At 32.4% G+C, this 106,267-nt stretch overlaps 5 protein-coding genes and 1 pseudogene across 7 annotated transcripts; 1 reads left to right on the top strand and 5 right to left on the bottom strand.

Annotated features, from left to right (window-relative positions):
- The first annotated feature begins 5,747 nt into the window (after positions 1-5,747).
- On the top strand, positions 5,748-15,293 carry LOC100258447 (protein argonaute 5). The gene is made up of 22 exons (XM_010653532.3): positions 5,748-6,463; positions 8,076-8,281; positions 8,372-8,521; positions 8,678-8,811; positions 8,921-9,030; positions 9,483-9,586; positions 11,224-11,362; positions 11,451-11,567; positions 11,704-11,814; positions 11,917-11,988; positions 12,363-12,485; positions 12,577-12,748; positions 12,827-12,948; positions 13,038-13,175; positions 13,260-13,402; positions 13,511-13,573; positions 13,668-13,731; positions 14,112-14,247; positions 14,323-14,396; positions 14,487-14,581; positions 14,684-14,715; positions 14,839-15,293. Exons 1-22 carry the CDS (start codon positions 5,846-5,848, stop codon positions 15,012-15,014), a joined length of 3,099 nt encoding a protein of 1,032 aa, XP_010651834.1. The 5' UTR covers positions 5,748-5,845; the 3' UTR covers positions 15,015-15,293.
- Positions 15,294-22,076: 6,783 nt separating this feature from the next.
- On the bottom strand, positions 22,077-28,139 carry LOC100255070 (aspartic proteinase 36). Its single transcript, XM_002272085.4, has 10 exons — positions 27,528-28,139; positions 26,903-27,032; positions 26,539-26,786; positions 26,196-26,423; positions 24,891-25,053; positions 24,633-24,706; positions 24,414-24,510; positions 23,616-23,682; positions 22,734-22,805; positions 22,077-22,640 (listed from the first exon to the last, which is right to left on the bottom strand). Exons 1-10 carry the CDS (start codon positions 27,767-27,769, stop codon positions 22,462-22,464), a joined length of 1,500 nt encoding a protein of 499 aa, XP_002272121.1. The 5' UTR covers positions 27,770-28,139; the 3' UTR covers positions 22,077-22,461.
- Positions 28,140-43,431: 15,292 nt separating this feature from the next.
- LOC100249926 (uncharacterized) lies at positions 43,432-47,498 on the bottom strand. 2 transcript variants are annotated; one of them, XM_002272394.5, is made up of 7 exons: positions 47,313-47,498; positions 47,126-47,166; positions 46,969-47,032; positions 46,203-46,391; positions 44,968-45,039; positions 43,970-44,145; positions 43,432-43,885 (listed from the first exon to the last, which is right to left on the bottom strand). In XM_002272394.5, exons 1-7 carry the CDS (start codon positions 47,469-47,471, stop codon positions 43,768-43,770), a joined length of 819 nt encoding a protein of 272 aa, XP_002272430.2. In that variant the 5' UTR covers positions 47,472-47,498; the 3' UTR covers positions 43,432-43,767. The 2 variants fall into 2 exon arrangements, with proteins under 2 accessions (XP_002272430.2, XP_010651744.1); XM_010653442.2 differs by having other exon boundaries at positions 46,969-47,027; positions 47,313-47,497.
- A 1,421-nt stretch (positions 47,499-48,919) lies between these two features.
- On the bottom strand, positions 48,920-52,136 carry LOC100253310 (uncharacterized). 2 transcript variants are annotated; one of them, XM_019220386.2, is made up of 9 exons: positions 51,553-52,136; positions 51,217-51,403; positions 50,966-51,099; positions 50,763-50,875; positions 50,413-50,659; positions 50,106-50,261; positions 49,941-50,023; positions 49,782-49,831; positions 48,920-49,689 (listed from the first exon to the last, which is right to left on the bottom strand). In XM_019220386.2, exons 1-9 carry the CDS (start codon positions 51,967-51,969, stop codon positions 49,556-49,558), a joined length of 1,521 nt encoding a protein of 506 aa, XP_019075931.1. In that variant the 5' UTR covers positions 51,970-52,136; the 3' UTR covers positions 48,920-49,555. The 2 variants fall into 2 exon arrangements, with proteins under 2 accessions (XP_019075931.1, XP_002271733.2); XM_002271697.4 differs by having other exon boundaries at positions 49,941-50,020.
- A 3,805-nt stretch (positions 52,137-55,941) lies between these two features.
- LOC100243061 (uncharacterized) lies at positions 55,942-59,015 on the bottom strand. The gene is made up of 9 exons (XM_002271761.4): positions 58,349-59,015; positions 57,979-58,165; positions 57,755-57,888; positions 57,543-57,655; positions 57,201-57,441; positions 56,818-56,973; positions 56,651-56,730; positions 56,454-56,503; positions 55,942-56,171 (listed from the first exon to the last, which is right to left on the bottom strand). Exons 1-9 carry the CDS (start codon positions 58,763-58,765, stop codon positions 56,017-56,019), a joined length of 1,533 nt encoding a protein of 510 aa, XP_002271797.1. The 5' UTR covers positions 58,766-59,015; the 3' UTR covers positions 55,942-56,016.
- Positions 59,016-73,563: 14,548 nt separating this feature from the next.
- On the bottom strand, positions 73,564-76,341 carry LOC100265353 (uncharacterized; annotated as a pseudogene).
- Between the last annotated feature and the right edge of the window lie 29,926 nt (positions 76,342-106,267).

Below are 106,267 nucleotides of genomic sequence, written 5' to 3'. Positions count from 1 at the left end.
TATAAGATTTATTTCCCATTAATGTAAATTTAATTAATTACCAAAATTTAGAAAATATTTTTAAAATATTAAAAAAATATTTATAGTGATTCTTGAATAAACTAATGATAAATAATTTTTAAAAAATATTTCAATTAAAAATGCTTCAAATATAAATAATATACAATACCTCTATAGTAACCATACCTTTAAAATTGCAAAAAAAAAATTAAATATTTAAAATTTATCTCTATAATTAAAAATTAATATTGGACATAAAAGCTTTTTTAGTTAAGTATTATCTCTAGAAGTAAGCACTATGAGTTATTTTTCAAAATTTTAAAAATATTTTATACTTCTCAAAACAAAATATTATAAGTGATTTTTTAAAGTTTTAAAATTGTTTTAAATATTTCAAAAACGTGTTGTATTAAAAAACAGCCAAACAACTCTAAAAGCGTGGACTGACAGTAGACCGTGAAAAGGAGACTTGGGTGGCTAAAAAGAAACCTTCCGACGGAAGTAAATGAAAGCAGTTGGGCCAAGGGGCCTCTTCTTCTTCCGGTCTACTCATTCCCACCTTCCTTCTTCCCTGTGTTGGTCAATACTCTTATCCTTTACTTCCTCCCCTTCCTCCTCCTTTCCTATTTGTCTCATTCATCATCCCACAATCACCCCATCCCTCTCTCTCTCCCTCCTTCCCTCCCTCCTTCCCTTCCCTCTTTGAAATTAGTGATGTCGCTTTTTCATGGGATATCATACTTTACAACACTTTATGATGTGTGTTTTGTCATACGGAAACAAGCATGGATTAATTAAAATTCTCTCTCCCTCTCCCTCTCCCTCCCTCCCTCTTTGATATCATACTTTACACTTTATGATGTGTGTTTTGTCGTAAGGAAACAAGCATGGATTAATTAAAACTCTCTCTCTCTCTCTCTCTCTCTCTCCCTATTTGGGAAACAATCATGGATTAATTAAAATTAAAAAAACAGCCTTTTGCTCAGCATATTTCTTTTGCATAGTTGTCCATGATTTTAAAAATATTCTCTAAGAAAAAAATAATAATAACTTGCCTGCTAAGTAAAAGTGAGAATGAGGACATAAATTTTCTTGTGAATTATCATTGAATCTAAATTATTGGCATAATTTAATTTAGATTGGTTCTTAATCAATTTGAGAACTCAAAATTTACTTTTGAGAAAATAAAATTAGAAAAAAAAATTAAGAAAAAGGAGAAGAAGGGAAATTGAGGTGTGAATTCACAAGTAAATGGGAAACATATGGATTTCTATGAACCTAATTTTTATTTAGATGTGATGAATTCAAATCTTAATACATATCTATTTTCTTAATTTATTGAGTTCACATATTAATTTGTAGACCATCATAATTTATCAGTTTACATATTCCGATAAAAGCATGAATCCAAATATCAGAAGGTATTATAAAACATAATATACATTATAAATCAAAATATTAAAATTTAGGTCTTCTTTGATTCCTGTAAAGTATTCAGAAAAAATACTATAAGAAACCATTTTCTTATGTTTAACTTCTCCATGAAAAATATTAAATAAAATTAAAATTAGTTAAAAAATTATATATTTTAAAATTATATAATTCTTGAAAAAATAATTAAATAATTCATAGATTTTATTTTATTTTATTTATTTTTATTTTTTACTTTTCCTTGTATTTATTGGAATTTGAACATAATCTTAAGTAATGTTTAACTTTAGAAAATTTAAAAGAAAATGTGAATGAAATAAAATATATATATATATATATATATATAGATTTAAAGTTAATAAATTATTTTTATATATTATTTTAAAAAAAAATCCACTTATCCAATTGTTCTATGAAAAAGTTTAAATACTTTTATAATAATTTTAATCATATTTGATTTTTTTTTACATTTCTAGTAATAAAACAACATATTTAATAATTATTTGTATAATATTTTTTAAAAAAATTTTGGCAATCAAACATAAAATTAAAACTTTTTAAAAAAAAATTAATGAACTAGTTTTAAATAATTTTATTTTCACTTTTTCTTCGGCGCCTTCCCGAATATTGAATACGTGGCTTGACGTAAAAGTATTTGACGTGATTGGTGCTTTTGTAAGGGAAAAAAATTGGGTTGATATATGATAAGATTAGTTTGGTAATAAAAAAAAGGCCTCAATTCCCAATCACTAAGTAGTTTTGAATGCTATTCCTTTCTTTCCTCCTCGACCCAATGAAAAGCTCATTTTCACCCCTAGACAAAACGTTTTTAATGATGTTTTTTTCTTTTTCTTTTTCTCTTTCTCTTTCTCTTTCTCTTTCCACCCCATTAAAGTATATATATAAAAGGACAATGGGACCACAAAGGCATAGAATTGGGTTTAATTGGGTGTCATATGCAAAGAAAACCTCACAACGAAGGAAAGGAAGAGCAATTTGGTTTTATTCCTCATATGATCTTATCTACTAATCCCTTTCTTTTTTTCTTTTGTATATTAATTAAAATAAAATTTGCCACCTTTATTGAGCATCTTTCTTTAGAAAAGTTGTTCCATATTCTTACTAATATAAACTCACAAACCTAATTTAATTTGAAATATTTGTAATAACCTTTACATTTGTGGTAAGTAAAAATTAGTAAAATAATAATATTTATAAATAAAGTAAAAAATGCAAATTTTTATTTTTTATTATTTTTGTGGCTTAAGACGCAAGCAAGCAGGGAATGGATACATCTCAAGGCTGAAGTCTCCTAAGTGGGTCCCCTGTTTTAGCTTTTTGAAAAACAGATTGAATGATGGCCCCATTTTGAATGCTTGGAAGGCTTGCGCCTTTCACATTCCATAAACTACTAATTTTGACTTGTCAACAATACTTGCGAGAGAGAAATGTAAAACATTAAAGAACAAGACCTGAAACTCAATCCTAATGAAGGTTAAGATTCAAGAGAGAGAGGCTGATGCCCACTTTATCTCAGACTCTGTCATATTTAAGGTATCGTTATCACTCACTCTTTAATGATTCTTGTGAAAGCTACGTTTACGCGTTTATAATTATGAACTTTAATATTCGCACCCAAAGGTGAAAATAATTCTCTTTTATAAAATTGGACAATATTACTCCCCAAATTTATAATTGATTTTATTTTTTCTTTATATAATGTGCATAAAAAAAAACTAAGAAATTTATACACTTTAAATGCTCTATGCCTTCAAGAAAAGTATCGCATTTGACACAAGAATATAATAATTTCATGCCCCGCTGGCGAATATTAAAAAATTTAAAAGGAACAAAGAGTTGTTAGACTTCGGACTTTTATTTTTAAGTGCAAATGACCATAGAGGACAATCGTACGGAACATGACGTTCAATTTGATGATCGGGTATGGTGGGGTCCACAGAAACTACCAATTGCCCATGTACTAGGAAGCATCGCCTGCCTTTTATTAAGTCTCGATTTTCTGGGAACGCGCCGCCTGTAACTGATGTTGGCGATCCACCATTTTTCTGTCGTTACCAGACAGAGAGTATCACTCTCTCGAGTACAAGACTCAGTTTACTCCACGTAAAGGAATCGAAACGAGTCACGAGCTCCTGTTCTTTGTGAGTTGCCCGAGTAGGCTGGTTTGCGCGAGTGGGAGAAATTGATAAATGAATGAGAGCAGGTGGGGGATGGTTGGCGACCTTTTTTCTTTGACTGTTTTGCCCCTCGGTTAATTATGGGCGGGGAAAGGAATGTCCGCAAAAAAGTAATAGTGTTGTAGGCTTGTAGCGTATGATTTATTTCTCAAGCATTTCTTTATTTTATTTATTTATTTTTAATTTAAAAAAAAAGACGAATTCCTTGTAGGTAATTTTTCGTAAAATACGATTTTTTTTATGGTTTAGCAAGGGTTGAGGTTGTCCATGGGGATTTAGGTCATTAAGAAATTTTAAATTGTTTTCTTATTTGTACTTAGAATTGGTTTGACAAAGAATTTATAAAGCGTTTTCAATTTAAAAAATATTTTTTAAAAAAAGTAGATATTTTACAAAATTTAAAGAATTCTTTTAAAAATATGAAAAATTAATTTTAATGTTAAAAAACACTTTTTTTTTTAATGAAACACTTAATAAGTAATTCTCTTAAAGACATTTAAAGAGTAAAAAACAACTTTATATTAATCTAATAAGTCTCACCTACATTCATACTTCTAAACTTTCTTTATATATTTGAGGTAAAAAAACTTAAATGAATAGACTTGATTTTCTCGAGGACTTCTACAAGTTCTTTGTACTATCCTCGTATTTTTACAAATTTTAACAAAAACTTTCATGATATTTTCCTTACATTTCACAAACTTGAAATTGAAAAATAAAATAAAATCAAATGTAATTCTCATTTAGAGTAAATATACAAGTAAAAAGGATTTTAGAACTTGATTGCAATAAAAAGGTATATAAGTAAAGATTTTATAATCAAAGAGTATATGAGTTGGATTTTATGCATAGTAAATACTCAAAACATGCTAATACTTAAAGTAATAACGGTTTTCAAGTTATAAAATTATCATAAATTAGTTACAATGGTCACATTTATATTATTTTGTAGAAAATCAGTGACTTAATCGATCGATCAACTTATTGATTACTTACTAGTTATTAACATTCGTAGCTGATTATCGAGACTTAATTAATCAACCATTGCACAATTAATTAACAGGTTAATCAACTAATTGACTAAAAAATCTACTAATTTCTCAAGCTACTATGCATGGTTTGTACCTTTAAAAAAAATCGATCACTTTTTAAGCTTTTATAAAAATCAACAATAATGCATAAAATGAGTTGTTTTAATTTTTTTTTTAAAGGAGTTGTTTGCTTTTAGAGAAGCTTAAATTTTAAATGTCACATATTAATCTTTATTTGATTGCATAAGTACTATTTTAATAAGCCTTAATTATCAACATTTAATCTATGTCATAAAAAATTCTTCATTTGCTTTTACTAGGACGGTTTAAACCATTAATTTTTTACATAATCCTCTTAGATTCGAATCTTCATTAGTCCTAATTTATTCTAAAAGTAAAATTTTTTTTCTAAAAATGTCCCACAAAAGCTATATTTGAATTACCCCATTTATTGCACGCCAAGTTGACATTTACTGGACCTCCAAAAATGATACTTTGGATGTACTAAAATGCACCCAAATTAAGGCTCTCAACCTACAAATATCAATCAAATGTAGCCTAATATATTTGAATTTATAAGTTTACTTAACATTCTCATTTTTTTTTATCATCTATTATTCTTAATTAAACAGATGATTAGATAATACAATTTTCCTAAAATACCCTTTTACCATAATAAAAAAGGGGAAAAAAAATCTATCGCCCAATCTTCTAAAATGATTTAAAATTTTGTTTTCTCCAAGTAAAGGAGAAATGCATTGAATTGTGTTCGGCAGCGGAAACAACAAAATTATAAAGGCAATAAATGAGTTGCCATAATTATTTGTTACAGATTTGAGATAATGTGCCCTCTAGCCTCTAGATTAGCGAGTGGAGGACAAGTCCGACTCATTAACGACTCGGTTGATGGTGGGGAGCGGTAGAGTCGCGTTTGTTTTTTGTGGTGTGTCACGACTCTCACTCTTTGGGAGTAAATATGGGAGAGTGGGGTGAAGGCAGGAGGGTAAAATCGTCAATTTTGGTGCTACCACTTTTACTGTAACGTATAAGCTCTTCTTCGCCCCTATATAAATCAGTTGCTCTGCTCAGTGCCCCTTCTCGCTGTGAGAGTTTGTTTTTGATTCTCTGAATTTTTTCACTCTCCAGAAAGATTTGCGTTTTTTCTACCTCAGCTGATCGACAGAAATGTCTCGCCGTGGTGGTGCTGGTGGGCGGAGATCGGATTCTCGCCGCGATCAGACGTCTCAGGCTCCTGGTCCATCGTTTAACAGAGGCGGGGAAGGAGGGAGGGGCGGGGGAGGAGGGAGGGGCGGGGGAGGAGGGAGAGGTGGGGGAGGAGGGAGAGGCAGGGGTTCTGGCGCCGCTGCTGCCGGTGGTTCAAGACCTGCTTCGGAGCCTCACTCGCCGGCGGCTTTTCCGCCATTGGCTTCTCCATCGCCGTCTGCTTCAACCTCTACAGCGTCTCTGAGCCAAAAGTTCGATCAGAGTCTCACATTGCAGTCTCCGGCTCCGGTTCGCCGTCAGCCTTCTGATCCTGTTCGACCTCAGCCTCAGCCTCATCCTCAGCCTCCCCCTCCGGTTCAGGCTCAGCCTACGCCTCCTGTTCCGACTCAGCCTCAGCCTTCGTCTTCGTATCAGGCTTCGTCTTCATCTCAGGCAACAGGGGTTGAGGTGCCGCCTTCGACGTCGAAGGCGATTACGTTCCCAAGGAGGCCGGGATATGGAACAGTAGGAAGAAAATGTAAGGTTCGAGCAAATCATTTTCAAGTACAAGTGGATGATAGAGAATTCTGTCATTATGATGTGAGTTTTCGCTTCACATTATTCTATTTCATTGTTTTGTTTTGATTTAGTCTGTATATTTTTCTTAATGCTGTTGTGGTTAGGGCAATTAATTGGTAAATTGATTTTTGTTTGTGTCTTTTCTTTGGTTTGCTTGGTTATTGCACTTTCCTTTTCGTTTGTTGTGTACATTTTTTCTTTACGAGTTATTGAGAAAATTGTTGCAAATGGGTTTCTCTTTTTTTCTTTTTCTTTGTCTTTTTTATGATTACGATGATGCTCTTTTTGGTAGGTTTCTACTGGTTTACATTGTATCACGATGGAGTTATCTCTCTTGATCAATCTGTAAAGTAAAACAGATCATCTATAGGGGTATTTTTTGTTCTAACTCTTTCATTGTTCTAAATTTAAAAAAGATAGCCTAAACGCTATGTTTGTTTCCTGAAATTACTCGGGAAAGGAAAAAAATGACAAGGGTAATTATTTTCTCACCTTCGGTTTTATCATGGAAAAAATTCAAATATAATTAAAATTAGTTTCTCTTGTCTCTCTTGATCAATCTGTAAAGTAAAACAGATCATCTATAGGGGTTTTCTTTGTTCTAACTCTTTCATTGCTCTAGATTTGAAAAAGATTTCCATGAAATTACTATGGAAAGAAAAAAATAGCAAAGAAAATTATTTCTCTTGGTTGTATCATGGAAAAAAATTCAAATATGATTAAAATTAGTTAGAAACTATACATCTTCAAATTATTTGCTATACATTTTTAAATTATTTAATGAAGAGTTATGATAAGTGAAATGAATTTGATGGATCATATAAAAATAAATTTATTGATTTTAAATCTATGTTTTATTTTTCTTTCATTTTATTTTTCATCTCTGTTTTTATTTCCCTTGCATTTTCCTTCAAATTTTTCTCGAACTGGACATAGCCTAAATTTTCTAGTAGGGAGATGTTTGTTGTTTAGCGTCTATTGATTAGTGTTGCATGGTGTGTGAATTGGACATTACCTGTGTGTGCAGAAACTGAAGGTGAAATTTACTTATTGTGCTCTATTGTTGAGAATGTAGCATGAGCTTTGAATCTAGTATCAAAGAATGTATGCATTCTCAGCATGTACTTTGTTTTTATGATTATATTATTATTATTATGTTGCTTCTGAAGTTTGGATGAATGCAACCATCTCTAGCTGTTTTCCTGTGTCAGAAAGTTATAACCCCTTTATTTTTGGTTAAGAGAGGCAAAATTTGCAGCCAATGTTTACCATTGGTTTGATTCTGTGAAAGAAAGAAAGAGTCAGCATAAGTTTTTGATAATCATATGATGTTCTGACTTCAGTTCTAAACAACATAGAAAACATATCTATTTTTATATAGCTTTTGTGGCAAAAAATGTTTTTGAATTCCACACCCTAAGGGACCATGTGAATAATCTTTATGCAGTGGCTGATTGATGTGCGCTCAACTCTTACCCTATTTAGCCTGCTAATATTTAGATTTTATATCTTGCTTGAATTCCTTTTGAGCAGTAATTTTTTTCTTGTCACCTTATTATGGTGTTATTAGTCACATTGGAATTTTGCTGTTGTTGGCTTCTCAGGGCTTAAAGTTGTTCAATTTTTTATGTAGGTTACAATAACTCCTGAGGTAATGTCAAAGACTCTAAACCGGGAAATAATAAAGCAACTTGTTGACTTATACAAGGTGTCACATTTGGGTAAACGTAGTCCGGCATATGATGGCAGTAAGAGCCTGTATACAGCAGGTCCATTGCCCTTTACTTCAAAAGAGTTTGTGGTTAAGCTAGTTAAAACAGATGATGGGGCTGGTCCAAGGTTTTTTCTCCTCTTTTCCTAATTTACTTTGCTCCCACATTACTATTATCTCATCTTCGCTGATGTTGAAAGTTGATGCCTGACATGCAGAAGGGAACGTGAATTTAAGGTGGCTATTAAATTGGCTTCCAAGGGTGATTTATATCAGCTACAACAGTTTTTGTGTGGCAGACAACTCAGTGCTCCCCAAGAGACCATACAAATTCTTGATGTGGTTCTTAGAGCATCACCATCTGAAAAGTAATTTTATTTCATTTTGTAAAACTAGTTTTTTTCTTATTTTTTTTGTTGATGGCTCAAGCTTATGTGAGTTCATAGACAAGAACTCATACGAGTTCATACATAAGAAACCATACATGTTGATATATCTAATAACCTAGTTAAATGTTACTGTAGATATACTGTTGTGGGGCGGTCATTTTTCTCTACTCAATTGGGGAGAAAAGGTGAGCTTGGTGATGGCTTAGAGTATTGGAGAGGCTACTATCAAAGTCTTCGCCCAACCCAAATGGGACTCTCCTTTAATATTGGTACTTCTTCCATTTTTTGTTCTTTATTGGTGATATATGAAGTAATCTATTATCTTGTTCCAATTTTATCAATTTGACTTGTGCTAAACAAGTAATTTTAATGTTACAGATGTGTCAGCGAGATCTTTCTATGAGTCTATTCTTGTGACTGACTTTGTTGCAAAACATTTGAAGCTTAGAGATGTATCAAGAGCTCTGTCTGATCAGGACCGTATTAAGGTATTATCTACCACTATGGTCATGATGCTGATTTCTATCTTTCAATCCCATACATGAATTACTATTAGCAGAGGTTCAAGCTAGGGTAAAGTTTAATGGGCTTGGAAGAAAGGACAGGAGAATTGTTTGCTAGCTGGATTTTGTATAAAAACAGGAAAGTTGTATCACTAGTTTCTGAACATTAGAACAATAAAAGAGGAGTTTCAAAAGCTTTCATTTGTCATCTATTGCCATCTAGTTGGACAATTTTCTATGCTTCATTGATTTTCATTAGTTTCCTCTGAGAAACAGCTGAATAGTTACACCAATTACTAATAGTATTTAAGCTATTAAAGTTTGAGCTTTTAGGACTCTGATTTTTTTGGTCAAAACAAGGTCAATACATGGTGAACTTGAACATTTTTTTCTTTTGCGAGTTGACTTTGTCTTGTTTCTCCGTTTGTGATTTCTAGGTAAAGAAAGCCTTGAAGGGAGTTAAGGTACAACTCACTCATAGGGAGTTTGCTAAACGTTACAAAATTGCTGGTGTCTCAAGTCAACCAACGAACCAATTGATGTGAGTTGTGTTACTCTTTCATCTATGTTTGTGTTTAGGGGTTTGTTTAATTTGTTGTAATATATATCTGTAAGAGCAAGAAGATAAGCAGTGATAGAGTTCTTGTCCTCCTATGATGGTATAAGTTTAAATCCTATGAATGTAGTTAGCATAAAACCATAAAAATAATGGAACACACAAGGACATATAGAGAATATTTCAAAGGGCACTTTATGTTCAAGTTTGACATCTAATACTGAAATTTATGTTTAATTTAATTTTATTTTTCAAATTGTTAATTTGTTTTTAAACAAAAACTATTAATTGATTGGGGCATGTTCTTCAGTCATCCATATATTTTATAGACTTGTGTTACATGCATGTGAATCTTGATTCCATCTATTGATCTTGACCATGGTTATAAAAGGTACTTTATGTTCAAAGTTGAAGTTTAATACTGAAATTTATGTTTAATTTTATTTCGTGGTTTTACAAATTTTGTTTTTGGATGAAAATTATTAATTGATTGGGGCAAGTTCTGTGATCCATTTATATTGTAGACTTTACATGCATGAGTCTTTGTTCAATGTATTGGTCTTGGCCATGGTTTTTGTGAGCCTATCCCTTGGTATTTTTGGTACCTTCTGATATGCAAGAATAATGTATGGCAAATACAATAGAATCTTGAAAAATGTTGAATAACTTAAATCCACTTGATAATTTAGTTAAATAATCCATTTAGCTTTTTAAAAGGCTTTCAAGACTCATGCCTTGAGGCCCTTAGTATAAGGCAATCGAGGCTTGTAGCCTTGAGGCTATTGAGGCTTAAGCGGCAAATGCTGTAAGGATTTTAATGGTTTTAGGCCATTTTTGGGCCTTTTATATGTATTTTAGAAGATGTTTAAGCCTCAATGTTCAATGGTTTTAATGAATTGTGTTTTTGTGAGGTTTTCTGTATAGATTTATGAGTCTTGTCTCGATTTAAGACTAGGGTTAAACCCTTTACAAAGGGCTTGGTTGGCTACCAATTAATCTCGTTAAATGGATAGCAAAAAAAAAAAAAAAAAAAAAGATTAAGAAGTGAAGGAGTTGTTTAATGGTGGAACTCTTATATAATTAATTTCATTTTATTCATAGATAAAGAAAAAAATACCACAATACTAGATGGATGAAGAATATGTAGACATTAACATAGATTTGGAGGATAATAGAGTAATTGGATATGATTATGACTCTTTGGAGGATCCTACTGGTAATAGTGATGGCAGTGCTGAAGATGATTTGATGAAGCTGTGAGAGTTGAATTTAAAGAGACAGGAAGAGGAACTAAATTAGATACTATTGATAATGATAAACAATTTGGTTGTTATGAATTATATAATTTTCTCATTATTCAAGTTTCATGTGATTTTGTTAGTACTTTTTTAAAAAAAAAATTCTTAGAGGTTTTTTTTTAATTTTTAATTTTTTTAAAATTATTTATTTTTGTTTAAGTTGAGGCTTATGCCTTGTTCCACCTCGAGGTTTATGATACCTCATTTGGGCAAACACCTCAAAACCAGCTTTAGCCTTTTGAACCACTACAACAATTTTTACATTTATTTTTTTAAAGTTTGTTATTATATAATTTTTTTTTTCCTAATGTTGGTTTCTCTCAGGTTTACCCTTGATGACGAGGCAACAAGAGTGTCAGTTGTTCAATACTTCCGCCAAAAGTACAATATTGTACTCAAATACCCCTCTTGGCCTTCTCTCCAAGCTGGGAGTGACTCGAAACCTATTTATTTACCCATGGAGGTCTTATACCTTGTCTTTGTTATTCTTTGTTGTAATAAAGGCTTCTACTCCTGGCTTTGCTAATGAAGGATTTCTTTTTCAATTGCAGGTCTGCAAGATTGTTGAGGGCCAAAGATACACAAGGAAATTGAATGATAGGCAGGTAACTGCTCTGTTAAGAGCAACATGTCAGCGTCCTAGTGAGAGGGAAGGAAACATTCAAGAGGTATGAAAACATAGAAATCATATTTAGTTGCATTTTTATGATTTTATCCTCAGAGATCTGTGTTTGGAATTAGCTGAGTTGTTTTCACTTATATTTCTGTCTATATCATTCTTATGGGCCTCATTTGTTCTTGCAGATGGTCAGAAAAAATAATTTCAGCACAGACAGAGTTGTAAGGGATGAATTTGGCATTCGTATAAATGAGGAACTTACATTGGTTGATGCCCGTGTTTTGCCGCCTCCAATGGTCATTCCTATCTTATATTTTGTTTATTTTCTTTAATTTTTCTATGCCATGTTTACCTTCAATTTCTATTTAACAAACTTCCAATTGACTTTGGTTGTCCAGCTTAAGTATCATGACAGTGGGCGAGAAGCAAAGGTTGATCCACGGGTGGGGCAGTGGAACATGATAGACAAGGTAAAATATCCGATATTTGTTTGCATGTTCAAATACAAGGTGGCTAGGAAGAGTGCAGATTTCCATGTGTGTTTTAATTATTTCATTCCTTATGGATCATTGGATATCAAAAAGCATAAGGATTACTTGGGAAGTGATCTTGTGCTGCTTCTCCCAAAATCATATCCCATCATTAGGGTCGATTGTGTTTCTAACATGCATAGCAGCCAAGGATTGAAAATTGTTCATATTTTTGTGCCTGCTGCAAATTCACATTTAGTTGGTATAACTTTATTCTTTGTCATTTTGTTTTTCTGATGTGTACATTATGGATAATGCCACTGGTTGTGTAGATCTTTACAATTGGATGACCCTGTATAATTTTAAATGCGTAGAAAATGGTAAACGGTGGAACAGTGCAATTCTGGACATGTTTGAACTTCTCTTTTAGAGTACATCAAGATTTGCCATCTGGATTCTGTCGTGAATTGGTCAATATGTGTGTCAGCAAAGGAATGGTATGACTTCTTGATTCCTTTGTGTTGTCCATATCCTTGCATTGAAAAAGTTATCTTTAATCTCTTCTTTTGGATTTTGCATTTTTTCCAGGTATTCAACCCCAATCCTTTACTTCCAATACAATCTGCTCACCCTAATCAAATTGAGAAGGTTCTAGTAGACGTTCACAAGCAGTCTATGGCCAAACTTGCAAGCATGGGACAAAATGGGAAACAACTCCAGCTGCTGATAATTATTCTACCTGATGTAACTGGGTCATATGGTGAGTGGTTAACTCATTTGACTTGTCATAAAAAATAAATCAGTTGCATTTTCCTAAATGAAATTGCCTTTGTTGCAGGTAAAATCAAACGAATATGTGAAACGGAGTTGGGAATTGTTTCGCAATGCTGTCAGCCTTCCCAAGCTTCAAAACTTAATAAGCAGTATTTTGAAAATGTTGCACTGAAGATAAATGTGAAGGTTTGTTATATCTGCCATTTGAGTTTAAATGCTTTTTTCATTATTTTTAATCTTAAAAATTTAAATAAATTGAAATAATATTTTGTTAGGTTGGGGGCCGGAACACTGTACTTTTTGATGCAATTCAAAGGAAAATTCCTCTGGTGAGTGATCTTCCAACAATAATCTTTGGTGCTGATGTTACCCACCCTCAACCAGGGGAAGATTCTAGCCCATCAATAGCTGCGGTATGTTCCCAGTTAAATGATATTTTCACTTCTTTGACTCCTTTTATGTGGTGTTGTGCTAAATGGTTGAATAAACTGACGCAGGTGGTGGCTTCAATGGATTGGCCTGAAGTTACCAAATACAGGGGGCTGGTGTCTGCTCAGCACCACCGTGAAGAAATTATTCAGGATCTCTATAAAACAACTGCAGATCCTCATAAAGGTGTAACTCATGGAGGCATGATTAGGTAGGGTTGTCAACATGTTTCCTTTTCATGGTGTATGATGTTTGTTGAGCTTTTTTTTTTCATAATCGTTTCTCTCTCTTATATCATTGTATGTTTTCTTTTCTGCAGGGAATTGCTAATTGCCTTTCGCAGATCCACTGGCTATAAGCCCAGTAGAATCATATTCTACAGGTAAAATTTGGTTTTTTTGAAGAATGCAAATCATCATGAGACTAATGTATCTTTGTTTTCAGGCATTTATGATATTGTTTGTCTATAAATGCAGAGATGGTGTCAGTGAAGGTCAATTCAGTCAGGTTTTGCTGCATGAAATGGATTCTATAAGAAAGGTAATTTTTAATGAGGTTCTTTGTCTAGGATTAGGAGGTCATGTTACTTGGACGTGGTTGGCAACTTGGCACAATTACCTTCAAAATTCAGAATGAATATGCTGGAGTACTCTGAAGTTAAATTTTCTGTTGTAAAATTGAATCCTATTCTCACTTCAAACTCAAAATAAATCTTCTAATAGAAAAATAAACAAAATAAAAGATAAAAGAGATGTAGGCAGTCATGTAAACTCTGATACTTTAAATATCGGAATTTTCATCTTGAGCACACACAAACTGTGAAAATAAAATTGATTGTCATGTTTAAATTTATTGGTAACCTGGTTTGTTTATATGATTTTGGTTTATTCATGCTCCCTGTTTTCTCTTGCCCTCACCAGGCCTGTGCATCACTGGAGGAGGGGTATCTACCACCAGTTACATTTGTTGTGGTGCAGAAAAGGCACCATACACGCTTTTTCCCTTCAGATCATAGAAGTCGTGATTTGACAGATAGGAGTGGCAACATTTTACCAGGTTCTCAACTTTGCTTGCCCACTTAATTGTTGATGTTTTGGTTCCTTTTCTTGTCCTCAAATCCCCTTTGATCAGGTACGGTTGTTGATACCAAGATCTGCCACCCTACCGAGTTTGATTTTTACCTCAATAGCCATGCTGGAATTCAGGTGAATCCTGGGTAACCCTTGTGATGTAAAAAAATAATTTCTTTGAAGGTAAGATGGACAATTTGAATTTATTTTGTACTATGCATGCAGGGCACCAGCAGGCCAACACATTATCATGTGTTATATGATGAGAACAAGTTCACGGCAGATATCTTGCAAATTCTTACAAATAATTTGTGTTACACGTAAGATTTTCCTGCCCTTTCCTTTGTTTTACAGATCATGAAACGGAAATTTTTATTGTCTTTTTTGATTAAGGTTGCAATTCCATCTGTGACCTTTTTCAGGTATGCAAGGTGCACCCGCTCTGTCTCCATAGGTCAGTTCCCACCATTCATCTGGATTTTATGTTTTACTTGTATTATTTTAATTTTACAATTACTCATGCTTGCTGATTAGACCACTATTTGATATTAATGTCGATTGCTGCATTATTTTGCAGTTCCCCCTGCTTATTATGCCCATTTAGCAGCCTTCCGGGCTCGATATTATATTGAGGGTGATACATCTGATTCTGGATCTGGAAGTGGGGACAGGAGTACAAGGGAGAGGAACCTGGAGGTTCGGCTCCTGCCTGCAGTCAAAGAAAATGTTAAAGACGTGATGTTTTACTGCTGAGTTTAATCAGGTCTTGCATTTTGTGGATTGATTACTTTTGGGATGATTTTGCACAAATTATTCCCCTTTTGAATCAACTTTTTATGAAATGTATGCCCACCACCTTCCAAGTGGTGTTTGCTCGGTTGAACAGCAACACAGAATTGCTGCCCTTCTTTTTTTTGAATAGCAACACACGGCTGTAGCCTTCTTTTTGGAACAGCAACGCTGATAAATATAGTTTGTGCATATTATTTTTCTCAGAACCCCTTCAATGATATTACTGTTTGTTTCCCTCGATGCAAATGGTTTGAGTGATTGTGCCACGGGTATCTCGCCAATGTGAATTGTTGTGAGAAAAATGCGGGAGGTGATGGTCAAAACTCAAAAATACATTTTGGGTGGAGCTAAGGCAAAACCAACTACTCATTCTTCCTAGCAAGCAATTGATGCTTCTTTACAACCTTTTTTATAATTTCTGAAGTGTATTCGATATCCCTGATTCATCAAAACTTAGCTTATACTAACTCTATTAAATTCATTCTGAAAGGCAATAATATGTCCTTCATTTTGAAGAAAAAAGATGCTTATGAAGGTTTAGGGTAGCTTTCTTGAAAGTTTGGCATGGATCGTACTTCATATTATTTGATTTTTATTAACCCATATATTTCATATGATAATAATATTTTCAATAGTTTGGCGACATGAGTGACAATTATTAGCATAGATGTAGTAGAGAGGGCTTCTATACTGACCAACCATAAGACATCTTTTTATTGTCTTTGGTTCTAGTCGAGTACTAAAAAGGAAATAAAGGGTTTTATCATTCCAATTGATATAATATAAATGGTCTTAGTTCATAAATAAAATAAGCGCCGACATATAAACCTAGAAATGTGTCTAGAAGTTGAGCTTGCTACCATCAGCCTATGCCATGTAGGGTTTCATCTTCATGAACAAATCTTGGTGGATGCCTAGATTTTAAAATTTGTTAAAATTTTTGAGCCATTTTTATTCTTTTTTTTTTGGGGAAAAATAGCTTAATATTAGGATGAAATATGTTTTTCATTCTAATCTTTGTTCTTTTAACAAACTAAATGTTAGTACGAAATAACTTATCTCAACGAAGATATCAATATTATGGAACCAATCAACCGTAACCTATAGATTTTCTTCCTCTCATAGATTGCCCCTCCCCCACTACATCATTTCCGCCACATATTATCTCCTCTACTCTACCAATAAAAACTAATTTTTTTTTTCTCAAACTTCCTTCATCCATGGTTATTTTCATTGGCAGGAGCCGTCAAAATTCAATTTGATATATTTGGCAATTTAATTTGATTAGTTTTCTGCATTCCAACATGAAGAATCAAAACCTTCAATAATCAACTCAGGTTTTTTTATCAATTTTTTTATAATTTATGTTAGTGTTTAGCTTAATTAGCAATTTCGAACAAAATTCCTAAGTATCTCCTAACTCGGTTTTTTCAATCCTTCTTCGTATTATTTGCCTAATGAAGATCAAGTTGTTGAATTTGTCAAGAGACCAAGGTTTGTAGTTGAGGTTGGAGTTGGATGAAATTGAATCAACCATATTTTTTAAGGAGTTAGGAAGGTTTGGGAAGCATTTTATTAAGTGTTCAAAATGCCTTGTTTTAGGATCGATCTAGCTTTAGGTCAAATTGATTTAGGTTGCACTTTCTTGATGGTATCTCATTATTTGGATCAAAGACTTTTTTCATTAAAAATACCCTAAAATTGCTTCTTGTTCTATAGAGAGATACTACAGTAGTCATCCCCTTTGGTTTTTTTCTCCTTTCATAATTTGGGGTGTTTGGTTGTTAAGAAAATCCAACTTTTCTATTGTTTTCCAAACTCTTTTTTAATGGATTTTCTTGAGAAAAAAATGGATTGATTCCTTCATTCATTCATCTCTCAATTTTGAAACTATTGAATTTGGGTAAAAACTCATTTTCTTTTTATGCGGATTCAAGAAGAGGGTGAGATTGAGTTTGGTGTGAACTCCAAGTGTGTTTCGGAAAAAGAAGGTAAGAAGCTGAAAGGAAAAGATGCTAATCAAGTAGTTTGAGAAGGATTGATAGGCTTAAATTAGGTAAAACCTTGTATTCGGTATTTATTCTTCATAGTAGACATTTTTAATCGGTCGTAAACCTGTGGTTTTTTATCTTTTCGGAGGTTTTCCACATAAATTTTGGTGTCACTGTTGCTCTCTTTCTGTTCTCTTTGATTTATTTTCAGTCTTGTTTTGTTATTTAATGCTTATGGTTTTACAAATCATACTTTTACAAAATGAATCATATTTTCCTATAATAAGAGGTATAAAAAACGTTAATAATGACTAATATCAATGCAGGGGTTGAGCCGGACTAACAGTTCTGGTTCTCCCTTTCAAACTTTGGATTTGGGCAAAAGGCTACACAAATCATGCTTTTTGGGCCCCAACGGACTCCAAAGGCCCATTGGTATGGCATTTTATGCCAAAAATATCACAAATCTATTTAGATTTTTTTTATAATTATATATATAAAAATTAAGAGATATTATAAAGATGGAGTCCTTTCCTTCTATAAATAGAATTATATCATATATCTTAATAATACCCTTAACTCTTAATTTAAATGAAATTTAAGTATTTAAGAATTCTAATTCACTCGACAAATAATTTCTATTTTTTTTTTAAAGAATATATATTATATTAGATCTTTTCCTCCTATTGATAGAATTATATAATAAAAAAAGTAGTTTACGAAATGTTAATAACTTTAATATGAGATACCCCTAATTCATAATTTAAACAAATTAAATATTTAAAATTCTAACTTTTGTTTTATTTTTTAAATAAAAGGGCATATGAAAACTCTATAGGGTTAATGTTATTCTTCTTTGATGTAAATATTATGATTTTCATTTTTGAAAGTAAGGTTAAAAAAATTCTACCAAGATATATCTTGGACGGTGGAATATTTGAAGTTTATTTTTTAAAATTAATGGAATTTTGGTCTTGGTAACTTCACTAGTCCAACAGTCCGGCCATGCCCTCCATAATTTTTTTTTTCTTTTTTTGCATTTTCTCTTAAAAGTTTTTGGAAGAAAATGTGAAGGAAGGAAGAAAAGGAAAGAAAGAGATGGAAGGAGAGAAAATGGAGAAGAAATAATATTATGATTTTGGATAAATGAGTGTGAAGAAGAGATATTTTGGATACTTCACATATATAGATATAAAAATAGTTTAGATGTATGTATTTAACAATTTTGACTAAAATTTTATCTTGCATTGAACCGACCATTGGGATTATTTAAACCTATTCACATTTTTGTCTTAAACCCCTAGGATGGGTCAAGGCGGGTAGAGGATTTTTCTATATGGGTCTAGTTCACCCTTTTATTCATTTATTTTTAAAAATTAATTAAATAAAGTATGTTAATATCAATGAAAACTAATTGGTAATGAGGTCAAACTTTAAATGGTTGGATGTCACGTTCATCCACGCCCATTATGTAAATATTATGATTTTTATTTTGGAAAGTAAGGTTAAATTTTTTTTATTTATCAATATATATTAGTTGAGTTGTTTAAATCAAAGCATTTAAATTCACTTAAGAAAATCAAGAAGTGAAAGAAAAAGTTTATTGTTTCAAAACGAAACTTAAAAGAATAATTGTAAAATTATCAAATAAAAATATTAAAATGATATTTCATTTTTTTGAATTGATTTTTTCTATTTAAGTAAAAGCAATTTGTTGATATCAATAAATATAACTCAATTAAAACTATTAATAATAAGTTTATTTTAATTATATTGATTAATAATGTTAACATTTTAAGGAGCCACCTAGGCTGTCAGCTCAACAAGTTGGAATTCTAATGCACCAGCTTTTATCTCTGACCAATAGTCTTGTCCCATTTCTAGCTGCTCGGTAGAAACAAGGGCTTTTTTAACTTTTGCGGCAATTTTAAAAAATTATAATTAAAAAATGGTAGTTTTGAAAATATTGATAGATTTACGGCAGTTTTGGCCACGTGGAAAGTGTCTTTTGAAGAGACACCTTCCACAATTTTCAAAATCATGAAAGAATTGAATTTAAGTTAAAGATGTCTCTTGAAGAGACACCTTCTACAATTTCAGAAAATTTGGTTTATATTAAAGGTGTCTCTTGAAAAAACACTTTCCACGTGGCAAAAAATCCAATATGTAGTAAAGGTGTCTCTTGCAGAGACACTTTTCACGTGGCAAAAAATCCAATATTCATTAAAAGTGTCTCTTGAAAAGACACTTTTCTCAAAAATTTGAATGTCTTATAAATTTGATTTTAAAGCTAAAGATGTCTCTTGAAGAGACACCTTCTACAATTCCTAAAAATTTTAATTTATACCAAAGGTGTCTCTTTAAGAGACACTTTCTAGAATTCCAAAAAATTAGATTTATACTAAATGTGTCTCTTGGAAAGACACTTTATACAATTCCACAAAATCCAATATGTATTTTATTTGTGGAAATGATTTTAAAGCTAAAGATGTCTCTCTTTAATGTATGAAAATTGTGGAAAGTGTCTCTTCAAGAGACACTTTCAGTATAAACCAATTTTTTTAAAATAATAGAAGGTGTCTCTTGAAGAGACACCTTCAATATAATTCCATTTTTTGGGAATTATGAAATGTGTCTCTTGATACCTTCCACAATTTTAAAAATATTGGGTTTATACTGAAAGTGCTTGTTCAAAAGACACTTTCCACAATTTCCATTCAAACAGTGGAAAATTTTGAATTTATGCTGAAGGTGTCTCTTGAAGAGACACCTTCCATAATTACAAAAAAATGGAATTATATTCGGACACCTTTCATAATTTTTAAAAAATTGGTTTATACTGAAAGTGTCTCCTTGAATTTAAATTTCAATTTCAATTTCAATTATTGTAAGTACTAATCTAATCAGGTTATTATTTTTTTATTTTGTTGCAACCCCCGTTTGATTCCCAAGTTTGTGCAATCCCTGTTTGATTCTCAAGAAAATCCATCCCCCATTTGTTTTCCGAGAAAATCCATGGAAAACCCCCTAAAAAAACAAATTTTCAATTTCAATTATTGTAGGTACTAATCTAATCAGGTTATTATTTTTTTATTTTGTTGCAACCCCCGTTTGATTCCCAAGTCTGTGCAATCCCCGTTTGATTCCCAAGAAAATCCATCCCCCATTTGCTTTCCGGGAAAGTCCATGCAAAACCCCCTAAAAAAACAAACAAAAAAATGTTTTTTTTTTTGCTCCGTGCTTTCTGGATCTGTCCAGGGGTCTCTTTGCTTTTGTGCCATTGGATTTAAATTTCACAAACCCTAAATCCACGATTTTTGAGCCACGCTGAAAAACACAACCTTTCCCCTCAAATCATGATCACCTTTCTCCTCAAATCATGATCAGATTACCAAATAGCTTATATTTTTTAATAAAAAAAAAATTGGACAGATACCCTGTGCGCGGGCTGGACTGGTAGGAAATATTGGGAAAATTTTTTTTTTCAACTTTCCCACACTTTCTTGGCAACCAAACAGAATCACAACAAGCCAAACCACAAAAAAAATTAAAACTTTCTCCATTGTTTTTAGTCTACTCAGTTTCATTGTAAAAAAAAAACAAAAACTTTATTTTTTTTACAACTTTCCCACACTTTCTCGGTGACCAAACACAACCACACCACCAAATATAACCACAAAACTTACAGAAAACACCGGGGGCAATGGTTTCTCAGATCTGCACTTCACTTCCTTCCTATTGGTGTTGAAGCAAGGATCTCCACCTCATGATCAGCGTGCGAGATAGTGGGTTTTCGGACAGAGAAGTTTTGATGCAGAGAAGAAAAACGAGAAGGGAAGAGAAGAAAAACGGGAAGGGAAATGGAAAGGGGGGAATGGGTTTTCATATCTATCCTACGTGTTATCCTACGTGTTCAAAAGTGCCGTAGAATTGGAATTATTTTCCAAACTATGGTATTTTAAATATTATTTTTTTTAATTGCAGTACATTTATCAAGAATCCGTAGAAACAATAAGGAGAACTGCACCCCTGATACTTCATTGTCGTAAGTTGGCGTCTCGTTTAGTTGCGTCAAGATCCCCATGCGACGGTCGAAATGATCTGTCTGTTCCAGACTATAACATCGATTACTCCCATTCTAACATAGGACTCAAAAAAACGTGTCCTTTCTCTTTTATCGGCTTTCGTATTTATACCCTCTTAGATGCTTGTACGGCTAACAATATCAATAATTTACACAGATTTTGACTTACGGCCGGCCCCCATAACATGCAGACTTTCATTTTCATTTTTCTTGTTTCTTTGAAAATTAAGATGGTCCATCATTTTCAAAGTTGGCGGATTGGGTGACATATTCAAGAGTCAATAGTTATTTACAATGAATTACTACATGGCGTATTTAACAATTTTCTTGGGATCTCAAACCTTCGTAGACTCAAATCTTGGGTATTGACCGTCCCGTAACAAACAACATTAGGTGGCATCTCAAACCTCGTCGACTCTTGCCGACTCAAATCTTGGGTATTGACCGTCCTGTAACAATCAAAATTTTATATATATATATGTATTTTTTATCAAAATTTTCTTAGGAACTCAAATCTTACTTTTTTTTTTTTCAAAGTTTAAAACTAAAAAATAAAGTGTAATAGCATCAAACATATTTATTATTTATAAATATTTTAAATATAATTAAAAAGCTGTTTATTTTTCCTATTTTTAAAAATGGGTCAAACCACAAATTTCACTCCACCCACCGTCTTCCCCACGATATCATATGTTATGCTTGGGGGACACATGGAAAAAAAATCATCAGAAAGAGGCTTCCAGATGATAGAAAAGGCAACCATGAATGTTTTCAATAGTATCTGGTTTACCTTTTGCAAGTGAACAAGAATGCTCTCATGGAGAAAGGGCAGAGCTGGAGGAGGAACTCCAAAACACATCACAGAAGTGTTATTCCCTCTTTATATATTTGTGCAAGAAATTCAAGCTTTAGGGAAGGAAAAAGTGTATATAACAGCAATAAAGAGAGTGAAAGAAAAAGAAATATATATTATAGCAACTAAGTGATTGAATTTGTTACAAATATACCAAGAAAGGCCTTCCAACCAAGTTAACTCTGCTGATGAACCAAATAACAGTTACCAGTGTATTATACAAATGATGCCTATACAGCATACAGCATCTCTCTATTGTATCAAACTATACCTGGATCTGCGTGATATCAATTCTTTTCCTCCTTTTTGTTGGGGGGTTGGAGTAATTTTACAAAGCCATGAACCCTATTGCACACTGGGCAGCTCCTACCAGCTGCAGTCCAAATAATAACACACAGGTCTGCCGGTTGTGATAAATAAAAACCGGCAAGGATGTACAGTGTAAGAAAGAATGCGAGTCCAAGCCTTTCCTGCTAGGTGTTATAAAAACAGGGAAGTGTACAACACTGATAGATGCACCAGCAAAGCCACAATGCTGCCTGGTATTAGCTTGTTGTAAAACACAGTCCTCGGTGAACTACTCTCACTCAGCTGTCCTGCGTTGACAAATTCGCTTTTTCCAGTACTACTCCTAGTGGACACATTCACAGACATTGAACCTAGTAATGTAAATTCAATTACTAACTGTTAGTTTTCATCATGATTGTTAACTCATTGTTAAGCTCCTCTGAAGCAGGATTGTTGAAACTTACAGTCATAGTTAGCCCATCCAATCCGTTGACCAGCTAAATCATAAACAAAGATTTTGTCTTTTAGAACAAGATCTGCAAAAAAGAAAACGATGTTTTCACTTTGAGTTGAACACATGATGACACCATGAGCATGCTATAGTATAGGACAAGATTCGAGTTTTTAGTCAGGTTTTAGCTAATTCTCTGGAAGGGGCTAAACTTGGCTCGAGGGATTAAGACAAGCTCTAAAAGATTGATTAAATGCATTATTTAACATCAATAAGTTAGAGCTATATTTGCAGTCAAGTTCCCTAGGTGTGTGAAAAAACCAATGAAGAGGTGAACCAAAAGACAAAGACAAGGACAAAGCAAGCCATACTTTACAATAATAGGTGCCTTTTTTGTTTAGCACTAGAGAGAAATATTGTTTAACCATTAAAGAATACCTAAAATGAGGATGATGCGGTGTAAGACTAGAAAGACAAGGAATGATAATAATAAATAATAATAATATTTGCAGAACTAATTATATCCCCAGAAAGCGACAAAATAAGGAAAGCTAGAAGAGATTGTTAGGTAGCACACATAGATGATCTATGACAAAAAACATTGAAACTGAGCACATTGTAAGGGTGGAAGGTTCTGAAAACAAGGGTTGTAAACTTCATTTTTGATTTGCAGTTTGGTCGGAGTTACTGGAGTTGAACTCATCAGTAATCAGAATAGAACCAAAATGCTATGCATGTAACTTTTTGTTCAAAACTTCGGCTTCAAGCTATATTAATCCTTTCTATTATCGATCCTAACATATTCAACTTTATTGATATATGAGATGCCATAAAAAATCCTAAAAAATCACAAAATACCAAAATAAAATAGAAGACTTCAGTTCAGTCTCCATACCTCCTAAAATTGTTATTCCTTGACCTTGAATTTTTTGAAAGCCAATGCACCACACTGCAGCATCACCCTGTAATGATAAATTTATCTTGACTAGTTAAAATTAATAGGAAACACGGTACTTCACAATTTGACCAGATAAAAAGGAAGTACATGTTATACCACCTAAAAGATTAACAACATGTTTTGACAAGTTTCCACTTTGAAAAAGAAACCATAGCTCAGGAATTGAGAGAATGGACAAAGAGCAGCAATGGGATGCATAACATCTAAAGCAGAGAGTAGTATTGGACAATTTACCACCACTGATGGCCTGGCCTGAACTTTTTCTTATAGAATAACATTAATTTTATATTGAAGGAAATTAAAGTTACAAATGTCTGGGATTTCAGGGGGAACATTGCTGCTGATGGTACAGCTAATCTGAATTATGATTAAGTAAGAGAAAAAATCTGGACAGGCCTTTAAAAGATCACTATTAGAGAATATCAGTACAATAGCATTGCTGAGATGTGGATGCATTAGGAAATACTAGCAGTATTTACAACTGAGGTTTTTTCCCATTCCACTTAAGAAAGGAGTGCATGAAAAATGATAAAATTCACTTTTACAAATAGAAATGCAAAATGGAAAGAAGATCATAAGTAGTGAAATGCATGGAATTGATGTCAAAAGGCTAAACAAACTGGATGTAAACCCATCTCCTCCCAAGCTCAGCTCTTAATTTCAATACAAACAAAAGATATCCAAATGAACTCTTAACGGTTAAAGAGAAGAAAAAATTGAAGTTAAACATCTCACAATGGAATTCTGCTGTAGAAGGTAGTCCTCAGGTTTTAGATTCATAGATACACCACCAGCAAAGTTCAAACTGACTGTAGGAAATATACCCTTGACACTGAATACAGAATAGACATACATTTTGGATGTTAAGAAAATTAGTCTGCAAAAGATAATAACTATGCAGGGCTGAGCGGTCAACCAGATAAGAACTGAAAATCATAAATCTAGAAAGAGGACCTTGATGTGATTAGATAACACTGGGTTCCTTTGGAGAGAAGAGGGCGTACAGATTGCGATACAGCTTCTGTGATCTGCACAAAGGAGAAAATAATAAATTCCACATTGCATTAACAGTGATTGACCATGTTTTATGACCATAATTGACATATGAAAAATATCCTCTTTTCCAAGCGATGCTTGTGAAGCACCCTAACATTGTTGTAAACAAATTAAATATAAATGAACAAACTGAGAAATTGCTAGACTGGAACTTACTGCACTGACAAAAGGATCATAAGCTTCTTCTGCAAGGTATGCCAAAGTTGTCCCAGAATCAACAATGGTTCCTCGGTTGGTTGATGTTGCAAACACCTCTGGGTCAATGGCTAACGATTTCCCATTGACAGAGATGCTCTGCAAATTCAAATTATAATGGGGCCTGCAAGTTTGGTTGCACAAGCCATCACAGTCAATTTAATGCTGTCAGGGTTTACATATTTCAAATCTTCAAACTTTTATTTCAAATATTGAACATATCTAATCAGAAAAGTAATGCATTCTACTTTAACTGCCAACCCGGATTTGGTGATGTTCGAGCTTGGCCTATAAGTGATCAAGCTTGAAGGCTAAATTGGAAGTTATTTTGTTTAGGCTTGGTGCAGGGGCCAAACAAGCTAGACAACAAGATGAGTTTAAGCTAATTAGAATAGCCTGTTTGATTGTCCTCCCTGAGCCCAGTTTACAAGCCTCATTAAACTACACTTGGGGAATTTCAACCTTTGCTCATTAAGCAGACAAGCTTAGGATCTATGAAAAAGTTCAAATCATTGGTGTGCGCACTTGATCCAGCCTCTGAGAAAATGATGCCCAAGCTGCACATGAGCAGCTTGGCTTTTTACAAGTCATCGGTAGATGGATATCCAATTTGATTTTAAAAAAAAAAACTTGAACCTACCATAGGAGCTTAACTAGCGAGAATTGCCCCACATTTTTCAGCCTTCTTTCAAAGCATCAAGAACATCTTTGGCTGATATTAATAGCCATAGCAAACATCAAATCAGCACTAAAGAGCCATCAAATGACTGCAATCCTATACAAGTTCTAATATAATGCTTGTGTATAAAATGGCACCAACAAAGCTTTTCAGACTTTCTATTTTTAAAAAAGTTAGATTATTGCTTAAAAAAATTATCTTTTAAGATTAGAAGACAGTCAAGAGGTTACAATATATGGGGGTATGAAATCAATGACAAACTACTACTTTTAAACTAAGTGGTTGAGTTGTTCAAAACCAGAATTTTGGAGATGGGTTGAATGTAACTATTCTTTGGTGCCATGATCCTGCTAGAGGCAGGATTCTAAGAACAGAGGCGCCTCACAACCAGATTATTTTGTAGGGTAGTTTTTTATCCTCTCTTTAAGGGCAGACAATTCCATATCTATGATCAAGAGCTGTTGACTCTGGATTTCGGTACACAAATTCCAAATGTACTATTAACAATCAAAAAGGTCAAATTTTACTGAGGACATGAAACCTAAAATAAGAGTTGCATTTTCATTCTAAAGAGAAAAAAAACTTACTGTGAAGGCACAAGTGGACTATAAACTATATCTTCCTCCACAATCTCGCCAAGAACCAATATACCACCGCCACCACCATCTCCTTTCAAGCAATGTGAAAACACTTTTGGTGTTATTCCCTGTGAAGACATTTGTGAGATAACAGACATATCCTGTTGACCAAACCCAAAAATCCCATCAACTGCCCGGTCTGACTTTGTCAAGTCCCCAGTCTGTGAGATGCTACACCTGTCTCATAACCCATCACCCAAATCAATGAGTTCCAAACAAGAAGAGCAAAAGGCCAAAATAACATAACTGCCATCTAAACTCTCAGAGGTTTGACAGATTCATGGTAGCTCACCCAAAGACAATTGAAGCTGAAGAATTAGTCACAGATGATCCAACAATCGCATCAAAATTCAACAAATCTGATACATAATAGCCTGATGTCCCACTGCCATCCCCGTACTGAAACGTGTAAATGCACTGATTGCCCTGACTTGAACAGCCAGCATCTGAAGACTGTACTCCTAGACTGCATCTTTGGTCTGAACATGATATCAGCGAAGCTGTTGATGAACTCCCAGGATCAAAGAAATTAAGCGGAATCTGCATTAATGAAACTCTAAGTATTCCTTTTTTGGAGTAAATTGAATCCATTTTTCTGCAGATTCAAAAAATTGAAACCAAAGAGAAGGAAGTCTAGACGAAGAAAATTGATTTACATGGAGTCCACTGGATTGTGGGCAGCCGTTGCAAGAACCGCAACTGACCCACAATACATCGCTTCCCGTGTCAATCTGAACATAGAATTCTTTTGGAGGAGAACCCAAAAGCACTCTTGTAAAATAAAGCCTATACCAAAACCAAAAATTAAACATTACAATCAAAACATTAACTGTAATTAATCAAACACAGAGGAGATATATACCCATCAATCCCATAAAGAAACTACAGAGCTGCAGGAAAAACCCATCAATTCATTGACCAAAACTAAAGAAGACATCATAACCAAAGAGAAATGAGAACAAACCCATATAGAAAACCATTCCCACAAATTGAGAGACAAAAAGAACCAAAACCAACAACACAAAAGAAGCAGAGAGATAAAGAAACGAGCATGGAACCCAAAAAACCAACCCAATTCAGAAATAAATACCCACAAAAGAAAACAAGCTTAAAAATAAATCAGTCAATCCAAAAACGAAAACCCATAATCCAAAACACAAATCCCAACCCGAAACATCCAAAATCACACAATTCTTTATACATCAAAAGAAAACAACAAAAGAAAACAAAAAATAAGAAATTCAAACCCATAAAAAAAGAGATTGACAACAATAGAATTACCCAACACGATACGGATCGTAGGTGCCCTCAACCGGAAAATCCACGACACCCACTGAAGACTGCAAAAACCTGCCATGCCGGACCCTGTCCCGAGCTTTGAGCTCATCCAATTCAACCCGCTGGTTCAACGGAAAAGCCCTCTCAAGGGTCAGCGTCGCCGGAAACCCAGAAGCCACCGCAGGCGGAGGCCAGAACATGGTGACCAACGCCACCGCCAGAATTCCGGCCGCCAACGCCGGCATTCTTGGCTTCTGCTGTTTGTTTCTCTCTTCCAAACTCTCTCCCCCTCCCCCCTCCCCTCTCTCTCCAAGTGATATAATATCAGAAGATGGAGAGAAAGAGGCTACAACACAGAGAATTTAGAAGCAAGATGGAGGCGAATTCTCTGGTTTTGTGGGGAAAGAAAGAGAGAGAAGGTTGGTAAATGGGTTACGTGAAAATTTATATTACTTATTATTATGAATCTATGATCCATTTGAACTTTGCCCTTTATGACCTTCCTTGCGCCTTCCTATTTGGTAAAACCTCCTCTCTATCCCCTCCGATGTCTCCATGTGCGTTTTTCCCACGCTCCTTCCCTCTCTCTTTTCTTTTTTTCTCATATTTCCAAACACATTTCCTATTGTTGAACATAAATCAAAAATAATTTTCATCCCCCATATAATCTTTCCAAAAAAACTGAGAAAACCCAAAAAAAGAAAAATAACAAAGAAAAAAAAAAGGGGAAGTTTCTTTTTTATATTATTAGTGTGCGTTTGGAATATAGAGTAAAAAATGAGAATACAAAATCAATTTCTTTCTAGTTATTATTGCCTTTAAATTATCTTTTTAGAATTGGAATTGTGATCCATTTTTATTTTCTTTTGATTTTTATTATCACATATCAAATACGTGTTGTGTTTTTTCTCTATGATCACCTAAAACAAAAAAAAACTTCATATAAATAAAACATAGAAAAACATGTCTTTCTCTAATAGATTGGGAATAAATCTGAGTCAATTTTTTGTTTTAAATAAGGTATGGATCTTTTAAGACTGTAGATGAGAAATCATCGTTTCTGTAATATCTCTGACGATGGGAAATAGGAGAGAACGTTTCTTGTCTATTCAAAATTATTCAATAGACACCAATCTTATATCCTCTATTCTTTAGGGACCATTTCCTTTAAATATTATATCATATGTGTTTTAAACCCATTATTTGAGACATATATGGAATTAGACTCCACATATGAGGTAACTCATACTTTAGAATAAATAGAAAATAAATACTAGTTTAATCATAAACTATGGTCCATATGCGAGTTCATAGTTATTTTAACAATATGTTCTTCTATTTGATACATTATAGTTGAGAATGAAAATAGAATCCACGTGAAAGGGTAAGCATGATATTGGTTGAAAATATTGCCGACCTTGTTGTTATTATTTACTACTTGTAATTTCAGATTTTTATAGTGACTCTATTAGAAGCCAAAAATATCAATCTGGATGATCAAAATCTCTAACTTTTGTTTAGATAGAGTTTGGAAATGCATTTAATTTTGTGCCAAAGTAAAAGGCAAGACATGGAAAATTTTCTCATCTTTTGATGCAACACAAGATGCTCTGACCTTGCTTTTATGGTTTGTAGTTGTGGGCAACAGTTAATCTTGTGATTCTTCTCCTAAGTACAGCCGTAAAAGTATGAATTATGAATTGTCTTAGATTCTCAATTGATTGCATCCATTGTTATGATTCTTTTTTTTTTTATTATTATTTATTTTTAATAACCATTAGTTTTACTCTTAGATAATGCTAAAAATTTATTTTAGAAAAGCACTTTCAATAATAACAAGCTTAAAATGCTTAGCAAATTTGGATGCTTACTCCTCTTTTCTTATCCTTATCTTCTCCTAAGCTAAGGGAAATGCTTTTGGGGTTGGTACAAATTATCTTTCATGTCATTAGATTTATCGAAAAAGCATCTTAAATCGTTTTTTAAAACTTTGTTTCGAATAATATATTTGAATTTATTTTTAAAAATCATTATTGAAGCAGATAAAAGCTATTTTAAAAATATATAAAAAATAAATTCAAAATATTATAAGTTTTGAAATAAATAAATTTTTATTTAAAATATTATTTTTGAAAATTATTCTAATTTTTTTTTAGAATTGTTTTAAAAAATATTCCAAAATATTCCTATTATTTAAAAAAAAAATGAAAAATTGGATATGCATAAAATTATATTAAATGTAACTACATCTATATGAAAAGAAATTATATATCTTAATTTCAAAATTAACTTATTAACTTAAAGTGGAACGTTACAAATAAACTTTTTGTTTAGAAAATCTTGGTGGGCCCATGCCCATCTACTAAAAATAAAAGCTTTTGAGATGGGGTGGGCAACGTTGGTTTGGGACTGAAACAGTAAAGCTTTCAAAATCATGCTAGGGTTCAGAGTACCAAAACTTTAAGGAGACTCCACCTCAATTATTATTTTTTTTTAATTTTTAACTTTATATTTGGTCGGTTTTTAAAAGATATAAAACAAATGGCCACGCCACCTCGCTGTCTTTTGCTTTTTCGAGCCACTGTGAAGGCGAGGAGGTGGTTTTCCTTTTTCAAAATGACAAATATGCCCCCGTTCTTTCCGCAATGGCTCGTACTTGGAAGCAAATTTGATGGGGATATAGTTGGCATGGGGGCTGTTCATCTTGATGATGAAGGGGTTGGAAGAAGAAAAGGATGACTGGAAGTTGTGTTCTCATTTTCCTAGGCGGCGACTTTTCACTTTAAATTTTTTTTATGAGCTAGGAGACGACCCTCACCGATGGCCACAAGAGGAATAGATGTGTACGGCAAGAGGAGTACAATTATAGTGCAAAATCGGTACATGCCGAACTAATCGCTACATACCGAACAAATCGGTACATATGAAAGGGTTCAACCTCTACATGTATTTTTTTTTTCTTATTATTCTTATCGATATTACCGGAAGATATTTGTCGTATATATACTTTTAGGTTTTATAATTTGTTATCTAGTTTCATTTATTTATATTTTTATATATTTATTTTGTTCATTTTTTACTCTCGCTTTAACATCTCATACCTCATTTTAGATATTCAGTGGATATTTTATATTAGGGATGACAATGGGGCGGGTCGCCCCATCCCAATCGTGTTCTGTTTATTTGAAATAATTCTAATCCCCGTCCCATTTAAAAAAGTAAACGGGACGGGCGGACGGGTATGATAAATTCTTATATCCGTCCCGTTTAACTTTTTTTTTTAATTTATTTTTTTAAAAAAAATTACTTTTAAAAAAAATTACTTTTAAATTTTTTTTAATTATATTAAAATAAATATATTTGATAAATAATTAAATTATTATATTTTTTATAACTTGTTTTATTAAAAATATTTTATTATTATCTATACATTAAAAATAATAAAATAAAAATTATATTAATTTAATTTTAAATTTTAAATTAAATTTAATTAAAAATTTAATTTTATATATAATCGGGGCGAGGCGGGACAATACCTGAACCCATCCCAGGTTTTTAAAAAAATCCTCAAACTCGTCTTAAACCCGTTTATTAAAATTAAATTCCGTTCTATTAGGGACGGGATAGGGCAAATACCCAAAAAGACCTGCCCCATTGCCATCCCTATTTTATATCCATTCAATTTTTGATCAAATTATTTTATGTTATGTTTAGGGTGACTTTTTTTTTTAAAACTCAAAATTGAAATTAAAATTAAATTCATAATTTTAAAGGATAATATTATAACATGTTTCACGGTGTGATTTAAAAACAATTTTTTATTTTTAAAAATAAAAACTATTTTTAAAAATTCTTAACATTAATTTTGATCGTTGTTTTCTGAAAACAAAATTTAAAAATAAAATAAAATAAAGAATTGTTTTTTTAAAAATAAATAGAAGTTGTTTTCACTAATTTTTAAATTTAATTTATATTATATAAATTGAATTTGTAATGTTTTTATAAAATAAAAAAAAATAAAAAACTTATTTTTAAAAACAACTTATCAAAACAAGTTTTTTTTTTTTTTTAAAAAAAAAATTGTTTTTAAAATCAATTTGCCGAATACCTTTTTTTTAATAATTTAAAAATAGAATTATAAAAGGAAAAAAAGTTTTTATTTCTTATTTTTCAAGGAAAGTTTATTTTTCCTGACCTTATGCAAATATGTAACACAAAATATTATTACCGCTTTTGCAGCTCACCATTACTATTTATTATTATTTTAATAATAATAAGTATTATATAATGTATTGTTCTTAAATTTATTTTTATTATAATAAATATAATACTTTGAATATATTATTTAGTTATTTTTTGTCCAATTATTGTTTGTAAATATCCTATATTAATTATATAAATAAAAAATAATTAAATAAATGTTATAGTATGATTTAAACTATTTAAATATATGATAAAATTTGAACCGTTAATTTCATTTAATTTTTTAAAAGTTTTATCTTAATTCATATTTTGATGGAATTTCAAACCAAGGAAGTCATATGTATTTAGTGTGAAGATGCGTGAAATTGATAAAAAAAAATTGAATGATATAAGGATGATATAAATGTATGAGATTAAAATAGAAAAAAAATATATATGAAGGTATAAGAAAATAAAACTTAGGTAAAAAGTAATAAGATATATTTTTTTATATATATAGACATGATGTTTTCTCATAAAAGGCCATTTTGGGTAATTTCAAGTGGGACAGAGTGAATGGGTTGAAATGGTGCCACGTGGCATTGGAATATGTCACACATAGTCATCACCACATGCATCATCCCATATCTTATCGTTTACCAACCATCATGTACAAATAAATATAAGAATAAGATGCATATTCTTCAATACTATAATAAACAATATTATAAACTCGTGACTTTTAGGCTTAGCCCCTTTGATTCCTGTTCTCATTTTGGGTAGCAACTGGCCTACTTGGGAGTTGGAATTGAGTGGAATGGAATGGAAATGCTTCTAATTACTATTGTTTATCAATATATAAATACTATTATAGGGCGTGTTGAGTAGTGGGCTATTCAATGCTCCTAACAAGTTTATAATAATCCCCTTCATAAAATTTGAGTGTTATGTTCCTAGGAAATTCTAACCCTAATTTTGTGCTTTTTCTTTTATATTTGATCAATTCTAATCTATGATGATGAAAGGGACAAAATATGTTAATAAAAACCGTACACACATAAGCAGAAAATTAAGAAAAATACGAGATTTTAACATGATTTAGTAATTAATGTGATTCCTATGTCTATGGAGTGCACCAAGACTCAATAATTTACAAATCAAAGAAAAAAAAGTACAATAATGAAGTTCTCTAAAAAAAACCTTTTGATTGTGATGATATTTTTTAAAAAACAAAATCCTAAAATATAAAAATGTTAAACATATGATAGAGACAGACGATTCATTCATTACATAAAAAAAAAAAAAAAAATTTCTCTAAGGGTGCTACTCCATTTAACTCCGTGAGCTGACTAAACAACTTGATCCCTATGGAACTCAATAAGGAATTCAACCCTTGACATCTCAAACGAAACACAATAAAATCGATTCAACTTTCATAATCTAATATAACACCTATATTGATTTAATTTAACTTCATTTCATCAAATTAATCAAATCTTTTATTTAATGTGACTATGTTACACTAACATGTTGTAAACTATAATCTTCATTGACTTAGAATATGTGTAAGGTTGATTTGGATTGAGTTGAGTTGGTGAAGGAATAAGAGTTGAACACAAGAAATGCCCTAAGTATCCCCACACCCACACCTCCTTTTATGCTCAACTTTTCTTGCAAGTGATCTTTCCATCAATTCTTCAAGCTACCCTAAATTTTAAGACATTCAAAAAAAGAAAAGAAAAAGCCCAAAATTATACCACATAAAGGAATCCCTAACCTCATTTTTCATTTTTTATTTTATTTTAAATATAGCAGTATTATGCATCTAGTAACAATTGCAAAGGATAAAAATGTATTTCATTTATAGTATATTTGGTTAGTGAAAAATGGTAAGAAAATATTTTTAAAAAGTTAATAAAAATGAATTTATCACATTTAGACTTATTATAAAAAATATAAAAAAAAAAGTCAAATATAATTAAAATTAATTAAAAATTTATACACGTCTAATTATTTTATTTTTATACAAAAAAATTAAAATAGGTGAAATAAGTCTAAAATAATTTACTAATTCAAAATCTATTTATTTTATTTTATTTTATGTCATAATTTCCAAAAATCAAACACAGTCTTACATTTTTTATTTTGAGTAATTTTTTTTTGCACCATATTAGAATTTAGAAAAAAATATTCATTTGTGATGGGTCCTCCTAAATTAATGTTTATTATTAAATATATAAAAATAAAATTATTCAAGTAATTTTATGGGATGAGAAATGAGAAATGAGAAGGGTTGATGAGAGATGAATTTTTATTTATTTACATAATAGACAGCACAAGTAAACGACGCCGTTTAAAATCCCAGGAATGATTTGCGGATGTTCCGCTGTTTACACCAACGGCAGCTTTATTTGTCTGAGAATCAAATTATTAGAAAACACCAAACCTCTTATCGACCGTCGATGGGTGAAGGGCTGGAAAACTCATCATCACTGAATCATTAAAAAACTCCAAAATTGATATGACATTTCCTTTGTAAAGACAAAAAGGAATAATAGAAACGAACCATCCTAAAAATAACTAGGAAAAGGCAATTATTGGTATTAAAGGAACAATAGAAATGGTTGTAGCACAGGGAAGTGATCTTTGGAGAACAATTTGGAGTAATGGGAAATGAGTAGAAAAAACTTGTTAGGCATTATCACCAAATGATTAGAAAATTCCAAAAAAATTCAAAATCAAGAATAGGATATGGAGGGAGACTACATCATTTTGATGAAGCATAAAGAAAATGATTGAGAGGAACTTTCCTAAACACTTTTGAAAAGTTTGATAATTTGTCCTAGGTTGGATTTTCTTTATTTTTTAGAAATTTATATAAGGATGTATTGTGAATTATATAAAGGAAAAAAATAATAAATATCCTAAAATTAAGAAAAATAAATATTATTTTATAAATTAAGGGAATAAAATATTATTATTATTTGACTATTCTTGATTTATGAATTCTTATCATTATTTTTGTGTTCCGCTATCCTATATTTTTGTTGTCATATCTTATTCTTTATCATACTTGAAAAAAATATTGAGTAAAGACTTAATAAAAATGTCAAATTATTATTATTATTTTCTTCCCATTTCAATTAGGACAATATTCTTCAAATGAAAACTTGTACATGTATTAAAAATATTTTCTTTCCTTTTTTGTTTATTATTATTATAGTGGGTGATTGTTTATATCTTTATAGAGCTTATACGGGAATTGATAAACTTTATCTTAGTGTGAAATTGACTTTTGATGGTGCAAAGATTATTATAAACGTTTTTTAAATCTCTTAAATAGAATATAACTTTTTTTATTTGGGTCATTAACATTTTTTTTCAAATTTTTTCAATTATAATATAATTTGTCACAATTTACTCAAAACTACATGTCATGGATTTAAACGTTTTTTAAGCTCATGTGCGATGTTTGGACAACTCGACTCATTTGACATAGTTAAGTCATCATTAGCATGATAACTTAACTCGACTTGGAAGTTAGGAACAACAAAATAAACAACACTTAGAAAGAAGAATGAGACTTGCATTGCATGCTCTTTTTAAGTGCTTGGTGCTTTGATAAAATGAGGTCATCCTCTATTTATATGCCCCAATAAAACTCCCTAAAATTGCCTACACAATTTTTATATACAATACAAAAGATATTTTCTTTTGTGTAGGCTTCTCTAGAATCTCTACTAGTAGCTTTAGGTAGTTCCATAAGCTTCTTGTTCCCTTATATAAAGTCTATACTTCTCTACAAGTGGATGACTCTAGTAGTTCTGAAATCTTCCTACTTCTTATGTAAGTCAAATGAGTATCATTTTTAGTAGGTAGTGACAACTTGTTCTTTAAAAGAGTTCATACCTTATATTTCGTGTTAACATTGTTTTCATTCATTATTCAAAAATTAATGAAATAACAAATCCATCATTGTCAGTCTATAATTGCAATTTAGTATATGACAAGACTTTTGCTTCTTTTATTATCCTAAATTTATTTAATAGGCTTTTCTGCATTTAAGAGAAAATGAAGAACATTTGATTTTGTTATAGTAGGAAATTTGTGATGTTTTATTTGATTAAAATCAAACTAGAAAGAAAATGATTTGTGAGTGTAGGTCTAGCCTTTTATGACATTCAGGAGAAGGCTTGAGTTGGAGTCTTCTTAAGGAAACTAAATATTACTAGAATCAAATATTATTAATATATGGTTTACTCTTACTTTATGAAAATATTAATGGAAATGATATCATGTGTTTTGCAATTTTTTATTATTTCCTTAATAAATTTATCCGCATTTCATATAATTGAAAAAAATTAAAATTAAAATTAAAATTTAAAAACCCTCTCTAAACCTTCATTTGAGCATTTCATATAGGAGCGCTAAAAAAAAAAAAAGAATATTTCATATTTAAGAATATTTGGTAATAGAAAGAAAGGGTTTTTTCTTTTAATTTTCTTTAAAAAATGTTTTCTTGTAGAAGGTTAGTTTTCACATTTAAAAAAAAATATATATAATTCCATTAACAATTTGAATTGATTCATTGTTTTTCATTTGAAAATGACAAATATTTAAAAAAAATAGAATAATCATTTTGCTAAAAAAACTCTCTTTAACCTTTTTAATGGAATCAATCAACTACGTTTATCTCAACCACTCTTTAAATTGATCTAAAACTAGTTTGATTAATATTATAAATAAAGATTAATTTTTTGCTTTTAAAATCATAAATGAAAGTGATTTAAAATAATTTTCTAAAGTAGATAAATTTATGGTGGAAATAACAAGTATTATCTACTTTAAAAAATTCTTTTTGGTGTTCTAAAATAAATATACAACTACTTTTAACTTGTAATAATTTGCATTCGAGAAGTGCAACGAGACAAGTTTTTCGAATTACCATTCTCTTTTCATAGGTTTAAGGAAAGTTTAAAGGGATTTGGAGTTGGTTTAAAATTTTATTTAAAAATCCGAGATAATATATAAGATTGGATTTAGGTATTATCTTGTCTCAATTACCTCGATTATGTATAATTAAATAAAAATAATTGAATTTAATTAAATTTTATTTTTCTATTTTTAGTACAAAAAAAAGTATTTCTCATAAACAAAATTACAAAACTATAACATTTATTTATAAATTATCCTTATTTTTAGTAAAAAGAAAAAGAAAAGATGGGAATGGGAAATTTCCCTACCTACCTTCTCTTTGTCTAGTCTTGTTTTAGGTATTCTCAGACGCGGGGACAAGAACTGACTCATATAATTGGGTGGGGTCGAGATGTGATGACACACCTCCAACGCCCTACTATTAAACTTACACAAGGGCTAGAGAGTTGAGACTAGCGAATGATACTCATTCATGCTTTGCTCTATCATTAATCTAAAAGACACTTCATGTTGTTGACTTTGATTATGGTTCCTTAATGGCTAATACTTAATTTTTTAATTTTCAATTTTGGGCTTCACCTTTTTCTTTGTTCCGAGGAATTGTCGGTTTAGGTAAGATAACAAAAGCTCTCATCCACTTTTATTTGTTAATTAATTGAGAAGAATATTCTAGTTTGGTTTGACCAATCCATTTGAATGTGGACCAAAAACATAATGGGAATCGGCTTTCTAGGTTTAGTGTGAATGCCGTGGGTGGGTGAAGTGATGGGGTTCCCATTTCATATCAAAACACGTCTATAGTTTGAAAATTCAATGTTTCATAAGATTGTCTTATCTTCTTATAACAACTTGGCTTATTTGGTGTAGTTATATCCTTTATTGAAAAATATAATTCTTAAAAAAAATTAATTCTATCTACCTATCTATATATAATTTAATTTTTATTTAGAAATAAAAAATTTATTTAATAATTCAATTCACCCGACAAATGCTTAATTATTGATTTATTTTTAATACGATAGAAAGTGATTTTACTCAAAGCTAGAATAATTTAAAAAGTTTAAACATATCTTTTTAAAATTGTGTTTGATTTTTAGAAAATATTAAGAAAAGAAACAAATATATTAAAAATAGTTTTCTTATGTTTTGTTTAACGATAGAAAATACAAAAGAAAATAAAATATAATTAAAATTATTTATAAACTTATGCATTTTAAAATTATTTAATCATCTTTATATAATGAAGAAAAATAAATTAAATGAATTCGAATAAACATTTAAAATAATTTATTAACTTTGAATCTATTTTTAATTTTTTCTTTTCTTGAAATTTTTTACTTTACTTTTTTTTTTCTTACATTTTCTCTCAATTTTACTTCCAACCAAACATAACCAAATGCAATTTTAAAGTGAAACATACGTAGAAAACAAAATTAAAGGAAGGAGAGAAATACTAAAACAGGTATTGTCGGAATGAGGGCATGTGTACTTTTGATGACCATGGTGAAGTAGGATTGAATTTTTTTCTTTTTAATTTTATTATTTTTACAACACAAAGCATTTGAGATATCTTTTTATAACCCCTTAACGGCTAAACACTTTAATTTTTTTTTATAAAAAAAAATTAAAAAATATTTTCAAAATGCGGTTAGTCTTTAAAATTAAAATTAAAATTATCTTTCAAAAGATAATTTTTCTTAAACCATTCATAGAGTATGTAAGTAGTCAATGATGACTTGGGCGTGGTTAAATTGATTGTATCTTTTGGTGTAACCGTTATTCTTTAACTCGGGACCAAATTGGTTATTGGGTAATAAACGTGTTTGGTATCATTAAATAATTTATTAGATAACAAAAAACAAAGATCTTAAATATTTAAAATTATCTTTCAGAAGATAATTTTAAATTAATATCTTAAGAAGTATAATTTTAAATTATCATATTTTTAAAAATATTTTTTAAAAGAATGGCATTTTTTTTTTTCAAAATTCCGATAGTGATGTTGGGCCCAAGGAAAAAGGCAAAATCTGGGCTTTTACTTGAATAATGCATGCCACCTATGATTGAGCCCAAACGATCCCTGACGTAGTGCACTTATAGTCCAGTAGGTGATTTTGAACGTAATCCTGTTCGTTGGATGTTTGGATGAGCATGGAGAAGCCAAAGCTTCTAAAATTGGGTCATTCGATAAAGACCCATTACATGGCACGATAAGATAGGAATTTGGATCTGACACATAATATCGTACTCATATCTATCCATTCTTTTGACGTCTTATCCTCTCTAATAAAGAGGTCGTGTTTGGATGTCATTGTTTAACTTGTATAACCCATTCAATTATTATGTCAAAATGACTCATTTATAGAAAAATTTATTTGATAATAGTGTGAAAGTGACATAGAAAAATTTATTAATTTTATATATTTAAAAATTATACAAATTTAAAATATTTTTTAATTATAAATAATATATAATTAAAAAATATTAAATAACTAAGTAAAATTTTGTATATTTCGTTACAAAGATTAAAAATGTTTTATAATTAAAGTAATAAGCAAGTATAAGATTAAAATTATAATTTGCTTTCTATATTCTAAATATAGTATAATTAAATTAATTAAATTTTTAAAGAACTAAAAATTAAAAGTTAAAGCAAATAAAATATTTAAAATAATATATTTATAAATGTTAAATAGATTAAATATACTATAATTGTGTTGATATATTAGAAGCATGTTAATAAATTATCATGCCAATACATATACAATTTATCACTATTATACGCATTTTTCATGTGTATCCTCACTCGACAGAGAGTTAGAAAAGATTTGGAGTCTATCACTTATTTTTGTACTATTTTTAAAGAAAAAAACAAACCCAAAATATGACTCCTAAAGGAAAAATAGGTTTATAAAAAATCGGTGATAAACCGTAGCACTACTCTAAGTTTGTATACATATGGTATTTATTAAACAAATTGAAGGAATTATGACAATTAATTAATTAGTCATGGATACCAATAAAAAGAATGTGACAAATCAATACACAAAAATAATTATGAAATCAAATTATAAGAATATGCAAGATAAATGATAAGAAAATTATGTAAAATGATTTATTGAAATAATAATAATAATAAAAAGATATTTAAAAAAAATTAATTTTCAAATAATTTTCAAGAATTTTATTAAAAAATTTTGAATTAATGATTTCAATTTTTTTTTCATTTAAAAAAGAGTCAATTTATTTCAACAAATGACTTGGTTCAATTTTAATTGCATTCAATATTCAAGAAAGTTATTTACATTTATTTTATCAAAAGAATTTAATACAAAATTTCAATTAAGTAATAAAAATGATTTTTACTTGCTTTTACTAGAAAATAATGAATTTGCACAACTTTATTTAAAAAAAATATTTTGATTTATTTTCATTTAAGAAAAGTAATTTATCCGAATTATTTTTAAAAAAATATAACTTTATTTGTAAAAGAATTTTTAATTAAAAAAAAGACTTTTATAGCTTTATAAATAAAAATGTTAAAATTCAATCCAATTTTATTAAGAAAGTGATTTCTACAACTTTAATTTGAAAAAAAATAATAATAATTCTCATCATATTTGCATTAAAAAAAGAAAAAAAAAATTATTTAAATCTTCTATTTTTAAAAATTACTTTTAATCCCATTTTAATTAAAGAAAAAGAATTTATTTTAAAAATAAAAAAACAAAATAAAATAAAAATTTTGGACAATTTTATTAAAAATTAATTTTTGGGACAACTTTATTTACAAAAATTTTTTTGGACAATTATTATTAAAAATAATTTTCTAAATTTTCCTAAAAACACTTTTGTGAATTTTTATTAAGAAAACTTACTTTTATTAAAAAGAATATTTTCTAAATTATTATTTTATTAAAACATGTCTGCTAAATTGTTCCTCATATTTGAACAATTTTTTTTTTGACATTCAATTTTGTACACAACCAATAAATATATACTAGTAAGAAATAAAACGTGTATCCAAATAAGCTCATAACAAAAACTTAATATCTTCCTATAACTTTTCGAGTCTTACTTTCTCTCATGAAATTCCATACTCCATGTGTCATAAATCCGTACTCACCCAAATAAAACGTGTATCCAAACAAGCTCACAACAAATTTAATACCTTTTTGCAATTTTTTGAGTCTTACTTTCTCTCATAAATTTCATACTCCACGTGTCATAAATCCGTACTCAACAAAATTGCAGAATGAGGCAATGCAAAAAAAAAAAAAAAAAAAAAAAAAAAAAAAAAAAAACTCAAATTTAAATATCCAGAAATTTGAAAAGTTCAAAATAAACATTCAAACTTCAAATTAGTCCACTAAATTTCATTAAGTAAAAATGAACCCGAATTAGTAAATATAACCAACACAAATATCTCACATGTTATAGGTCCAAAATTTTCAAATTAATAACCAAAATATAAACTCAATTAATCAAACCCAAAACATGATAAATTAAAATAAATTCAATTAAGCCTAAACTTGATATCCTATAATTCAAGCCTAATTTAATATACAAACCTAAATCCACAACCAAAATTAACACAATTTAATATACAAACTCACATCCAAAATATACCACAATTGTCTCATGCCAAATTTATCAATTATAAATCCATCCAACAAATTTCATTAATAACAAATGAATTCAAATTTCATATTAATTCAACAAAGTTTAAAATATGACAAATCAAAATAAATTCAATTATACCTAAATTTAATATTTCATACTTCAAGCCTAATTTAATACACAAATATAAATCCACAACTAAAACTAAATCAAATTTAATATGTAGAGCTCACATATAATAAAAAAAAACTAATAAATTTAATTAAGCCCAACTATATATCCAATATGCATACCCAAATCTTAGAGCTTAAACATAAGACCACAAATAAACATAAATGTACAAGCCCATACCCAAATCTCAAAGCACATATATAAGGGTCACAAACAAACACACAAGCCCAATTTTCAACGACAATTACCGGTAAAATCAAAAGGAAAAAAAAAAAAAAAATACTTAGACGATTTCAAATTTTGGAAGGATGAGTAAGTGGCAGTGGAGATGGTTGGGAATGGAGAATGAAAAATGAGAATAAAATGGAAGAAAAAATAAAATAAAATAAAATGGGTGAGATGAGAAAGTGAGAGAAAGTTGGGAAAATTGAAGAATGAGAGAGGGAAAAAGAGTCACCTGCCGGCAGTGGGTCGCCCAGCGGTGGTGAGGGGTTGAGTTTTTGATAATAATAATAATAATAATAATAATAATAATAATAATAATAATAAAGAAAAGAAAATAAAGAGAAAAAATAATGGAGAATGAGAGGAAGAAGTTGGGGGAAAAAAAAAAGGCCGACTGGTGTGTCTCCGTGGTGAGTGGGAAAGAAAAATGGGGAAGAAAGGGAAAAAGGAAGAGGGGGGAGGGGTGGGGTTCTGGGTGTTTGGACGTGGGGACATATGGGGGTAGATTGGGGTAGGTACTGGGAGAGTGAGAAAAAGGAGAGAAAAAAAGAAAATGAGAAAATGAAGAAAGGAAAAGAGGAAAATAATAATAGTAATAATAAAAATAAAATAAAAATATATAAAATAATAAAAATTAAGAATTAAAGGATGAGTTGATAAAAAATATAGTGATTAATTTTAAAAGTAAAATTGGGTTAAAAAACAATGTAAAATAAAATTATGATAAATTTTAAGGTCTACATTATCTCATCAAAAAACCAATTGATATTTAATAAAAACCAATTGATATTTAATAAAGATGAACTAAACATTTCATGACATTTAACTACCATCATTTGAGTGATCTATCCATGAACTTAAAAGCGGCATTGTTACACCTGATAAACACAAATACAAAGGCCATGTTTGATTGGTCAAGTATAATATGAGATATGATAAGAGAACAAATATTAGAAATATTTGGTTAAAAGAAATGAAATAATCTCCAAAATTGGAAATTTAACTCTTCCCATGTTTTTTTTAATGGAAAAGTAATCAATTTTTGATATAAATGTCATTTTCTATTTTAAGTATTTACATGTAGGTTTTAAAAGAAAAAATTATTTTTATAAGAAAATAATAAGGATATTTTTGTCCAAATGATGCCAAAAAAGGGTGAAAGGTTAAATTTCAAAAATTGGGTTTTGAGAGTCTCTTTTAATCAAATAACCCCAAATATTATATTCCGCCCTCTTGTTTTTATCCATTTACATGGAATGTATTAATCTCTTGTTTTTATCCATTTACATGGAATGTATTAATCCCATTCTATGATATATGATATGCATACCCTATTTATCACAAACTTATATATTTTTTATATTTTTTTATATACTCATTTTGTAAAATAATTTTTTATATTATAAATTAAATTAATGGTCAAAAAAGAAAAACTAAAAAAAATAAAATTATAAACTAATATTAATATAAAATATGTAAATAATTTTTATATATAGAATAACATAAAATAAATTTATTTATTTATAAACATGAAATATTTTAATCATGAATATTATTAAATATAAGAGAAATTTCAAATTTTAAATAAAAAATATTGAAATATGATATAATTTTTATTTTAAATATAAAAATAATATATTTCACATTTTATTTTAATTTTATAAATTAAATATAAACATAATATATTCAAATAAATATTTTATCTTAAAATATCATATTCATAATATATATATATATATATATATATATATATATCTTATAATATACACGTGTATTACCAATAGGCTAAAAGTATCATATTATTTCTTCCTTGAAAAGGACGAGAACTACCCATTCCTCCTGAGTTCTGTCAGGCCTTCAATTTTCCCAAATCATTATAGGCCCTGTTACCTTATCCACCACAGTTTGCAAAATAATCGGCCATTACGTATACAAGGAATACAATAATAGTGCCAAAATCAAGGGCACCAACAACCCAAAATAGTCCGGTTAAAGATAACAAGAAATAAATCTAAGACTGCCCTTATTACAAAAGCTGCTCTGCAAAATTTTGTCTTGAATGTGGCATTTGTGATTTTGTAAAAATCCAAGGCAATTTCGACAGGCCATCTCATTTCTCTTCCAATAAAAGTGTTGTGCAAGACAGAAGTGATGCTAACTCCTCTTCTGCTGCCAACCCAAAACCTTGCCATCTTATTCTACCAAACTTGTCAACCAGGAACATATACCTGTAGAGTATTAATGTCAAATGAGTAACAACTTTATCAGGCTATCCACGATTGAAATGAGGAAATAAAACCAGGTTTCTGTACCCAGTTAGAAGGTTCAATATTTTAAGCTCTTTTCTGAAGTAGTAATGGTCTCCAAATGAATAAACAATCTGCCTTTGGAGCACACTCTTTCCATCAGGCTTAGATTTCTTCATTATCCGGAGAAGTAGCCGCTTAATTGGATTCAATGATAGGAACCACGAATCCACAAATGAAACCTGAAAATACAATAAGGTGTTCTTAATTCGCATTCAGTGATTTAAAAGAATACTATCAAATGATAAAGAAATAGCAGTTTAATTAGATCCATGCTAAGAACCATGAATCCACAAATAGGAATAGGAAATTCAGTAAGTTGTTTGTAATCTGCATTTAACAACAACAACAACAACAAAGTTAATAAATTATTAGAAGTGCCTGAAAAGTAGGTACTTAGACTAATGCTCCTTGGTACCATGCTGAAGTTCTAACATTGTTAAACGGCCTCAAATATAAATATTTTTAATTCAACACAACTTTCTTGTGTATATAATCAGCTTAACACAATATTACTATTAAATATATATATATATATATATATTGCAATCCTCGTCAACACATATTTTTTTTCATTTGAGATGACCTATTATGGTCATAATACACACGGAATGTGATGCCTTGCTCTTCAGTTCTTTCCCAATTTTTTCTATCATAGTAATGCAATTCTTGGATCTATATATAGGGCTAGCTACACAGGTGATATGATCATGAAAAGCTTAATTCACGAGGAGAGCAACTTAATTGGAAGAGAGGAAGCTAAATATACATCCATTATCTCACTAGAATGAACCTACCTCTATATTCACCGATGATTATGATGATTAATCTGGCACAACACAAAATGGAAATGAATTGATCAAAGGTGCCAAAAGTTATTCCACTAGCCTTTTCGGATCTAGAACTCAACAAGGGAATAAAACACTCCAACATGTATCTAATAATGATCCAAAACCATGAGTGAGAAGCTGTACAATCTTTCAAGTAAAGAGAAATTAAAGTACCTCATACAGCTGAACATTTTTTGAGTCACTGAAGGCATCAAAAAAGGGTTTGCTCCAAGAATCAATCATAGCCTGTAGAAGAAAAGAATATTATACGGTAACAGTAACTACAAGCCAAAACCTCTAACCACAAGCTCAAGTCCCTAAGACATGCAATCCAGAAATTTTTTGATTTAAGACAAACACAGGTCCCAGGCGATTAACACGTGCAAAGATTTGTGAGTTTCATGTTTGCTTCATGTTCTATTATATTTTGAACAAAAAAAACCTGAACAGAGATTAACAGTCGCTAAGTCAATCCATGGGAATATTTAAATTATTTCCTTAATTGAATTGTGGAACATAATTGCATCCTACATAAGATATTAAATAATTTTGCAGAAAATATGCAAACCTGAAGATTAAACAAAATCGTATTTCATAGCACATCATTTGGAAGCACCCAAACAATGAAAATAACAAAACAAATACACTAAAATGACATGCTGAGTGACCAACTGGGAATTCCCCACAGGAATAGAGATGCTCAGTGAACTTAAAATTGCAACTCTACCTAATGAATTAACTATTAACACTTCAAATGGATGTAGCAAGCTATCATTATATGAAGGCATCATAGGCAGATTTTTGCAGCAGCCTAGTAGCAATAAAACGCCAATAGTAACAATTAAGATAATTATCACACAACAAATGGTTTAAGACCAATTGTAGCATATATCAGCAAACCAGGAATCATATGCAGTACTAGCAAAAAGTGGAGCAGCCATCAGCATGTTACCCATGGCTTGCAATTTACAAACTAATAGTAAATCTTTTTGACCCAATCCAACTTTGTTTAAATTTTCAAATCTACAACCAACTTTAGATGCCAAGTTTTACAATACCTTTAATTATTTGGCCCTGCTTCACAAAATTTCAACCAAATCTCTCAGCTACTTGTCTAATGTTTTGGCTAATCATTTTCCACCTGAAACTCACCCCAATTTCTCCTGATCTTAGGTAAATGTGCCGGACTAATAACCGAATTCTAAAAGCATCCTCCAACAAAATACAGCTTTGGACACGGATGATGAAAATGCATTCTTGTTACAGAAAAGTTAAACACTACCACTCAGGAAGTGGTTATTAGAGGTTTTTCTTCTAAATTCTAGAGTTGATAAACATAGACTAAGATGGAAAGTATTTTAAGTAGTATCCTAAACATAAACCAACCAAACAAGGCCAAAATTTCAAACCTGAGAACTAGCTCGAAATGAAAGACACAATAAAGAGGCCTTAGGAATGTCCAATTTGCTGGTGCCAGCCTCATTTCCATGGGAACTAATGGGCAGCTTAAGACTTCTACCATCCGAGTAGTTCACTTCTAATGCAGGAAACTTCATAGCTGCCATAGCTGGAATTATAATTTTATTTGCCATGGCAATCTGCACAAATAGCACTAACAAATTCAAAATATAAACAAAAAAGGGGCTTCAAAGTGGAGAAGTACATGCCCATAAATATCCAATAAAGACGTGATATTTCAAAATCAAGTAAAACCCATCATAGAGTCCCCATTCCCCAGTTTAAGCTGTAGCTAAAATTAGTTCAATTTGATTATTGCAATTTGCAGAGTTTGGTTTTAATCAAATTATGTCAAACCTAAAAACACTTTTCAAGATGGTGTGTTTTTTTATTTTTTTATTTTTTATTTTAGGCAAAAACACCTAAAGGAGGTGCACCAAGGAAACAACTTTTCAAGATGTTATGACAAAATAATTCCTCAATGGATGGTTTAAACTCATTGAATCCATGTAAATTTCAGCATGCTTGATATAATCTGCAGAACCAACATAGGTACCAATCTTTTACTTCACACCATAGTGTGAGAATCTAACCAATTGAACAGTTCAAACTGAATGGAAGCCATGCCCTTAAGAAGAACCTCACAAATTGAACTTTGAAAACAGAATTCAGATCCAACAAAGTAATGGATTTGAAATTTGAAGACTATAACATTACCTTACCACCATGTTGCTTGAATTCAGACATGTCAGCGAAGTAACCCCTATTCATCTCATCTGCACTGCCCTAAATCGCATCAAAACAGTATTGATTGAAATTCAATTCATTTTAACTCATAGTCAGCTAGGGCTTCTACAAATATATCGAAACTTACAGCCGAGCCCGCTCCTTCTCAAACGCTTCCTTATTCCCCAACTGCGATCACAAGGTTTCAATCAGACCAAGATCACATAAAAAGAAAAAAAACGGAACTCGAATCCAGAAAGCCTCCATTTTGTAGGGTGAAAGACATAGTTTGTTAGATTTTCTGACCAACCAAACAGAATGTGAGAAGAAGGGACCTGGTAAATGTCGAGGAAGCGAGTGGAGGTTCTGTGGGCGAGATGGTGAGAAGGAAGAAGAGGGAGACTGGGTGGTTCATGGCTGCCGAGTTGACGACTCAGAAGAGTCGAGGACCGAGTCGAGGCCGAGTTCAGAATCAAGCGATTCAGCCTCAACATGTCTTGATCCAACAATGTCGCCCCTCCCTCGCCACTACCCTTATAACTTTTAGGCACCCGGGATTGGGCTTCTGGCCCTTGGAAATTTGAGTTGGGCCTGGTATAAGCTTTGGAAAAGTAGGATTGGGCTTCTTATGGGCCTATTCCAGCCCATGTTTGATTTTATGTCTACACATAAGGGGTGTAAATTTGACCAATTAGCCCGCCCGAGCCAAACCCACTGGATCCAAAAATGGTATATAACTAGGCATGTGAACCCTGGCCTTTAACTTGAGTTCAGGCTGGGCTCAGGCTAGGCTGAAAATTTGATTCCTCGCCTAAGCCCAGTCCTAGGCCTAAGCATTCAATCTATGCTTTGTAAGTCTCTTTTAAACAGTAGAATCACATACTTTCCAGAACCAAACATAACCTAAGTTTGAATCTCTCGTATGTTGAAAGTTAAAATAATTAACTTTTCATTGTGAGCTTGGGATTTTTCAATCCAAACCACAAGCCCAGGATTGTTTGAGTCTAGCTCGAACCCAGGCCCGGTCTAATCCGATCGCTTTGCATGTTCATCGAGACATGATTATTAGACTGATTGGTCAAACTGGATATATTTAGATAATTATTACTTGAGGCATAAATTCCTCAAGCACAACTTTCATCACGTCGGGTGTTAGGAACTGTTTTTTTAAAAATAAAAAACTATTTTTAGACTTAAAAACAATTTGATAATCTTTTAATAGAATACAGTTTTTTAAAAACTTAGAACATGTTTGAGAAATTTTTAAAAACAAAAAACAGTTTTAATACTTTTTGATGTTGTTTTTTATTTTCAGTTTTTAAAAACAAAATGAAATAAAGAATAACGTGTAAAGAGTAAGTAAAAATTGTTTTCATCTGTTTTTAAAAACAATAAAAAAATACACACACTTTGTTATTTATCTTCTACATAGAATCGTTATTTTTTATTTTCGTTAGATAAATTAATTTTAAATTGAAGAAAACTTGATGTATTGAATTTGTTAACAAGTCTAATAGGAGTTGTTTGACCTTTTAAAAATAGTTTTTCAAAACAAGTTTTAAAAAACATAATCAATTGTCCCTTATTCTCACGAAAGAAATATTTTAATTATTTTTCATTATTTTTACTTATTTTGTGTGAATGATTCCAAAAAAATAAACTCAGAACATTTTAAGATTTTAAACAGATGTCCATTTAAAAAACGTTAGAGAGTTGTTTTTAAGAAGTATTATCTAAACTTTTTTTAAAAAACGTTATGTTTTAATTTTTAGTATAAGTGACAATTTTAACAATTGATGGCAGGATTTAAACAAACAGGCCAGTTGGCCACATCTCTGAAGGGTTCAATGTGAAAGTGTGGAGAATAACCGGAGCCGAAACCCATCAATGTAGTGGTTTGTTGGTCCACTAGATCAATCATGCCTCCCAACCAAAAACTATGTAATAAAAATCCGGGACAATGAAAATTATGACTCAGAAGAATCAGAAAAAGCTTGCAGAAGTTGCAAATATTCTAGCTAGTGGCCACGCTTTACAGAACACCACTAAGTTGCTTTTTTCATCCAAAGGGACCAACAACACATAAAACTGATCATATATATGCTCTGTACATCAATATAAGTAATATCACTAGGGAAGTTATTGTAGTTGACTGAGGACTCCACCACTCAGAATATTGGGCAATGGAGGAGTGGGTCTTAATGGGGGGTGACATGCCCTCCAACATGTCCTGGTAACTTTGGCAACCCATCTTCTCCTGTGCCCCAAAAGCCCTTATTATTCTAAGTTTTTGTGGCCTCAATAGGAAAAAGGTAAAACCCTTTCCTCCTTTTTGCCCCCACAAACGCTAGCAGTGTAAAGGTTTTTTGGCATTTCATTTCCCCACTGGTGCCTTCCACACAAGGAGTTTCGTAAATGGTTTTGCGGAGAAACGTGCAGTATCCTCACAATGATTCCAAATGGAACATTACCACACATATATATATGCATATATAATTGTGGTTTTGATCTCCACTATGATCACTACTAGTACATATTAATATTGATTTTGGAGTGGGTTTTGTAATTGGACACTGTTCTATCGTCTGTTGGCAAGATCAGTGTAGTACTTATCCATCCACCCTTTGATGATCTCCACCTCCATCTTTCTCTGCATGACCAACCACTGTGGATCGCTCTTCTGTGACGGAAGTATATCCAAGCAATGAGATCCTGCAAACCACAGTTTTTAACTCTTTTGAGAACTTGTCTTTAGATTTCTCAAACACTTGGTAAATTGAGTAGATATCATCTTCTGGCCTTACCATGCCTTGTGTAGACAGCGACAAGAGTGTCTGAAATGTTCTCCAACACCCTATTTATATGAACAAACACCAAAACCATGCAGTTAAACTACGAAGTTCATGTAATTTTAGCATGCATATTCCTATCCAGAAAAGAATTTTGGTTAGTTCTTTTGTTACCCGCCGCTGCTGTAAGGGTCTCTCAGCCCATTTGAGAAGATGATATTGCTAGCAAACCTGTGGAGAATCAACTTGATATCCTGCTATTTGGCATTTAAAATGTTCAATTAAATCTTGGGAAATTTTCGATAAAAAGAGGTAAGAAATTAATTAACATATACGTACTCGTCCTCCATAGTAAGTAGTAACCCAATGAGGCCGAGGCGAGACACTGTACAAGCTGTTGCACTCCTTGATGAATCTATTTAGATTGAAAGGTTCTGGTTGGAACATGGTATCATTGGTAGCATGGCCTATGGGCAACACCATCTCACTACATTTCTATACGCACAACCATAAATTAAACTTAGCAGACAATTCTTAATTAATTAGCACTCACATACATGAATATATATATATATATATATATATATATATATATATATATATATATATATATCTAAAGAAATGGGAACATTGAGATGAGAGTTACCTGCCACCTCCAGCCCAAATATGTCTCAGTGGGATAATTGAATTCTTTTGTGTCATAGCATGATCTTTTTCCTGCTATGGCGACAAGGCCGTGAAAAATCCGGCCAAGTGTATCAGTTCTTTTAGATGCCCCATTGATGCCTTTGCAGACCACAGTAACAGGATAAGTTGGTGGTTCATTATATTGAGCTGCCTCAGCGTATATGGAGTCTAAGTAGTCCTTCAGTTCAAAAGAGCTTTCTAAGTGACTGCAAAAGAACAAAGGGAATATGAAAGCCACAAATTAACACTAAGACTTTTAGAATCCGTGAGAATTAACTTCAATAAGGGCAGACAGAGGCTGATATATACGCGCAAGTTTTGAATCTCTTGCTAAGGATTGAGAGACCATTGGGCTTGGAAGCGATTCTGTCGATTTCAGACCAGGATCTTCTTATGGTTCTGTAGCAACTCTCACTAGCTTCCTGCAAATAGTACCCCCACATAAACTTTTTAAATCAAGGTCTAAAGTTCATAGTTGAAAAAATTAAGGTGAAGATATGTTCAATTATTACTCTAAAATCCTTGGTGACAATAGAATAGTATCCAATTTCTGGTGCAATCTCATCAAAGTAAAGGATGGGAGCTGATGAAGCTAGAGCACCAAGGGCGATGTGGGGATATTTTAGCCGGAACCATGAAGCCAGCACTGGAAAAAAAAAAAGAAAAAAAAAGAAATGGAAGATCTGTAGAAGTAGTAGCTGGAAATATTGAAGCGATTACTTTATTTATTCTTGAAGAGGAGGCTAGCTATTTAGTAACATACTTCCTCCATAAGATCCTCCAATGACGATGACCGGGGAATTCTGTGCATGTAACCTTTTCTTTACATGCATGAGCACAGCTGCATAATCTGCTATAGCTTGGGCGGAGTTGAAGTAACCAAGAGTGCTAGCATTTTTCAGGGCTACTTTGGTTGATCCAAATGGTATCGACTTCCCATAGTATCGATGCTAAGAAGAATAAAACATTTTATAAAAGCAAAGATTGTAAATTAGCCATTGAAATCAAGTAAGAACCCTTGAAATCTGCAGCAAAATGAGAGGCACTTCCACACTAATTTATGAAAAAAAAAAAAAACCATTGAAATCAATATTCTCACCTCTATGTAAATGAGGAGAGCATTAAACCGGGCAGCGTTATCATTGACAAACCCTATATTAACTAGATCACCATCCAAGGGAGCTTCTGCACCCAAATAAGCAAAGATTGGAGCACCAGCTTTGGCACCACCCCAGTGCTTAAAATTCATCACATATCTTTGCCGAAAAGTTTTGTAACTTTCAGGCCTGTAGTTGAAGTGATCAAGAGTTTGGGCGTAGAAAAATGTCTTGAGATCCTTATAAAAAGATTCAGACACAGCTGCAGGTTCAGGGTTTCGGAGGATTCCTCTACTGAGTGGCCCTAGTCTGGGCACGTTAAACTGAGCAGCAGAGACACAGCATGAGAGGATTAAAGTTGGAATCAGAAATGGAAGCCATTGAAGTGAGTAACTAAGAGAGTAGTACGTCATGGCCATGTATTGAGAGGAATATTATCTGGATCAGCTCAAGCTGTATATGAAGATTGGACTGATTTCATAGCTATATATATAGTATATAATCCTAGCTAGTTTGTTTTATTATATGATGAGATTCTGCTGACTTAGAAGAAATTGAAACGATAATATCAGTTTATGCTGGTGCTATGCTGCCACTTTACCATGCCACCAACCTTCATCCGAATCACAATTAACACAAGAATATTTTGGAATGATTATTGTAAAAGGACTTTTAGCCTCTTGTATTTTGGTGAGTATACAGTCTTCTCAGAAACATTGTAATCGAGAATGAGTTGAAGTTTGAATATTTAAAAAAAGTGTTTTAAAAATATCTTTTTACAATATGATACCTTAGAAAAAAAAAAGATTTTTGCTTGAAATATTGAATAAAAATGGGTTGGAAATATTAATTCAGCTGTAAATTCCACTATTCATAAGCTTAGATGCAAATTAAGGGAATTAATACCCCAGTTAATAGCTGAAAATTAATAATATGCATCAAAATTCTTATATAGAAAAAATGAAAAAAAAAAAAAAGACAAAAGAAACAACCTGATTTGACCTTCAAATGGCACATGTGAGCTAATTATTAGCACAATATTAATAGACTATGCTTTTTGTCACAAGCATGAAATTAATCCTAAAATTTTCATACTGTGGCATTTAGAAGCCCCTTAAATCAACCTTTTTTTTAACCTCCATGAGATGCACAAGTGATAACGGCACAATTACAAATAAAAATCTTAAACTTGTATTAACTTTCAAGTAATTATAAGAGAATGGTCAAAACTTTCTCTAAATGAGTCATAAAAAGAAGACCTGATAGGCTATACTTTTTATATAAGCACTAACGTCTCTATCCACGTTTTAGGAATTAACCCCCCTATTGTAGGAGCTCATCTTGATTCCTTGACCATATGTATAATGGAAAACAAGCTTTCCATTGGGCTAGACACCACATTGCATTTCTAACTCCGCCATTAGCTCATACCGCACTTATAGATCTTATTACACCATTAATTGCCTGTCACCTATCCTATAATTGCTAAGATTTAGTTTACTCGTGATACATGTCTAACAAGCTTCTTAGCCCACCATATATCTCATATGTAAGATACCTAGCAATATTCCATATCAAGTATCATCTCCTTGATATACCAACATCCTCTTACTTTCCTTGATGTACCAAAAGCCCTTTGCTTGGGCTTCTCCCAATGTCAAAGTGTTACATCCTTAACTAGGCTTCTAGGTGTCATGTTGTTAGAGTGCAATGACCCTTACTTGGTTTTTCACAAATGTCTAACTATTGTACCATGTTAAGCTCCCACTTAACTCACTAATATATGTATAGACAATTTATGTGTGCCAAGCCCTTTCTTGGCCCACATCTTTGCTGCAAAGTTCTTTATGTGTGCTAAGTCTTTTTCTCAACTCATAGCCTACATTTGTTGCATTATCTATTCATACATGTTAACCTTATCGATTCCTTTCATCCCAAGCATGCATCATGTCATGTGCCATAATTGCATCCTATTATGTTACATTCATGGGTTGTATCACACTCGTAGCAATACACTGAGGCATGAATGCTAGTAAGACTCATCATTAAACCTTACTCATGTTTGAAGCTCCATGTCTCACTTTTGGAACGGTATAATTATTGTCCTCATATTCTATCACCACCCTTAGAAAGAGAGAGCCACCTTCTCTCCACTTCAAAAGTATTTTTTTTGAGACTTTTACCAATCTAATGGGAAGAAACATCATAGGTACTTTGACAAACATAATGTATTTTCTTTGATATAAAAATGTCTAGAAAAATATTTTCATCACTCAAACCTCCTTCACAAGTAATGCCCTTAGTAGAAAAAATTAATCCCAACCTAGTGAAATCTTACACTTAAATTTTTACTAAGTCAAGTCACTCATGTGATGCCTTTGCATATGCATGCCCACATTTTGCCACTATATGTTGCCACCCTCAAGTAAGCACTAAGGCTATGTTTGATTCCAGGAAAATTTGAGGGAAAATATAAGGACTGGGAAAGAAAGTATAAAAGAAAAGTAGGATGAAAAAAATGTGAAATAAAATAAAAAATAAATTAGAAGTAAATAAATTATTTTTATTTATTACTTCAAACTCATTTTACTTATTACTTCAAACTCATTTTACTTATTTTAACTTATTAATATAAAAATTAAATAATTTAAAAATATATAAATTTCTAACTAGTTTTAATTATATTTAATTTTTTTATAGAATAACCAAATATGAGAAAATAATTTTCTTTTATTTTTATTTTCTTTCCTTAATATTTTTCGAGAATCAAACATAACCTAACCTTTTGACTAACACCCATCCCCTTGCACTAACATACCACACAACCTTACAACCATCCCCATTTGTCACCTTGTCATCAATACAGCATGTTATCTTTAGAGTTTGACAGGTGCTCATGGGTGTAAAATACCACCACATAAAGTTGTAAAAATATATAGCAACTATAATTGCTAGTTTGAGAAGTAAGATGAGGCCGACTACTAGACAAATACCGTAAAAGTGCAGTTTATTAACTCATAAATAACAAGAATTCTTTAACCAAAGGCATAAAATGGAGCACCATCCATCTAAAATTGCTTTTTCTTCTTGCTTGTGGTTGGTGAAAATGTATCCTTATTGGCCAGCACAACCCAATTAATGGGTGTCTATTTTCCTTCTTATAATCATGTTAAATTTTGGTCTACCATATTGGATCTTTTTTATATTAATATCCTAGATAAGGTGGCTGCTCACTTCGATAAGGAAAATATTTTTATGTCTCTTTTCACCCGTCTCCACGTATGAAAATGTGTCCAAGTTCTTGCTCCATTTTCACTTTTAGTGGACTTCTAAGATGACATAATCCTGTGATATTATCCAAATGACGTATGATTTTTGTCATTAATTTGTTTGACCCATGTTGGGTGGACGATGAGTAATGATTATGAAAACCATTTGTTCTTAGTTGGTGCTTCCTGCAAAATAAACACATTTTGGTAACATCAATTTTGTCCTCTTCAATCAATTTTTATAATCTTTTCTCATCTATAAAAATTAATTTTTCCAAAGGTTCGCCTGTTATAAAGAAAGAAATGATTTGAATCGCATGGAATAGGAGTTCAAGAGGGAGTTAAGTTGCTCTTGTGTAGTCTCCGATCGTTTGCAGTTCATTGGGCCAATGGGCTTCTCGCTGGCCATTTTTGGAGCATGAAATTTGGAAAATTATAGGCTGAACATGCTCATTAGCCCAAGTAAACCTACTATTTCACCAGACCACCCGGACATGAAAATCTGGCTTTGCAAAAATCATTTTTTTCATCACACGAGCCAATTCTTTTTCATCATTCAAGGTTGAGATTGACTTCCCCTCTTTGCCATTCAGGGGCACAAAGCCCCGTGGGAGCAGTTGGAGGAGTCTGTGTCCAGAAGCATGTGAAACCCGTGGATCCAAAAAGTCAGAAAAGCACGGAGAAGGTTCTGAAAAATCAAAAGAATGGCCACACTTCGGAAGACACCACTAGATTGCATTTTTGCTTTGTAGTCCAAACCAACAACAATGAACACACTGGCACTTTCAACCTCCCCCATTACCCACTTGTAATGGAAGATGATCATCCCTGATCTCAACCTTTCCTTCCAAAAACTCCTTTCCCATATCTACTTTCAAGTTTTTGAGATGGGTGTGAGGAAATATGGCATGATCACTACTAGGAATCACTCTTACTTGACTGGGAAATGTCCCCTTTTGTGGGTTGCCCATTGCCCTCCAACATAATGTTGGGTTCTCTTCAACTTTAGAGCCTTCATGAGAATAGAGACAAACAATCCCCCACAAGAACAGTTCTAACAATGTGAGCAAGACAAGTAAATTAGACGTTCAATTCCAATGGCATCAAAATATAACCTATACATTTAAACCATTAAAATTTATTTATTTATTTTTTTAAATTCAGACATAAGAAACATAATACAATCATTTCCTCTAGTTAATATTCGAACAGGGTCCTTTTCCTTGTGGCATCTAGATCAGCATGGTATTGAGCAATCCAACTTTCAATGATCTCAACCTCGGTCTTTCTTTGCATAATCAGCCACTCCGGATCAGTAGACTTTGCAGGAAGTATATCTAAGCAATGAGACCCTGCAAGATAAGGATCTTATCAAAGACAAATTCCACCAATATTCTCTGGACAAAAGTTAGAATATGCACATGATGGCGAAACAATTCACTTAATTTGTTCTTTTCTTTTGAAATTTTCCCATATGCTTAGTTTACTTTTCAATTATAGCGTATTGGATGCCATTCCAATCGATGTCTACTGTGTGATTTTTTTGTTTTTTTGTTTTGCCATGATAGAGCCATTCTAACTAATATATATTTGCGTTTTTGTTTTGGTGGATTGTAGTAGAGTTGAGCAGATACCATTGACAGTATGAATGGCCAGAACAGTATGGGATATGTTCTTCAATACCCTGTAATTAGAGACCAAAAGAAGAGGAAAAACAATAACTTAAAACTGGGTCAATTAGATTGAGGACATACACACCCCACCAAACCTAAAAAACAGAAAGAAATTCAAGAAGAAATGTGCTTTTATTTATTTATTTATTTTTTATTACCCGGCGCTGCTATAAGGATCTCTTAGGCCATTGGAGAAGATGATGTTGCTAGCAAATCTATGGAGGATCAGTTTTATATCCTGCAATTGACATAAAAACAATGTAGATCATTTTGTAATTAATGGTGATAAATACAATGAAAAAAAATAAAATTACAACAAACATACATGGCCTCCATAGTAAGTTGTGATCCAATGAGGCCGAGGGGGGACGTCGTATAAGCTTGTACAGGCCTGGATGAAGGTGGTTAGATTGAAAGGCGAGGGTGGGAACATGGTGTCATTGTCGCCACGGCCTATTGGCATTACCATCTCACTGCATGTCTGCGCATAGAGGGCAGGAAGAGGGTGTGCTTAACACAATTGAACATCATATATTTTGCCAAATTTCTAACTCTGTTGCCTCCAAGTCCAAAAAACAGAGGCTCTGTTTGATAATGAGGACCATGTGAAATACTCATAAAGTACTTCAAAACCAGCAATGTAATGTAAATGTTACTGATAACCATATGGTTATACTTAGTATTGTTATCATATAAGTATGTGGTTACCTGCCATCTCCATCCCTCACTTGTTTCAGTTGGATTAACACTTGTGTTGTAACAAGAACTATTTCCTCTATAGGCAACCACACCTGCAAATATCCGACTAAGAATATCACTTCCTTCTGGTGCTCCATCAATCCCTCCACACACCACAGTAACAGGGTACCTCGGTGGATGATTATATTGAGCTGCAACAGCATACATTGTCTCCAAGTAGTCCTTCAGCTCATTGGATTTGTTCAACTCACTGAAACAACAGAGGAAAAAAAATCAATGAGTCTCAAATCAAGTCCTAGCTTTTGAATATGATTTAGAACATGGAGATGGAGACAAGCAAGAGTTATTTACGCGCAAGTTCTGAATTTCTTGCTAAGGATTGACAGACCATTGGGCTCAGAAGCTACTCTATCAATTTCAGACCATGATTCTCGTATGGTGCTGTAGCAGCTCTCACTGGCTTCCTGCAATTTATAACAATAGCCCATTATATAAACAGTAATTTTTCTTTAGTCCAATGTGTATAGTGGAGAAAGAACAGATAGAAATTTGAGTGGTCATACTCTGAAATCCTTGGTGACAATGGAATAGTATCCATTTTGGGGTGTAATGTCATCAAAGTAAAGTATGGGAGCAGAGGAGGCCAGAGCTCCCAGGGCAACATGGGGATATTTCAGCCGGAACCATGAAGCAAGCACTGAATTATGAAAAAAGAGATAGCAACAAAGCTCTTCAAGGACATGTTATGAAAAAGCATTGAGATTAAGCACTTGAATTGGTAACTTACTGCCCCCATATGAACCTCCTATGACGATGACCGGGGAATTCTCAGCAAGCAATTTCTTCTTTATATATTCAAGTACCTCTGCGTAATCTGCTATAGCTTGGGCCGAGTTGAAATACCCTCGAGTGCTTGCATTTTTGAGGGCCTCTTCTCGTGATCCAAATGGAATTGATTGCCCATAATACCTATGCTGACAAACAAGCAAACAACTCACACCCTCAGAAATTATTTTCAGCCATTACACATCCATACAATTATCGTTCAATGTTAGTTCATATAAAGCACTCCCCTACACTTAAAATGGTGTTGGGGTCCCAGCATTAAGTTCCATATATATATATATATATATATATGTATATATAAATATGCTCACCTCAATATAAACCAGGAGAGCCTTAAACTGAAGGGCGTTGTCTACAGGAAATCCTACACCAGTTAAGTCAAAATCCAGAGCTGCTTCTGCACCAAGATAAGCAAATATGGGAGCGCTAGCATTTGCACCACCCCAGTACTTAAAATTCATCACATATCTCTGCTGAAATGTGTAGTAGCTTTCAGGCCTGTAGTTGAAGTGATCTAGCGTCTGGTTGTAGAAAAATGTTTGGAAGTCATCGGAAATCAACTCGGAAAATATTTCCGACTCCCGCAGAATTGTGCTCAGCCTAGGCAGTTTAGAGGGAGTTGCAGTGGCACAAGTGGGGAAGATGATAAGAAACATTAAAGAAAGGAGCCATTGCAATGAAATCATAAGAGAGGAAGAGTTCATGGCAGTTGACTTTTGGGGCTTCATAGTTGTTTGTAAACGTGAAATGATGTACACCAACCGTATATTTATTTATCATAAAGCTAAATTGAATTGAGTAGGAAAGAGGTCATCTATGAATTGAAGGGGTTAATTGATGAGTGTGGTTGGCAGAGTTGGATTATTATCATCATTGCATATACTTAAACGGCTGGCGGGGTTAATTGAACAGGAATTTTTTTGGCTTGGCAAAGGGAACAGCCGACGACAAATTTGGATTTAGGGGAGGTGACAATAGGCGATTCAGCCAAAGAACCTGGAGGAGCCAAAAGAAATCAAAGTTTGATTATGGGTTTGATGACATCTCACCTAATTTTTTGAAGAGGAAACATGATGAGCGGGAAGTTTAAGTATATTTTAGCAATCATATTTCCGAGGACTTTTTGCAATTTTTTATTTCTTGGTCAAAGTTTCTAGATTTAGCTTGGTTTCATGCTACGATGAATAGTAAATTCTTATAAAGGAAAATGATTGTAAATTATAATAATATAAAAAAGGGAAATTAAAATTAAATAAAATTTTCATTTTTATTATCTGAATTTTAAAAGATTAGGCGGATCCAAAGGAATTCTCATAGTTTTAAAACACAGGATTACGAGGACTTTCCCTCTTATTCGATGTGAAATGTCACAACTTTTTAAAGAAAAAATAAGTGAAATCAAGATAATTAATTTATATTTAAATAAAAATCAACTTAGATCAAACCAAGTCTATTTAAGATTGATTTGATTTGATTTAGATGATAAGTTTCAAAATTAAAAATATAATTAAAATTTTAAAATCAAATTATAATAAATATACATCATAATCTAACAACAATGAATTACTTTGTAGTGTATAAGTGTGACTCCAAGAAATCCTCAAAAAATTATCAATTTGTTTTTAAAAATAATTAAAATTAACTTTAATTTGAAAATAAAAATATGGTTAAAATTTTAAAGTCAAATTATAATAAGTATATTTAAAAATTAATTTCGTCATAATCTAACAACAACGAATTACTTTGTTCAATGAACACTTTTTGAAGCTTTACCATTTAGCAATAAACAGGTTCACATCAGTTGCTTCTTCATGGAAAGAATCAATTACTGTTTATTTCTTGATTCTCATTCATTTTCTAGTCCTCCAAACACTTCTCCATTGGGAGAATGTGACAGGCAAATGTAATTTTCATTTTTCAAACTCTAGAAGAATGAATGGAAGGCATGGCATGGCTATGGGCCATGTGGCTTGTCTCTATTTCAAGTCGCTGTACTACTCAATTGTATGGATTGGGTATTATTTTTCTGGTAATACTTTCTTTTTTTCTCTTGCTTTCATGAGTGATAATCGCTTTCTTCCACAAGTGGTGAACGCCCACCTACTGCATGCGTGCCTTCCTTGCTTTCTCTCTCTCTACAATTTTTTCACGTCACACCTGTCCAGAGTGGCAAACGTGAAAATGGTAATAATATCTGCCCCTATGATATATAGTGTGAAAAAATATTTTTATTTTAGAATTTTTATTTTTAAAAAGGGATGTTCCAAAATCAATTATTTTAGGAAATATTATATAATTATTTGAAAATTTTAACTCAAATTAAAAATAGAATGTCCACTATTTTTAATTTTTCAAAATTATCCAATATTTTCAAAATCAGACATGTCATTAAATTAGAAAAATTATCAATTTACGTTCAATGGTTGAACCGTTTGTTGAATCATGGTCGAATTAGTGATATTATAAATATAATTTATATATTATATATATCTAAATATATATAATTAAATTTTTTAATAATATTTTATTTTTTTATATTTGATATATCAAATTATATTATAGAGATAAATATAAATGTATTAAATTTTATTAGATAAAACATATGTAATACTAAATCTTAAATATATATTTAAGATGAAGATAAAATTATAATATTTAATTTAATTTATATGTTTATATATTTTATTATTTAAATTTTTTAAAATTTATTATATTAATTAATTTATATTATTTTCATATTTATACTTCAAAAGTGATACATGACCAGTGGTTAGGCTTTTGATTTTCCTCTTGGATCGCGAGGGTTCAAATTCAACTCAAACAAAACAATTGGGCCTTAGTAGAGCCCAGATGTCTTTTCTAAGAACTGGATCAGACCCGAACCAAATCGGAATGGGTCGACCGCTTGGACAAGTTGGCACGATGTCATTGATGAGGACCACCTGCCAAATCAAATAATTGTTGAAGCTTAGAGGTTTTGCATGTTATGAGGTCTTAGCGTGGAATGTAGAGTTTGATGAATTTTCAATTATCTGGATGCTGACAACATCCCTATCAGTCTTGTTAACAATATTAAATACCCTACTAATATTTTATTAATTTAAATTTTTAGTACATGTTTGGTGGGACTATGTGGATGGAAAGCCATTTATTGATTGCAACTTTTTATTAAATATCCATAAAGGAAATTAATTAATTAATTAATTAATTAGGTAAAGTGTCAAGCCATGAGACAAGGCCATAGAACTAACTAGACAGATGCATCTTCAAGTCATCTTAGTGTTAAAACCACAACCGACGCTATTTACATACGAGGGAATGAACCATTTTGAACTTTGAGTAAGTTTATCTATGCAGATCAAAAGTAGAGAAATAGCAAGGATATTATGAACATATCTCTTTGTAGAAAGAAATAAGATCGTAGTTTTAGGTTTCTTAAGAGGTTGTAGTTTTATAAATGTAAGTGTTATAATAGCGAAGGACTCATTTCTATTAACTTAACTCTCCCTCGGCACAAGATGATATACCCCAACTTATTAGATTATTTAAACTTTGTTTGATTTATGAAAAATAGCATAAAAAAGAGAAAAAAATATTTAGAAAAAACTTATTTTCTTGTATTTAGTTTTACTATGAAAAAAACTAATATAATTATAATTAATTAAAAATTTATATAAATTAATTAAAAATTTATATTTTCTTATATTTTATTATTTAAGTTTATTTTTTTATGCAATAGCTTTGATATTTTATTTTATTTCTTGTAGATAACAATAGGGTGGGTTGAAAACATAGTTAGGAAACATACCATTGACACCGAGAATGACAAGAACAGAATGAGATATGTTCTTCAACACCCTATAATCAAAGATAAAAAAAAAAAAATCAAATTGAGGGATATGTGTATATGCCACATGGACATACAAAAAAAAAAAAAAAAAAAAAACAAAACCCCAAAGACAAAAACAGAAACAAAAACTGCCACTGCTCTAAGGATCTCTTTGCCAGGTAGAGAAGATGATGTTGCTAGCAAACCTATGGAGAATCAATTCTATATCTTGCAATTAGGATAAAAAAATAAAGATTAGTAATTATTGCTGTGATATCCAAAAGATTTAAAGAGAATGAAAATTTAGGGTTTCTTATTATGAATGTCCTTGAAAAAAAGATAAAACACACCATTAGGATTTAAATAGACTTAATAAAAAGAAATAAAGACTAACTTACCCTTACTCTTGAAAAAGGAAAGAAAATAGTTCTAATATAGTAACTAAATAAAACTACTAAATAAATAACTCTAACATCCATTCACAAACTCATGGTGTAATTGTAAGAAGTGTTGAGAGTTTGCTAACCAACAATTGAGAACGAGGAAAGAGGTGTGACTTGGTAAACAAATCTGCAATCTGTAAGGAAGGAGGAACAAAAGATAAAGTAAGAGTGTTATGTTGAAGGTGATGATGAGTGAGGTGACAATCAATCTCAATATGCTTGGTCTTTTAATAAAAAGACCGAGTTGTGAGCAATCTAAATAGTACTCTTGTTGTCACAATACATTAGAGTGGGACAAGAAAGAGAAACACCCATATCAGCAAGTAACCAACGTAACTAAAAAACTATCTCATTGGTGGTAGACGTCATAACACAATACTCAACTTTTGTGGAAGATTGAGAAACAATAGTATGTTTCTTGTTTTTCCAAGAAATAAGAGAATTTCCCAAAAATATACAAAATCCAGGGGTAGACTTACATTCTTTAGGATCATTGGCCTAGTGAACATCAAAATAAGCATGCAACTCTAAAAAGGAAGTGGATGGAAATAAAAGACTCTGAAATATAGTGTCCTAAAGATATCATAGAATATGAAGAATAACAGCCTAATGAATTGTTATAGGAGAAGTAACAAATTGACTAACAATGTGGATAACATAAGCAATGTTCAAACATATAATGGTGAAATAGACCAAGGTACCAACAATAATACAATATAAAGTAGAGTCTGACAAGGGGGGTTACCATCATAAGAAGAGTATCGAACATTAACCACAAGAGGAGTATCAATAGTCTTAGTATTAGTAAGGTGAGTTCAATCGAGAATATTGATTGTGTACTTAGATTGTGAGAGAAGATAACATTTCAGAGAAGAGGCTACCTCAATACCTAAAAAGTATCATAGAACACCTAAATTCTTCATTTCAAAATGGGAAGCCACATCAAATTTCAACACTACAATCCCATCAACATCATCACTTGTAATAATCATATCATTAACATATAAAGAAAGAAGAATATATACGACCAACAGAGGTGCTTTTTAGAAAAAGTACAGAATTGTGAAAGTAGATAAGTTGTCCACAGTTGATTCATGGATTTGGGCAATCCAGTAGAGATTGTAGTGCACCACCTTTTAATTAGAGAGAGTACTTGTCTTGACCATCGGGATGAGTTTTCCATGGTGAGTGCACTAGTGTATGTGATGCACACTAGATAGGACCTACGGTGAATCATGACTTAAGACTATCAATTGTAATGATTCATCAAACTACTATATTACATAGACTCTCAACCTTGAAAGGATATTGAGTCTGTGCCAAAATCAATATGAGACTTTGATCTATGGGTGAGTCCCTAAAGTGGTCATATATCCCTATGGATTGGGTCATTGTTGATGAAGACTAGTGATAATAGATATTCTCAATATAGGCATCATGATATCTCATGAGATTGAGACAGTGTGTCTTTTTGGGTGATCCAAAGGACATGTGATCATGAAATCTGTGGCCACAGTAATTTCTTTTGTGAAATTTGACATATGCTCTTTAGAGTTAGAGTATGTTATTTGATTACATAATAAGTGAGATCTGTAACTCAAGAATTTGAAAAGTAATTTTGATAGGTGATAACACTACCTTATTAGATTATAAACACTAGTTCATAGGGAGTCTACATGTAGTGGATAGTAGGTCACGGACCTGAGCACTTAGTGTTTCATTGTTATTTACATAGGATACTGGAGTTTAGTTGATTCTCTGTAGTGAGATGTTGAATCAACTTCAAAATTGGATTAAGAGGGAGCTAGTATTCTTATGGGTCCCAATGGTCTCCACTTTGAGCTCATATACCTTGTTGGCATGGATTATGAAGGTTAGATTGGTTTTAAGTTCACTTTTGTGCAAAAAGACATTTTGGTAATTATGTAAGGTTACACAAGGGTAAGTGAACAAGATCTCTGGATTAGGCTAATTAATTAATTAGTAGGTCATATTGGGTTAATTAATCAATTAGGAACCATTTTTGGGCTAGATTAAGTGACCCATATGGACTCAAGTCACTTAAACCTAATTAGGATCCCCATAATTACCCCATAGGGTTTAAGGTTTTCATAGCTTGGAATTTAAGGTTTGAGAACGTCCAAACCTAAAGGTTGGTACTTTAACTCTAAAAGATTATTAAAAAAAATAAAAATTGGTATTGCTTCCATTGCTTAGATCTAAGATGCCAATAGGGAAACATATAATTTATGGTTGATCAGATCAAAACAACGATATCCATTTTGACTTTCACTATATCCTAAAAAAGAATAAATGGCAGAGTGAGTAGATAACTTACTACACTCTGTATGATGACGAAGAACAAAACATGTACAACTATAGACTCTTAAGTAAGAGTAATTAGAAGTATAGCCATATAACTTTTCAAATGGTGATAGATCAAAGGTGTGAGATGAATAGATTTTATTAATTAAGTGAACTACAATAAGAACTACTTTCCCCCAAATTCAATATGAACACATGCAGATAATAAAAGAGAATGAGCAGTTTCAACAATGTGCCTATGTTTTCTTTTAGCAACACCATTTTGCTCTAAAGTATCAATACAAGACGTGTGAAGAATAGTTCCATGTGAAGCAAGTAATTCACGAAATGCATTGGAAGTATATTGCCCACCTAAATCATACCTAAAACACTTGATAACCATAGAATGTTAAGTTTTAACATAACCTTGAAATGCATTATAAATATTCAAAAAGTTAGAACAATGTTTCATAAGATAAACACAACAATAACGAGCATAATCATTAATGAAGGAAACATAATATTGAGGCCTTTCTTTTGTAGAAATTGGAGAAGGTTCTCACACATCAAAATGAATTAAATCAAATGAGATGAAAGAAAGGGAAACACTTCTATTAGAAAGTAAGGCAACAAATTTTTCTAGTTTACAACCACTATAATCAGAGATATCTTGTATTTACAAATTTCTTATGCTTCTTTAGAAACTAAATACTTTAAATGAGAAGTCGAAACATGTCCTAGATGAGAATGGCATAAATAAAAACTAGATGAAAGAGGACTCAAATAAAAAGAAGACAAATCAAGACTAGAAGTTGCAATAGTTGGGACTTTTAGCTCATCTAGAATATATAATCCTCCTTGCCTACGACTTTTTCCAATGAGCTTTTGGGATTCAGGATCCTACATAAAACAAGAAGTAAAAGAATAAGAAACCAAGTAACCAGAGTCATATAATTGACTAATAGAGACAAGATTCAATGTAAGATTGGGAATATGATATACATGAGAAAGAGACAAATGAGGTGTAATAATAGAACCAATACTGACTAAGGGTAAATGAGTGTCATTAGTAGTCATGCCATGCATAGAAAATGTAGGAGATAAAGAAGCAAAAGCTAAGGAATCAAATGACATATGGTTAGAAGGTCTAGAGTCCAAAACCCATATGAAAGAAGACATACCTAAAGAATTAGTAGCTGACAAACTTGAAAAGTCATACATAGCATGTGACTGTATGGAAAGGAACTTCTGGAACTGTTTAGCAAAGGAAACTATTATGGAATTAAAGGATAATGTGAGTCCAAATCAAGACAAGTTAGATGAAGAAACAACTATTGTGGTATTAGATTGTGGAGGCCTATAAAAATGTTGTTGGCCAGTATTGAATTGACTTTGCTAAGACTGTTGAGAAGGTTAGTGTTGCATTGTTCTAGGGAGGATCATCAAGCATGAAGCCTTCCAATGACCCTTTTGCTTACTGTAACTAAATTCATTTGCAGCAACCCTTGAGTAAGACTTATTTTGATTTGTTGGAAGGTGGCCTAGAAAGTGGCTTAAAAGGTGGCCTAGAAAGGACTGCCAAAATAGATGTATGAGGTGTGGATAGTATGCATTTTCCTACTTGAGACTTAAGACATATCTCCTTAGCTAACAATTCACTAACTATTGAATCAACATATGGAAGTAGGTTGTGATACAAAATTGTCCCATGTAATGCTTCAAAATCATTATGAAGAGTCATAAAAAATTGAACTAGACATTGTTCCTCTCTATGGGCAATATAAGGTGCAAAAACATGGAGCTTTATTGATTCCGTGAGAGCCAACTGGTGCCAGAGATTAGTCATCATGGAATAAAACTCTTGAATATTCACGTCTTTTTGTTTATGGGCTTGAATCTCAATCTCTAATTGATACTGTTTTACAAAATTAGATTGCATATACAATCTTTCCAAATGTTCCCAAATCTCCTTAGCAGTTTCATACTTTGCCAACTATGTACCTATCGAAGTTTCAACAAAGTTGTTGATCCAAGTGATAATTTTCAAATTGCTCACTTTCCAAACATCTAATTGTTTTGAATATTTTTCATTTTTTTATTCATAGGTTTTCTTAAAATGCCAATTATATAAGCCTGCATATTTTTTCCCTTTAGAAAAATGTTCATCACACAACTCCAATACGGATATTTTTTTCCCCATCTAATCCCACAATAATGGATTGAAAGGAATTATCTTGTTCACTAGTCATGATGAATCAACAAATACCACCAAACAAAAGAAAGCAATTACAAATTGACAAAAAAAAAAAAAAAACAAATACAAAATCAAATAATAGGACCAAACAGGAAAAAAAAATGATGCAATCACCCACTACGATATCTCATGATCAAGCATGAAAAAAAGGAATTGCATGAACAAATGGATATGAAAAAAATAGTGTATGAGATTAAACTCTCTTCCATGATATTATAAATCAAGTGTCATTAAAAGATCAATTTTGCTATGATACCATCTAAAATCTAAAAGATTTAAAGAGAAAGAAAATCTAGGGTTTCTTATTATGAATGTTCTTGAAAAAAAGATATAAGACCATGGCCTTTGTAATAAATTGTGACCTAATAAAGTCGAGGTGGGACGCCATAGGGGCTTGTGTAGTCCTGGATGTGGGTGGTTAGATTGAAAGGCGTCGGTAGAAATATGGTGTCATTGTCGCTTTGCCCTATTGGGATTACTATTTCACTGCATGTTCATCAATCCCACCATAAAGCATACTAACGGGGTAGCTCGATAGGGCATTATGTTGAGTTGCAATAGAATATGCTCTGTCCAAGAAGTCCATGAGCTCATCAGAATTATTCAATTGACTGAAACATAGGAAAAAAAATAAAAATTAATAAGTCTCAAATTAAGCCTTAGCTTCTAAAATCTACGAATAAGAGCAAGGTAAGAAGAGTACTAATATTTATTTACGTGCAAATTCTAAATTTCTTGTTGAGGATTGAAATACTGTTGGGCTCAAAAGCAACTCTATCGATTTTAGATCATGATTCACTAATAGTTTTGTAGCAATTCTCAACAGTTCCTTGCAGTTAAAAATAACCATTCCATATGACCTTTAGCTCATAGTGTATAAATTATAAAAATAAAATAAAATTGAGGGACATTACTTTAAAATCCTTGGTGACAATGGAATAGTATCCATTTTGGGGTGTAGTTTTTAGGAAACTAGTTGTTTTACCACCAGACTACGTAAGAAGTTTGAAGCTATTCTCCACACATCCCCCTCTTAACCACTTCCTGGCTCCGCCCCTGGTTCCCATCCTACCTGCACAAACAACTTTGGCTTGTGTATGGAATCTACACTCTTAAGCCTATGCCTGCTAAATCCGAGTTGCATCCAGGTGTTATTGCATGCATTAGAAATAGTCGTTCATTGTTTCTAGTGCTCAAGGGACCTGACCCGTGCTAAGAGGTGATGGATCAGGTGTTCGTACTCGTGTCCAATTAGTATTGATGGGTAAAGATGAGAGCATCAAGAAAATTAAAGAGAATAATTAAATAAAGGTAAGTTTGTGGATGATATGCAAAAATATAAATAATATAAATAAAATAAAATAACAAAAGAAGTGGATTTCTAGGAATTTGAGTTTAAATACATAAATAGAATAGATTTTTAGAATAGAGTTGGAACCTGATCGAAATTTCTCTATTGTACCAAAATACTTAGCCTTTTTACGTAGTAACTCTGGTCAAGAAAAACTAGAGAAAGAGTCACTACGGCTTTTGTAGTATTCCGGGTATCGTTCTCAAGGACTGGCTTATGAAAATTGTCAATACAAGAATAAATGAATTGTTTTTGTTTAAATCCCTAAGTGGAAAACAATATGTGAATAATGTGAAACTAAGTAAAAGAAATTAAATTAATAAGAGAAAATGAATATTGATTTTAAATTCAATTGATTCAAGTTTGGGGTTTTCCACAATCCAACCTAGGGTATAGAAATTATAGAAAACAAGGGTATTTTAAGTAATATGATCTTAGGGTTTTGGGATCCTTGGCCACTCGCGATCAAGTTGAGTTATATAACTCAAAATTGCATCCGAAACCTAATTTTTCATTTTTAAAACAGATTCCTAAAACCATCAAATGAATGAGATTGATTATCAATTTAAGATTTGACTTTTTACTATTCCTACTCCTTATAGCTTTGTTTAGGGGCAAATAACGGTAGGTAAGATGAGGATAACTAATGATCAAGAATTACCAAGAATCACTAGTATCAAGTAATAACCTACCGTATCATTCCCTAAACGAACTCACAAGGATAGGATAAAAAAATTGATAAATTGTCACTCAACCAATAATTAATCTCATTGTTATAATAATTTACCCATTGTCCCTATAGGTTTCCTAGCCCTTAGGTTTTCATGCTTCAAGCCCCAAGTTGGCTCTTAGCCTCTCATGGGGGTGATGTCACATTCACAATCCATAGTAGGGTAAAAATCCATAATTTGAATCAAAAGAAACTAAAAACAATATATTCAATAAAGAAGAAAAAGAAAACAAACCAAAGTTCTCATCTTCTTCCTCCTTCAATGTCAAAAACTTCAGAAAAAATCCAAGATCCTAAAACCTAGAATTGAGAGAGTTTATATAATATCCTCAATTACCTAACATGTGGCACACTCTCATTGGCCACTTATTACAAAATAATTTCCTAAAAATGATTAAAAAATAATAAAATGGTGATTTCTAGTCGTGTGGGGTCCATCTAGGGCGGATGGAGTGCTTTAGATGCAATTCCCGAGGTAGAGGAAGCGGAACATCAAAGTGGCAGTGGGTGAATTCGAAATTGGTGTCATTTAGAAGTGGATTTCGAATTCATAAGTTGAATTTCGAATTCATAAGTTGAATTTCGAAATCATAAGTTGAATTTCGAAATCATTTCGAAATGACCCTCCAGCTTGGTGCAGTTGTCTTCAAATGGCCATAACTTCTTCATTTCAGCTCCGATTTGCAAACCGTTTGAAGTGTTGGACTCCTGACTTTCCGAGCTTCGAAACGATGTATAGTATGTATATAATGGACTCCATAAAGTGCTCCAAATTTGTCCTCAATGTTAGAGTATATAACGCCATCAGATTTTTGAGTTCTAAATTTCCATGCAGCTAAATCTTGCTTCATGCCTCATTTCCCATTCTTTCTTGCCTTCTTTCTTACTCCATAATGGTCATTTATCATCCTCCAACCTCATGATATCCTTGTTTTGCCTTCCTTTACATTCGATGAGTCTTGACTCACTTATTTCCTCATTTAGCCCTTTCTTGATCTTTCAAAATCTAAAGTCATTCAATTTGCACAATTTTCTTCCCTTGAACCTGAGATAAATCTCCAAAGTATAGATTAGACTCATGACTAAGGCCTTAGCATTGATTTAGGTCAAGTTGGGTGATTTGAATGTCCTTTGGTGCACAAATCATATCGAATATGTGCCATTAGAGCACATATTTTGGCTCCAATCAGAACCTACTTTAAGTTTTTTCTTTTTTTAAAAAGGAACTTACTAATAATAATAATAATAATAATAATAATAATAATAATAATAATAGTTTTTATTTATGTTACATGTGTTGATTGATTTCTTTCAAAAATTTGAGTGACTTCTTTGAATAAGGGTTAACAATACAATGAATTATTTTATACATTTTTATTTGTATTTATCTTATATTAATGTATTAAAATGTTTAAATTCCATAAAGTGCATCAAGTTATTATTATTTTTAAATATATTTTGAATTGTTCCTTAGTTATGAAATAAATTAAGAGTATCATATCATTTGTTTGATTGTTATTTAAGTGAATTTTATTTTTTCAATTAATTAAATTGATTTTGGAAAACTCTAGTTATAATAACCTTAGTTAATCGAGGATATGCAACCTTCATTACCTTTAAGGGTGTTTTCAGGTATGCCCGACATGCTATTTTAGTTGTGTAGAAATTTCATCAAGTATGAATAAAAAAAATATCATTTTCAAAACTTTTAAAATTTGAGATAAAAAGTGATGAATTTTGTTGTTCTCATTGCGGTAATACTTAAAATAATTTTTCTAGATTTTTATCTTTTTGATAATTTTTTTAGGTAAATTTTTTTCCAAAAAAATTATCAATTTCTAACTAAAATTAGAAAATCAAATTTTGATTTAATTAGAATTAGGTTCTCAAAGTATTTTTATTGGATTCAAATCAGGGTATTTAGTTATTTACATTGTAAACTTAGAGATATAAATGATCAAATAATAAATGATGACGTATAAATCCTGTGGTCATGCCAGAAAATACAATGCACCACATCTAACATGCGCTCCCACTTCATCGAAGCGTACCTTTAGTGCACCACTTACATTGCACACTACCAACTTACGCACCATCGAAAGCATCTCCCAATTATGCACTTACTTCTACAATTAATTTTGCACACCTCCAATTGCACACCACACTTCTTTACTTAGGTAGCACACCTTGTACTTGCGTACCACAAGTTGTGTACCTCACTTGCACACCCCCACAAGTGCAACTCTTCCACTCAACACAACCTCCAGTTCTGCACCCTCAACCTTTTCTTCTGTACTCTATGCACCTGTACCCAACTTAGCTCAGCTTACCCTACACACCACCAATTGCGTACGCTCCCTCCTTTAAACTTTAACTCGTGCACTAGCTCCATGACCACATGTGCAAACTACTTTTTGCCTATTTTCAACTTAGTATACTCCAATATCTTAACCCATTTCTTCAAAAGCCTTTTTCCTCTATTAAAGGATCGTCAATAGCTTAAAAACTCTCTCTTTAAACAAACCACAAACAATCCGAAAACAAACCTTAACACTAATAACTTCTTTTACTTCAAAAAATTACATTTTATATATTTCATTAGGACTCTATACAAGTTGTTTGTATAAACAAAAGTATAATTTATATATAATTACATCACTTTGTTTTTATATTAATATTACAAAATCTTGAAACAATAAACATATGTTCTTAACCATACGAATATGTATTCATTTCCTTCTTGAATCCTTTAGCTCAGTCTCTAGAAAATAAATTTTAAAGAGAAAAATGGGCTACAACTTAGTATAAGAGGGTTTAACTTTTACAAAAAAACTTATAAAATGGGTTTTTAAAACATTTTACATATATATCATAAGGCTACCGATTCAATGTAACATCAATTTTTACTCAACAATAATAGATATAATCATAATAACCAACAATTTCCACACCATATAAATCCATTTGTTCAATTTATTTTCACAACCTATAATAATTATTGATTGAAAAAGTGCAATTGATTAATTAATAAATAACAGGAATTTTTAAACAATTAGGGTATAAAATGGAGCACCATCTATCTAAAATTGTTTTTTCTTCTTGCTTGTGGTTGGTAAAAAAAAATATTTTTTAAACAATTAGGGTATATAATGGTAAAAAAAGGTGTTGAATAATTAAGATATATCATAATCCAGAGACTTTGAACAAGATATTTTTTATTTGACCAAGTTCGACCAATAGGAAGTCATATATTAAAGATTGATTATAAGTCAGAAATCCAAAAAAAAAGACAAATAGGTGGTGCTAGGAAGTTGGACGATTTGGAATCTATTTAATTTTCCACAACCCATCATCACAAGTCTCGGGATGATTATTTAATTAACAAGTCAAGTCTTACGCGTTTGGTCGGTGTTAGTATGCAATCCCATGTTTACGATCAATACATAGATATTTGAAATTTTAATTTATCTGAATTTATATATATATATATATATATAATTTAAAATTTATTGGTATTAAATTATTATTTATTATTTGATAAAGATGATACAACTTATGGCAAAATCAATTTTATGATTAATATTTTACTTTTCACAATTCTTTTATAAAAATTTGTATATAGAAAGGAGAAGATGTTATCCATCACTAAACATCTTTTTCTTCATTTAAATGCAGGGATGAGACCTAGTCCTCAAAATAATTTTGACCAAGGAAATGAATTAAATTAAAATTAAGACGTCACTTCTGCTTGGATTGCACTGCCCTCATCTTATGGAAAGATTGATGCGATAGAATTGATGATTGACAACAAAACTAACTTTTTAAATTCCTATAGAAAATTCCAAGGTTCAACCTGCGGAGAAAGTACCATAATAAGTTAAAAGAATAGAAAAAAAAATGAATATAATACAAAGACATAACATGATTAGATAATTTGCCTATAACCATGAGGAAAACAAAGAATAACTCATACAAGATATTGAATCAGTCATTGAATAAGAAACTAATATTCAACTTCACACTCTACTCCTTTGAAATATGATTCAATTTTTTCTCCATCTCAATTTTAACTCAACTAAAACAATTTGGAATATTCTATTCTATATTTCTAAATATTTCTTAAAAAATAAATTTTACTTATATTTAAATATTCTTCTTATTTATATAATTATTTTTTAAAACGAAAAATTAAAAATAATTAAAATATATTATGAGAAAACACCCTCCTTTTATAACAAGTTTCAAACAACCAGAACTAAAAAGTGAAACCATGGGGGACAAGTTTAATAATATAAATCAAACGAAAAAATTTTAAACTAAAATTGTGTATATAACAAACCATGATTAGTGTACTGACATTTTTTAAATCAAGATAAGGTTTAGGATTTAATCGAAAAATTCAAATGAGGAATCCAGTCATTTATCAAAGGATCCAAACAATGCAACATCAAGAGAGTATGAAAACCATTCGAGCATAGGGACTTGATGTAAGATGATCACTTGGTGCACTTAGGATTTTTAACTGATTCATGCATCATCTTCATGCTCGTTTTAAGATTTAAAAGATCATATTTTTATAAACTCTAAATTGGTACCCACAACACCACCAACAATGTGAGCCAACATCAAATATTTCTCCACTTGTCAAATTCCAATTCAAATAGCACCCATAACATATCCCATTGCAAAGGAACTATTTATTTTGATCTTAATTCCAAATATAATAACACCATTAGTTCATATAATGATTAAGTAGGGTTGTTTCATTTTGTTATGGCATGAAGATCAGCATAGTACTGAGCGATCCAACTTTCAATGACCTCGACCTCGGCCTTTCTCTGCATCACCAACCATTCCGGATCAGTTGAGGTCGCCGGGAGTATATCCAAGCAGTGGGACCCTGCAAAGTGAGACTTGTATTATTCTCTTTACAAAAAAATAGAATATTTATGACACCCCAATAATTGACTTTATTCTATATTTTTAGAACATTTTTCTAGATGCTTATGATAACTCCATTAGTTAACAATTATGTAACTTTCCAGTACAGCATATTCCATTGGGTTGAATTGGCAATAATAGCTATCATTTTTTGTTCTTTTCCTTTGCTATGATCGAGTCATTCTAGATAATATATGTGTGGTCTTTCTTATACAATAGCTTTGATATTTTATGTTTGGCCTTGTAGATAATAATAGGGTTTAAAACATAATTGAGAAACATACCATTGACTGTGAGAATGGCAAGAACAGAATCGGATATGTTCTTCAATACCCTACAATCAAAGACCAGACAATCAAATTGCGGGATATGCCTGTGAATACACATATACACTAACCCTACTAAAACAAAAACAAAAAGAATGTGCTTCCAATTACCCGCCGCTGCTATAAGGATCTCTTAGCCCGTTAGAGAAGATGATGTTGCTAGCAAACCTACGGAGGATCAATTCTATATTCTGCAATTGGCATAAAAATTGTAGAGTGACTATTTTGAAATTAGAAGAGCTTGATATATTTGAAAGGTGTACTTAAAAAACACAAGTACATGGCCTCCATAATAAGTTGTAACCCAATGAGGCCGAGGCGAGACGCCATAGATGCTTGTGCATTCCTGGATGAAGGTGGTTAGATTGAAAGGCGCCGGTGGAAACATGGTGTCATTGTCACCACGCCCTATTGGCATTACCATCTCACTGCATGTCTGCATGCGCACAGAGAGCAGCCAAAGGATTAGTACAATGGAACATATAAAATTTAATCTCTTTAGGCCAATGTCTTCTCTATGCAATTTTCCTAAGTAGTTTATGAACTGTCCTTATAATTTTGTTATCATAGGAGTATGTGGTTACCTGCCATGCCCATCCCTCACTTGTTTCAGTTGGATTATGACTTGTGGTATAACAAGAGCTATTTCCTCCATAGGCAACCACACCTGCAAATATACGACTTAGAATATCGCTTCCTTCTGGTGCTCCATCAATCCCACTGCATGCCATAGTAACGGGGTACATCGGTGGATCATTATATTGAGCTGCAGTACAATATATCGTATCCAAGTAGTCCTTGAGCTCATCAGAATTATTTAATCGACTACAATAACAGAGGAAAAAATTATTGAGTCTCGGATTAAGTCTTAGCTTCTGAATCTGTGAATGAGAACAAGGAAAGAAGATGATCAATAGTTATTTACTCGCAAGTTCTGAATTTTTTGCTAAGGATTGAAATGCCATTGGGCTCAGAAGCAACTCTATCGATTTCAGACCATGATTCTCGTATAGTTTTGTAGCAACTCTCACTAGCTTCCTGCAGTTAAAAATAACCAATCCATATGGCTTTCAAATTTTTTTGAACTCCAAAGCTCATAGGTACGAAGAAAGAAAGAAATTGAGGGACAGTACCCTGAAATCCTTGGTGACAATAGAATAGTATCCATTTTGGGGAGTAATGTCCTCAAAATAGAGTATGGGAGCAGAAGAGGCCAGAACTCCAAGGGCAACATGGGGATATTTTAGCCGGAACCATGAGGCAAGCACTGGAATCAGGAAAAGAGAGATAGAAACGGAGTTTAAGGACATGTTATGAATAACATTGAGATTAAGAACTTTGATATGGTAACTTACTTCCCCCATAAGAACCTCCGACCACGATGACCGGGGAATTCTCAGCAAGCAATTTCTTCTTTATGTATATAAGCACCTCTGCATAATCTGCAATAGCTTGGGCGGAGTTGAAATACCCTCGAATGCTTGCATTTTTTAAGGCCTCTTCTCTTGATCCAAATGGAATAGATTTCCCACAGTACCTATGCTGAATTTATGTAAAAGCACTTGAGCCATTAAACCTGATATTAAAATAAATGTAACTGAACAGTTAAAAGGAAACGGTGAGAAGGCCTCTAAACATTTAGTTCCCAAATATACTAACCTCAATATACACCAGAAGAGCCTTAAACCGATGAGCGTTATCTGTGAGAAATCCTAGACCAGACAAGATAATCCAGGTCTTCTTCTGCACCCAGATAAGCAAATATGGGAGCACTAGCATTTGCACCACCCCAGTACTTAAAATTCATCACATATCTGTGTTGGAAAGTTGTGTAGCTTTCTGGCCTGTAGTTGAAGTGATCTAATGTTTGGTTGTAGTAAAAAGTTTGAAAGTCTTGAGAATTCGATTCAGAAAATGTTGCAGGCTCTCTCAGAAATGTTCGTCCCAGCACACTCAGCTTGGGCAATATTTTAGGCTGTGTTGCACTTACACAAGTAGCACAGAAGAAGATCACAAGGACCAATATTGAAATAAGCCATTGCAGTGAAACCTTAGGAGAGGACGAGTTCATGGCAGTACGGTGAACAAAATGTTTTTGGGATTTCACTGTAATCTCTACATGCTATACCATCTGCATATTTATATACCATAAAATTAATTAAATTGAATTTGAAAAATGAAAATTGAATACTGAAATTTGCATCTTTAAAATCACAAAATAATAAGGTTTTGTTTGTTTCCAAGAGAATTTGAAAAAAAAAAAACAAAAAACAAAAAACAAACAAATCAGGAAAAGAAAATAGAGATAAAAAGTAAAAAAATAAATAAAATAAATTTAAAATCATACTTTATTTTTATATGTCATTTCAATTTTTTTTATATCAAAGATAAATAATTTTAAAATATATAAAATTTTAACTAATTTTAATATATGATTTTCTTGTTTTTTTGTAATTATAAAACCAAATATGAAAATATAATTTTTTCTAAGGAACTCAATATAATCTAATAATTGAACAATTTCTTCAATGACACGTAAAGATGGTTCCACATCATTTTGTGTGGAAAAATCTATTTGGATCCAATCTATTTAATTTTGGGAGAATTATCTTTTGGGGTAGATGAGCCCCAAATTAACAAAAAGTCCATGTAACTCTTCAAATTGAGTTTAAGACCCAATGAAAGTATGAAAATTGAGTTGAAGGATATCATCCTTCAGTATTTCCAAAAATGCCCTTTGTTGATTTTGAGAAAAAAAAATTAATATTTTTGAAAAATACTTTTATTTAATTTAATATTTTTTAAAAATACTTTTATGTAATTTAATATTTTTTTAAATAATTTTATCTAATTTAATATTTTTAAAAAATAAATTTATTTAATTTAATATTTTTTTAAAATAAATTTATTTAATTTAATATTTTTTTAAAAATACTTTAATTTAATTTTTTTTAAATACTTTAATTTAATTTAATATTTTTGAAAAAAAAATAATTTAATATTTTTGAGAAAAAAAATTATTTAATTTACTATTTTTGAAAACTACTTTTATTTAATTTAGTATTTTTGAAAAAAAAATTATTAAAAAAAAATTATTTAACTTAATTTTATAAAATATTTTATATGTGTTCTTAAAGGGTATATTTGTCTGTTACTATTTCATATCCTTCAACTCAATTTGAAGAGTTATATGAACTTTTTGTTAATTTGGGGGTCCATCTACCCCCAAAAGATAATTCTCCCTTTAATTTTCCACAAAACCATCATCATCCGTCATTAATGCTAAGAAGTTAATTAGTCTTCCGTGGTAGGTCGGTCTTAGCATGCAATCTCAAGTTTAGGATCAATCAATTATTTAGATGCAAATTATAATAAAAAGTTGTTTATTCGTATTAAATTATAATTTATTATTTGATAAGATTATACAAATTATATGAATTGTATGATTAATATTTTATTTTTCACATTTTTTTTATTTATAAAAATCTATATATCGGAGGGATAAGATGTTATCTATCACCAAACATCTTTTTCTTCATTTAAGAGATGCGACCTAGTCCTCAAAAATAATTTTGATTAAAGAAATAAATTAAATTAAAATTAAGATGTCACGTCTGTTTGGATTGGACCATCTCATATTTTGGAAAGATTGGTGCAATAGAATTGACAATAAAACTAACCCTTTTCGAGTTTCTATAGAAAATTTGATGGTCCAACCTATAAAATTTAAAAAAGAAAATAGAATAACAAATTAAAAGCAAAGAAATAAAAGAAGAAGATGACACAGAGATGTAACGTGATTAGACACTGCAATTTGCCTACAACCACGAAAGGGAGAATAAATTTTTTTTGATAGTTCTTTCAAACAATGACTTCAAACCCTTCCGCGTAAGTCAACAACTATCAAAATTTTTGAACAGAAATAATTGGAGCAAATTAAGGTAAATCCCTCTGCTATTGAATGAGAAACTAATATTTAACTTCAGACACTACACCTTTGAATTATGATTCCGTCTTTTCTCTACCTTAATTTTATGGTAACCAAAATAATTTGGAATATTTTATCTATATTTCTAAACATTTCTTAAAAATAAATTTTATTTATATTTAATCATTCTTCTTATTTGTATAATTATTTTTTAAGACAAAAAATTTAAAATAATTAAAATATATTATGAGACACCCTCCTTTTATAACAAGTTTCAAACAACCAATAATGAAACTAAAAAGTGAAGCCATGGCGTACAAGTTTAATAATATAAATCAAACAAAAAGTTTTTAAACTAAAATTATATATATATATAACATTTTAAATTATAATTTTATTTTTAATTAATAAATCATTTAAATTTCATTGTAAGATGTTAAATATATTAAACGCATGATCTATAACATAAATTATTATAGTAAAATATTAGAGGAAACAATTTTTTTTTTTTTAAAATAAATTTATAAATCTTATCAGAACAAAACTAGAGAATAAATCTTATTAATTTTGGTAATTCTTAAATAAATCAATAATTTTTTTTTGAAGATATTAGTAAGAACTTATATTTTAAAAATCCATTAATTTCAATATCAATAATTACAATATATCTTATTAGTTTTATAATTAAAAAAATTAGAATAATAAAAAACTTTCAAAAATTTTTAAAAAGTCAATTACCAATTTTACTAAAAAAAATCATTAATTTCAATAATAAAAAATATAAATAAAATTCTTATTCTTTTTAATTTAAATAATAGAATAAGAAAAAAGTTCAAAATGTTTTAAAATAATTCTTAGAGAAAAGAAATTTTCATTAAAATTTTTTTGGAGGTTTTTAAGGAAAAGATAAAATAGATTACCAAATGTATTTTTGAATCTATAAAACAATTTTCTATTTTAAGAATAAAAACTTACTTTTAAAAATAGCTTCCAAAAATACTCTTAATTTAGGCTTTTTCAAAATAGAAAAAAAATAAAAAATAAAAAATAGATAGGATAAGTGCATAATTAAATTTTATATTTGAAATTATAATTTAAAAATAATTCTATTAAAATAAGAATATTTTATATTGTTAAAAATTCAATTGAATTAAGGTTGCAACGAAAGTGGGTTGAATTGGGTTTTGGCCTTAAGCATACTTCATATTAAGAAACAAACAATCCAACTTCAATTCAACCAAAAATACTCAACTCAAGTTCAACTTAATCTCATTTTTTCTAAATTTAGATTGAAATTAGGTTGGTTGAATCAAGTTTGAATTTGTTGAGTTGATTAGATTATATAATTCAAAACCTATTGACAATATTTTTAAGAAACCTTTTGTTGTATATTTATTCCTAAATTTAAAGTTTAAAGGGAACAAAATTCCAAAAAAAAAAAAAAACCATGTTAATTTGATAATTCTTCTTAAAAATCTAAAATAGAAATAAATGAAATAAATATTATTGTTTCTATATAATATAGTATAAATTATATTCATATATAAGCTCAATTCTTCTGAGTCTTAATTACTAAGACGCTTGCCGTTGTATTTTGCTAACCATAATGCCACGATTTTGATCTCTTTGTCTCGCTGTGCCACCAAGCAGTCAGGGTCATTGGGCATTGAAGCCCGTAAATCCAAGCAATGGGCGCCTGATTACCATATATATTCACAAATCCCAGTTAGAAATGAGTACTCCAAATTTAATACTATTAACATTGGCAAAAGACTTGAATGGATACCTTTGAGCGTGTACACAGCTACAACACTCTTTGATATATCTTGTAGAACCCCGCAGTTTAAGACACCATTTGATCTGGTTAGTGTAATATTCTTGCTGAAAACTACGGGGGTGGAAAAGGTATGAGAGGTTTTGTTTCTTTACCCTCTTATGCTGTACGTGTTATATTTATATAAATATATATATATATATATATATATATATATATATATATATATATATTGTTGGTTAAAAAAAATAAAGTGTAAGAAGAGTTACACTTTTGAAAATAACTTTTGGAAAATAAAGTGTAAGAAGGGTTACACTTTTAATGTGTGAATTAAACACATGATTAAGTTTTGAAATGTTACAAAACTTGAAAGGTTGAGGAAGACAATGAGTCTTCTCATCTTTGTAACTTTATAAACTTAAGAGGTTAAGTGTAAGAGAGTTACACATTTGAGATTAAATCATGTTTAATGTGTGAATTAAACATATGATTTAATTTTGAATGTTACAAAGATGAAGAGGTTGAGGAAGACAATGAGTCTTCTCATCTTTATAACTTTATAAACTTAAGAGGTTAAGTGTAAGAGAGTTACACATTTGAGATTAAATCATGTTTAATGTGTGAATTAAACATATGATTTAATTTTGAATGTTACAAAGATGAAGAGATTGAGGAAGACAATGAGTTTTTTTTCATCCTTGTAACCTTTTTTCAACCCTAAGAGTGCTATATATATGACTTTTCTTCTTTTTGAAATCTCATGCAGAAAAGTGAAAAGGCTTGATCAATCCCAAGACTATTTCCATTTAGTTCCCAAAAGATTTCTAGAGGTGGGAGGAAATAGAGTCTTTGGACAAAGTTCCAAGAACTTGTTTGAGCCTTTCTTGTGTTCTTCTTCTTCTTGTTCTTATTTTGTATCTAAGAGAGTTTTATTGTATCAAAGTGAGTGTGTGAGAGTGTTTCCTTTCTCCATTGTATCCAAATTTTTTCAACAATCAAAGACTCTATTCTCAATGGAGGGAGAGACTATCAAGATTATGAACCAAGACTTTGTGAGGTTGGATCGTTTTGATGGTTCCAACTTCACTAGGTGGCAAGACAAGGTGAGATTCCTTCTCACAGCACTCAAGATTTTCTACATCCTTGATCCTACCTTGGCACCATTACCAGAACCAAAGGAAAATGACACACCTCAAGTGGTGGCGGCAAGGAAGAAGAGGGAGGAGGATGAGCTCATATGTAGGGGTCATATTTTGAACGCCTTATCCGATAGGCTATATGATCTCTACACCAACACCAATTCCGCGAGGGAGATTTGGGAGGCTCTTGAAAACAAGTACAAAGCCGAGGAAGAAGGTACCAAAAAGTTTCTTATTTCTCAATACATAGATTTCAAATTTTTTGATGAAAAGCCTCTCTTACCACAAATTCATGAGTTGCAAGTAATTGTGAATAAGTTGAAAGTTCTCAAAATTGAACTTCCGGAGGCCTTCCAAGTTGGTGCTATTGTGGCTAAATTACCATCAAGTTGGAAAGGTTACCGAAATAGGATTCTCCACAAGAGTGAAGATTACTCCTTGGAAGAGATTCAAAAACATCTTCGCATTGAGGAAGAATCGAGATCAAGAGACAAAATGGTGGAAGAGTCCAATGGTGGGACTAACAAAGCCAATGCGATTTCAAAGGCCAATCATCCTAGAGGTAAAAATAACAACAACAAAAAGAATTCCGGAAATTATATGAGCCCCAAGAAAAATCAAGAGCAATTTAAGGGCAAGAAAGGTCCTTGTTTTGTGTGTGGAAAACCCGGGCATTATGCTAAGGAGTGTAGGTTCCGAAAGGACCAAAAAGGGGCTGTGGTGAATGTAATTGATGAGGAGATCATTGCAACACTAAGCGATGTGTGTGTTGTCCAAGGAAAGGTGCAAGGATGGTGGTATGATACTTGTGCCACAGTTCATGTTACCTATGACAAATCTCTTTTCAAGACCTTTGAAGATGCAAAGGGAGATCAAGAGGTTCAAATGGGCAATGAAGGAAAATCCAAGGTGCTTGGCAAGGGCACTATTGAAGTTGTTTTTACCTCCGGCAAAAAGGTTACCCTTAAAAATGTATTGTATGTCCCCGATATGAATAAAAATTTGGTTAGTGGGGATTTGCTTGGCAAACCGGGTATCAAAGCGGTGTTTGAATCCGGTAAGCTAATTTTAACCAAATCGGGGAACTTTGTGGGAAAGGGGTATTCTTGTGATGGGATGATCAAACTTAGTACCAATGACAATATCAATAAAATGACGTCTACTTCCGCTTATATGTGTGATTCAAATTCTTTAATTTTGTGGCATAATAGGCTTGCACTTGTTGGTTTAAGCACTATTAAAAGGATTGTGAAATGTGGTTTGATTGCTTGTGATACCAAGAAATTTGAAAAGTGTGAAATATGTGTTAAATCAAAGATGATTAAAAAACCTTTTCATAGTGTTGAGAGATCATCTAATTTGCTTGATTTAATACATAGTGATCTTTGTGAACTTAATGGCATGTTAACAAGAGGTGGAAATAGGTATTTTCTTACATTCATAGATGATTGTTCTAGATTTACCTATGTGTTTTTGTTGAAAAACAAAAGTGAAACTTTCAATGCCTTTAAAGTTTACAAAGCCGAAGTTGAAAATCAACTAGGAAAAAATATTAAGGTGCTTAGAAGTGATAGAGGTGGTGAATATTTCTCTAATGAATTCAATTATTTTTGTGAAGAATATGGCATAATACATGAGTGCACCGCACCCTATACACCTCAACACAATGGCATAGCGGAGAGAAAGAATAGAACATTTTTGGAAATGGTGAATGTTATGTTATTGCATGCTAAATTGAATTTCAATTTGTGGGGTGAAGCTTTGTTGACTGCTTGCTATATTTTGAATAGAATTCCTATGAAGAAAAATGAGATATCTCCATATGAGTTATGGAAAGGAAGGAAGCCTAATATAGGTTACTTCAAAGTGTGGGGGTGTCTTGCTTATTGCAAGAAAACGGATCCAAATAAAACAAAATTGGGTCCAAGAGCCATTGTGCATTTGTAGGCTATGCCTCAAATAGCAAAGCTTATAGGCTATTAGACTTGGAGTCTAATGTGATAATTGAATCAAGAGAGGTAGAGTTCTTTGAGAATTTGTTGAGTGATAGCAATTCTCAAGTACCTACTAGTGTTGGAGAGTCTCAAGAGGAGACACCTTCAAAGGTTGTTGAACAACCCATTGTGCCTCGGAAAAGCCAAAGAGCTAGAAAAGAGAAAGTGTTGGGATCAGATGAGATTGACTCTCAAAGAATTTCCTTTTACTTAGTAGAAGGAAATAGAGAAGAGATTATAAGAAAAATTCCTATAGTACTTCAAATAGAGGAGGATCCCAAAACATACAAAGAAGCTATGGCTTCTAGAGATGTTGCTTTTTGGAAAGAGGCTATCAATGATGAAATGGATTCAATTATGTCCAACCAAACATGGGAATTGGTAGACCTTCCACCAGGATCTAAACCAATAGGGTGCAAGTGGGTATTTCGAAGGAAATATCACACCGATGGCATGATTCAAACCTTGAAGGCTAGATTAGTAGCTAAGGGGTTTAAACAAAGAGAAAGTATTGATTATTTTGATACCTATGCGCCGGTGGCTAGAACAACATCGATTAGGATATTGTTTGCTTTGACATCAATTCATAATCTATTTGTTCATCAAATGGATGTCAAAACGGCATTCTTGAATGGGGATCTCAATGAGGAGGTCTACATGGAACAACCGGAAGGTTTTGTTCTACTGGGGAATGAAAACAAAGTGTGTAAGCTTGTCAAATCATTATATGGTTTAAAACAAGCTCCCAAACAATGGCACGAAAAATTTGATCATGCTATTCTTTTGGATGGATTTAGACACAACAATGTGGACAAGTGCTTATATTCTAAGACTTGTGATGACTATATGGTCATAGTGTGTCTATATGTGGATGACATGTTAATCTTGAGTGATGACATGAGAGGAATAATAGAAACGAAAAGGTTTCTATCCTCAACCTTCAAGATGAAAGATCTTGGAGAAGTTGATACTATATTGGGTATCAAAGTGAAAAGAAATAGTGGGGGTTATGCTTTGAACCAAACCCACTATATTGAGAAAGTAGTTAGCAAATTTAGTCATCTCAAGATTAAAGATGCTAATACTCCATTTGATTCAAGTATAAAACTTGAAAAGAATGATGGTAGATCGGTGGCTCAACTTGAGTATGCAAGTGCAATTGGAAGTCTTATGTATGCTGCTCACTGTACTAGGGCTGACATTTCATTTGCAGTTAGTAAACTAAGTAGGTTTACTAGCAATCCAAGCGTGGACCATTGGAAAGCTATTGGTAGAGTTCCTGGTTACCTAAAGAATACCAAAGAACTAAGCCTCCAATATTCAAAGTTTCCTGCTATAATTGAAGGGTATTCAGATGCAAGCTGGATATCGAGTGTGGGAGATAATTTATCTACCACAGGTTGGGTGTTTACACTTGGTGGTGGGGCTGTCTCTTGGGGATCCAAGAAACAGACTTGTATATCACACTCAACCATGGAGGCAGAGTTTATAGCTCTAGCTGCAACTGGAAAAGAAGCTAAGTGGCTTAGGGATCTCATGATGGACATCCCTTTTACTGCAAATAATGTGTCAACAGTGTCGATACATTGTGACAATCAAGCCATTCTAGCTCGTGCGTACAGTGGAGTGTACAATGGGAAGTCTAGACTTATAAGCATTAGACATGAATATGTAAGACAATTGATTGAAAATGGAATCATCTCAATCTCATTTGTGAGGTCAAGTGGAAACTTGGCGGATCCTTTTACTAAACCTCTTACAAGAGATTTAGTAAGGATAACATCTAGAGGGATGGGACTAAAACTCCTTAAATAAAACTCACCAATGATGGTAACCCAACTTAATACTACGAAATGACTAGTCTTAAGTTCAATGGGTAAAAACAAGTCATTGATAAGTGGGTTGTGGCAGCATTAGAACATGTGAGTTCCATCTGTGATGATTAATGCTGGTTGTTACCGTTGGAGGGTTAAGCTTAAAGCTTTTAATGAAATTCAGTCTATGTGTGACAAACATCTTAAAGGTAACAAGGATGCTGGAAGAATTTCACCTATGTGAACTTAGGGGTGGTGCCGCCTCTCATGAGAGTTGGAGTTTCTTTCAAGAAAGTTCATGAATGGATTGAGCACATGGCCATAAAAGTGCTAAGCAAGAAAATAATGGGCACTCGTGTGGTTAGTGGAAGTGTGTGTGTTGTTATCGGTTTCGTTACAAGGAATAACTGGTTCAATGCTACAAGCAACCTGGGATTTCAACGGAGCTTTGTGACAATTACACTAAGGTAAAATTCAAATCGAAAGATATTTTATTTTATGCATTTTCACTGTTAAGGTTATAAGGGTTTATGTTTATTTTTAACCAAGTGGGGGATTGTTATATTTATATAAATATATATATATATATATTGTTGGTTAAAAAAAATAAAGTGTAAGAAGAGTTACACTTTTGAAAATAACTTTTGGAAAATAAAGTGTAAGAAGGGTTACACTTTTAATGTGTGAATTAAACACATGATTAAGTTTTGAAATGTTACAAAACTTGAAAGGTTGAGGAAGACAATGAGTCTTCTCATCTTTGTAACTTTATAAACTTAAGAGGTTAAGTGTAAGAGAGTTACACATTTGAGATTAAATCATGTTTAATGTGTGAATTAAACATATGATTTAATTTTGAATGTTACAAAGATGAAGAGGTTGAGGAAGACAATGAGTCTTCTCATCTTTATAACTTTATAAACTTAAGAGGTTAAGTGTAAGAGAGTTACACATTTGAGATTAAATCATGTTTAATGTGTGAATTAAACATATGATTTAATTTTGAATGTTACAAAGATGAAGAGATTGAGGAAGACAATGAGTTTTTTTTCATCCTTGTAACCTTTTTTCAACCCTAAGAGTGCTATATATATGACTTTTCTTCTTTTTGAAATCTCATGCAGAAAAGTGAAAAGGCTTGATCAATCCCAAGACTATTTCCATTTAGTTCCCAAAAGATTTCTAGAGGTGGGAGGAAATAGAGTCTTTGGACAAAGTTCCAAGAACTTGTTTGAGCCTTTCTTGTGTTCTTCTTCTTCTTGTTCTTATTTTGTATCTAAGAGAGTTTTATTGTATCAAAGTGAGTGTGTGAGAGTGTTTCCTTTCTCCATTGTATCCAAATTTTTTCAACAGTACGGGTCTCGAAGGCCTTTGGAGAATATGATGTTGCTGGCAAAATTTCCTAGTACAGATTTTATATCCTGAAACCACGATGAGAAATGTGAGTTTTTGTGTTGAGATGGCAGTACTGATGGAGGTTGAAATGAAGTATTCATGTATATATGTAGAAGCTCACATGGCCACCAAATTCTGTCGTGATCCAATGAGGTCTTTGAGTAACACTAACACCAAAGAGGTGTTGGCAGGTCTTTGTGTAGTTATTCAAATTAAAAAGCGAGGCTTGGAACATTGTGTCGTTATCACCACGTCCAAATTGCATCACCATCTCGGTACATGTCTATGAGACATGGAAGCTTCAGTGAAAGAAAATAAGAATAAAACAGTGGTGGTGGAAGTGGGTGAAGAGGGAACTAATTCAATAGAAGGAAGCAGAAGGAATACCTGCCACACCCACTCATCCATGTTACTTGGTTGGAAATCGTATATACGATGACACGGGGTCCAGCACTGGCATTGACACCTTCTACAACTCTGCCAAGAATGCTGGTTCCTTCTGGTGCCCCATTTATGGTATTGCATATATCACTCACATAATGAGATGGCACATTGTCATACCGAGCTGAACCCTGATAGGTATATTCTATGTTGGAATTTAACACGGAAACTAACATACAATTATCCAGATCATTATGATTCAAACTCGTCTCTGATAATAAAATAATAATAAAAACTTTAATTAATAAATAAATCACATACCGTTTGAAGAAGACGCAGCCATGAGAGATTTCCCCTTCAGCTTATAGATCTTAAATCCTTGATTCTTCTTCTCCTTATCAAACCTTAATACACAGAGTTATTTTTCTGTAATTGATGGAAAAAGCACACACGAAGGGGTTTCTGTATATGTCTTTTATTGATAGGAGGAGAGGGCCAAGAATACACGTTCAAAACCGTTCTGAACGTGTCAATCGAAATAACTGTTAATTATCTCAAATAATAATATTAAAATTATTGTAATTTACCCAGTCCATCAATGGTAAATATCTATAACAGTTTAAAGATAGTGGATTTATTTTAATTGGCTAAATAATAGGTTAGTGGGCCACCCACTTAATTTAATGTGGAAATAACATTCTCCCACTTGGCCCACTAAACCGATTATGAAAACTATAATATATTTAGTTTATATATAAAATATATACTGGAAAATAAATTTGACACGTGATCACGATTTCAATAAACTTAGCCAATACATCCAAAATCATTTGCCATAATACTGAATCAATTTAGATCATAAATGCGAGTCATGGCGGTCACATGACCATAATATCATGTTTCCTTCCATGCACCACACATCAATAACCCTTACTGACCCAGTCCTTAATGCCAAATAGCCCTTGTAATTTGTCTTGTCAGGACAATTCTTGTTTATCAAACAATAAAATGTGCACCCATAATTGAAAACAAGAATAAACAGAAACAATTTTAATGCGCAAATTGTCAATTACATAACCACCATTCATCATCATACACATTATGGATTACTCAAAAGACCCATCCTCATAACATGTTCCAAATATGCCTTTGGAGGTAATCCTTTAGTTAATGGATCAGCAACCATAAGTGTGGTCCTAATATTTTCAATTGACACTTGTTGTTTCTGGACTCTTTCTTTAACAACTAAATACTTTAAATCCATGTGTTTCGATCCACTAGAAAATTTGCCATTCGTAGAGAAGAAAACAGCTGCAGTGTTATCACAATATATTCTCAAAGGTTTAGCAATAGAGTCGACAACACCAAGCCCTGAGATAAAATTCCGCAACCATAAAGCATGACTTGAAGCTTCAAAACAAGCAACAAACTCGGCCTCCATCGTGGATGAAGCAGTAATTGATTGTTTTTCACTCTTCCACGAGATTGCCCCATTTGCTAGCATAAAGACAAATCCTGAAGTTGACTTTAAGCTATCGAGACAACCACCATAATCAGAATCCGAGTAACCGACAACCTCTAATTGTTCTGATCTTTTATATGTGAGCATATAATCCTTTGTCCCTTGTAAGTACCTCATCACCTTCTTTGCAGCTTTCCAGTGTTCGAATCCTGGATCACTTTGGTATCTTCCTAACATGCCTACAGCAAAGCTGATATCCGGTCTTGTACATGTTTGAGCGTACATCAAACTCCCCACAGCTGATGCATAAGGAATTTTCTTCATTTGCTCTCTTTCAATGTTATTCCTTGGGCACTGCATTTTACTTAATTTGTCACCTTTCAATATAGGTGCAATACCCGATGAACATGACTGCATATTAAATCTCTCTAAAACCCGATCAATATATCCTTTTTGAGATAAACCTAGCACTCCTCGAGATCGATCCCTAAAGATCTCAATGCCAATAACATAGTTTGTCTCACCCATATCAACCATATGAAAGTTTTTAGAGAGATATTCCTTGGTTTCATGTAATAAACCAAGATCACTGCTGGCAAGCAAAATATCATCCACATACAGTATCAGAAATATAAACTTGCTCCCACTAACTTTCAGATATATACACTGATCAACAATGTTCTCTTTAAATCCGAAAGATGTAATGGTATTATTGAACTTAATATACCATTGTCTGGAAGCTTGTTTAAGACCGTAAATGGATTTCTTTAATTTGCAAACTAGGTGTTCATTTCCTTTCTTTGTGAACCCTTCAGGTTGTTCCATATAGATATCTTCATCCAAATTCCCATTTAAGAATGCAGTTTTCACATCCATTTGATGTAACTCTAAATCAAAATGAGCTACAAGTGCCATGATGATTCTAAGCGAATCTTTCTTGGAAACTGGAGAGAAGGTATCTTTGTAATCGATACCTTCCTTTTGAGTGAAACCTTTGGCCACAAGTCTGGCCTTAAATCGTTCGATATTGCCTTTAGCGTCACGCTTTGTCTTAAAGACCCATTTACAGCCGACGGGTTTACAATTATTAGGCAATTCGATGAGATCCCAGACACCATTATGGGCCATAGATTTCAACTCTTCATTCATAGCTTCCATCCATTTACTAGAATCATCACTTTCCATGGCTTGTGAAAACGAAACCGGATCCTTCCTTATCCCAATATCAAAATCAGATTCCTGTAGATACACCACATAATCATCTGTAATGACAGGTCTCCTTTCTCTTTGAGATCTCCTCAAAGGTGCCGGTTGTGGTGGCTCTACAGCATTTTCAATGGCAATATTTTCTAGTGGTAATGAACCATCTCTATTATTTTGCTCATTATCCTCAACTTGTTGAACAGGTTGAGGAACAATAATTTCTTGAGGTAAAAAAGGTGGTGGGATATCCACTCTTATCTCCTCAATATCTACCTTTCTTGGTTCATTACTCCCACTGATTTCGCCATTCTCTAAGAATCTGGCATTACCGGTTTCAACTATTCTCACACTATGGTTAGGACAATAAAATCTGTACCCTTTCGATTTATCCGGATAGCCAATGAAATATCCAGATACCGTTCTTGAATCAAGCTTTTTCTCATGTGGGTTATAGATTCTTGCCTCCGCTGGACAACCCCATATATGTATATGTCTCAAGCTAGGTTTCCTACCAGTCCATAACTCGAAAGGAGTTTTTGGAACTGCCTTACTAGGAACTCTGTTCAAGATATACATTGCAGTTTTTAAGGCTTCACCCCACAATGAAATAGGTACAGAAGAGTAACTCATCATACTCCTAACCATTTCCATTAATGTGCGATTACGCCTTTCAGCAACACCATTCTGCTGTGGCGTACCAGGCATTGTGTACTGAGCACGAATGCCATGCTTTTCAAGGAATTTGGCAAAAGGACCAGGATTTTGTCCTGATTCATCATATCTGCCATAATATTCACCGCCTCGATCTGATCTCACAATTTTAATCTTTTTATCTAATTGTCTCTCGACCTCTGTTATGAACATCTCAAAGATGTCAATGGCCTGAGACTTTTCATGCATTAGATAAACATAACCATAACGAGATAGATCATCTATAAAGGTGATAAAATATTTCTCTCCTGTGAAACATGGAACAGAGAGTGGTCCACAAATATCTGTATGAATTATCTCAAGGAGCTCATTACTTCTTGTGGCACCTTTCTTTGTATGTTTAGTTTGCTTTCCCTTTATGCAATCCACGCATACATGAAAATCAGTGAAGTCAAGATTTTGTAAAATTCCTTCCTTCACTAATCTTTCAATTCTTTCCCTAGAGATGTGCCCTAGTCTTCTGTGCCACAAGATTGAAGAATTTTCATTAATTAAGCCACGTTTTGAACCAACATTTGAATGCAGGGTTATCAAAGCTTGTGCAAATTCATGATTCAAGGAAATTTTATATAAACCATCACATAAAATACCAGAACCAACTGTAACAGAATTCAACATCAAACTTAATTGTCCAGAACTGAATAAAACAGAATATCCAGTAGCATCTAATTTAGACAAGGAAACTAAATTCCTAGAGATAGAAGGTACATAAAAAGTGTTTAAAAGATCCATCCGATGACCCGTCTCTAATAGTAAGCGATAGGTACCAACAGCTACCACTTCAACCTTGAGACGGTTTCCCATATAGAGGAACTTTTCACTTTCCTTTGGTTTCCTGGTTGTAAGGAATCCCTGCATTAAATTAGTCACATGAGTTGTGGCTCCAGAATCAATCCACCAAGTATTTGAAGGAACTTCAGCAAGATTTGATTTATAACATACAAAAGAAAGATTTATACCTCTCTTTTCGAACCAAGCCTTGCGCTTGATACAGTCCTTCTTCACATGCCCTTTCTTGCCACAAAAGTAGCAACTTACAGTGAATTTTCCATCATGACTCTGGCTACCTTCCCCAGGTCCACTTTTCTTAGGTGGAAAGTTCTTTCCCTTTTTGAATTTTCCTTTCTTCTTCGTGACTCCATGAGTTACAACAAGAGCATGATTATGTCCTTCTTGTCTTAATCTCACTTCCTCTTGTATACATTTACTGGTGAGCTCATTCAAGTTCCACTGATCACTGTTAGTATTATAGTGGATTTTGAATGGAGCAAACTGTGATGGAAGTGAGTTAAGGACAAACTGTACCAAGAAGGACTCATCCATACCCATACCTAGTGCCTTAAGCTTTGCAGCCTTTTCAGTCATGTTCAAAATATGTTGCTGAATACCTTTCTGACCATCATATTTCATGGTGATCAATTCAGCCATCAATGTGCCTGCAAGGGACTTATCAACGCGTTTGAAGCGCTCCTCAACAGATTTCAGAAATTCCGAGGCAAACTCAGTTTGAGGGAGAGAGGTCTTGATATTATTGGCAATAGTCATTCTCATAAACATCAGACTGAGTCTGTTTGATTTTGACCAGGCTTTTGATTGTTCCACCTGCTCCGGAGTACTGTCATCCGTAGCTTCAGGAGGTTTATCAGATATTAAAGCCAAGTCAAGATCCAATACACCTAGTGAGAATTGAACTCTTTCATACCATTCAGAAAAATTTGACCCATCAAAAATAGTCATTCCAGATGCAAGAGAGTGTAATGAAGTGGGAACTGTACAAAATAGAACAATGCTCATAATAAGCTTCAAGTATAAAATAAAATAAAAACAATGAACTATTGATATCATTAAAATTCTCCTTTGGGTAAATTTTAACATATCAAGTGTTCACTTGGAGGGAGCTTAAAACACTTTACTATTTTGTGTCATTTATATGTTACCTTTGGGTATCCATTTTACTTTTCTAAGCAACACAAAATAAAACATTAATTAATAATTAGCAGAAATTGACTCTCCTTTGGGTTAGTCTCATTCTCCTAATTATAAAGAAAATTATTAAGAATTTTACAAGTCTCCCTTTATTCTTTTATGCAATTCAATAAATACAAGGCTCACTAATTTAGGTTACTTTGGCAACTATCCAAATTAGTTAACCATATATTTATAAATTGTCTTTAGATAAAATATTCACAAGATGAAATTAATTCTTTTATTTGAGTTAAAAAAAAAAAAACAAGGAAATAGTATCTATAACAGATTCAATAATCAATCATAATAAAATTAAAGAAATCTGCATTCATTGATTATACTAAAGCTAATACTTGCATTCCTCATATATAATAATAATAATTAAGATCTTTGAATTAGTGCACATAAAAAAAAAAAAAAAATATTCCACTGCAGAGACCTTTTAAAGCCTTTGATTACGTGGTCAAGACCCGGTACTACGGGTATGAGATGTGCCAGAAAATAGTAAGCTCTCTTACGAATATTGAAAGTGTAAGATCTAATCTGCAATCAGCTAGAAAACAGCGCCTATTATGGCGCCTGAGAAACGGAGCCTGTAAGTGGTGCCTGAAGCGCACCTCAAACAGCACTGCAAACGGCAACAGCGCCTGCAAATAGCGCCTCTAATGGCGCCTGCAAACGGCGCCTTCAATGGCATTGGCAATGGTGCCTGCAACCAGCGCCTTCAATGGCGCCGGCAATGGCGCCTTCAACGGCGCCTGCAACCAGGAGGTGGCGCCTGAAAACGACGCCTTCAATGGCACCGCAATGGTGCCTGCAACCAGCGCCGGCAATGGCGCCTAAAATCAGCGCCTTCAATGGCGCCAGAAATCGCGCCTGAACTGGCGCGTGAAACCTGGAGCATCAGCGCCTTCAATGGCGCCTGGACCGATCCTCTACTATGTGCTAACCCAATAGCACGTACAATAAAAATTTCAATATTCCCTTAGGCGCATGGAATTACTTTTTCTTTATTTTATTTTTCCTAATAGGAGCTATTACGCAATGGGTTATATAAGCAATCCACATGTCTAGAAACGGTCAATCACGCTCAGATATAGTTCCTGTCTCCTTAGAACTCAAGGATACAGAGGTACAACCGTTTGAAGAATAATTTTAATGGCGTTTATTTTAGTAATTTTAGTGAGACGAATTAATGGAAGATAAATCTCAAAAAAAAAAAAAATCTAATCTTTTATAAATTGATCTGAATATTTAAATTCAAAACCTTGCTCTGATACCAATTGTTGGAATTTAACACGGAAACTAACATACAATTATCCAGATCATTATGATTCAAACTCGTCTCTGATAATAAAATAATAATAAAAACTTTAATTAATAAATAAATCACATACCGTTTGAAGAAGACGCAGCCATGAGAGATTTCCCCTTCAGCTTATAGATCTTAAATCCTTGATTCTTCTTCTCCTTATCAAACCTTAATACACAGAGTTATTTTTCTGTAATTGATGGAAAAAGCACACACGAAGGGGTTTCTGTATATGTCTTTTATTGATAGGAGGAGAGGGCCAAGAATACACGTTCAAAACCATTCTGAACGTGTCAATCGAAATAACTGTTAAATATCTCAAATAATAATATTAAAATTATTGTAATTTACCCAGTCCATCAATGGTAAATATCTATAACAGTTTAAAGATAGTGGATTTATTTTAATTGGCTAAATAATAAGTTAGTGGGCCACCCACTTAATTTAATGTGGAAATAACATTCTAAGCATACCTTCAGCTGTTGGGATGAGTTCAAAGGCCTAGAGAGAATTTGACGGAGATGGACACAGGTGAAATATCCAAAATCAGAATCTGGTCAATATTGTTTTTTGAAACTAGACAAGGAAAAGAGAGAGATAGAGAGAGATGGAAATCTTGTGAATTACGTACTCACATGTCCTAAAAATTTGGCTGAGATTCGCAAGGCCATTTGGTTGAGCTGCAACTTTATCAATTTCAAACCAAGACTGTTTATGGTGGTGTAACAGGTCTCGCTGGTTTCCTGCAGCACCCAATATAGGATTAGCATGGAGGCAGTGCTTCAAGTGATTAACCTTGAGAGATTCGGATCTGATGTTTTGGTTTCTTACTCTAATATCCTTGGTGACAATGGAATCGTATCCATTTTGTGGTGTTATGTCGTCAAAGTAGAGAATGGGAGCAGAAGGGGCCAAAGCGCCAATTGCTACATGTGGATATTTTAGACAAAACCAGGATGCCAACACTGAAAAATAAGAGAAAATTAAATGAAGATCACCATGTTTGGATTTTGTTTCTCCTGGACCTTCGGTAACAAACCAAAGACGTTATTCGAAATGTGGTCCCACATTCATTCAATCAATTTAGGAGCGAGGATTAATGTTCGGAACCACGTTCGCATCACTGCCCTATGTTTTGTGCACACTCAAAGTAGACTCAGTGATGGAAAGAGTCTTTAAAAGGGCAAAGAACTAATGGGTTGGGTCTCCTAAACCTTCAATCTCTTTCGGTCTCAAAACACCATCTAAAAAGAGGTTGAGAAAGGTTTAGAAGCACCTAAAACCCGAAAAATAAAGACACCGTTTTTAACCCATGAGTATGAGAATGGCAAGGCGGGAGGTACGTTTTTAGTTTGTTTTTCAATCCCGCTTATGATCTAATTGTTATTTAAGGATTGTTATGAACATGTTTAGATAATTTATGTCTTACAATTGGTATTAGAGCCTTATATGCCTCTGCCTTGTTCGTTTTTGTAATTTGTGTTTTTTTTAATAAAAAAAATTAAAAAATACAGGGAGTTTTTTTTTAATGAAAAATATGGTTAGAAATCATTAGGAAATGAGATTTCTAACATTTTTGTGTTTTAAATCATCAATCTGGTACCTAGAATACACGAAAACCGTTGGGTTTCATTTCGAGTTGCAAACGGGTCAAACAGACCCGATTGAAGGTAGAAGAACGCTACATGGGGCATGTCGTTTTGACTCTAAAGAAGGAAAAAATAAGTTAAATGAAATAAGAGAAGGGGCAATAGCCCAGTTGGTCTTAGACTTACCTTCCCCCAAGCATTGCCCAAGTTCAAGTTTTAAGATCTATTAATTTATGGATATTTTATGTGCAAAATTATTTATTTTTGTTATTTGTATGTATATTTTTTTTTATGGTTTATTATGCTTACAACATTAAGTTAAATAATTTTGCACATTAAATTAATTCTTAAAGGCTCTTTATGGATTTAATTTTAGATATTTATGTACTTATAATATTTATTTCATAATTTTGTATGTATGATTTATTGTTTTATTATACATGCAATATTGAGTTGAATAATATTAATACATGATTGATATTGAGTTTTGTGTATATATTGCTTATGGTTTCATGCAATTTATATGAGTTTTTCTTGTAAATTAATTAAATGTCAAGTGATCTATATATATAATTTTAATTAATTAGGGAGTAGCCATAACAACTTTAATTATGCAAAATTATACATTAAGTGTTTTAGGATCATATATAGAAAAATGACATTACGGGTAATTAATTATATTTGATATAATAAAATTTTTTCCCACATGACTTTTTTATTATATTTGTATTATTAGTTCGGATGGAATATCAAATTATATTTCTTAATTACCCATTGGAATTAAAAAATGAAACATAATTTGATAGTTTTATCATAAGGTTTTACATAGATCTAATTGAATTAGAACTTTAGCCCACATGCAGTTTTATGTCACTAGATTCATAATTTTGGAACATGATTTACATTGGTAAAACATGATATATGGTTATTAGTCTTAATTTTGAATTATAAGCATGTATGTTTAATTTTTGTGCAGTCATGCAACCTGTAAATTTCTCTAATATAAAATGTGACATTCTCAATTGAAAGGTGATAACTATAACTTTTGGAAGGAGAGAATTCTCCTTCATTTGGGGTGCATGGACATTGATTATGCTATTAGGAAAGACAAGCCAATCATTACTGACACCAACACTATAAGTGAAAAGGCTCTTTATGAACAATGGGTGCGATTAAATTGCCTTAGTCTGATGTTCATAAAGACCAAAATCTCTGTTGGTATTCGTGGTTCTGTTGATCAGCACGACAATGTCAAGGCATTACTGAAGGCTATTGATTAGCAATTTGTGACTTTAGATAAGGCACTTGCTAGCTCCCTAATAATGAAGTTTTCATTCTTAAGGTCCGTCGATGTGAGTGGTGTGCAAGAACACATAATGTAGATGAGGGACATTGCGGCACAATTGAAGACATTTGAGGTTAAAATGTTTGACTCCTTCATTGTGCATTATATTTTGAACACTCTTCCACAACAATATGGACCCTTCAAAATATCCTACAACACACATAAGGATAAGTGGTCAATTAATGAGCTTCTAACCATGTGTGTTCAGGATGAGGGAAGGCTAAAAATGGAATTGGGTAAGAGTGCATTAATGGAAATGGAAGGAAATTATTAGAATTGGGCCAAAAAGAAAGGGAAAGGTAAAATACCGCCCCTATGTGGAATCAAGAAGGCAAATAGGTGCTTCTTCTGCAAGAAAAAGGAGCACATGAAGAAGGGTTGCACCAAATTCCAGAAATAGCTTGAGAAGAAAGGTAAACCAATCTCATTTGTTTGCTATATATGAATTTAATATGGTTAATGTTATTTATAACATGCAATGGATTGATTCTGATTCTACAATTCATGTTTCGAATACCTTGCAAGGTGTGCGAAACCTAAGGAAGCCAATGCCAAGTGAGCAATGCATTTATTCAAGAAACAAGATGTGCTCACATGTGGAGGCTATTTGAAGATACAGTTTAGTTTTAAGTAGTGGTTTTATTTTGAATTTAGAAAAGACATTTTATATTCCAAGTTTCTCTAAGAGTTTGATTTAAGTTTCAAGAGTTGTACTTTTAGGTTATTCTTTTAGTTTTTATAAGACATCTTTCAACTTGTTTTATAAATCTAATTTTGTTGGAAATGGTGCATTATCTGATGGTCTTTTTTCTATCTATTTGCAAAATGATACCACTAATAATGCTATGCATGTTCACACTGGTACAAAACAATGTATTATGAATGAAGATTCTTCTATGTTGTGGCACCAGAGATTGGGACATATCTCCATGTAGAGAATTAAGATATTAGTAAATGATGGAGTACTCAGTACTTTAGATTTTACTAATTTTGACACTTCTATGGACTGCATTAAGCTAAAGCAAACCAACAAGTCTAAGAAGGGTGCCAAGAGGAGCATAGATATATTAGAGATCATGCAATCAAATATTTGTTATCCAGACATGGATGTGTATGGTTCGAAATACTTCATTTCTTTCATAGATGATTACTCACGATACATGTATATCTACTTGCTTCATAACAAAAATGATGCATTGGGTGTCTTTAAAGTTTTTAATGCTGAAGTAGAGAAACAATGCGGAAAGCAAATAAAGATTGTGAAAACAGATAGAAGTGGAGAATATTATGGTAGATACACCGAGGATGGACAAGCACTTGGTCCATTTGTGAACTTTATGCAAAAGCATGGGATAATTGCTCAATACATCATGCCTGGTTCCCCAAACCAGAATGGTGTGGCAGAAAGAAGAAATTGAACATTAATGGACATGGTGAGAAGTATGCGTAGCAACTCCAAACTTCCTGAATCCTTGTGGACCAAAGCTCTTAAAACGGAAGTGTATAGATTGAATTAGGTTCCAACAAAGGTTGTTCCTAAGACGCCATTTGAATTATGGAAAGGTTGGAAACCGAGTTTGCGACATATATGCATTTGGGGATGCTCGTCTGAAGTAAGAGTTTACAACCCACAAGAGAAGAAACTAGACCCAAGGACCATTAGTGCGTATTTCATTGGATATGCAAAAAGGTCAAAAGTGTATAGATTCTACTGTCCATCTCACAACACTAGGATTGTGGAGTCAAGAAACACTAAGTTTCTTGAGAATGAGTTTATTAGTGGGAGTGATCGATTTTAAGACATTGTTTCTAAAAGAGATCATATTGATGTTCAACCTTCCACTTCAAGTGATAGATTGATTGTCATTCACAATGCTCCTCAAGTTCAAACAGGTGATGGACAACTAATCATTGAAGTTCCACAAACTGCTAATGACAATCCAATAGATCAAGTTGTTCAAGATTCACCATAAATTGTTGAACAACCAGTTGAGCAACATGATCCTCAGGAAAATGTTGATACACAATTAAGAATATCTACCAGAGCAAGAAAAACAACAATACCTAGTGATTATGTTGTATATCTACAAGAATCGGTATGATGCTATGAAAAATGAGATGAATTCTATGGCATCTAATAGAGTCTAGAATCTTATTGAGTTGTCTGATGGTGCAAAATCCATTGGATGTAAATGAGTCTTCAAGACAAAAAAGAATTCATTGGGCAACATTGAAAGATATAAAACAAGACTTGTTGCTAAAGGATTCACTCAAAAGGAAAGAATCAACTACCAGAAGTTTTTTTCTCTTGTATCTAAGAAAGATTCTTTTCGTATCATTATGATATTAGTTACACATTTTGACTTAGATTTGCAACAAATAGATGTGAAAACGACCTTTCTCAATGGAGATCTAGATGAAGAGGTTTACATGAAACAACCAAAAGGATTTTCCTTTAATGGTGGTGAGCATCTGGTATGCAAGCTTAAGAAATCCATATATAGATTGAAACAAGCATCCCGTCAATGATATTTGAAGTTTCATGATGTAATTTCTTCATTTGGTTTCGAGGATAACATTATGGATCAATGTATATACTAGAAGGTTAGTGAGAGTAAGATTTTTTTTCCTTGTTCTGTATGTGGATGACATTTTACTTACAACCAATTATAAGGGTTTGCTACATGAGGTGAAACAATTTCTCTCTGAAAACTTTGACATGAAGGATATGGGTGATGCGACTTATGTCATTGGCATTAAGATACATAGAGACAGATTTCAAGGCTTTTTGAGCTTGTCTCAAGAGACCTATACCAACAAGGTTTTAGAGAGATTTCGGATGAAGGATTGTTCACCAAGTATAGCTCCCATTGTGAAGGGCGATAGGTTCAATTTGAACCAGTGCCCGAAGAATGATCTTGAGTGGGAACAAATGAAGAACATTCCTTATGCTTCTGTTGTTGGAAGCTTAATGTATGCTCAGGTCTACACAAGACCTAACATTGCATTTATTGTTGGGATGTTAGGAATATATCAGAGTAATCCAAGTATAGACCACTAAAAAGCTGCAAATAAGGTGATGAGGTACCTTCAGGGGACCAAAGACTACATATTGGTTGATAATTTGGAAGTGATTGGCTACTCTGATTCAGACTACGTTGGTTGCATTGATTCACAAAAATCAACTTCGGGATATGTCTTTATGCTAACCGGTGGAGCTATTTCTTAGAGAAACGCAAAGCAGGCTTTGATTGCAACTTCCACTATGGAGGCTGAGTTCATGTCTTGTTTCGAGGCTACCTCGCATCGTGTATGGTTAAAGAGTTTCATTTATGAGCTTAGAGTTGTGGATTCTGTTTCTAGGCCATTAAGGATATATTGTGACAATTCAACTGTAGTTTTTATGGCTAAGAACAACAAAAGCAGTAGTCAAAACAGCACATCAACATCAAATATTTAGCCATAAGAGAATGCGTTAAAGAGAAAACAGTGATTATTGAACAAGTTAGCACTGAATTAATGGATTGTTGATCCTTTGACTAAAGGCATACCACCGTTGAAATTTAAGGATCATGTAGATAGATTGGGACTTGGTACCTTAGTGTGATTTTTGTTGTAAAAACGAATGTTATTTTCAATGAAACTCTATTTGTGATGTTTTCTCACATTTAATTTTCCTTGTGCACACTTTTATTTATTTGTTGAGAAATATCATTAATGTTTGGACCTAGAATAAACATAGGTTTATTCATTAAGTTATATGGGCTAGTGTTTATGAGACATGATGCATTGTGATACATGGAACATATATAATATTCGGTTTTAGAGGACCTATCACCATGATTCATGTGTTTTGTTTCTTGCTATGGTGAATGATGGAATATATGGACCAAGTGGGAGAATGTAGGGATTTTGTTTCTCCTAGACTTTCGGTAACAAACTGAAGACGTGATTCAGAATGTGGTCCACATTCATTCCATCAATTTAGGAACGAGGATTATCGTTTGGAACCACGTTTGTGTCGCTGCCCCATGTTTTGTGCACGCTCGAAGCAGACTCTGTGATAGAAAGGGTCTTTAAAAGGGCAAAGCACTAATGGGTTGGGTCCCCTAAGCCTTCAATTTCTTTCAAGTTTATTTCTTCAATGAAAACTTTGGAAATATAACTGACTTACTTCCACCAATGGCAATATTCTGCAGACAAGTTTTTCTTAAGGTTTGTGATCAACTCTGCATAGTCTGCCAAAGCTTGTGTTGAGCTGAAGTACCTAAGGGTATTTGTGTTGTTGAATGCTATATCTTTGGATCCCAATGGAACTGATTCTCCATAATATTGAATGCTACAATATTAAATCGTATCTGCCATCATTACCCATGCTCTCAATTCTACAAGGATATAATGATCCCCAAGATTATACCATTTTTTCTATGATCTTTTCTTTGAAACACACAAATTATCACAATATATGAAAGTCATTTGTTTGGAGCTATATATACAATTGCCTCTATATACAGCAAGAGTCCTTTGAACCGAGAAGCAAGATTAACCATGAATCCAGCAAAAGTTGCCACTCCAGTTATACTCGCCACGTCACCTGTATAAACAAAGATTGGAGAACTAGAATTTGCCCCATTCCAGTATGCAGAATTTATAAGGTATCGTTGTTGAAAGGTTGTGTAACTTTCTGGCCTATAATTGAAATGATCAGTGTCTGGTTATATTAATAAGTTACGAAGTCTGAAGAGAGTTCAGCATTTAAGGCGCTCTTCATGGATTTACTGACCATGACAAGCCTTGCTGTCCTGGGTACATTGCAGAAACACATACTGTCATGAGCAGAAGCAGAAATAGCAACAGTTGGAAGAATAAATGTTGCTCCATTTTTGTTACAGCAAATTAGAACCCAGAATGGACTAATATATATAGTGTCCTCAAACGTTTATCCTTGTTTCTAGTCGTCATTTTTGTTCTTGCTTCGTTACCTTCTATGTTATCTGTTTGCTTTGCTTGGACGTGAACATGTAGAGTTTGGAAGGTAGCTTTCTGGTTGAATATCTTTCTCGTCTTTACTGGTTAAGTTACCCTTTGTCTGAGAGCAAGTTCACATCAAGAAGCGTATGCTATGCATTTGTGGCCGGTTAGAATTTGCATATTATAGACCCTGGTCAAGCGTCAAGTTTAATAAAGATAGTCAAGCTTAAACTCAGCTATCTGTGCCGGCAGAGTTTAATCAAGCCAAGCTCAAGCAGCCCGACCCAGTCAAAACTTCAAGTGATCTGACATAAACTCGAAGTTTATGTCACCATCTCTCACATCTTTCTTCTGTGCCGGCAGAGTTTAATCAGGCCGGCCAAGCTCAAGCAGCCCAACCCAGTCAAAAACACCTGTTATGCATGCATACATTCTGATACGTAATATCTTTCCTTTTTACTTCTTATTCAGATCATAACACATAAATTCAATGTCGGAAGTGAGAAGCAAGATCATTCATGAATCCACCAACAGTTGCCTTGCCACTCCCACTAATACTCGCCTCACTGCCTGTACAAAAATAATAAAATTTGCCCCATCCCATTACACAGAAATTGTGGTGTATTATTGCTGCAAGATGGTGTAACTCTCTGGCTCATGATTGAAATGATGGAGGGTCAGGTTGTAAGGTTTGAAAGCTAGCTCTCTAAGTTGAGAATCTTCCTTGTTCATCACTGGTAAGTTGAATTCATGCACCCTTAATTCCTTTTTTATATTTGTTTTATATCAAAATATCATATCAAGAAGTTCATAGTGTGTTTGTGGGCAGTTGGAAATTGCAAGTTATATACCTCTGAGGAGGCCCAAGTAAACTCAAGCTCAAGCTTGAAACAAGCTTCATCAAGCCAACAAAACCCCCATTATTCACCAACTCTCTGGCCTTGCTATCTTGAATTTCACTGGGCTTGATGAAGTAAAAAAATCGCATCCTGTTGTAAACATGGACCCGTATGAAAGTTCATATAAGGCAGTGTTTAAGGTTAACTCTCAAAACCACAACCATCCTTGCTTCAACCAGTCGAGGCCCCAGTTTCAAATCAAAGAGTTCACATGCATACTGCAAATGGTCATATATTTTTCCACTATGCACTTTCTAATTTCAAAACCTGAACCATATGTTACTGATATGGTCGGATAAATTCAATATTATGGAATACATCATTGTGATTCCTCTAAACAAAACTGTTAATGAAGATAGTCCTAGCCCATTCTCCCATGAGCCTTACTATTAAGCCTAGCATTGTACTTTGCTAACCATAATCCAATTATTTTGACCTCTTTCTCTTGCTGGGAATCAGTAGCTGTTGGGGTACATAAATCCAAGCAATGGCACCTGATTGCCATACAAATCTCAATCAGAAAGCTTATAAATTAAAAGTACAGTTCCAACACTTCACTGTGGAGAAAAGACATACCTTTGTCTGTAGACTCTGTACATATAGTTACCACGCCATCGGATATACCTTGTAGAACTCTGTGGTTTAAGAAGAATTTGGTTAGCATATAATGTAATTTTGATGAGGACTACATGGGTGAAAAGGTTCAGAAGTTTTAGTACTTTCCTGCACTATAAGGGTCTCGAAGTCCATCGGAGAATATGATGTTGCTTGCAAAATTTCCTAGTACAGACTTTATATCCTGGAAGTTATCATTAGGAGTGCTTGAAATTTGTTGTTGAAAATTGAGTAAGCAGTGTGTTGTAGTATGTGGCTCATATTTGAGTAAAAGACAATGCAAAAAAATGGGCAAACGTCGGAGTGAAGTGGAGTGGAATGGAGCGGAGAAAAGACATAGTGAAAGTCCTCTTCCCTAAGGTTGGTATAAATACCCATTTATGTAACCTTAATTTTATACATAGTGAAAGTCCTATTTCCTGTTGCGTGGACATAGGCAATTTACCAAACCACGTTAAATCTACGTGTTTCTCTTTCTCGTTTTCCCTAATTTTCACCATAAATCGTTGCATGGATTTCAACACAATGATACATAGAAAAGGAAGAAGCAGAAGCTTATATGGCCACCAAATTCTGTTGTGATCCAATGAGGTCTTGGAGTAACACCAAATAGATCTTCACAGGTTTTTGTACGGTTGTTCAAATCAAAAGGCCATGCTTGGAACATTGTATCATTATTCCCATGTCCAATTGGCATCACCATCTCGGTACATGTCCAATTTACACAATCGGCCTGACAGTTCGACAATTATACCGAAATGTCAAAGCGTTTCCAGCATGATGAAGTTTTCTATGGGAAAAATTGCTAAAGTACTGGTATGAGAAGCAAAGGAGTACCTTGAGAATATCGTTGCATCCATGTCTAAGGGATGTTTCAGTCCTGTAATCAGTGATAATTTTGACTAGGCGATCCCTTAGCCTGAAAAGAACTCAAGAAAATAGAGAGATATTACATGTAAATCTAACAAAAATAGTGCTTGGAAAAGGCGTATATTGTAACAAGAATTACATTTCCATTTTATGTGAACGTCTAGCATGTATTAGCATTACATTAGTCTTTACTCAACCATTCTAGAGGAAAAAACTGGGCAAAGTCTACGCATAGAAATAAGTGTTTAATACCAAAGATGGAAATTTATTTCAAAAGACTAATTTAATTGATGCTCATCACTTAGTTTTCATGGATAAAACAAATATTCTCTTGCCAAGTGCCCTTTCTTGGTTTGCAAAGACAAAATGAAATAGTAGCACAAAGAATCAACGAGATAGAGTTCGAGTTTGTGACCTACTATTTATTGTATGTGGACTCCTCATGAACTAGTGTCTGTAATCTAACAAGATATTGCTATCATTTATCAAGATTATCTCTCCAATCATTGAGTTATAGATCACACTTATTATATGATCAACTGACATACTTTAACTCCAATAAGTAAAAGAATTATTGTGGCCATAGATATCATGATTACATGTCTTTTGGATCACTTAAAGAGACACACTATCTCAATCCCATGAGATATAATAGTGTCTCTATTGAAAATACTTGTTGTCACCAACCTTCATCAACAATGACTCAATCCTTAAGAATATATGATCATTTTAAGATCTCACCCATAGATCAAAACCTCTTGTTGATTTTGGTGTAGATTCAATACTTCTCAAGGTTGAGAGTTCATGTAGTATAGTAGCTTAGTAAATCATGACAATCGATAGTCTTACATCATGACTCATCGTAGGTCCTATTTAGTGTGCATCACATATACTAGTGCACTCATATTAGGAAACTCATATCAACAACCAAAACAAGTCATCATTTCAATTATGAAGTAACATATTATAATCTTTACTAGATTGCCCAAATTCATAAACTAGTTGTAAACAACTTATTTATTTACAAGGAACCAACGACTTGAATCCTTTATACAACTAATGCACTCATGTCATGTACAATATAAGAAATATGAGTTGAATGTTCAAATCAATGTCAATGCACAAAAATGATAGTTAGGGGACAATAAAATTTAACCTTGTTACATCATGTCTTGCTTTTAAGGGTTCAATCCCAACACCTTGCATATTGCAAGAAATCCAACCTTTCATTCCATGACTAACCATGTAGAGCAAGACAGAGAAAAATGACCATAAGTAAGAGAATGTTAAGGTTGAAATCATCTCACATCATTTAGGAGACAAAAGAAAGGGAACTTCCTTGTACTATAAAAAAAGACTTCCACTTTATGCACTATTTATCGCAAAAAAGGATTCCATATTTTTGTAAGCTTTTATGTTCTCTCCTCTTAATTGAGAGAGAGGTTGTAATTTTGTCTTTATAAGGGATATTTTTTTAGTCTTTCTCGTGGAGATTTCCCCCATAATTAAGAGGATTTTACCATATAAGTACTTTTATCCATTATTTTATTTATTACTCTATTTTCTTTTTATTATTCAATTTTCAAATTATTACTACGAGTATCATTTCATAATAGTGCAAACCAACAACAATGAACAAAGTGATACTCTACACATCACTGACTACCCAACCCTCTATCTATTTGTAGGGTAGATGATCATTTTGGTTAGTTCCTCAAATTCCAAGGAATTTTATATAGATTAATATTTTCTAAGTTAATATATGATTGTAATTAGATTTTTTATAGCATAAGGAAAACTAGTAACAATGTCTTTATTAATATTCAAGGTTATGAAGGGAAAAAGTTATGGAAGATATGAATTTGTGAGGACTATACATGATGGATAAAAATGTGAGAAAAAAAAAAACATCTAGTGGAGTAAGAGGGTTTACTAAAGTGTAGATACGAGGAGGTAAAGTGTAAGGAAGAGTGAAGGACTACTAATAGAGCAAAAGAGTTTGTGGTTTAAGGTGGACATATAAAAAGTAAGGAAACGTGAGATATATTGAGACCAAATATTAGTTTTATTTAATTTTTATCCTATGCAATATTTTTTATCGTATAGTGGAATGTTATCTCACATCCATGAAAGCAACTATAATTGGTTGAAACCATGCACATTAAAATCTCATGTACTTTTATTTGTGGTTTGATTTATTTTTGTGTTTGTCATTAATATGTTTATATTAACACTTTTTTAGCACAATAAGTAGTTTCAAAGCCTTGGTTTAAGTTTTCTAGAAAAGCTTGGGCTTAAGTTTTCTATAAGAGCCTTGGAATGGTAAAAAAGAATAGAGAACATAAGAGGATTGTAGAAAGGAATTTTATTAAGGTGAAATCAATTATTCTTTCAAAACATGATACACTAAACAAGAAAATTGTGGCATACAAGAAAATTGTGGTATACAAAAGGAAATTGTGGCACACGAGGAGAGAGAGGTACACAAAGAAATTATATATCACAAAGAGATGAAAGATTGACTTAGATTTAAGATGGATATTGTTAGGTAGTGTCTCCAATTCTTAATGGGAATATATTCCTCTTTGTAGAAGAAATATTATATAGAATAAGGAAAGTTAGCAGAAATATCTTTATAAATATTTTAGGTTATGAGGAGAAAAGGTTGTGAGAGAGATAAACTTG

Source organism: Vitis vinifera, chromosome 6 (assembly GCF_030704535.1).
Source record: "Vitis vinifera cultivar Pinot Noir 40024 chromosome 6, ASM3070453v1".
Classification (NCBI taxonomy): Eukaryota; Viridiplantae; Streptophyta; class Magnoliopsida; order Vitales; family Vitaceae; genus Vitis; species Vitis vinifera.
This window is presented reverse-complemented; position numbering and strand designations above follow the sequence as displayed.

Coding starts and splice junctions, on each gene's coding strand:
- LOC100258447 (XM_010653532.3), top strand. CDS start 5,846: ATGTCTCGCCGTGGTGGTGCTGGTGGGCGGAGATCGGATTCTCGCCGC. Junction 11,568..11,703: donor GGGAAGGAAACATTCAAGAG/GTATGAAAACAT, acceptor TTGTTCTTGCAG/ATGGTCAGAAAAAATAATTT. Junction 14,716..14,838: donor CACCCGCTCTGTCTCCATAG/GTCAGTTCCCAC, acceptor ATTATTTTGCAG/TTCCCCCTGCTTATTATGCC.
- LOC100243061 (XM_002271761.4), bottom strand. CDS start 58,765: ATGAAGCCCCAAAAGTCAACTGCCATGAACTCTTCCTCTCTTATGATT. Junction 58,166..58,348: donor CTCTCCTGGTTTATATTGAG/GTGAGCATATTT, acceptor CTTGTTTGTCAG/CATAGGTATTATGGGCAATC. Junction 56,731..56,817: donor CAACTTACTATGGAGGCCAT/GTATGTTTGTTG, acceptor TGTCAATTGCAG/GATATAAAACTGATCCTCCA.
- LOC100253310 (XM_019220386.2), bottom strand. CDS start 51,969: ATGGCCATGACGTACTACTCTCTTAGTTACTCACTTCAATGGCTTCCA. Junction 50,262..50,412: donor ATTTGGGCTGGAGGTGGCAG/GTAACTCTCATC, acceptor TTGTGCGTATAG/AAATGTAGTGAGATGGTGTT. Junction 49,832..49,940: donor GACCCTTACAGCAGCGGCGG/GTAACAAAAGAA, acceptor TCATATAAATAG/GGTGTTGGAGAACATTTCAG.
- LOC100249926 (XM_002272394.5), bottom strand. CDS start 47,471: ATGTTGAGGCTGAATCGCTTGATTCTGAACTCGGCCTCGACTCGGTCC. Junction 47,167..47,312: donor GCTTCCTCGACATTTACCAG/GTCCCTTCTTCT, acceptor TTGTGATCGCAG/TTGGGGAATAAGGAAGCGTT. Junction 43,886..43,969: donor ATATTGAACCTTCTAACTGG/GTACAGAAACCT, acceptor AATACTCTACAG/GTATATGTTCCTGGTTGACA.
- LOC100255070 (XM_002272085.4), bottom strand. CDS start 27,769: ATGCCGGCGTTGGCGGCCGGAATTCTGGCGGTGGCGTTGGTCACCATG. Junction 26,787..26,902: donor CACAATCCAGTGGACTCCAT/GTAAATCAATTT, acceptor TCATTAATGCAG/ATTCCGCTTAATTTCTTTGA. Junction 22,641..22,733: donor TGGATGGGCTAACTATGACT/GTAAGTTTCAAC, acceptor TTACATTACTAG/GTTCAATGTCTGTGAATGTG.